The sequence below is a fragment of the Artemia sp. Qi Xiang Cuo genome, chromosome 12 (genome assembly GCF_049724085.1).
Source record: "Artemia sp. Qi Xiang Cuo chromosome 12, ASM4972408v1, whole genome shotgun sequence".
NCBI lineage: Eukaryota > Metazoa > Arthropoda > Branchiopoda > Anostraca > Artemiidae > Artemia > Artemia sp. Qi Xiang Cuo.
This window is the reverse complement of record NC_142805.1, coordinates 49,045,245-49,167,140: the sequence shown is the minus strand read 5'-3', so window position 1 is coordinate 49,167,140 and position 121,896 is coordinate 49,045,245. Positions and strand designations below refer to the sequence as shown.

The 121,896-nt window shown below is 34.5% G+C and overlaps 2 protein-coding genes across 2 annotated transcripts; one reads left to right on the top strand and one right to left on the bottom strand.

Annotated features, from left to right (window-relative positions):
- Nucleotides 1-200: 200 nt before the first annotated feature.
- Nucleotides 201-20,386, bottom strand: LOC148946214 (uncharacterized). Its single transcript, XM_089097874.1, has 4 exons — nucleotides 20,309-20,386; nucleotides 4,145-4,312; nucleotides 1,520-1,689; nucleotides 201-260 (listed from the first exon to the last, which is right to left on the bottom strand). Exons 1-4 carry the CDS (start codon nucleotides 20,309-20,311, stop codon nucleotides 251-253), a joined length of 351 nt encoding a protein of 116 aa, XP_088954000.1. The 5' UTR covers nucleotides 20,312-20,386; the 3' UTR covers nucleotides 201-250.
- On the top strand, nucleotides 17,466-65,428 carry LOC148946213 (nuclear receptor corepressor 1-like). Its single transcript, XM_089097873.1, has 10 exons — nucleotides 17,466-17,678; nucleotides 30,618-30,730; nucleotides 32,687-32,864; nucleotides 39,150-39,320; nucleotides 40,381-40,488; nucleotides 42,912-43,021; nucleotides 44,711-44,894; nucleotides 60,226-60,420; nucleotides 62,077-62,232; nucleotides 65,174-65,428. Exons 1-10 carry the CDS (start codon nucleotides 17,523-17,525, stop codon nucleotides 65,426-65,428), a joined length of 1,626 nt encoding a protein of 541 aa, XP_088953999.1. The 5' UTR covers nucleotides 17,466-17,522.
- Nucleotides 65,429-121,896: the final 56,468 nt, after the last annotated feature.

Sequence of the window (121,896 nt, the reverse complement as noted above, 5' to 3'; positions counted from 1 at the left end):
TAGCACAGTAAAATCTCTTCTGCATAGCTAATTTTCGGCTTTCATATCGGCTAGCCTTAAGACAATTTACCAACGGTCTTTACTTTATCTGCCCATATTCATGTTGTCGCAATTGATGGTCCAGGTTTTTTATTTAGGAGGGGGTCTAAACAAAAAAGACTCAAAAAACGCATTATTTAATTTAAACAATTACAAAAAAAATTCTGTCTGAAAATCTCGTTGACGTTGACTTATATTCGTTGACCAATATTCAGTATCTCCTAAAAGAAAAAAATCTCTATCAATGTGTGGTTGGTATGGCATACTCTTTTTCAGTTAACCAAAAGTTTCTTTCAAAAACTGATATCAGGCACTTATAAGTTAGCCACGCCCCCCAGTATAGCAGCGTGTCCGGATAAAGATTCATTTCTTAGACAACTGAAGAAGAGAGCGCTACAAAGCTGTGTCCCGGGCTAAAGCGGGACGCAACGAATAAACTCTACTGCCGGAGAATATTGCTGGCAGAGAATAAGGTAGGCAATATTAATTATCTTGAATACGCAAACAGAAATGGAAGGGAATCAGATTCAGCCACCTCAACTTCCGGATGCGTCAGATCCCGACGCTATTTCTCAGTTTATGCGTGAAATAAATTTCAAACTGGATTTGATCCCACAGCTCTCAAACAGCTTATCCGGTATAGAGGCAAAAATGAATAGTTTTAGTAAACAGCTAGATACAACAAAATCAGGAATTTCAAACGATCTAGTGGAAATGAGGAACAAAATCAGGAAGTCAACACTGAAAAGTGACTCATTAGAGGCAGAACTAAAGCGTTATTACCTCGTGTTTTACAATTTTCCTATGGCTGGTCCATTCCAGTCGAGTTTGAAGGATGGGCTTTGCGAGTTTCTTTGCTGGTGCCTCCCGCACCAACAGCTTTCTCAAAGGGACATAAAGGATGCTTCCGCCTGAGATCAGGCCCTGTAATAGTTAAGTGGCACGACTTGGAAATACGAAATGCGGTTCTCAGGAAAAGTTTTGCATTGAAACAAAACGGCGTAGGGGTTGCTTCGGACTACAGTACGTATCAACGCGAGACTAGAAAAAATTTAAAGCCAGTGCTGCCCCAAGCCATTGTAAAAGCCAAAGATTCGCGGCTCAAAGGTGAAAGGCTTATCATTGAAGGTAAAACGTACAGATACGACCGTGAATGTCAAAAGATAAAAGAAATGACGGTAAGCCACCCAATTAGGGCCCCTAATGCAGCACAGAGTAACTCAGAGATCAGAGGTATAAATCCCGCTAATGTGAATGAAAATAACCAGAGTTCAGTCCAGAATTGCCCTTCAGATCAGTTGGACTGTTCTGGTAATGAAAGTGACACGAACACGATAGTTGAAAGAAACAGCAACTTGCCGAAAACAATAGGATTCCATGAACTTTAAATACTCCTTACTCTTAGTGAAATATTTCATATTCAAATGAGAAGCAACAAATGTTGAGGTTTGTCTTTCTCAATGTTAAAGTTATAGCATACCTGGCTTCCGGTCTTTGGTTCACAAAACTCTGATTGTCCTTCAATATAGATGTAATTGTTGGCTCAACTTGTGTTGACATGGGGCGGGTAATTCGGGAGGGTAGTAAATCATTCCGCTTTATACTACGCTCTATTACTCCATGCATTATATCCTTTATGCTGATTGACTCCTGAAAAAAGGTAAAACATTTAATAGTTAGTCACTTCTGAAGGAAACATATTAGTAAAATAAAAATAGCACGATTAGATTACTTTTTTTTTGTTCTTTCCAAATATTGTATTTGATTTTGATACACTCTATCCACCTGGCGGTGGCAGATACAATATGTACAAAAATGAAAAAAAAAACAATAGAAGGACGGAACTCTAACTTTATAATATGAAGCATGTTTCTATTAATCAAATTATCATATTTTCCACCGTTGTTGTAGGCATATTAAAATGGCCTTTACCGTAATATTTATATTCAGAGTTCTATTGTTCTCAGTTGGCCAAAAATAAATTTTATCAAGTCGAGACTGCAGAAAAACAGGAAACTAAGAAGTTATGATGAATTACTAGATTTAACCAACAGAAAAATAAACAATTAGGGGTACAAATAGGATTTACAGGGAAGAGGATTGGGTATATTGTCAGAAAAGCGAGGATGGTAATTGGAAATAACAGAAAATAATGAATTTAACGGTACTACTATTGTTTGTTTAGAATTTTTCTTTCAAAAGTGGCCAAGCCCAAAATATCTATCACACAAATGGGTATAATATAACAGCTAATTTATTTGAAAGATGTAAGTATAGCACAGGATGTCATAACAAATGAACCACCAGTAGCTCTTAAAAAAATTCTAGCAGGAATTTCTAAGGAATGATGGACCAAGAGATCATCTCGGATGTTTCCATACATTAAACGCACTAAAGAGGAAAGTGGGGTAAACTAAAATAATTTTTTTTTTTTTTGCATTTCTTCAGTTCACAATTCAGTTCTTCATAGAGGCTGCGAAAAAAAAACATCCAGAAATCATTTGCCACGCATGCACGGGGGGCGAAAGGATTTTTATTTGCAGAACTGACCCCCCCCCCCTATTTGATCACCTTTAAAGCACAAAGACTTAAATTACATACATTAATTTAACATATAAATTGTTCTTGGTTAGTAGTCATTCAACGAATACATATAGGGCTTTCCACTGAGCAGTCGACTTAAAATTTAACATACGAAGTTTAATGTTAACTGTTATAATTTCAGTGATCCAAACACCCGTTTTAAATTCTTGAACAAATACATCCATGCAAGCTAAACAAAAAATTTTGCGTTCAAAAACAAACTAAGGAAGGTTTTCTGACAGAATTGCAACTCTAAAAACTTATTTTCCTACAAGTTGGAATAATGTTCATTCTCAACATCAGAGAATAGAAGCTGGGAGATGGTAAAGTGGAATAAAATTTTAAGACCAAAGAAACTCATCTATCATCTAGCTTAACTCTTGAGACTACTAAATTAGCGCAATAACAAACACAGTATAGAATAAAAAAGAAAATTAAATAAATAAAGCGAAGACACCGGTAAATAATGGTGTTTTACCAATTTTTATTTCTTAAGCATTCAAAAAAAATTCTCGAGGTTTATAATTCCAAAATGGGTTCGATGTCTCTGTAACATCAGCTCCAAAAACTAGGCGCTTAGCCTGAAGGTGACTAAGATTTCAATTAACTCTACAGACAGAATTAGACACCTTATTAGTTTTGTAAGTTCCTTTAATATATATCTTAGGGAACACAGAAAACAAATAATTCAGAGCAATTGAGAAAAGTGCTTTTTTTTAAATTAGATTTTCCAGGAACTTATGCAGAAACATGAAAGGGATGATAAAAGACGATTTGCAACAAGATGGGTCAATAATTATAAAAAAACAAGATCTGCCAAAAAGGGACATAAATAGAATAGATTGCGCTGAGCTAAAAAAAAAAAATATTATTTGTAGTATATAAAGTTTGTAGATTTGCCCAGTATGAGATTTTACCGCCTCTCATTATTCCTTAGCATTGCTAAACAAGGTAACAACAAGCACTATGAAGCAATCAATTCTGTTATGCAAATTCCTCATGCATAATTAAATAATAATGTCTACATTTTTTTTACTGCATATATATATTCCATAGATAACTGATTGTACTAAGCAAATTTTTTTTTGACAACGCTGAAAAAATATCACTTACTACGGCGCTAAGCTCGCTCCGCGTCATAAATTGGCTAATAATTAAGAAGGGGGGGGGAGAGGTAAATTATATTTAAAAATATAGGGGAGGGGGCAAATTTATCATTGTTTTCAATTTTTCCAATAAAAATACACAAAAAAGGTATTTTCACAATATAGAGGGGAAGGGGAGTGAAAAAAATCTAGGAAGCATATGCTTTCCCTAACCTATTATGTCCAATCCTGTCTTTTCTTTTTTTACTATTCGCTGCGTTGTTTTAAAACAAAAATGTTAATATAATTTAATTACAGAAAATATGATTTAAACTAAAATTCAATGTAGCACCGATTGGTCGATGTTAATCTATTTGTAATTTTTCCTAAAGCAACAACAATGAATAAAACAATCAAATAACAAAAATAAAACTGACCTTGCTACCAGGCCTTGAAGGTCTATATTGGTTTTGAACAATTTGGAGCTGGTGCTGGCTGCTACTAATAGGGGGCGTGAAGGTTCTTCCAATATTGTTGTCTGCTGGGAAAGATGCCCGAGGTGCCTCTTCCAAATCCAATTGCCCTTGACATTCATCAGCACTTATCTAAAAACGTGAAAACACGTTGAAAACTTATAGTATATTTATTTTAAAGTTTTACTATAATTTACCAGTTAATTTTTTCGTCTGCCAATAAAATAAAAAGCCTTGAAAAGTACGCGCATTATCTCTGAAAAAAGCAATTTTTAGAAATTCAGGAAAAGTCATATTAAAGTCCTTCGATTCCATTAGGGAAAGAAGAATTGGAATCTCACACGTACTTTACATATTTTTTTTTTCAAGGGTAGGGTGACATCGGGGTGGGCAAGAGGAAGGAGGGGGTGTTCAAAACTCAAGGAAAACAGCAAAAAAGATATATTATATGGAAAATATAATCAATTGTAGCAATGTCATGATTTGGGGAGGTGGAAGGGCATCCTAATGGGATTGAGACCGGAACATGTTTTGTTATTTAGGAACATGGCTAAATATGCCATGACATAGCTATTTAGCCTTTTACCCACCCTTAAACCCTCAGTTATGCCAGCTTTGCCTCTCATAGAGAACACCTGCCTTGGCTTTACTCTATTTAGCCATGGCTAAATATGCCATGACATAGCTATTTAGCCTTTTACCCACCCTTAAACCCTCAGTTATGCCAGCTTTGCCTCTCATAGAGAACACCTGCCTTGGCTTTACTCTATTTAGCCATGGTTAAATATGCAATGGCATAGCTATTTAGCCTTTTAGCCGCCCTTAAACCCTCAGTTTTACCAGCTTTGCCTCTCACAGAGACCACCTGCCTTGGCTTTACTCTATTTAGCCAAAGTTTTCAAGTTTTTTTTTTCACTTCAACCAAGTTGATTTTGATTAAAAAAAAATTAACGGATTCGGATGAATACTGTACAAAAAACTCAAGATGAAGGTTCCGCCACAGCGCCAAATCTGATACAATGGAAAGCTTTGAAAAGTGCTCTCATCGCACGCCAATAAAGCGGTAGTTAAAAATTGAAGAAAATAAATAATTATTTGAAATCAATTAAATGTTTTAATAAATTTTACCATGCAATCTTTCCTCGAAACTTGTCTTAACATTAACCAAAATTATTACATAATGATAATGAAATTAGTAACAATAATGTAATTATTTTAATAATCAGCTTTAGGAAGCACTCTCATCGTTCTACAATAAAGCAATTTTAGAAATAAGAAAGTATACATAATAATCCAACTCCACTTTCAAGAGTAATAATATCCAGCGCCAGCTGATTATTCGCAGCACCATTTCCCATGTATATTAGTAAATGTACATATTAATATATGTGCATGTAAATATTAATTAATAATGCATGTGAGGAAAAGTGCATAGAAAACGGCAAACACAATTATCATTGATATAGAAAATACAAATTTAATTTGACACGTTCAAACTTACCTTTTCTCAAAAGAAAACGGAACAAGCAAATCTATTAGCAATCAAGGTAATTTTTTTTTATATTCTGAACCGGGAACTGTTGATTCTCAACTTATTGGAAAACTATGTACGCCTAAAAACTACATACGTGATTGACTGCTACATTATAATAGCAATATCACATATTTAGAAACCTGTCGAATAAAACATATACAATGACAAAGTACAAAAAGAGAAAAAAAAACGAATAAAATGAAAAGGTATCAACAAGAAATAACAAAAAAAAAAAAAAATATGATAAAACGTGGGAAAAAAGCAAAACAAAGCGAATAAAAGGAAAAGGTATCAATAACAACAAACCAAAAATATGATAGTGAAGGGAAAAAGCGAAAAAAGGAAGTTACTCACAAAAAAGAGCACAAAATCAAACAAAATAGCATAAAATGTGAGGAAAAAGAAATTAAAAAGAGAAGGTACTAAAAAAAATTGGGGACAAAAGAGAATAAAAGGAAAAGGCACTTACAAAAAATAACAACAAAAAAACCAGCAGTAATAAAATATAATAACATGCGAGGAAAAAAGAGAAATAAACCGAGAGTAAATCTACACAAGTATAGTTTTTCATTTATGCTGAAAAACTAAGGTTTTTTTAAGGCTTCAACAGCTAAATTTCAGTCAGCTAGAACAACTATAAGTTTATGGTGACACTATTAGAGCATACTTGGTATACCAGAAGAATAAGGAGCTGATCGGACACCAAACAAGTCTATTTTTAGGCTACCAGTTTGGTAGTAAAGAAACATTTCAAATCAATCCCTGTCAGAGCTCCTCTCCTATTTGGAGGTATACTGTAAATGATACAAAAGAAATTACCCACCACAGGGTTAGGTCAGGCCAAAAAAAAATAAAAAACTAACCAAAACAATTTTGACTTTTCCTTATTTTTTTTAAATTGAAATTTAAAATATTCAAGTTCTAGAGGGGTGGAATTCCTCCCTCTATGCCCCTGATAGTGACACAGGCAAAAACAAAATAGAGTATTCAATTTATTGATGTTGTTAAACTGTGACAGAAAAGCCCAATATATGTCTCCACTAGCGTTATAACAAAAGAAATTTTAAAAATAAAATTAAGAATAAGAACAAATTTGCCTCTAGGCAACTTATTGGTAATACGGCAGGCTAAATAAAAGAAGGACCTTTCGAAAGGAATGCGAGTAAGTGATAAGGAAAGATAATACAAGAAAAGAAAGAAAAGAAGTGATAAGTGATACAAGGAGCTGGAGAAAGTAAAGAATGAAGCTGTGAACAGGGCAGGATGGTGGAGGAGTATACAAAGTTGTGTTGGTCTCAAGCAGCCTAGTACTATGATGGGCTGTCAGTATTATAGATGTCAGTTGTAAGAGTATCATCCTATAGATGGAACGACGAACTTAACCACGAGCTAAACATATCAGTCTATCAGTATTGTAGATGTCAGTTGTAGAGGTATCATCCTATACATAGAACCACGAACATAACATATCAGTCTGTCAGTATTGTAGATGTCAGTTGTAAAAGTATCATCCTATACATGGAACCACGAACGTAACACATCAGTCTGTCAGTATTGTAGATGTCAGTTGTAAAAGTATCATCCTATACATGGAACCAAGAACTTAACATATAAGTCTGTCAGTATTGTAGATGTCAGTTGTAGAAGCATCATCCTATACATTGAACCACGAACTTAACATATCAGACTGTCAGTATTGTAGGTGTCAGTTGTAAAAGTATCATCCTATACATTGAACCACGAATTTAACATATCAGTCTGTCAGTATTGTAGATGTCAGTTGTAGAAGTATCATCCTATACATAGAACCCCGAACTTAACATATCAGTCTGTCAGCATTGTATATGTCAGTCGTAAAAGTATCATCCTACACATGGAAACACGAACTTAACATTTAAGCCTGTCAGTATTGTAGATGTCAGTTGTAAAAGTATCATCCTATACATGGAACCACGAACGTAACACATAAGTCTGTCAGTATGGCAGATGTCAGTTGTAAAAGTATCATCCTATACATACAATCACGAACTAAACATATCAGTCTGTCAGTACTGTAGATGTCAGTTGTAAAATTATCATCCTATACATGGAACCAAGAACTTAACATATCAGTCTGTCAGTATTGTAGATGTCAGTTGTAAAAGTATCATCCTATACATGGAACCACGAACTTAACATATATGTCTGTCAGTAATGTAGATGTCAGTTGTAGAAGTATTATCCTATACATAGAACCACGAATTTAACATATAAGTCTGTCAGTATTGTAGATGTCAAATGTAAAAGTATCATCCTATACATAGAACCACGAACTAAACATATCAGTCTGTCAGTATTGTAGATGTCAGTTGTAAAAGTATCATCCTATACATGGAACCATGAGCTAAACATATCAGTCTATCAGTATTGTAGATGTCAGTTGTAAAAGTATCATCCTATACATAGAACCACGAACTTAACATATCAGTCTGTCAGCATTGTAGATGTCAGTTGTAAAAGTATCATCCTACACATGGAACCACGAACTTAACATTTCAGTCTGTCAGTATTGTAGATGTCAGTTGTAAAAGTATCATCCTATACATACAATCACGAACTTAACATATCAGTCTGTCAGTATATTAGATGTCAGTTGTAAAAGTATCATCCTACACATGGAACCACGAACTTAACATATAAGTCTGTCAATACTGTAGATGTCAGTTGTAGAAGTATCATCCTATACATACAATCACGAACTTAACATATCAGTCTGTCAGTATTGTAGATGTCAGTTGTAAAATATCATCCTATACATGGAACCAAGAACTTAAAATATAAGTCTGTCAGTATTGTAGATGTCAGTTGTAGAAGCATCATCCTATACATGGAACCAATAAATAAACAAATCAGTCTGTCAGTATTGTAGGTGTCAGTTGTAAAAGTATCATCCTATACATGGAACCAAGAACTTAACATATCAGTCTGTCAGTATTGTAGATTTCAGTTGTAAAAGTATCATCCTATACATAGAACCACGAATTAAACATATCAGTCTGACAGTATTGTAGATGTCAGTTGTAGAAGTATCATCCTATACATGGAACCACGAACTAAACATATCAGTCTATCAGTATTGTAGATTTCAGTTGTAAAAGTATCATCCTATACATAGAACCACGAACTTAACATATCAGTCCGTCAGCATTGTAGATGTCATTTGTAAAAGTATCATACTACACATGGAACCACGAAATTAACACATCAGTCTGTCAGTTGCAGAAGCATCATCCTATACATAGACCCAAGAACTTAACATATCAGTCTGCCAGTATTGTAGATGTCAGTTGTAGAAGTGTCATCCTATACATACAACCACGAACTTAACATATCAGTCTGTCAGTATTGTAGATGTCAGTAGTAAAAGTATCATCCTATACATGGAACCACGAACGTAACACTTCAGTCTGTCAGTATTGAAGATGTCAGTTGTAAAAGAATCATCCTATACATAGAATCACGAACGTAACAAATAACTCTGTCAGTATTGCAGATGTCAGTTGTAAAAGAATCATCCTATACATGGAACCAAGAACTTAACATTTCAGTCTGTCAGTATTGTAGATGTCAGTTGTAAAAGTATCATCCTATACATTGAACCAAGAACTTAAAATGTCTGTCTGTCAGTAATGTAGATGTCAGTTGTATAAGTATAATCCTATACATAGAAACACGAATTTAACATATCAGTCTGTCAGTACTGTAGATGTCATATGTAAAAGTATCATCCTATACATAGAACCACGAACTAAACATATCAGTCTGTCAGTATTGTAGATGTCAGTTGTAAAAGTATCATACTATACATGGAACCACGAGCTAAACATATCAGTCTATCAGTATTGTAGATGTCAGTTGTAAAAGTATCATCCTATACATAGAACCACGAACTTAACATATCAGTCTGTCAGTATTGTAGATGTCAGTTGTAAAAGTATCATCCTACACATGGAACCACGAACTTAACATTTCAGTCTGTCAGTATTGTAGATGTCAGTTGTAAAAGTATCATCCTATACATGTTCTGTACCTGTACTTGTTCTTCATTTAAATTTCAGGAAACGATATAGATTTTTCTCTCTTGAAATGTACTCATAAATATGACGCTAATCATTTGATTTTTACTCTCAATCATATTTTTCTTGTGTAATTATCTTTTTATCCAAAATTCTGGCTCTTAAGGAATTTTTCTCAAACTCGTAACCTACCTAGTTAGTCTTTATAGGCAAGAAAATCCCATAAAAAAATACGAAGCCGTTATCGAATATATATATATATATATATATATATATATATATATATATATATATATATATATATATATATATATATATATATATATATATATATATATATATATATATATATATATATATATATATATATATATATATGGTTCTTGTGGCCAGAAATGTCAATATTGAGCCAAAAGTTCAAGATCATCGGGAGAGGGCTCATTTAAACAAAAATTTTTTTTTTTTGCTTTTTATATGACCAAAAAGATAGAGGGGAACTAGCTCCCTTTACGCGTCCCTTTTTTCTCGAAGATTGTATAATACAAATTTTGAGATCGCTGTTTTTACACCATAGTTGAAAGGTTACAAAACTGCACCTTTAGACTGAAATGATCCGCCCCCACCCCAGAGCCCCTTGGGATAGGTCCTTAAGTTATAGAATTTGTACATTGTTTATGTATGGTATTTGTTATTAAAAAAGTATACAGACATTTTTGCTTTTTTTTGGGGGGGGGGAGATTTGTAATTAGGGTGAGATTCAATGGGGATAATTTTCCAGGGGAAGGAAATTTCCACTGAAAATTTTTTCACTGGGGGGATTAGACAGAATTTCTATACGAAATATTTTTACTTCTCCTTGCAAACAAAATTTTGAATATTAATATTTTCCAGACGGAAATTTTAAGCTTGTTTTGATTTCCGGAAAAAGTCCATGGAAGGGGGATTTCCGAAGTGATGAGAAAAATGATTGGAGCTTAGTCTGCTTTCAAATGACAGTATGCTAAGGAAAGTTTTTCAGGCTGAATCGTCTGCAACAAATTTAGCGGAGGGGAGGGTGGATTTTCAGCAAGAATAGAACTGTCCGGAAAGAATTTTAAGGTTTTTTTTTTCGTGGGAGGGACTTTCCACAGAGAAATTTCCTGTGAAGAGAGGAATTTTTCATACTGGGTGGGCCAGAATTACCGAAATTATATGAAAAAACACTTAGAAATGGTAAGGAGCGTTATTGAAACTCAAGATGAACAGAAATTATTCCGTATATGAAGGGTTTTCCGCCCTCTTCAATACCCTGCTCCTTGTGCTAAAGTTTGACTGTTTGTCCAATTTTTTTTTTTTTTTTAAGAACGACTCATAAAACACAAGGGCGGTTTAATATGAGTAGGGGGCTTTTTAAAAACTACGATAAACTTTAGCGGAAAGAGCAACGTATGGAGGAAGGAGATAACATTCATATACGGAATAATTTCTGTTTGTATCGAGTTTTAATGTTGCGCTTTACTCTCAGTTGAAAAAATTGGTTTATTTATTCTTTTATTATAAAAAAAAAATAGTTTTATTAAATGAAAAAGTCAGAAAGAGCTGTAACAATGGGGCACTGTATATGGCATAAAAAGCCAAAGCAAGGCCAACGCCTGCTATTTGTAATACAAGCATTTTGAATTATTTAGAAAAACTCTATTTGGGAAGTAAATTGAATTCAAGACTCTTAAACGTGGTAAAACATATATATTATGAATCAGCGATAAATGGGCTTTCAAATGAGCTACTAGTCAAGCAGACATGGTTTAATCCCTCAAAAAGTATGTGATCCCTGAAAATCGACTCAGTTCTAAACTAATTGAGTTTGTGCTCCGAATTTTGTCGAGTGACATCTCGTTTGAAGTATTTTATCTGTCTGATGAGAGTACTCCCAGTTTTGACATGAAAAGGAACCTCGTTCTAATTCCTTGGCCTGTTTACACATGGAATGTCATTACTTGGGCACTAAAAAAAAACTGGTTTTGTTAAATAAAAAGTCACAAAGTCCTGTAACAATGGGGCACATACTGCATTTTATGGTAAATCTTCGGGACATTGTTTTCACTTAATAAAAACATTGTATGTGGCATAATAGGCACAAGCGAGGCCAAAGTCTGCATGTATGTGACACAAACGTTTTACTTTGTCAGGACCCAACATAGATTCATTATTTAGAATAATAATCAGGTCTCGTATGAAATAGCTTACGAAAAATGAGACTCTCACAAACAATTTTTGGTGGCAAAAACTACCAGGCACATAGACCTAGCAGGGGCTGTGGTGATAATCTTCTTTGAAAAACGAATTGGCAATAGTAGTAATTTTAACAGACTAAGAGAATGCACGAACTTTGACAAAAATATTTTATAAGAATGAATAACCTTCATTCACAAAAGAGGGAAGGGGGTAGTATGCATATTTTTTTTTTTTTTGATAAATCACTTTTATATTGCTTAACATTGACCTTGTTTTTACGTATCTTTACTGCTACTACTACTAACAACTCACCGCAGCATCAAGCCACCTCAGGCCAACACAGTTACGCACACTCCTCCCCCATCCAAATCTATTCAAAGCCTCCCTTTTTACACCCACCCAGGAAGTTCCCATTTCCTTTAAATATTTTCTTTATGACGTCCTCCCACACCAGACCAGAACGACCTGCTTTCCGCTTAGCCTTAGACAGTTAGCCGAAAAGAACAATCTTCGACAATCTGTCATCCTTTATCCGCACAACGTGCCCTAGGCACCTCAACCTTTCTTTCATTATAGCCCTATTGTTTGAAATACGGTCAGTCAGCTGGGTACGCAGAACAACCTTTAACCAATTTATTTAATGTATTTCTTTTATGATTATGTATCTTTGGTATATAATTAAACTAAAAAAAAGTTTTTTCACCTATGAGTAAGAAGTAACATCAAAATTTAAAGCAAACAGAAATAATTGCTTACATGAGTGGGGTTGCTCCTGTCTCAATACCTCTTTCTTTACATTTTGACTTCTCTAGAATATTTTAAGAAGTTTATTATTCCAATTAAACGATCCATGTGTTTTATGAGTAGTTTTAAAGAACTGGGGAAAAAAGGCAAACTTTATCGTAAACAGCGAGGCATTGAGGAGGGCGCCAACCCCCCTCATATGCGTAATAATTTCTGTTCGTTTCAAGTTTTGATGTTCCTCCTTACTTTCAGCTGAAAAAAAAATGTTTTTTTACAAGATTTCTGATTGTGACGAAATAATGGCGGGAAATCTGGCTCCCCCTCCATGGAAAGTTCTTCTCATATAAAATAGCCCCCCCCCCTCCACCAGGAAAAATTCTTGCGGTCAATTTCGGATGAATTTTTTTTTGTAGCGCACTTTCATATGAAAGAATTTCTGTTTGTTTTTAAATCATGCAGAAAATCCCCTTCTTTGTGGAAGTTTTTCCGCAAATACCCCATCCCTAGTATAAAGTTGATCCTAGAGAAAATTTTCCCGAGAGAATTTCTCCCATGGACCCCCCCCTCAACGGAAAGATACTCTAGACAATTCCAACCTAGTGAAAATTCCCCTTCAAATCTACATCTAAAATAATATCAGAAAGAAGTATCTTATAAAAATAACATACCTGTGGAAGCGCAAATTCAGCTTGTCACATTGGTTTTCCTTAAGGTGTTCTAATGCCATGATTATGACCTTTAACTCAGCAGACATTATAGATACATTATTATATAATCTCTCGCCCATTGCAATTTTCAGATGCGGAACGAAAGCACCTCTTACTATGTACTCATTCTTTTTTGAACCATCAGCAAATATTTGGAAGTGTTTTTCAGAAGTAATTGTATTAAGTTCAGCAAATTTTTTCTGGACAAAAGCAATTGGGGTTAAATGTTTATTCCGCTTTGAGAAATCAGTATTTGTTATGGGGATTGACCAATTCCAATAAAGAAAGAGACCAATTCCAATAAAGAAAGCAGCGTCAAAAAAAGTTCCCTTCTACTAAGCAAGTTTTAAAAAAAAGCGATTTCTCTTAGGCCACGTTTTCTGTTTAGAGTTTCGGATTTAGCGGAAGGCAATCTAGCACCGAAGGAATTGGATTGAGCAAGTTGGAAACGTTAAAGAAAAATTACGTATCAATATGAGGATAAAACTCTTCCAATAGATTATTTTTTTTTACAGAATATGGATGTTTCTAGAACACTTTTCTATGTTATTGCACTCACCTTATTCTTTTATGATATCCTAAAATGATGATAGTGATGTAAAATAAGTTAAAATATTCCTTTTAGATTTTTGGCTTCTGATCTGCTGAGCGGCAACTTAATGCGGAAGACAATCGCTGTTCCCTTAACCTAAGGGGTTGGCACAGGTAGCTGATTTCGGGAACCAATTTCAGCATTAGCGGACAAACGATAGCGGTAAGAAAAATTTCTTGCGCAAGATTCTCAAAAACAAAATTCATGGACACAAATAGTCACCTGGAGTTTATTAATATTTTGCATGATTGGTCTCAGCTTAGTTCTCAGCTCAGTAGTGGGGTCTTTCGCCACAGACATCTCTGACTATTTATTTATATTCCTATTTTTTGTGATGATCATGATGAAAATCACCGCTGATTTTGTAAATCGGCGCCGAAAACTAGAGAATTTTACAAGCTCAAATCGACACCAATTTCTTTTAAAATCGGCGCTCATTTGAAAATCAGTACCCGAAATCAGCTACGTGGGCCCAGCCCTTTACATAAAATCCCCTAACTTATGATATTTAACTTAGGCTACTTAGGGCAATGTGCATCCGCTTTATGTGACTAATGAAACTTTACGATTCTAAAAATAATAAGGATGTTTCTGAACCAAACATGCAGAATGTTTGTAACGTTAAAACATTATACGACATAGCGCACAGAAATTGAGGTTTCTGAATTGATCTAGTGCTCATCTCCCACTTACTCTAAATAACGTAGCAACTTTAAAAGCTAATAACAAAGTTCTATTCCACTGATTGATCCTTTGTTCCTAATATTATTATTTTGTTCATTATAAATACCAGAATGAATTTAGATAAGATCTAATTGACCTGATATATCTAGATAGAAGGAAAGTTACTATCAATTAGTGACCTGATTTTGGAACTTAACCTAGTTTTCGGTAAAGCTTTACATGATACGGCTTTCTTGTTTTGTTTGTTCATTAGTTTCAGAACTAAGATACAGTCAAGAATCTGAAATTGGAATCCTTATCTTTGATTAAATTGTTTGAGCAAGACTTTGGACTTGTGTTAGGTTTAGGCTAAAAAACAATATTATTTGTGAACAAGGTCTACATGAAAAATTTTACTATGTTTTGCTAAACAGAATGTCTAATTCATTACGTTCTTTTATTTAATCGACTTAACAGCTTTGTTTGGAAATTAATTATAAACAAATTTTCAAAGAATAGTAAAGAACTCCATTGAAAAAAATGAGCAAAAATAAAATGAAATAATCTACCAAACGTGAAACTACCACAAGTCAGCATCGAGAAATAAATGAAACCCAAAACGAATAGAAATTACAATAAATAACCGAGTCAAACGTATTTTACAAGGTCACAATCTCACAGCTTATGTTAAGAATTCAGTTCATTGGGAATCATCTGAATTATTACTACATTTGAAGTCACAGGTCCCATCTCATTTGCGCTTTCATCACTAAATCTTAGCTACTTCTCACTTTTTTTCTTTGATATTTTATACTTTTTTACTTAAAATGCCTTCTTTTTCTTCAGTAGATTTTTCCTGTCTATTTTTAATATTCAGCAGCTAAGATTGCATCTTTTACTGGAGAATAGGTTTCCATCTGGTTTCTCTTTTTGGAGCTTCCCATCTAGGGAGGGGTGTAATGTTTTGGCTGAATGAACAAGGAAGCAGAGCTCACAATATTTCAACTTTGGTTGGACAAAAGGATCAGGCAAGTGTTCCTTGTCTGGAGTTGGCTGATTGTCAAGTGGGAAAATTCAAGGCTCAGAGAAACGGCTGGTGATGTTTCGTGGAGTGACAGCCTTTGGAAAAGCACCATCACAAAGTAGTTCTGCAATCTCTTACTCTATCAATACTTGGCAAGGATTAAGTTTCAGCTTGGTTCTTAATTACCTGGGACCAGTAAATCTTTAAAGTATGATATTTAGTAATATCAAGAGGCTGCTGTCTGGAAAATATGTGAGGTGGCAAGCTATGTAACTGTCTTTCTTGTTGTTTGGCACATGAAATGGCATCATAGCAATACAACTTCCATGATTGTCCTTTAGAGTCTAGACAGGATCCATAGGTGACCGATGAAAATGTAATACAAAAAGCTCAAAATATCACATAAAAAGATCCTCCATAATCTGTGTGTTTCATGGATTACCACTCCAGCAGTCTGTGCAGGGTATATGTTCAGAAACTTCCCTAAAATGTGTTTTATGGGAGGATTGACAAACCTGGATTAAATCCTCCCTTGCATTTGCAGTACCAACCATCATCACTAGTTTCTCTGTCTTCTGTGAGGCTGTGCCACAAAACTGCTGTACATCTTTTGGACTCAGTGCTTTCTGACATTTTCTTTACACATTTGTCAGCTCTGTTTTGTCAAGGTAAAAAATGTCGAAGGAAATTTGATTAAAATACATTAGCAGTAAAACAATTGAATCCAAGATCCCTCTAGATACTTGGTAGTTTGTGGGTGGTAAAATGATATTCACAGGTGCTACTTAACAGTCCAAGAGATGACATAAAGACAAAATATGAAGAACTGACATCAGCTGGCACATGTCATAAAGATTTGTGGAGTTTTGCCATAAAGACTTAAATTTGCAGCAGAACCAGGCATTTTCCACCTCACCTCTTCTGAATTTCAGCTGCTGTATGGGAAATACCTAGGGATGTCTCTTTCCAAGTGTTACACACAAATAGAACACTTGACTTGGGTTCTGTTCCAATTGAGCCTTTATTTTAGATTAGCACTATACAGACTAAGGCTAACACAGGTAGGGTACAACCCAGGGGGGAAGAGGTAATTTTCTTGGAGGAAGTGATAAAAATGGAAGCACAGATGACCCTCTTAGTCCTCTTTGGTGTTCCACTTAGTCTTCCACTATTTTTCAATTTTAATTTTGAAAATGGTTTAGACTGGTATTTCATCTCCCCCACAGATTATAATTACAGCCATGTATAATTTAAACCTTTTGATATTGTCAGAAGGCTCTTCTGAAGGGGCATGATAGGGCTGATACTTTTGAGCAATATATTGCTTAGTCCAAATATGCATATGTTAGGGATTTTTTTACCTTTTTGAAAAAAAAAATCCAGGAATTCTTCAAAAACTTTTCAGAAACAGTGGGGATTTATTGTTATGGTGTGGTTTCAACTATCCACTTGATTGTTTTGATGTAGGTGCTAAGCCCTTTATCTTTACATACTATGAAAATATGTATTGCAATAAGTTAAGAGGTTGAAAATCATTTCCTAGAAGTTGTGTAATGTTTATATATTCCCATTGAAGGGTTCAATTCCCATTGAAGAGTAAACTCTTAATGTCTCAACCATTCCAAAAAGTCTTTGATTTATTTGCCATATTTTTGTAATGAATTGACCCTTTCATTTTTGTTATCTTAGAATCTTGAAGACAAAACAACCATTTAAATGATTCTTGATTATGATTTATTCTTAATTTATAGGCCAAGAATTGAGTCCTCTCCCTTCAAAGGCCGTATTAATGTTCCAACTGCTCGTGCAATGACACCACCTGGTTCAGGGCATGGAATGCACCCACCTGGTCTTACTGGGCATCAAATGGTATATTCAAATCAAGCTGGTACAAGGAGTGATTTTAGTCTTGTCCTCCAAACAGCAAATTATGATATGAGTGGTGGAAGAGGATTTAGATCACCTGTAAGTTCTTTTTACAATGTTTCCATTATTTAAACATAATTCTTCTTTTTGGTTTGACTGTATCTATAAATTTTAACATACCAGCTCTTTTTGGGCTATCCTATCCCAATTAACAAAAGAGCGAGCAGTGAGATGAACTGAAGATATTAAAAGTAGAATAGCCAAGGCTCAGGGTGTTTTTTCACAGTTGAGAAAAGTTTGGAAGAACAGGAAGATAAGTCTGCACACCAAGTTGATGTCTGCTGTGAATTAGAAGAAGAAGATGCTCAATCACAACAGCAACATTTTAAGAAATTTAAAAATAAGTTTCTTGTGACTTATTGTCTCAATTTATCAGCAGTTGTACTGAACAAATCGTGCTCAAAATCCTCCTCAGGGCCAAACTGTGGTGTTTTCTTATGTGGATGGTGAAGTTTTCCCCATAGTAGAGTGCAGACGGTCTTGTATCATATTACTATCTTTTCCTGTTTAGCTTAAAGCTTATTCCAATAGGCAATGCAAAGAACTCCTTCTAAAAAAAAGTCCCGCCGGATCCCACCCTAAATACTACTGGAATTGATTCATATTTACACTATGCTGGCTGGTCCAGCTCTCATTCACAAAGCTTACATGACAGCTCAAATTCTGAGAATAGGACAACGATCAATGTTGAAGCTAATGTCTCCAGAGATGCTAATGTCTCTCTAGAGGTCCTTTCTAGGAGCTGCAAAAAAAGGAAAAAAATGTCCCCAATCAAAAGTATTTCCCCTCCTCCTGTCCAAGTTTCTCCTTCCCAAAACTTAGGCATTTACCTCAAAATTACTCCTAATAACCCCTTTGAAATAACAAAGATTACTACAATAAGGGTTGCAATTTTCAAAATGTCAAAATTAATGTTTTCTCTTAACATTCACCGTGATGGATCTTTGATAATAGCTGTCCAAGATCAGAAATCTGCAGATATAATACTTAATCTAAAATCTCTTCTGAGTACCCCAATTAATTCATCTAAATGGAACCCAAAACAATCCCCAACAAAAATAGTAGTATATAATGTTTTCCTAGAAATACCAATTCAGGAGTTAAAAGAAGGGCTCTCAGATAAGGCTGGTAACACAATCCCTGTAGAAGATGTCACTCAACTGGGTAAACCCAACTCTAATGGATTAAAAACAAGTAGATCTTTCTTATTTACACTGAAGAAAAAAATTAATACCCCAGAAAAGTTATTCCTATTTTGGCAGATCAAACCGCACAAGGAAAACAAGCCAAAGCCTATCCAGTGTCAGAAGTGTCTGAAACGGAGACACACAACAAATAAATGCAATGAAATTCTCCTAACCTGTAGTAATTGTAAAGGCTCTCATCCTAAAGATTTGAGAACTTGCAACAACACTCGGCCTACATGTATCAATTGTAAAGGCTCACATGAATCCAGCAATAAATTACAATGCCCTGCATATATGAAAACACCACTAACGCTCTAAATAGCAACAGAGAAGGTCATTCCATACCCTTTTGCACCTATGGAAGCAAATGCTGCCAAATCACACCAAATAAAACCTATATTGAAATGAAATAAAACTCCAAAGTCAAACACTCCCAATGCATCAAGTACTCCTTACAAAAAAACATCCTTTAAGTCCCCTAGCTCACATCTCTATCAGAAAGAATCACCAAGCCAACAAGCCTCCTTGCCTAGTGAGATGAGGTCGGCCTGGGACCCCCTCCCAAAAAGGAACAAACCAAAAACACTACCAGGAATTAATCCCTTAACTGACAAACTTGATGCACAACAAACCATGCAAACCTCAAATATATACTTATTCAATCCAAACTGCAGTGCAGTTCAGGCCATGAATATAAAACAACAGCAGAAAACAAAAATCATTGCTGAATTGGCAAAAATCTACATCCCTAATCATATGCTCATTCAAGCAAAAGAAGATATTGCTTTACTATTAACAAAGCTGAACATTAATACACAGTCATATGAAAAATAAATCAACAACACATCTCAATACTCCAGTGGAACATAAGATCACTTACAGAACATAAGTTAAATGAACTAATATCTTTTATGAATAATAATTCCATCAATATTTCGTGCCTCCAGGAAACTCATTTAACCCAAAATTAACAAATTAAGTCTCTGGGATACACTATCCTGAGAAAGGATAGATCGTCAGAGAGAAAAGGAGGTGGAGTGGCTTTAATAGTTAAAAATAATATAAAGTTATTTGGCATCAACTTTCCACATTTTGTAAATGATGTTGATGCAATTGGTATAGGTGTTTGGCTGAATAATACAAAAACTTACATATTAAGCTTTTATAACCCTAATGGCCAAATTACAGATGCCATGGATTTCTTCAGCTATATAAATAATTCTAATATGTTGAAAAATATTATTATTTGTAGAGACTTTAATGCCCACAGCCTTTGGTGGGGGAATAAACCAGCAAATAAAGCTGGTAAGTTCATTGAGCATATGACTTCAAATAATAATGAATTAGCTGTTGCTACCCCTCCAAACCGAATACATATTTCAACGCCAAAAGTGGCAGTTTCTCTACAATTGACCTACAAATTGTGTCTTAAATATTTTGAATAAAATTTATATAAATAAAATTGATAGTCTATGTACTGACCATTTTGCCATAGTCTGCTCCCTAAACGAACCTGCTGAAACCCTATCACATACAGGATTCAACACTAAAGCAAATTGGCCTATGTTCCAAAATAAGCTAAATGATGAAATTACAAGTTTCGGGTATTTCCCCGAAAGTCTATGCGTCACCCCGAAAAAAATTTGGTTCCCCGAATCCCCGAAAATCACGCAATCACGGTGCCACCCCTAGTGATTTATCACCAGTGACTTTCCCAGCCAAATATTACTTTGTATACCATAATTCTTCACTGCTCTCTTGTTCATTAATTTTCCTCTCTTTTGTTACTTTGCATAAAAACCAGACAGATGCAATGTGATATTGCAAATATTGCAATATACACAGTTCTTCATATGTTGACAAAAAAAGTATCGTCTTTATGAAATTAGTTTAAATCATTTCGAAGGCAGTTTCCCAATCGCTATTTCTTACATCATTCGTAGTCAAGAATTTTATTTTCAAGTTGAATAAAATTATAGAACGCATTCACTACTATACAGCTTCAGCCTTTTTTTGGATTTTGAAATTGACAGCCAACAGATTGTTTCTCCAGCTGAATTGTGAGTTTGCAGATTTTTTATTGCTGTTTTTAGATAAGATTTTCTTAATGTTTAATCCTCAATTATTAAACACCTGATAGAAAATACAATCTTCTTTCTGGGACATTTTTACCCCCTCCCCCCCAAAAAAAAAAACAGCCTACGGTTCAGCTATAGCTATAGACTAAGCTATGTACAAGGTTGGGGAATTAAAGATTGAACCGGAAGTTACCCTAAAAATATGATTCATAAATAAATTGTACATAATTGCCTTTAGGGGAGGGGGATAGGGGGCTATCATTTTTAAATGATAATACCTCATTTTTTTTTATTGGAAGCAGGGATGCCAAAAATATAATCATTTTTTTCCTTTAAAGTGGAGACAGAAGAAAATGATATCAAATTCCCTGGGAAACCATTGAAATATTTTGATAGACCCAGGGCCCCCCATTAGGAATTGTTCATTGTCTTGGGTATTTTGCGATTTCTCATAGGATACTGGCCTTATTTGGCTTTTGTGTGTGTTCCCTTTTAATTTGATTCTTTGGATCTTATGGAATGCCATGGCGAATCTATCACTCAGTTTTCCAATAATTTGAGGTATATCTGAATAATTTTGACATTTTTGTTGTTGTCTATGTACCCCTTTACTCATACCCTCAATTTTTTTTCAAGGAACACTAAGCTGTTTAACGTTGTTTTGCGTGTTTGTTTGAACCATATAGTGACCTTGTTAATTATTCAGTAAATTATTTTTCTAATGAAAGCTGAGACGGTATCCTATCACAGTGGTATCCAGAGGGGGAGGGAGGGTAGGGAGGTATTATATTTAAATGATAATATCTCGAAATTTTATTTATTGAAAGCAGGGATTCCAAAAAGTTCACTTTTTTTAATTTAAAGCAGAGACGGCATCCTATCAAGGTGGTACCCAGAGGGGGGGGGGGTATTGAGCTATCATATTTAAATGATAATACCTCGATTTTTTATTTAAAGCAGAGGTGCCAATAAGTTAATTATTTTTTTTATTTAAAGCAGAGATGGTATCCTATCAAGTTGGTATCCAGAAGGGGGGCATAGGGAGTTATTATATTTAAGTGATAGTACCTTGATTTTTTTTTATTGAAAGCAGGGATGCCAAAAAGTTGAAAAGTTGACAAAATTAACAAGATTTTCGTGAGTTCTACTTGATATAGAACTTGATACAGAGAAAGCAACGAATAGATGGAGGTAATTTTCTCTCTTCGCCTGTTCCTCAGTCCTCGATGGTTGGGGTGCCTCAGGGCTCTGTCCTAGGTCCTCTGCTTTTTCTAATTTATATAAATGATCTTCACCGTGCTTTGGCAATCCCATGTCTCAGCACACATTTTGCTGATGATATGGTAGTTTCAATTTCTGAGAGGAATGACAAGGAGTTGTAGGCAAAACTTGATACTGCATTTTCTAATGTTCTTGAATGGTGTTCTGCAAATGTTATTGCTTTGAATTTATCAAAAACTAATTTCATAATTTACGGCAGGAAGTCAAATATATGCCCTCGTATTATCCAAGTTACTTCTTCAAAGTATCTATTATCAATATCTCGGGTGAATGTGATAAAGTACCTTGGACTTATGATTGATGAAAGATTATCTTTTAAAACACACATTCAAAATATGCGCTTAAAGATTTCAAGGTATGTTGGTTTAATGCGGAGGTTGAAGCATTATTTGCCCTACTCTGCTTTACGAAGCATTTATTTTGCTCTGATTCAGTCTAATATTAATTATTGTTCTCTAGTATATTTATCTACATTTAAAAGCCTTATTAAACCAATACAGGTTTTACAAAATAAAGCAGTAAGAACCCTCAAACTTTTTATTTCATTGCCTATTTCACTTCCAAATAAGTCTTCTACTGCATCTTTATATACTTATTTAGATATACTTCCAGTTTCTCAACAATTTACTTTTGGAGTAATTATTTTCAAATTTAATTATAACATTAAGAAATCACCGCCATATTACCTCAATCAAAGTTTGTTCTCCCGATCACAAGATTTACATCGTTATAACACGCGACAAAAAAAGAGTATTTACATTGACATGTATAGTACTGAGAGATCTAAATTTGCCCCGTTTGTGTCAATAGCCTGGTGCTGGGATGCTCACAAGGATTTTATTGATAAATTTTATTCTATCCATTTAATAAAAAGGAATCTTAAATTTCATTTAGTTCAGGATTACTTTTAATTACGCGTCTTTTTAATATTACTGAGTTATTTGTTTGGATTGTTGTTCTAGGTGAATGTGGGCCTCTCAGCTCTCTTTTAGTATGAATTTTTATTTGATAATATTGATCTTTTTTTTATATATATATATATTTATATTTGGATCCTGGGCTAGCTGCTACTTTCATATTATGTTGTATTATTGTATCTTTGCCGTCGTAATTATCTTTGTATTGTAGCGTAATTTTTTATTGTATATTTGTCTAGGCCTAGTTTTTCGAGCTTGTCTCCCCATGGACCTATGTTCTATTATATACATGTATATGTTAATAATAAAATGATTGAACTTGAAAAACTTGAACTTGAACTTGCATGGTTTTATCGTCCAAAGGGAAAGGGACATATGCGTCCAATCTGTTTTTTTCCTATTGATGAAACGGGTTTACTTTGAAAACATTCATTCATATGTACCAGGTAGATTCACACTAAAACGAATTGGTGTGACGAAAGCGATATCGACATCCCCACCTAACGTTGCGCTCGAGTAACAATGGCACCCTTGGTCCAGTGCCCAAGTTACATTAAAAGGTCAGGTCATAATAAAAGCTTTCAATTTATGAGGTTCAAGGAGGAGTCTTTGACAGTCTTGTGACCTCAGGGTACTAGATGTTGCAACGTTCTTACGTATCTACAGTGGTTTAGAAAATTCGATCACCCCACAAACGATTATCAAAAATATGCACAAATTTAACATTTGGAATATTGTAACACTTTTTTCAAAGCTTTGAAGAAAAGCAAAAAAGTCTAAATACCCCTAACTACGCTTGATAGCTATTTTAAAAAGAAACTCTTTGGAGATTTCCACGGAAATGACCATAGCAAAAGCTTTGAGCCTGGGTGGGGATCAACGAGGAGTCTAAGTATTTTGACCACAGGTGACTTATTGTTGCGACTTTCTTAAATTTGGTAATTCTTGTGAGCATTTGGAAATCAAAGCTTAAACTCAATAACTGATACTAAGTGTCCTAACATTTTGCTTGGATTAAAAGTGACGAACTAGGATGAACATTTCAACATCTTCCTGGAGCTACTTCAGTCTGCATATTATTTCATTTAATTGCACTTAAAACGAATGAGCTTTTCATTTTTTACCTAGGAAAATAGCTGGCACTTCATTTTTCTTCATAGCGAATAAACTATTAAGTGTTTTTTGTGTCATTGTAATTGAAGTGTTCTCATGTGAAGTGTTCATCATGTATTTTTCAGTTTGATAAATTTACTCCTTTTAGATGCAGTTTATAATTTAACTGATATTAGGTATTTATCAGTTTATAATTTGGAATGAATCCCCAAAAGAAAAAATTACTGATATCCAAAAGAGCAGCCAAAACCGATAAAAAAGCAGCAGTTCAGCCTTAGCCTAAATGACATGTATTATATAAAGAAGACAAAAAAAAACTTTAAAATGTATTTTTTAAAAATTGATATTAAAAACCAGTTTTTATTACAAGACGGCTTCTTTGGAATCCAAAAGAGCAAAAAAAAACAATGAATCCCACAGTCACTCATTTCCCAGGAATTAGAGGTGACAGAACCGCAGCAGGAAGAAGTAGTAGTGAAAAAAATAAGCTTCTAAGTCCAATGTCACGCGAGATGTTTTTGAAAGGGCAGCTGACAAATTCTGTCTTACTGTATTTGAAGCATTGTGGGATGTCACGCTTAATTAAAAAAAACTACCAATTTTAATAAGTACTTATGTTAAGAATACATAGTTAATAGATACTTAAACTATTATACAAGGGTTCTGAAACGCCACAGCCATTTCGTTTCTACCAGATTTCTACTTCTCTTGATGAATAACGAAGAAGACCAGTTTCCAGCCAGCGACTTGTGAATTTTTGAACTCATGAATAGGCTCGAATCTGTTGTAAATTGAAGCTGTGATTTGAGAAAAACTGATGAAAACATTAATGTTTGGGGTCAACATTGATCGCGCCGGCGGCACGCCACCGACGTCTTACCGGCGGCGCGCCGCCGGCGTCTTACCGTCGGCGCGGCGCGGTGTGCTGTTTTTTGCCCCGCCGTTGCAGGTCTTCCCTCATCGGCGCGGCGCCGGGGTCTAAATATAACTACTGGAATGATTGCAAATAATCTCTCCAGAGAAACACATGAGCCAATTATACATAAAGTCATACGCCACATTTGTTGGAAAAAGACTTCCCCCAACCCACTCCTGTATGAGCTTATACATAATAATATCCATTATGACAATGATAATAAAAACGTTTAGCTATTTGCCACTCTTTTTGTTAATAAGTTAACATTAAATAATTGTAGCAAAATGCCCCCAATTCCTATGAACCCTAGATACCGACCTCACCCAGGATCCAAGTATATAACCAGCCCATTTTCAATCCAGGAAAAGAATAACGCAATACAACATATTAGGACCAAGACTAGCGGCAGCTATGACAACATACACCCTACATGGATAAAGAATCTCACCCCTTCATACAAACAGGAACTTCTAAATTGTTATAATCATGCTTGGGCTTCATCTATGTTCCCCAATATCTCGAAATGTTCGTCCCTTCTATCAATCCTAAAGAAAAATAAACCCAAAAACAACCCTGATTCTCATAGGCTCATAATGATTACTCCTGTGATGGGGAAAATAATGGAGAAAATGATCTATTACCGACTCCTCTGGTTTGTTGAAAAAAATAACATGATTCCTTACACTCAAACTGGCTTCAGGAAACACCATTCCTCAACAGATTCTTTCATATTTTTAACAAATGCAATAAATGAATCGTTCTCAAAAAATAATGTCCTAGTTGCAGCTTTCCTAGATTTTGAAGGGGCATATGACAATGTGAATCACCAAATCCTTTTAATTAAACTTGCAAACCTTGGACTACCCCCCAAGCTAGTATATTTTATAAAATCTTTCATAGAATTCCGAAGTTTCATTGTTTGTGTAGGTTCAGCCTCTTCACCCCAAAAGACAATAACCAAAGGCCTTCCTCAGGGAGCAGTCCTTAGCTGCCTCCTCTTTGCCCTATATCTCTGGGACATGAACCTCTCCCACACGAATCTACAATATGCTGATGATCTGGTACTTTGGTCATCTGGCAACACCTTTGAGATTGCACAGTCAAAGCTGCAAAAGTCACTTTTCCAATTTGAAAATTCTCTCAACATTCAGATTTACCCATTGCACCTACCAAGTCAAAAATCATCCAATTTCACCGAAAGCAAAATCATGTTAATGCAAGACTAACTCTAAATGGAACAACTATTCCAGAAGATAATCATATTAATTACCTTGGTCTCATGCTTGACCAAAAACTTAATTTCCACCTCCACATTTCAAATACAATAAAAAAATGCTATAGAAAAACAAATATGCTAAAAAGACGTCTTTCCACACACTGGGGTTGTAAGGAGAAAACCATACTCCGCTTTTAATAAATCACACATAAGACCCCATATTGACTATGGGCTCATTGTCTAGGGTGGATGTGCAAAGACCCAGATACAAAAAATGAAACAATACAAAACGATATAATGCGTCTCATATTTGGTCTTAGGAAACCCACAAGCACCAAGTTTCTGCTTATGGAGAGTGAATTAACAACAATAAGGGAATGACGTAGCTTTCTCTTGATAAAACATCTTACAAAAATTGAATCAAATAGCTCACACACCCTACATAATTGGTTAAGAAATCCAGCCATGTATAGAGGCATTGCAGATGAGTATGCCAATATTCAGAAGAAGTTCCCTGTACCCGCAAGGTCTATTGCACCTTTTCCCCCAATCCCCTCCATGGAATTGGTCAATCCCCATAATAAATACTGATTTCTAAAAGTGGACTAAACATTTAACCCCCATCACTTTTGTCCAGAGAAAATTTGCTGAACTTAATACAATTACTTATAAAAACCATTTCCAAATCTTTGTTGATGGGTCCAAAATGAATGAGAAGGTAGCAAGTGGTGCCTTCCTTCCTCACCTGAAAATTGTAATGGGTGAGAGATTGTATAATAATGTATCTATAATGTCTGCAGAGTTAAATGCCATAATCATGGCATTAGAACACCTTATCGAAAATAAACCCTTGATTGCTAATTCCAATAATAATATAGTTTATTCTGACTCTTTATCAAGCCTTGAGTTACTGTCTTCAGCTCCTCAGTATAAGCTGGATATTGACACTTATTATTGTCTTAGTATTATAGATAATCTTGCTTCAAGTGGCATAAGAACTTATTTTCAGTATATTCCTAGCCACTTTGGTATAAGTGGTAATCATCAGGTATATGAAATAGCAAAAAATGCTATAAATTGACCAGCCAAGTGGGAGACCAATCCCCATTAGAGATATTTACTAATGGAGACTATCAGATATTATGTTTAATAAGAAAAATCCTACTCTTTCCCCCTTTCCCAATAAGTATTTTTCTAAAATTTATCATAGAATTCGTTCTGGAACAAATGGACTAAACTTTCTTGCATTCTCGTATCAGTTTCCTAATTCAAGTGGTCAAAAGTACAGTGGCTAGCTTTGCTACATATCCAGCTAAAATAAAGCCTGGGATTTATTTTTATACCTATGAAAATCCTTAGTTTGGGATTTTGAAGCGTTTTTCTGATCATATTCACCAAGAAGCCAATGTTGGCTGATACTAGAATCAGATTTTTTTTTTAGTGTTAATTAAATAAGGTGATACACTCATGATTCTCTCTTGAAATTTGTTCATTTCTCCTTCTGTTCTTTATTATGGAGTTGGCAGGCCCCCTTATTACATTAGCTGTGACAACCATGAGTATGTCTGAATTTTTCGTAATCAAATAAATATATGATTGATATTTAATCTTACAAAATATTGAAAGTTGTTGGCCAATATCTTCTATAATATTCTGCACTTTTTTTACACAAATTTGTGCATAATTAGGGCAGGGGCTCCAATTCACAAAAATATAGTGAGAGGCAATTTTTAATTTTTTTTCTATTAAAATATCCCAATAAATGTATTTTTTTATGAAATTGCATAACAGCTAATATTTCAAAATTTTCAAAAAAGTAACCAATTGATGTACCTGATTTACAGTATTCAATTTATAACCAACATTTTTGATTATTAACGACTTTTAAAATTCATTGCCTGTGCAAATGTAGCCATCTAATTTAAAGACGTTCTTGTTATTTGCCATGTTATTTCCAGTCTGTAGGTAAATTGTAAGACATAAATACAAGTTATTACAGTGCTAACTTCTGTATGATATTTGCTTTTTTATATTTAACAGATTTTGTTTTATTTTTTATTTCAATTCTGGAAAGTATTAAACTGTTTATTTTTTATTAACGAATTTTTAGTTAATAATGAATTTTTATTGTTCCTGTATTTTTAATTCCTAAAATTTATGCTGAAATTCAATAAAGCGACAGTAGAAAGAATGATAATCCACAAGTCATATTGTATACATTTTGATATTTGTAACAGTTTCTTGACATTATCATTAGGTTACTTACTTCCTGATGCAATAACTATCATTAAGGTAATATATGAATCGCCAACGGAAATGTCGAAAGAAAGGAAGTAGTCAAAATTACTGTCTTTATTAACAATTCCAACATCTCTTTTCTAGACAAGAACTTGAAAACCAGTAAAATTTAATTGATAATAATTGCTGGAAGAAATAAACAGTGGCATCATAGAAATTATATTTAAGAATAATAATTCATTACTTGAATAAGAGGATAGAAATTGTAAAAGGGGGTTCCAATGGCCTACTTCTTTATGTAAATATTATACCTTTTTTTATGAGGTGACCAAACATATGTGTAACTGTGTATTTTATGAACTGATTTTGGACTATTTTGGAGCTTCCGAAATCGTTGAACCATTTTGGAGGGGCTGTGCTGCCCCCTTGATTTTTTGTCCTAATCCTAGATTTACAAAATACCATTTATTGGGGTATTTATTGAAAAGGAAAGAATAGCATTAAAAAACAGAACTAAGATTAGGTTCTGGTAAGTCAATGTAATGGCAGTTTACAAGCATGGCTTTAAAAAGTGGACACCTAGAAGCTACCAAAGATTGGTTTGTGCTAACTATGTTAAAGGAAATGTCTAAGGACATCTTTAAGTTGGAGTTTGAGCATTAGTTGTTATTTGAATTATAAGCTGGAAAAAAATGCAGCTTTGATTCCATGTGCTTTGTTAGTTATGTATCTGGGGCCAAGCAAAATGTAGTAAGTCCTCGAATGGGATGGATGCACTAGAAAAGATTTAAAATAAATAGGAACTTGGTGCTAGCACTAAAGAGTGGATCTCTGAGTATAGGGGGGGGCATGTACAACTGTGTTTACCTAAGGTGGTTTGATGTTGTGTTGATTTGTTAGTAGTAGTACTAGAATATCAAAATTGTTGCCTTAAAAGTACCCGTTTTTTATGTGTTCAACTTCCCCCTCTAGAAAAATACCAGCCTCTTGTACGTATGGCTGGGAGCTAATGAAAACAAACAAATAAAGAGTTTCAATCCGTCTGGGGGAAGAGCGGTTGGTAGTTCCCCAAAAGGGTTTTTATATCGTCTTTGAAAAGAGGCTGTTTTGACCAATTCTTCTTGGGATTTACGTCCGTATTCCTCTTTTGGGCAGGTGTGTTTCAGACGTTTTTCTCCAAAGTATGAGACTCTGAAGAATATTCCTTTAAGAATCTTTCTGCAGTAACTTGGTCATGTTTTATTGAAGTTTGTGTGATTTCAAATCACCATATATAAAAAAAAACGTCAAATGGAGCCTACTAGTGTGAAATTCAAGATCAGAAGAGTTCCAAATGTAGTCATTTAAATTTCTTTATTTTTTAAATTACATTCTGAAACTATTTAGTTATTATTTCAGCCTTAATTGGTTCCTTATTTGTGCAAGTGCGTTGAATTAATCCAAACCAAGTTATATTTTTAAGACTCTTTTATTGTTATTATATTGTGACTCTTGTATTATTATTATTATGAGCACATACGTGTGATGTCAATTTTCCCAGAAGTAAAAACATTTGGTATCAAATGATTCTCGTTATCTATATGAATAGCAAGAGTGTGTTTGCAAGTAAAAGTGCATATACTTCCATTTTACTCAACTTTAAAGTCAGAGTTTAAGGCCCAAGGGGTCGTCTACTCTTCTTCACCTGGTGTACGTCTCGGAGCACTCATTGTTCTGCCATGTTGTGCTATAGCACATTTTGTGTGCATCACATGGTTTACGTGGTTTGTGAATATGGGCAATCCTAAAAATATGTCTTTCAGCCCAAATATCCTATTTGCTGAACATGAAACTAAAATTTCTTAGTGATAGTGCCCGTGAAGGAATATTTGGGGGGGATCCATCCCTACCCTCTGTGCTGGAATAAAACATCAAAGCAAATATATCAGAGCTGTGTTGATTTGGTATTTTTTGCATCTTTCACTTATTATTGCTTCCGCATGATTTTGAATCCAGTTAAGGCATTTCAGATTTACATTGTTTTCTTTTTCAGCCGGGATTAAATAATTCTCACCATGAGAGGAGAAGACTTACACTACTGCCAACAAGTGGAGATTATGCACCTCCAATGCATGGTCATGGACAAATGTTTCCTCATCAAATGGGGTAAGCCTTACTTCATGTTCAAATAGAAAAAAATATTCTGATAGGCAATATTTATGAAGTTTCAGTGAGAAATTTTATTTGCTGTTTATTGCACATGGTATTATCTCTTACAAATGTAATAATCAATTTACATGACAGTTGCTCTTATGTAGAAAATACTGCCTAGTTGCTAGATAAAAGTTGAATTTTTTAACTCAATATATTGATTCTCAAATCAACTAAAATTGTTTAAATTGGCAAATAAAATTGCTTAAATTGTCAACTAAATTGCTACGACAAGCAAATATTACTCTGTGTTAACCTAGAGGTATTTAGGGTAGATGAAACAACTGCTTTTTTAAACACATTCAAAGTGAGATTCAAGCTTAAAAAGCAGAAATTCCTCAAAGTAAGGATATTTTACTATCTCAAAAGAAATTATTTTCTTTTTTGTCTAGTTTGTTGCAAATCTGTGATATTACCTCTATACTCGCAAGTTCTTTTGAATTTTAGATTTTAAAAAAATTAGGATGTAGTAAAAAACTTGTCATTTTCTTTCAAGGACGCCAAAGATAGCGCCTTGACAACCGTGTGGTTGCCAAGTGTTTTTTGAAAACTGACATGGGGTTTCTGAGGAAATAGTAAAAGCTTCTTTGGTTCAAGGTATTTTTTTTGCTTTTTTAACAGATAGTAATATTAGAATATTTTCTTCTGCTTTAGAATAAGCTTCCAACTTCTCTTGCTTCTCCCTTCTGAATTTTTTTTACAGTAACCTTTTTTTAAATAAGTAAAATCGTTTTTTATTGTTGATTGGCATACTACATGAATGCCTTCCCTGAAACAGAGGAGAAACTCACTCTGTTGAGTTTCTTTCTTGAATGAATTAAGATTTGTGAAACCACATTATCTCATACAATGCTAGGTTTTTTGAGAAGGGGAGATTCTACTTTTCAGGCTCATGAGACTGAAAAGTAGAATTTTCCCTTCTCAAAAAATCTAGCATTGTATTTATACCTGCATGGACTAGAGGGGGCACCTCCCACTGGCCTCAATTGGGGGCATGTGTTTTTCCCTAGTTTTGTCTCCCCTCCCTACATTTTAGAAAATATAAGTTTTTCTCCCCCCACCCCTAAATATTAGTGAACTTATGCCACTCTATCCTTCCTTAGAACTACTATTGTGTAAATGCCATTCAATAATAAAAGAGAATATTTATGATGGTTAAATTCATTTATTTTTGTAAAAGTATTTCTAACATGAAAAGTTATCCTGGGATGTCTAAAAATTTACTTTTTTATAAATAATTATGCTGCCTGTATATTCTTCTATTTCTTTGGTGAAAATTCCAACTTGAATGCTCCAGGTTTAAGGGGTTGGTTTTAATGTTTCAAAAGTTCAGCAGAAAACAATGTTTTCTAGACCATATTAACACTGATTCCAAGCATTATATATTTTTCAGTTTGAGATTTCTTTTGAGACTCCCATTTTCCAAAGACGTATTTTGTTTAATGGTAGCTCTGAAATCATTACATATGAAGAATCAGTAAAAAAAAGGAGATTTTAGTTAATTCAAGCTATTAAAAAATAGTCTAAAAATCAAGGAAAATCACCTTGAATAAATTTCCTAGCTTCACTCTGGACAAGGCTTTAATAGAAGAAATGAGCGTCAGGGAGACAGTCTAATTCCTTTTGTTTTGTGCTTTTATTTCTTTTTAAAAAGAGAGGCAACTGGTACAATTATTTTAGCTACTGTTAAACAACATTCTATCTTTGGGCATTAATAGCCCATGTAAGGGCGTTTTTGTTCTTTAAATTTTCTTCTTTTTTTACTCTAAGTGTTTTGTTGTGACTCATCCTTAATGTAAAAAAATAACATTTGATATTAACTGTTAGCTTGTTTCCTTAAAAAGAAGGATATTCCAGGTATATATTGATAAATACCTTGGGAAAGTGGTGTAACATTGATCAATTTTTTAGGGCTGATCTATACCGAGATAATTTGGGAGCTTATCATCCATCTCCAATGGGTCATCCCTTAATGTCTAATGCATCGGAATCAACACACCTAGATCATGCACCATACAAGAGCATGCGACTTAGTGGCGATACAAAAACTGATCTGTCACAGCCCTTGAAAATCGATACGCGAGCTAAGGTAGTGAACTGACCTTTTTTTCAATTTTGCTGCTTGGTTATGAAATGATTGTGTATTTTAATTTTTGTATACTTTTTTGCGTAAAGTTTACAGAATGTTTGTGATCTCTATACTTACAATTGGCTGCGAAGAAGCAAGTGTTATTTGAGCTTAACTTTCTTATGTATAAACCTTTTCTTTTGGTGGGGGGGGGATTAAATTCTGAGCAATTAATTTGAATTGGAAACATGATACATTACAGGAAAAATCGTTAAGTAAATTTGATATTTCTTTGGGGGTTGTGGGTACTAATTCCCTCCTCCTGCAGAAAAGTCTGGGACAGGTCAAAACTTTTTTGTGAGTTAATTATGGTTTCTCTTAACTGTGGTGGGGTACAATGGAGAGCAAAACTGATAGTGAATTATGTGCATTATGTGAATTATTTACTTCTTTTCTATTCTGGATGTATATAAATGAAGCATCATTGTTATAAAAAAAGAGCAAGGTTGTTGCTTATCTGTTGAATAGGGACTGACAAGTAATGAGAATAAGCAGGGAGCATTCAATTACCCAAAGATTGTCACCCACTGCCCAGTGGTACCAGTGTTTCCAACTACAAAAGCCTTGTATATTTACAAAAATAAAGTCATTTTGTGATGAGTTAAACCACAAAAAAAACCTCAAGATAATCTCTTGAGCCAATGATTATTCTACAGCCCAGATGTGGCCCCCCAGACTTTTTTTTTTGTTTCCTTGCCTGAAAAGGCTGATGAGAGACAATCATTTTGAGGCAATAGAGGGATCCAAGCAGTATGCACTTTGGCTCTCAAGGCTACTCCGGAAAATGCATACCGTTACGCCTTCAATGCTTGGAAATTGCGCTGGCAGCGCTGCATTTATGCAGACGGAGCCTATTTTGAAATCGTCTAAAGAATTGTAATGATAAGCCCAATAAATGTTTTTAAATCGACTCTGTCCTATTACTTTCCAGACAAACCCTGTATGCTCCTATTTTTGGACTAAATTTGAAATCAACAGATTGTACTGAGTAGAGGTTAAGAAAAATTTTGATGAACCACATAACATATCAGGGATTTCCACTCCTTTCCTTTTATTCAAGAAAAGTCATTTATGTTTGCCTTTGCCCTTTTCTAGTCTTAGCTCGTAGACTATCTGGAGAGGTCTCATTTGAACAGAAATTAAAAGTTCCAATGTCCTTTTTAACAAGGGCGGAATTTCAGCATTTTGATTTGGAGGGAAAGACGGGTTTCACATCTTGGGGTATGGTTTGCCCTTCAGAGAAAGGAGGATTTTTGGGGCCATCTCCCAGAAAATTTGGAAAAAAAAATACAAACCTAAACTGGTTTTAAGCTGTCTGAAAACTTATTTTGAGAAATTATTTTTAATGGGTACTGAAGACCAAACAGTGAAAAGAAGTGGCCTGGGCCTCCCCTAAGTCTTCAATTGTACATTTTTCTTCAATTGGTAACGAACAAAATTTACTATTTAGCAAAGATGCAACTCAGTTAATTTCAAAAACATTACACAATACATAATAAACAATACACGCACATTAAACAAACATAAAATCAAGTTGGTTGTCCTGTGTCTGCGTCTCTCCGGTGGTAGAGACTTTTCGGCGGCAACTTGGTGGCTTCTGGGTGCCTGGCGTTACATAGGGTATTTTCTTTTTTTGTAAACCTACCTTACCCTATCGAGCTTCAAACAAAACTAGCGCTATCGTAATTTTTGTTGTTGTTATTGACGTTAATTTAATAAAAACTTAATTTCAAATGTATATGTTTCCCTAGTCCAATTTTCTGTTTTAGTAAAAAAAAATTAACCTGGCAACACATAAACCAGCTCATCAGTTATCATTCTTTAGGTTTATGTAATAAATTATAATTTCCAAATTATTTGGGGTGGGGGAGAGAGAACTGCCTCCTCCCATTGATGGCTATGTTTTTTAAGTAGCAAACAAGTTCATGCCATAGCACAAAAAACATGCCATTCAATGCTATAAAACAATAATCTTGGCTACATATAGAAAAAAAAACGGAAGCAATTAAAAATCCTGAGATAGTCAATCACTTAGAATTATCAAAATGCTAAATTTGTAACCTACAAGCTTCAGAGGCTATACTGCCGCGTGGTGGTGCCTTTGTTGTTAGAAGTCTATAAACTCCACGGTTCCAGGGTCGTACGCGGAGAGGGGGGGGGGTTCTCCTTAGACATTCTAATCCCCCCCCCCCCAAAAAAAAAACAACAACTTGTACATGCCTGTCCAGTAATGCTAAAGCAAGGCTCCCATGGTGCTGATGAAGTTAGTAGATTTGGCAGAGCGTTTTTCTAATATGTATCTGCCTACTTTATTTTTCTTAGAAAGAAGTCGCACTTCATTTAACTTTTCCAAGGAACTCAGCGAAGTTGGTGCGAAAAATTGCTGTGAAGTCGAAAAGATGAGATTCTTGCACGAGTTCAATAAACTTTAGATATGAACTTTATGGATTAGTTTAATAACTTTATTGACGTCTGCATAATGGTCATACAACGTTACATGGTTATTCATAATTTATTTGGAGATGGGTTGGTGGATCTTAGATGGGGATACATGGGTACCTAAAGCCTCTAAAAATATTTTGGGTCCAATTTTTCTTTTTAACTTACATGAGAGATTGAGGGATATATCCTGGAATCGCATCTTCTTAACGAGGAACATCTGTTTTCATGAACTACAAGCAAATGAAGCTTTTAAACATCAAAACATTGTGATAAAAAGTAAATTTAGGCGTAAAGGGAAATTCTTCTTATTAAGGAAACCCTTATTTTATTCAATAAAGCAAATAAATCTAGATTAATCTTTATTTGCAGTGGTGAGTTGTCCACAAGCTAAAGTTTGGCATAAAGACCATAGTTTGAGAAGAGCAGTAGTCTTCCTCGTGTTTAAAATGACCCTAAATTTGGTATAAAGACCAGGAGAAATCAAATTGAAAAAAGTTATCTAAATGAAATCAAAGTGAGATTAAAATTTAAAAATGACAAATTATCCTTTTGCTGCCCCCCCCCCCAGCTCTTATTTCTTTAGACTAAAGTTTGACTTTCTATCTCAGTTTTTTAATATGAATCATAATTTCTGTTCGTCATAATATTAATTTCACTCTTTACTTTCATTTTAAAAAAGCTGAGAATGGTAAAAGTATTAACCGATAAGTAGAGAGTGACTCTTGACAATACAAATAGTAGTAATTTTTTTAAAACGAAGTTTAAAGAGGATTGTAGGCATTAAAACAAATTTGTACCAGTTTTGAGTATTTATTTATTCAAACTAACCCATCAAAGACATAATCATACAATATAAGGACCAATAAATTCAAACATTTTGACGGATTGTTTTATGGTAGGTTTGTATTATGTAGACTACCTGTCTTCAAAAATGTGAAGTTCAATACCATATTTCCTGAGACACTTGGTGGTCCTAGAGGTAGCAAAAGCACTAAAAATATTCTTAAGCCCATTATTTTCCATGGGAATTTCTTCATTGCAGTTTGAAACTTAGAGAGGGCATCACCTAAAATCCCTTCGTTTGCTTAAGAAATGATAGCCTGTTCCTTTGATTGTAAAATCATTTCCGTGTAAAATGATAACAAATATATGCTATATACTTGCCTGCACAGGGATTGGGACATCCCCTTAGAACAAGGATTGTTAGAACAACTCTCCTTGAGAAATAAAAAGAATAGGGTCCGAAATTTTGGGTATTTCAGGTGGGTTTGCTGATCCTTTACCCTGTTAAATGTAAAGAATTTACTTCAAGGGGCTACCTGAAGCTTAGTCAGAAATTGCTAATAAACCAATTTAGCTTGTTCTACTGTCTACTCTACACACGAAGTAGCTCATAAATCAATTCATTGATGTGAAAATGGATTGAATATTGAGACTAAAATAAAGCAATTAGACGAAAAATAATAATAAAATATGTGTAGTTTTGATGTTCTGATTGGGTACGATTCTAAATTAGGACAATCAATTAAAGTAATAAAAAAAAAATAATTTCACGTATTTGTAATAAAAAGAGAACAAATATAAGAGTATTTTAAGAGTAGACATATTTTGCTCAATACTTTATGAAAAGTTGCTCAATTTTGATATGCAATGCATCATCCTTAAGTATCCATACTTTCTTTTTGAGTGTTGATGCCATTTGCGTCTACTTAACATATTGCCAAACCCTTTCTTTTGTGTTCTATTCATCAAATATTGAATTTAAGAAAAGGGGGGGGGTCGCGAACATCTTTAAAAATTAAAAAAGGGTTTTAATCAAAGAAAGGTTGGACACCACTGCTCTAGGAGGAGCCCGGTTATCTTTGAGAGATTGGATTCAACAGGAATAAAATTGTTGGTTTAACACACCAAAGTTAATCCTTTTATTATTGATTTCAGTTAGTTTATTGATTTAATCATTTTGAGTGATTTGATTTAATTGTGACCTACAAAAGTCAATTACAATTTGTTGCTATCTGATTTTGAACTCATTCTCTTTATCTAAATCTTTTGTCAACTTTCACAACTTATCATTCCAAGAGTTTATCAGTTATAATACTTGTTTATTGCTTGTTTATTAGGTTAAGTTAGGTTAGGTTAGCCTACGTAACGCGCGTACGTAGGCTAACCTAACTTAACCTAACCTAACTTAAGCTAGCCTAACCTAACCTAATTTAATCTTTTTACCATGTTTAATTTAGGTTAGGTTAGCTTATCATGAGCGCTCATGATAAGTTAACCTAACCTAAACACTCTTCAGTTAAGTCTTTGGATATTTTGAATAATTGATTTGTTGTAGATTCCAACCTAGTGTTTTTAGTTTTAATACAAAGTTTGGTATATGACAGAAAAGCTTGTTTGCCTGTCATCCCAGGTAAATCAAGGGTTCTGCGTCAATTCTAAATTCTTGGTCAACCTGTCTGAGACTCTAGGCGGCCTTTCCAAAAGATAACACACAAGTATTTGTCCAATAAAAGAGTCATACTTACTCCCGCCGACCCGTGCCATTTAACCAAACACTTGGAAAACTATAGGTCTCACCATTCGCATGCGAGTCCAGGGGACTTCTTGGTCATATGTCAATCAAAAATGGTCATATGTCATATGTCAATCAATCATATGTCAAAAAATGTTAGATTACAAGTAGCCACGCCTATTAGGCTTTGAACACTTGTTCGCCTGTGAGTTAAAGCAAATTCAGTCCCCAATTTTGCATACAAGTCCAGTGGACATTGTCCGTCACGTGTCAACCCAAAATCAATCCGATCTTTCGTCCCTTAGTTCTATGACTATATACCTTAATTGTGACCTAGGAATGATGTGTGGACGGTTGGATGATAGACATATCTATCAACAAGTGAAATGACATCATTTTTTATACTATTCTAAAAAGAGCTTATACCAGATTTGCCTCTCACTCACTCGGACTATCTGTCTCGGCTTTTCTACAATTAAACCATGGCTTGATCCCGCAACTACTTGATTTTAATTAAAATTATGCCTATTGTATTATGTCTAATAATAAGATAATATATTTCCAAAGAAACTGTCACAAGCTTCAGTAGGGATAAATTTGCTTTTTATGCTAAGTACAAAAAAGAAGCTGTCGTTTATAAAAGGATTAAAGTAAAGAATAAAACAAATTAGTAAAATAGGGCTCAGCAAAATCAGGATAAATTGAATTTTCTAGCTGCAATTTTTATATCTGTCGGGATAGGGGGTACATTAGAACAATCTTAAGAGGAGAAACATTCCCTATCTTATTTCAGCCAGTATGGCAAAAGTATGTTAAATTTTGTGTTCATATTTTAAATTTAACATTTGCTGGATGCATTTTAAACTCAGAAGAAATAGGAGTAATTTTAATTACTTAATAATTTAACTTAGCTAAGTAATAATTTTATTTTAGAAATATAGTTTTATTAAATATGTTTTATGTTTATATAATCTTATTAAATAAAATTAATATAATAATATTAAATAAATTTCACTAGATATATTTAATTGTAATAATTTACTTAGCGAAGTAATTTTGATACTATTTTACATGTGAATAAATAGATATATTTATTTCATTAAGTCGAATTACATATAGTTGTTTAAAAATTGCTAATATATATTGCTATTGATATCTTTTTTTTACCTTTCTTTGTCTGGCATCAGCTTTAAATCCGTTTCGCTCATGTATTTTACAAGGACTTCTCTGCTCCCCCCTCTTCTCTTGATGTTAATATAAACATAAGAAAAAAGAATTGCGACTTTTAGGAACCTATCTATACGCCTCAGGTCGAAGCAATATCTCCAACGCCAGGAGACTGGGATGCTGATGACTCACCCTCTCGATCTACAAAAGATGAACTGCTTCAACAGATTTCTAAAGTGGATCGTGATATAGCCACTGCCGAGTCATCTGTTCTCAAATTAAAAAGAAAACAAGTAAGTCCGTCTCTTATTTTTCCTCTCTCCCTCCTCCCTCACTCTCTCCTCCTCTCCTTTCTCTCTATCCTGTCTTCCTTCTTCTATCTTTTCTGTCTCGTTCTCTCTTCTCTCTATCTTCTCTTTCTCTCTCTTCCATCTCGCTCTCTTGCTTTCTCTGCCTCTTCTCTTTCTCTGTGACTTCTTTTTCTCTGTCTTTTCTTTCTCTCTGTCTTCTCTTTTTGCTCTTCGCCCTCTCTCTCCCTCCCTCTCTCCATCTCTCCCCCCACTCTCTCTCTCTCTCTATCTTTATCCATGTTTTTATGTAAATACCTTTCTTTATCACTTGCTACCTATTGCATCTTTTCCTTTCTTTCTCTTCTTCCTCAATTTTTACATTTATTTTCCCACTTTAGCTTTTCAATTTGTAGCTTTAATGTGTTGTAGCCACCGCAATCAAGATGTAAAGTTAGGTTAATCCTAATGAAATATACCTAAATATGATGAAAACATAATACTTTAATTTCAAAATTATGGAAACTGCAACATAGGATTGTAGAAATCAGGCCGCCCAGAATGCATTACATTAAATGGTATTTAGATGGTTTCTAACCTAACCAAAATACCCGCTCTGTATATAAAATATTTCATTAAAATATGCCTACATTGAAGTTTATCTCTCTCAGGCTAAGCTGATTATCACCGAGCATATGCTGCAATACAGAAAGAAATTGGTTCTACTCAGACCAAGAACTTGAGTGGTGGCTATAATACATAAGAACCCCTTTCTGATTTACTTATTGTTGCTACAAGAAGTGGCGTTAATTTAAGGATATTGGGGGAGGGATTTTATTATATATTTTTTCCACTGGAAGGAGTAAAAAAGCCATTTTCAATAACATAACAAAAATAAAGTATTTTCAAAATCTGTGATGGGGGGGGGGAATCTTGTCTCTAATTGCTGCAACTGGTTACTAGGAATTAATGGTGTTGAATATTAAAAACTCTCAGAGAACCGGTATTTCCGTTTATTGTTAATTTGTTTGATTTTGTTTATGTTGACGTTTTGATTTTATTGTAGCAAGAATTGGAGGAGTCGGCATCGAAATCTGAAGCAGGAGACGTCGGAATTGAAGCTCCTAAGTCAAGGCACCGTTCGTTAGCCCAAATTATCTACAATGACAATAGGGTAAGTATAATGAGGGAACATGGAAATGTTGCCTGAAACCGAGTTCGCAGTATTTTAAAGTAATTAAGATGAATTATTTTAGGAAGTACAGAAAATATAGTCTTTTGTATATTCAGAATTTGAGTTTTGCAGAGCTGTTAATATTTAAAATGATTTGAAACATGGAATTCCTGTTGGATTTTTTAATTGATATATCTCAACCTCACTTTTCCATATAAATTGATGAAATACATCCTCCGTGAAAAAACACACACTGAGAAAGAACCTATATCAGTTGTATACAGGTGTGACCCTTAAGGTGTGGGTAAAAATGCTACAAAATCGAATTTCTACGCACCTGTATCTCTAGGTTGGGGGTCTTTTGGACTAATAAGAGGCGGGGGGGGGGGGCATTTTCTTCTGTTACGTGATATGTCATATGTGGTGTATGTGAGTAAAAAAAAAAAATTACATAGTATCTTGATTTTCTTTGGATTACGCTCCTAAAAAGATATATGTTTTTGGTTTTCTTAGAGAAGCAAAATTAATATTCTTTGGAATAAGGGGGTTGGACCAACCCGCCCCCTAAATATTTTTCCGACTTTTTAAAACTTAACAAAAATGAATATAAACAAATTTTGATGCGTTTTTTATTTTTTTTTTTTGTAAAACCCCTCCCCCGAAAAAATCCTTCTGTCACACCCCCCCACCCTCCTCCCCCCGAAAAAAATTATGGGTACAATCCTAGTTGTATTGATCCAGGGCGCCCGAAATGGACCCCCATTTAGTTTGTTCGAACTGGCTTGCAACTTACTGGGAGAATACACTGGGTAAAACAGGCCCCTATTTAGTTTGTTCCAATTGGCTTGCAACTTACTGGGAGAATACTTTGGTCAAAATGAACTTAAGAGGAAAAAAAATTTTGAAAAAAAAATGACAAAACTTAAAACTTCATGTTACAGTATGTAATCTTACAGCGTGAATTATGTCGAAACGTAGCCAGTGCCAAGTAGACTTGAGCTACATATAGAATCTTATGTTCCGTAAGTTTAGACTAAGTTATGGACAGTTAAATAGAGTAGCAACAAAATTTAAACTGGACGAGGAATTCATAAATTTGTAAATAAGTAAATAAAACTTTTCCTACAAAGCCTTTCATGCTTGATCAGTGCTTGAATCTCGGCCTCCATTCCACGTGTTGAACTTTTAAATAGTTTGTTTGTGGTAATTATGATGATCTTAGACAATCATTAAATGATTTTTTACATTATCTTAGTGGGGATACAGTTGTTTAAGTGTGAAAGATTGTACGCAATGTAACTTAACCACTTAGCATAGAAAATTACGTACTTAGTTTGAAAGCTGCTTAAGAGTCGTGTTTCGTTTCGTTGAATAGTTTAGGGATAATCTAAAAGGATAGTATGAGAAACTAAAAATAGAAAAAGCTAATAAGAGATAATACATATATAATTATAAAAACACAATTATGAAAATGGTTAGATAATTAATATTATTAATAATCAATTACTGAAATTGAATAATATTAATGAAATGACATAAGAAAAACCTAATAAGAGAAAGAGAGAAAATTAGTTTGCGGCCAAGAAAGAAATAATGAACGCCATCAAACATTACCTTGCCAGAGCATAAAGCTGTTAAAAAAAAAATAATTATGTTTTTTTTTTTTTCTATTTTGCTTACTCTTTATTTTATGCTAATCATGAAAGGCTCATTTTTTCTCAAGTAGAATATGACCCCAGGGTTATTCGCGCGTCTCTGCTTCTGATAAAAACTGATGAGGCTAGAATCTCAGTCAAGGCAGGCATTCTGAACCACATACCCACCAGAAAAGGAGCTAAGCCCAGACAATTTAGTTGACTCTCTAATCGTGGACACACCTCCTATTGTTGTGTCTGCTCTTAAAACGCAGGAAAAAGGCATATTGGTTTTTCTCTTTATGCTTCCAACCTCGCTCGGAAGTTGCACCGAATCTTGCTCCATATCTAAAATATAAAAGGTTGCATGAAAGTGAGTGTATCGTTTTTTTCTGATAGTTTTAAGATATTTTTTTATTTTGAATAGAGTTTATGAACAACGGAAAATATGTCTTCTGTCAAAAAATAGCAAGGTTGATCCAAAGAGACATAGACTAGCCTAAAAGCAAATTTCGGTATATTAAAATTGCATTTAGATTCAGTCAGTTTTGAGATTTTCTAGTTCTAGTTGGTGGTGTTGCCCTGTTACTGGCTTGTTGTTCAAATTCATGTTTGAAAATCTTTTATAAATATGTGGCTGCCGATCACGTCTCTGGTCTACTGTCTCCTAGGTCTAGTCTACGAACCAAGACGCCTATAGTCTCTGGTCTACGGTTGTAGGTGATCAGTTTGGTGACTGATATACCTTTTTAACTCCATTTTCGATTTTAAATCAATTATCTTTTACAGAAAAAGGCTTTTGAAGCCCATAGCCTATTTTCAAAACTAGGCCCTGTTGTGGAATTTCCGCTGTATCACCAACCGCAAGATATGCTTGTTTATCATGACAACGTTTCAAGGTAAGGTTTCAACTTTGTGTTAAAGAGTAACTGATAAATAGTGATAAGTTTTCATGTTTCACAACGATCTTAAGGTGTAATTTTCTTTCTATTACTAGGTTTGCAACATATGGGCTAAAGGAGCAGTCTGAGCTAAAAGCGTCCCCAGTTATAACTGCGGTTGAGATAACTGGGTACCATGTTTCAGGACAGGAGATATGACGTCTCACAGGGTTGAATCTCATTACCTTTATTTTAGTCTCGTTGATTTACAGCCCAGTCTGGCCGACGACATTCTATTTCAGGTCACTACTGAACTTTTAAATGACTTTCGACAGCGGAAATTGGCGGATTAGGTATAACGCTTTTCGATAATCGTCTAAAAGCAGGTCCACAATAATATCTCTTTTATCTAGCCATTCGGTTATTAGGTGGACTATTGTATTAGGTGGTTGTTGTTCATTTTATATGCTTATTTGCAAATAATAATAAATAGAATTCCAATTTGCATGAAACGTTAAGAAATCGAGGGAATAGCTATCACTTTCATTTTCTAGAAGATACATCGAAATGCCAGTGAGACTAGTTCTTTAAAAAATCTTGTTTATTGCTTAAAAACCTGCTTGGAATTTGTACATTTATTTTATTTATTTTTATATCTTGAAATCAAAGAATAAATTTGGAATTCTGTTTTTTTTTTGCTATTTTAAGCCGGAATATTGACTGGTTTAACTGACATTAAAAAAAAAAACATATTTTCTGGCATTAATAAAAATATTCTATTTACGTGTAATCTATTTATAGCTGTGTATTTATAATTTTATTTTGTAATTTATATTATATTTTGTTTATATTTATTTATGTTATATTTATATTTAAATTTTCTATTTTGTAATTTTTTGTCAACATTTTTTTTATTCATTTAATTAGTAAATAATAATAATTTATTTATGACTTGTTATGCAAGAACTTAAGCAAAGCAGAGTAACAAGAAAATATATAAAAGAAAAAACAATCATCAATATGGATAAATCAACAGTGTGAGCAAATAACCAATTCTGCTGAACTTCACAAAATTTCATACGTTTTCTTGAGGATTGCAGATAAAAGTGTCTTTTTGAAAGTAGTCAACCAGATACAGATTCAGGAGGTAAAAGCGTATCCCTCACTTAGGTACAGTTTCATTTTGTACAGTATTTGCTTACATTTGTATCAATCTGTCAAACGCCCCTCCCCCCCCCCTCCGCAGCTTGAATTGTGTTTAGTATTATACAGATTTTTGCCTGTATTACTATGAATCTGTCGAGCCAGAAAAAAGGAAAGTTATAAAAAACTCAAGCCTTCAGTTTTAATTGAGCCCCCTCCCTGTCTTCCCCCAAAATAATACAAATGTAAAAAAGAAAAAGAAAAAAATATTATAAGTTTGGATTAATTCTATTCAGCTGAACTTACGATTCAACTGATTACCATTGATGGGACATTTTGCAACACTAGTAGGAAGACCTCTTTTTTTAATCTTACTGGAAAGGGACTTAAAATTCTCAATAGTTGTATTAGTCCGCATCTTAGTTTTTAAAACTTAGCTGAACTAATTCCTCAAGTAAAGGGTACTCTTAACCTCTGTCTCGGCTATCATGTGAATCCCATTTTCTTTCACTTACTTTTTATTTACACTCATTTCCATTTTTTACTTTCCTTTTTATTTTTCAGATATTCTTTATTCCGTCCACTTCTTATTGAATTTTTGAAGAAGCAGAAGAAAGAAGTTGAAGAGTCTCAGTCAAAGAAGATGGCTGCATATACAAACAGACTAAATCTGTGGATGAAAAGAGTTGATAGGATTGAAAGAGGGATTAGTCCTCCACCGTATGATCCCAATCCTCCTATTGTCGCAGTAAGTCAGAAAATCTTTGTGACTCAAGGGAGCACGGAGATGTCAATTAGGGGGAAGGGAATAACTCCTCCCCCTCCCAGATGTTTTTGCCCCCGTAGGTTTTAAAAATGCTTCTTTTTTGGTATTATTAAAAACAAATGAAAAAATTCTCTCCCCACCCCTCTCCCTCTTACATTTTCATGATTGGGCGTACCTGTGGATAGGGGCGTTACTAGCCAAAATGTTGGGGGGGGGAAGGAGATTTTACCGACTGTTTTTTGTCAGTAATAAGCATAATCCATTTCGAATACAATACGTAAAATTACTGCACAAATAGGTAAAATCGCTGCATTTACAAAACGAGATTTAGACATCGGTGCATATCATGTATTTATTTTAATGCTGTGTATTTAACAAATTGTAAAATTGTGGTATCATCTGTAAAATCCCGGCAGGAGTCGGTAAAACTTTTGTGTTTACCGACCAAGTTAGAAATTTCTGTAGATGACATGTCAGTATTTTCGTGGTCTTTATTCAACCGAACAATCTTTTATTGAATCGCGAAGCGCTACGATTTTACCGACTTTTTTTTACTCAAATACATTCTTAGACCACACTGGCTATACATGACAAACGAAACTCAGAGAGGAGAAAAAGTAACAAAATGAAAAATAAAATCAAAAAGGGTGAAAAAACGAGGATTTTGTCAGCCAGCGAAACATGAAGATGACAAAATATAAGCAAATATTTTGACAAGGACCTCTGCAAAGTCGTCCTCAGTGCTAAACAAAAAAGAAAAAAAACGAAAATCTAACATTGCGAAGTTTACTATACAAAGACAGAGCAGACACTGAATAAAAAACCAGCCAGGAATCAATGAAAATGAATTTACCAAGATGATTGCGCAAGGATCTTTCGTCTTGCAATAATTTTAGCTGGTCTACAAATTCGGTTTTCATTAGATATGCAAATAGGTTCTTTTAAGTTTTTTCGGGTGAAAATATTGATTGAGTCCTTCAAGATTAAATTGTCGTAAATTGGGCTTAATGAAATATCTCCAGTATCTCTATTTATTGCTAAATTTTGGTTCATATATTTTTTTATCTCAATTACCTCCTTAAAAGTTTGTGGTACGCCATTAACAGTTGATATATAATTGAGATAAAAAAATATATGAACCAAAATTTAGCAATAAATAGAGATACTGGAGATATTTCATTAAGCCCAATTTACGACAATTTAATCTTGAAGGACTCAATCAATATTTTCACCCGAAAAAACTTAAAAGAACCTATTTGCATATCTAATGAAAACCGAAATTGTAGACCAGCTAAAATTATTGCAAGACGAAAGATCCTTGCACAATCATCTTGGTAAATTCATTTTCATTGATTCCTGCCTGGTTTTTTATTCAGTGTCTGCTCTGTCTTTGTACAGTAAACTTCGCAATGTTAGATTTTCGTTTTTTTTCTTTTTTGTTTAGCACTGAGGACTACTTGGCAGAGGTCCTTGTTAAAATATTTGCTTATATTTTGTCATCTTCATGTTTCGCTGGCTGACAAAATCCTCGTTTTTTCACCCTTTTTGATTTTATTTTTCATTTTGTTACTTTCTCTCCTCTCTGAGCTTTTTTTTTTTTTACTGAGTGACCTAAAACATTGAGGAGGGGGCCGTCCCTCTCCCTCCCCCCATACGTGACGGTTCTGCCTGTGGGAGTGTTAAGTCGGGTTCAAGTTTTAGTGGTTGTGTTTAAGAATAGAGTTTTTCCTCAGAAAAAAAAGATATTATAACACGCGCGTCCTATTTGAACTCTGTTGCTAATTGTCAAAAGTAACAATACTAATTGGTTATGTTTATTTATCAATTTAATTTTATTTTGAGCCAAAAAATTAAAGACACTTGCCAAAATGAGCAAAGTATTTGGATTTATGTCCTTTCCCCCATGAGATCTCGAATATTTATTCATTTTCCCTTGACAATCAAAGGAAAAGCGAGAAAAACAGTGCGCAACAAGTTGGGTTGCATAATTGATGTAGATGTAGATGTAGAACAATTTGATAATGATGAAAAGGAAAAGAGAGACAATATTATCCTCTCTCCTCATTTTCTTTTCAATGGATAGATAAACACATGAAACACAACTAACCTATGTAAAAAAAGGAAGGATAGTGTTAGGGACTAATTGATGATGATGACAAGAAGAGGAGAGACAATATTACTCTCCTTCCTCGTTTTCCTTGTATTTAAAGGAAACAAATGAAACACAACTCGCCAATGTACGAAAATGAGAGACGATATTACAGACAATTTGATTACGATGAAAAGGAAAAGAGACAATATTATCCTCTCTCCTCATTTTCTTTTCAATCGATAGATAAACACATGAAACACAACTAACCTATGTAAGAAAGGAAGGATATTGTTAGGGACTAATTGATGATGATGACAAGAAGAAGAGAGACAATATTACTCTCCTTCCTCGTTTTCCTTGTATTTAAAGGAAACAAATGAAACACAACTCGCCAATGTACAAAAATGAGAGACGATATTACAGACAATTTGATTACGATGAAAAGGAAAAGAGAGACAATATTATCCTCTCTCCTCATTTTCTTTTCAATGGATAGATAAACACATGAAACACTACTAACCTATGTAAAAGAAAGGAGGGATAGTGTTAGGGACTATTTGATGATGATGACAAGAAGAAGAGAGACAATATTACTCTCCTTCCTCGTTTTCCTTGTATTTAAAGGAAACAAACGAAACACAACTCGCCTATGTACAAAAATGAGAGACGATATTACAGACAATTTGATTACGATGAAAAGGAAAAGAGAGACAATATTATCCTCTCTCCTCATTTTCTTTTCAATGTATAGATAAACACATGAAACACAACTAACCTATGTAAAAAAAGGAAGGATAGTGTTAGGGACTAATTGATGATGATGACAAGAAGAAGAGAGACAATATTACTCTCCTTCCTCGTTGGCCTTGTATTTAAAGGAAAAAAACGAAACACAACTCGTCTCTGTACAAAAATGAGAGACGATATTACAGACAATTTGATTATGATGAAAAGGAAAAGAGAGACAATATTATCCTCTCTCCTCATTTTCTTTCCAATCGATAGATAAACACATGAAACACAACTAACCTATGTAAAAAAAGGAATGACAGTGTTAGGGACTAATTGATGATGATGACAAGAAGAGGAGAGACAATATTACTCTCCTTCCTCATTTGCCTTTTATTTAAAGGAAACAAATGAAACAACTCGCCAATGTACGAAAATGAGAGACGATATTACAGACAATTTGATTACGATGAAAAAGAAAAGAGAGATAATATTATCCTCTCTCCTCATTTTATTTTCAATGGATGAGATAAACACATGAAACACAACTAACCTATGTAAAAAAAGGAAGGACAGTGTTAGGGACTAATTGATGATGATGACAAGAAGAAGAGAGACAATATTACTCTCCTTCCTCGTTTGCCTTGTATTTAAAGGAAACAAATGAAACACAACTCGCCTATGTACAAAAATGAGAGACGATTTTACAGATAATTTGATTACGATGAAAAGGAAAAGAGAGACAATATTATCCTTTCTCCTCATTTTCTTTCCAATGGATAGATAAACACATGAAACACAACTAACCTATGTAAAAGAAAGGAGGGATAGTGTTAGGGACTATTTGATGATGATGACAAGAAGAAGAGAGACAATATTACTCTCCTTCCTCGTTTTCTTTGTATTTAAAGGAAACAAATGAAACACAACTCGCCTATTTACAAAAATGAGAGACGATATTACAGACAATTTGATTACGATGAAAAGGAAAAGAGAGACAATATTATCCTCTCTCCTCATTTTCTTTCCAATGGGTAGATAAACACATGAAACACTACTAACCTCTTTAAAAGAAAGGAGGGATAGTGTTAGGGACTATTTGATGATGATGACAAGAAGAAGAGAGACAATATTACTCTCCTTCCTCGGTGTCCTTGTATTTAAAGGAAACAAACGAAACACAAATTACCTATGTACAAAAATGAGAGACAATATTACAGACAATTTGATTACGATGAAAAGGAAATGAGAGACAATATTATCCTCTCTCCTCATTTTCTTTTCAATGGATAGATAAAGACATGAAACACAACTAACCTATGTAAAAAAAGGAAGGATAGTGTTAGGGACTAATTGATGATGATGACAAGAAGAAGAGAGACAATATTACTCTCCTTCCTCGTTTGCCTTGTATTTAAAGGAAAGAAATGAAACACAACTCGCCTATGTACAAAAATGAGAGACGATATTACAGACAATTTGATTACGATGAAAAGGAAAAGAGAGACAATATTATCCTCTCTCCTCATTTTCTTTTCAATGGATAGATAAACACATGAAACACAACTGACCTATGTAAAAAAAGGAAGGATAGTGTTAGGGACTAATTGATGATGATGACAAGAAGAAGAGAGACAATATTACTCTCCTTCCTCGTTTGCCTTGTATTTAAAGGAAAGAAATGAAACACAACTCGCCTATTTACAAAAATGAGAGATGATATTACAGACAATTTGATTACGATGAAAAGGAAAAGAGAGACAATATTATCCTCTCTCCTCATTTTCTTTCCAATGGGTAGATAAACACATGAAACACAACTAACCTATGTAAAAGAAAGGAGGGATAGTGTTAGGGACTAATTGATGATGATGACAAGAACAAGAGAGACAATATTACTCTCCTTCCTCGTTGTCCTTGTATTAACAGAAAACAAAAGAAACACAACTCACCTATGTACAAAAATGAGAGATGATATTACAGACAATTTGATTACGATGAAAAGGAAAAGAGAGACAATATTATTCTCTCTCCTCATTTTCTTTTCAATGGATAGATAAACACATGAAACACTACTAACCTATGTAAAAGAAGGAGGGATAGTGTTAGGGACTATTTGATGATGATGACAAGAAGAAGAGAGACAATATTACTCTCCTTCCTCGGTTTCCTTGTATTTAAAGGAAACAAATGAAACACAAATTTCCTATGTACAAAAATGAGAGAAAACATTCCAGACAATTTGATTACGATGAAAAGGAAAAGAGAAACAATATTATCCTCTCCTCATTTTCTTTTCAATGGATAGATAAACGCATGAAACGCAACTAACATATGTAAAAAAAGGAAGGATAGTGTTAGGGACTAATTGATGATGATGACAAGAAGAATAGAGACAATATTACTCTCCTTCCTCATTTTCCTTGTATTTAAAGGAAACAAATGAAACAACTCGCCAATGTACAAAAATGAGAGACGATATTACAGACAATTTGATTACGATGAAAAGGAAAAGAGAGACAATATTATCCTCTCTCCTCATTTTCTTTTCAATGTATATATAAACACATTAAATACAACTAACCTATGTAAAAAAGGAAAGATAGTGTTAGGGACTAATTGATGATGATGACAAGAAGAAGGGAGACAATCTTGCTCTCCTTCCTCGTTTTCCTTGTATTTAAAGGAAACAAATGAAACACAAATTGCCTATGTACAAAAATGAGAGACAATATTACAGACAATTTGATTACGATGAAAAGGAAAAGAGAGACAATATTATCCTCTCCTCATTTTCTTTTCAATGGATAGATAAACGCATGAAACGCAACTAACCTATGTAAAAAAAAAAGAAGGAAGGATAGTGTTAGGGACTAATTGATGATGATGACAAGAAGAATAGAGACAATATTACTCTCCTTCCTCATTTTCCTTGTATTTAAAGGAAACAAATGAAACAACTCGCCAATGTACAAAAATGAGAGACGATATTACAGACAATTTGATTACGATGAAAAGGAAAAGAGAGACAATATTATCCTCTCTCCTTATTTTCTTTTCAATGGATAGATAAACACATGAAACACAACTAACCTATGTAAAAAAAGGAAGGATAGTGTTAGGGACTACTTGATGATGATGACAAGAAGAAGAGAGACAATATTACTCTCCTTCCTCGTTTGCCTTGTATTTAAAGGAAACAAATGAAACACAACTCGCCTATTTACAAAAATGAGAGACGATATTACAGACAATTTGATTACGATGAAAAGGAAAAGAGAGACAATATTATCCTCTCCTCATTTTCTTTCCAATGGATAGATAAACACATGAAACACAACTAACCTATGTAAAAGAAAGGAGGGATAGTGTTAGGGACTATTTGATGATGATGACAAGAAGAAGAGAGACAATATTACTCTCCTTCCTCGTTTTCCTTGTATTTAAAGGAAACAAACGAAACACAACTCGCCTATGTACAAAAATGAGAGACGATATTACAGACAATTTGATTACGATGAAAAGGAAAAGAGAGACAATATTATCCTCTCTCCTCATTTTCTTTTCAATGGATAGATAAACACATGAAACACTACTAACCTATGTAAAAGAAAGGAGGGATAGTGTTAGGGACTATTTGATGATGATGACAAGAAGAAGAGAGACAATATTACTCTCCTTCCTCGGTTTCCTTGTATTTAAAGGAAACAAATGAAACACAACTCACCTACGTACAAAAATGAGAGACAATATTACAGGCAATTTGATTACGATGAAAAGGAAAAGAGAGACAATATTATCCTCTCCTCATTTTCTTTTCAATGGATAGATAAACACATGAAACACAACTAACCTATGTCAAAAAAGGAAGGATAGTGTTGGGGACTAATTGATGATGATGACAAGAAGAAAAGAGATAATATTACTCTCCTTCCTCGTTTTCCTCGTATTGAAAGGAAACAAATGAAACACAACTCGCCAATGTACAAAAATGAAAGACGATATTACAGACAATTTGATTACGATGAAAAGGAAAAGAGAGACAATATTATCCTCTCTCCTCATTTTCTTTTCAATGGATAGATAAACACATGAAACACAACTAACCTATGTAAAAAAGGAAGGATATTGTTAGGGACTAATTGATGATGATGACAAGAAGAAGAGAGACAATTTTACTCTTCTTCGTCGTTTTCCTTGTATTTAAAGGAGACAAATGAAACACAAATCGCCTATGTACAAAAATGAGGGACAATATTACAGACAATTTGATTACGATGAAAAGGAAAAGAGAGACAATATTATCCTCTCCTCATTTTCTTTTCAATGGATAGATAAACGCATGAAACGCAACTAACCTATGTAAAAAAAAGGAAGGATAGTGTTAGGGACTAATTGATGATGATGACAAGAAGAAGAGAGACAATATTACTCTCCTTCCTCGTTTTCCTTGTATCTAAAGGAAACAAATGAAACACAAATCGCCTATGTACAAAAATGAGAGACGATATTACAGACAATTTGAGTACGATGAAAAGGAAAAGAGAGACAATATTATCCTCTCTCCTCATTTTCTTTCCAATGGATAGATAAACACATGAAACACTACTAACCTATGTAAAAGAAAGGAGGGATAGTGTTAGGGACTATTTGATGATGATGACAAGAAGAAGAGAGACAATATTACTCTCCTTCCTCGTTTTCCTTGTATTTAAAGGAAACAAACGAAACACAACTCGCCAATGTACAAAAATGAGAGACGATATTACAGACAATTTGATAATGATGAAAAGGAAAAGAGAGACAATATTATCCTCTCTCCTCATTTTCTTTTCAATGGATAGATAAACACATGAAACACAACTAACATATGTAAAAAAAGGAAGGATAGTGTTAGGGACTAATTGATGATGATGAAAAGAAGAGGAGAGACAATATTACTCTCCTTCGTCCTTTTCCTTGTATTTAAAGGAAACAAATGAAACACAAATCGCCTATGTACAAAAATGAGAGACGATATTACAGACAATTTGATTACGATGAAAAGGAAAAGAGAGACAATATTATCCTCTCTCCTCATTTTCTTTTCAATGGATAGATAAACACATGAAACACAACTAACCTATGTAAAAAAGGAAAGATATTGTTAGGGACTAATTGATGATGATGACAAGAAGAAGGGAGACAATATTACTCTTCTTCGTCGTTTTCCTTGTATTTAAAGGAGACAAATGAAACACAAATCACCTATGTACAAAAATGAGAGACAACATTACAGACAATTTGATTACGATGAAAAGGAAAAGAGTGACAATATTATCCTCTCCTTATTTTCTTTTCAATCGATAGATAAACACATGATACGCAACTAACATATGTCAAAAAAGGAAGGATATTGTTGGGGACTATTTGATGATGATGACAAGAAGAGTAGAGACAATATTACTCTCCTTCCTCGTTTGTCTTGTATTTAAAGGAAACAAATGAAACACAAATCGCCTATTTACAAAAATGAGAGACGATATTACAGACAATTTGATTACGATGAAAAGGAAAAGAGAGACAATATTATCCTCTCTCCTCATTTTCTTTTCAATGGATATATAAACACATGAAACACAACTAACCTATGTAAAAGAAAGGAGAGATAGTGTTAGGGACTATTTGATAATGATGACAAGAAGAAGAGAGACAATATTACTCTCCTTCCTCGTTTTCCTTGTATTTAAATGAAAAAAAATGAAACACAACTCGCCTATGTACGAAAATGAGAGACGATATTACAGACAATTTGATAATGATGAAAATGAAAAGAGAGACAATATTATCCTCTCTCCTCATTTTCTTTTCAATGGATAGATAAACACATGAAACACAACTAACCTATGTAAAAAAAGGAAGGATAGTGTTAGGGACTAATTGAGAATGATGACAAGAAGAAGAGAGACAATATTACTCTCCTTCGTCGTTTTCCTTGTATTTAAAGGAAACAAATGAAACACAAATCGCCTATGTACAAAAATGAGGGACAATATTACAGACAATTTGATTACGATGAAAAGGAAAAGAGAGACAATATTATCCTCTCCTCATTTTCTTTTCAATGGATAGATAAACACATGAAACACAACTAACCTATGTAAAAAAAAGGAAGGATAGTGTTAGGGACTAATTTTTGATGATGACAAGAAGAAGAGAGACAATATTACTCTCCTTCCTCGTTGTCCTTGTATTTAAAGAAAACAAATGAAACACAACTCGTCTATGTACAAAAATGAGAGACGATATTACAGACAATTTGATTACGATGAAAAGGAAAAGAGAGACAATATTATCCTCTCTCCTCATTTTCTTTTCAATGGATAGATAAACACATGAAACACTACTAACCTATGTAAAAAAAGGAAGGATATTGTTAGGGACTAATTGATAATGATGACAAGAAGAAGAGAGACAATATTACTCTCCTTCCTCGTTTTCCTTGTATTTAAAGGAAACAAATGAAACACAAATCACCTATGTACAAAAATGAGGGACAACATTACAGACAATTTGATTACGATGAAAAGGAAAAGAGTGACAATATTATCCTCTCCTCATTTTCTTTTCAATGGATAGATAATCACATGAAACACAACTAACCTATATAAAAAAAGGAAGGATAGTGTTAGGGACTAATTGATGATGATGACAAGAAGAAGAGAGACAATATTACTCTCCTTCCTCGTTTTTCTTGTATCTAAAGGAAACAAATGAAACACAAATCGCCTATTTACAAAAATGAGAGACGATATTACAGACAATTTGATTACGATGAAAAGGAAAAGAGAGACAATATTATCCTCTCTCCTCATTTTCTTTTCAATGGATAGATAAACACATGAAACACAACTAACCTATGTAAAAAAAGGAAGGATAGTGTTAGGGACTATTTGATGATGATGACAAGAAGAAGAGAGACAATATTACTCTCCTTCCTCGTTTTCCTTGTATTTAAAGGAAACAAATGAAACATATTTCATCTCTGTACAAAAATGAGAGACAATATTACAGACAATTTGATTACGATGACAGGAAAAAGAGAGACAGTTTGATGACGATGAGAGGAAAAAGAGAGACAATATTATCCTCTCTCCTGATTGTTACTTTTATTAAAATAATTAACACATGAAACACAACTATCTACACACGAGTCTCCCCATCCTAGAGGAGCATCAGAAAAAATTTGGGTCTTAAAATGTTCTTTCAAGATATTAATCCTTTAGAGCAGGGGTGGCCAACCCAAATTATCTTGCGAGCCACTTTGGAAATGCATCATAATTCCGAAGGCCGCATATAAAATCACATATACCCATAATATATTTAGATCTATTATAGATATTTTTTGGAATGACAAATTGAAAAATAATGAATTTTCATAATATTGTTTACTATTATTTTTACATATAAACATAGATAATATGATAACAATAATGATACTAAATGCACATTGTAAAAAATATATATTACTAAAAAAAATTAACGAAATAAAAAAAAAATCATAGAAAAATATTCATTCACTAGTGCGATATTTGTTTCTCTCCTTTTTCACTTAACTTTTGCGAATCGATCTCAATTTGGGTATTTGCATATCGTAATTGGTGTTGAAGGTTAGTGTCCGTTATGTTTTTGTGTGTTTTGTGTTTGGTCAATTTCATTCTAGAAAAAAAACTATTTGCAGGTGTGAGTTGAACCAAAAGTGCTGACTACTTTTTGTGCCAAATTTCTGTAATTGGATAATTTTTCTTTTGTGACGTAAATGTTAAAAAAGAAATCTATTTTTGATTCTGAATTTTCAGACATGCGTTTTAATTTATTATTGCACTCTATGTCAATCAGATCCATTTGGAGATATTCTAGGACAGACTCAATTTCAACATGAAAAGGAGATAAATATATTTCAGAAATTTTGGTATACTTTTTCTAACTCTATATTATTGAATCGGCTTTCAAAAACATCTGCGTTTTCTTATTTCTTTTGCATATTTGATATAACTATTACATTTTGATTTCTTAAATTCTTTCAACAATGAAAAGTGGTGAGTATTATTAATTTTCCATAGTGATTCAAATAACAACAATTTCTTCTGAAATGTTTTTATGTGATTAAATGTATCGACTGTGAGGTTATCTTTTACTTGCGATGATATATCTAATTCATTGACTTTGTTGAGAATATCCACTAAAAAGCATAAATCCAATAACCACTCATCATTTCTTAATTCTGGCAAGGGCCTTTGTTTGTCATTCACAAACAAATCAATTTCTCTTCGTAACTGATAAAATAGTAGTAAACATCTTCCAAAAATTGACCCTCTTATTCGGCTGAAGTACACAGAATCTAATTTTCTTTCAGAAAATCCTTAAATTGTCAATGCGCATGTGATCAAATGTAATTCACTGTTTTTATAACTCTACTCACATAACATGATTCATCGATAATACTTGGGCTATACAATACAATAATAATACTTGGGCTATATACATCGATAAACAGCATTGTTAAGAATGAAACATCGAATCTGTAATGTTCCGAGATGTGCGCACATCATGAGGGCGCAGAATATAAAAGGGTGATGAATCTCGCGGGCCGCAAAAATGTTTACCTCGGGCCGCATGCGGCCCGCAATCCTGCTTTAGAGGAACCTTTATCACTCACAAGGAGTTTTCATCTAATTCATTTCATTTCCATGTGATTGATGTTGTATTTATAAAAAGGTCTAAATGGAAATATCGTTTAAAGTGAATGGATAAATATATAAGTAAGTTTTTGAATATTAAATTCGTCGCCCGTCTTGCTTACTGTCTAAAAGGGATTTCGGATTTCCTCACTTTAATGGACCCAAAATCCAGTTCACAGCAATTTCAATGTTTTCAGAATCATCAGAACTATGAGTTAGGATTCTGAAAAAAATCCTGAAACGCAGAAAAGATGAGAGAAAACAAAGTATTTTGATAGCTTTGTTTTATTATTGTTGTGTTTTATGTAAGACTGTTCGAAATTTAAATTAACCCTTGGGTTACGTTCCACTATTTTACGTTTATTGTCTTTTTCATCGATTTTTTTTTATATTCTGTTATTGTTTATCTCCTTTATTTCTCCTTTAAACTTCTTTATTTCTTATCTTGGTTTGCTGTCGATTATTTTTAAGTTCTTTCTCATAGATCAATCTTTGGTTTTAAAATATCCTTCACGTGTTTATAAATTGTCCCTAGGGTGTTTTTTTTACGTTGCATGCCCTAATTGTTCCTTCGGGAAACAGGATAAATTTTCACCTTGTCTTTGAAAGAAAGGGAGATTTGCATCTTGGATGTAATTCGAATTGAATAAAGTGCAACAGATAAAAATGAGATTTAATAATGACCTTAAAAAATCATCCACGTGTCTTTAAAATGTCTCCTTTAAAATGTCTCTGAGGTGTTTTTTTTTTTTTTTTTTTTATTTAAAATGCTCTATTTTTCCGTCAGGAAACAGGATTAGTTTTCACACTTGTATTTGAAGGAAGAAAAGACTTGAAGATTTACATCGCGGATGTAAGTTCAGTATGACTACGTGTAATAACGAGAGACTCGCAGTTTCGATTGTATCGAATTCCTTATGTGTAAGCATTGTGTGGAACAATATTTTCTTGGCAGATAGAAAATAAATCAATTTGTTTGCTTTTTTCTCTCCTTTTTTGCTTATCTCCTATTACCTGTCGTATTTATCTCCTTTTCCTCTTATATCCTATTTACTTTTGTTCCTTACTAATCTCCTTTACCTATCTCATTTTTACCTTTTTTACTTATCCTTTATTACCTGGTAGTACAATATTTACATGATATGGACATTTGACGTTTTTACCTGATATGGATCTTGATATCAATGTGTTTTAAGGATTATTGCTTGAATCCTTAAATGGCTCTCTGGCTATAAAAAATAGTACTAATGCTTTAATTTCGTTTCAAATCTATGTAATTTCCTTTTATATCTGCTTCAGTTTAATTTCATTTGCTGCAATTGAATTTTAACGTGCTATTAATGTGCTTTTAATAGATAATACTGACTCAGTACTTTAAGTATTAAAAAAACATTTTAGTATTCATATTAAACACACAAAAAAAACTCTGAAAGAAAGATCTTACTTCTTCTCCTTTTTTGAATATTTTTTATATATGTGACCGTTTTTTGTATATGTGACCGAAATATCTGGTATTTTTGTGAATTTCTATACACTGTCTATTAAAAAGGATTTTATCCCTATTTTGAACTTTTATTTTATTGAATTTTTTTGTTTAACTTTGTTAATTTTGAGGACCAAATCTTGAAAAAAGAATTGCTGGTAAGGCTGAATTCAAGTTCAAAAATGTTAAAATATGTTAAATATGGAAATTAAAAGAATTCTATTTACTGGTAATACTGTAAACTTCATCATATCCTTAAATATTGGTCCTCTGACTGTAAAAAATTCTATTTATAGAATTAAAAATAAATATATTAAAATTCTAATGGTTGTTTTAGGGGAGGTAGACATGGTAAGGCACGTTTGGCAAGCAAGATTTGCAAGCAGAGACTAAAAAGGATGAAAAAAATATTATCTGCAAATGCGCTAAAGTAAGAAGTGATTAAGTTTCTGCCACCAAAAAAATTCAGAATTTCAAATTCCTGAGCGTGGAGCAGTCGTTGCATTTTATATCTATTCAGGGAATATTTTCTATGTTATGATCACTGAAAGCTCTCATTTTTAAAAGCGTTATTTCTCTCTCTTTTTTTCTCATTATTGAAGGTTTGCTAGACCGTAGCTCGAAAACAAACAAAAAAATTAAAAATATACATTTTTAAGTCGTGTTTGAGTTACCGCTACAAAGCTGACAGGCTTTTGATTTGTCCCTTTTTATGTCAACTTGGCATATCGAAACGCATTTTTTGTGTGTGGTTATTTCAAACAAGACATGGTAACAATAATAATGATGGTTACGTGTAATCCCGACCTCACTCAAGAAGTTTGATCTGTTCAAAACCGGTTTCTCTGTCTGTATTCTGAGATAATTAGCTTAGCTTAGGTGAAATAAACTACTATGCAGGTATATTTTAATTAAATATTTAATATATGGAGTTGCTTAGGTTAGGTATTCAATTTAATGCGTTCTGAGCGGTCTGCTTTCAATAATTCTCCGTTGTAGTTTCCATAAATTTGTTACTAAAGTATTATATTTTCGTCATTTTTTGGTATATTTCATTACGATTAACCTAACTTCACTTCCTGAGTGTGGTCGGGATAACACGTAAGTACTATTGTTATCTATTTTTTGTTTCTTCTTTACATCTAAGCAAAAATGCACGTCAAATGAGTACACTAGAGAAAAAGAAAAAAAGACAGTCTCCACAAAAAAAAACAACTCTACAATGTCTACAAATGTATAAAGCATAAGAGTATTTGTTGGCGCCAATGACAATAAACAGAACCATAAAATCATATTTGTACACTCACAAATTACTTGAACTTGCGCTACTGAAAAGGAACTAAGCAATCAACTGTCAGCTTTTTTTCAGTTTATTAGTGGATTCTAGCCATTCCTGAAAGCAAACTATCATTTCAAAAAGCAAATGTCATCTGTTCATCTTACATTTTGATTTAACGTTTTAATTTATAATTTCTATGTCGCTATGAAAAACAACGAACCTATCTAACTTTTTCTTCTTCCATGATTGATGTTTTGGTGAAATGATAAGAAAAAAGAGGGACTAAAAAGGAGAAATGATAAAAAAAAACGTTAAATAAAACATTTCTGTCCTTTTTAAATAAAAAGGACAAAACTTCCTGACGTTATCTGTGTTTCAACCGATTTCAAAGCATTTTGAAAAACTAGGCTATTATGGTATGTGTACCCTTTGAAATAACACTTTGGGACAAGGCTGGCTTTAAATTCCGCCAAAAAGACAAAATATTTCTAGCATTGAATTCGCTAGTTTCAGGTTTGGCCATTCACCCAAGCTAGAATTGTGATATTATTTAAGCAATTTCTTAGAAAAGGGTCTAGACCTGTTTGAAAAATAAAAAAATTATTCTTTTTTACTATGATTTTTAACATGTTTTGATCTAAAAAAAAAACTACACTAAATTCCAAAAATTAGTTTAGTAGATGTATAGAGCTGAATCGCAGCTATGGAGTGGTTGTAAAATTTTCGCATTTTGTTGATAGACAAAAACCGTTAGATAAATAAACAGTGCTTGCCAAAGCCGTGTCAGGGGGGGGGGCTCTGGGTTTAAAACCCCTCCCTCTGAAATTTTTGCCCAACTAGTAAAAATATAACAAAAGTACATATAAAGAAATTTTTGATTCGTTTTTTTTTTGTAGATCCCTTCCCTCCTCTATGCCCTTGGTGCTTGCATAGGGAATATAAACCTTAGGCAACTAGAATATCACCTAAAGATAGCTACCATTGGCGATATTAATTAATGATCTTTCCAGGGTGGAATAACATTCACTACCCCTGTTTTACCTAAGAAACGAGAAAGGGACCACGGTAATCGTGAAATATTTGAGAAAGTTTTCCCTGAGCTGAGAAAGCAACGTGAAGACAAAGAAAGGCTGTCCAGGGCAGGCTCTAGGATTAAATCCGATGCTGATCTGGAAGAAATAATGGATGGACTTCAAGAACAGGAGGTCTTTGCTTCTCTTTCTCACACTCTAATTCATATGTTTTTTAATTCTAGTTTTCTAATTTAATCTTATGGAATTAGGAAATGAATAGATTTAAATGAAAAAATACAATCCTTATTTTTGATTTCGTGTTCATATGTTGTTTACTTAATTAATTTTTTTCAAATTTTAATCACGTTGAAAGAACAAATGAATGGATTTAAGTGAAAAGATAAATTTCTTTTTTTTTATTTCGTGATCATATGTTATTTAATTTTAGCTTTTTTTCTTGATTTTAATCATGTGGAAAAGAAAAAATGAATATATTTAACTGCAAAGATACAAACTCTATTTTTATGAAAGAAAGTCAAATATTGCCAACAATTATATCAATATAATAATTATATCAATAACACTTTATCAAATAGCAGATTCGTCAGGATTGTCCCTTTTGGCATATCTTAGGTCTGTAAAACTTCCTTTATGCTCAATCGCCATCACCAATAGTTGGTCAAATGTTGCCAACGCTTCTTTGGCACATCGTCGCTGTTACGTCTAAAAGTCATATTTGACATTTTCTAACTTCTGAAATAATTGTCAAAAGCTGTTCGCTGAGCCGCATTCAAAGGAAGAATCAGCATGACAATGCATGTTCAGTCACATATTCGATCCTCGCTATCTACATTACAATGCCGATCCTCCTGTTGACAACAGATTAACGAACGGTCTTGGAAATTACCTCTGAAATGTGAAAATATTGGATACGACTTTTAGGCGGAACTGTGACGATATCTACATTGACCACTAGAGAAGAACGCAGATTTCTCATGAATGTCCCTTTCTACTGTATTGTAAGAAGTGTAAGAACTCTCTCTCTCTCTCTCTCTCTCTCTCTCTCTCTCTCTCTCTCTCTCTCTCTCTCTCTCTCTCGCTCTCTCTCACTCTCTCTCTCGCTCTCTCTCTCTCTCTCTCTCTCTCTCTCTCTCTCTCTCTCTCCCTTTCACTCTCTCTCTCTCTCTCTCTCTCTCTCTCTCTCTCTCTCTCTCTCTCTCTCTCTCTCTCTCTCTCTCTCTCTCTCTCTCTCTCTCTCTCTCTCTCTCTCTCTCTCTCTTTTTTTTTTTGCTATAAAATCGGTGCTTAGGTCCCGATGTCTGTACGTCAGCTGAATCAGGCCTAAAAGTAATCTATATTTTAAACCCTAAGTTGAAGAAGCGGTTTCAATTCCCAAAGTAAAATTGTTATAACAACTTGAAAGCTGCTTTATTGCAGATGCTGCACTCAATTTTGCGTCGGGCATATATATATATATATATATATATATATATATATATATATATATATATATATATATATATATATATATATATATATATATATATATATATATATATTGTATTCTGTCTCTCTAAGTCATTTTATAGATACACACAGGACCAACCCTTAGGAGGGGTGGATTTGAGGTTTTATCTCGTGGTGGGGAGGGGGTATATCAGAAAAAAAAATTGACCGCTTCTTTGTTGAGGAATCTAATTGGGGTTTGCTCTGACGTGTTGGGAATTATGTGTGCATTTTTGCTATGATATTGTGAGATTAATCAGGTTTTGATTATCCACCTTGCATGGTGCTTGCTCATTGGTTGTCTGAATTTTAGCTTACATGAAAATATAGATTATTTTCCAGAATGAAGATAAAAAGATGCGAAGTTTAGCGGTTGTTCCTCCATTGATGCTGGAAGGACATCAAAGGCGCATCTATTATGACAACACAAACGGAATTGTTGAGGACCCTATGGAGGGACACAGGGAGAGGCAGCTCCTTAACGTTTGGACTGAACAGGTTAGCCTCTCTTTGTCTCTTTTTTTCTCTTCCTTCCTTTTTCTCTCTCCCTCTTTTTCGCTGTTATTTTTTTTATTGTTGTTTTAGAGTTTTTGTTTATATTCTTAAAACTTAGAATTTTAACTGTGCTGGACATTATTAGTGACTTGGATCTCTGAACATTTATTTCACTCTTTTGAAGAAAGTAAAGGAGCTTTTAAGAAATTAGTTACTATTAATTGATATTTGTTACTTGTTATTATCCTACGCTTTTAGCCCAATCTTAGTTGTTGAAGTAAGGTTTTTAAGTATTCAATGCCTTAGGAAGCTTATAACCACATTGTATAATTGCCATCTAGTCTTAATTCATTTTCAGATGATTAAAAGATATAACTTCCTCTGAGTTTACTAACTCCCCCCTCCCAAGGGTTGGTTGTGTGTATATCTATGAAATCTCTCAGATAATCCGGTTCCCTCATCGACTAAATCAATAACTATTGTGATTCTGAACCCAGGTACAACTTCAAATCAAAAGATGAAATTGAAAAACAGAATAGTCCTATTTTAGGTGGTTTTTTTTTATTTACCACTATAAAATAGTTGAAAAGGGATATAAAATAGTTGAAAAGGGAAATAAAACAGTTGAAAAGGGAAAAAAACTTTTTAATTCAAAAATAATCATAAAATTCTGAATATTTCGGCTTCACATCCAGAAGCCTTTATCAACAGAAAAGAAAGTTTGTTCTTTTTCGTTTTGTTTTTGCAGAATTCTTCCATAGAAGGGACGCAATATTACATCTAACTTAAGCGTTGTACATCTATTAACGTTATTACCTCTATTAAAATAAACGTAATATTAAGTTTATTTCCATCCCTGTTTAGTTAAAGACTTGACAAGTGACAAACAAATCACAATTCCTTGAAAAATATATATACATATTTTACATTATATAAACGAATATGAAAGTTCTGGAGACATCTTAGTTATATTTGACCAACTGTCAATGTTGAATGTTTAAAAAAAAGTCATTTTGGGATTCTCTCTAAAAAAAATAATAATAAATAAATATATATTCCCCTTCCCTAAATTTTTAAATATTCACATTTTTTTGGTACCTTCATTAAAAGTTTGATTTTTTTCTCATTAAAGAATCGAAAATTTTTTATAGGTTTATTTCTATTCCTGTGTAGTTACACAGCGTATTTTTTCGTAGTTCTACGCTGGCGATGTTGCCGAGCAAGAGCATTGAGTCAAAGTAGTTACAGACTTGACCATTGAAAAACAAAATATCATTTCTTAAACAAAACATCATTTCTTGAGAGTTCAACAAAGAAAACCATGCGATTTGAATGGGAAGTTTTGGCTGAATTGAATAGAATTGTTTGATAAATTCTCCTTTTTTTTAAATTCTAAAATTTGTAGAAATGACAAAATGTGCATGGGATCAAGGATATTGGATCTTCTTGGCTGCTAAGGTCTTTGCATCGACCCTGGAATGTGTTGCTGTTGCCGAGTACAAAGTCTGGGCCCCATATTACCAAGCTGTGATAAAACCCATCGCAAGACAGGAGGGCCACAATATTTATTCAATAATTAAGACTTCAAAAAAGGAGAATAGTACAAAAATACGGGGGGGGGGGTGCTTGTATAGATATCTTAAGACCACCACATAAAAATAAGGATGCAGAAAAATAGCAAGTATTCGTAAATAATTTCTATGGTCAGACTGTCTTACTATTTACAATGTAATGGGTGAAGTCTTAATCTAAACAATGAATAAAATAAAGTGGCTTTTTTGTTTATTTTTATTAACTATTTTTATTAAGCGGCTTTTTTTTGGTTTATTAACTGTCTTGATTAAAAGTTTCACCAATTATTTATACTGCCCAACTTATATCAGGCCTATCCTCAGAGCACTGCTTATTTGTCAGCGGGAATAGAAGATGTTCAGAGAACGTGCTACTAAAAATATACTGGGACCTAGTTACAGCAACTACAGAATTTCCCTTGAGTTCTTGAACTTGCCCACCTTATTCTATCAAAGACATGGTCCAAAGAATTTCATGAAAAATCAAATTAGCAAACTAGAAGCACTCTCACCTAAAGTAGACTTAACCTGCTGACTGTCTTACGAATAGATTTGCCAGCTCCTTTGTGCCCTTTTGCCCTGTGAAAAGTGGCCCTTTTTTGCATATTTTTTGGTAATTGTCAAAGTAGGCTAATTTAGCGTTATTTTTTATTGCTGCAACGGATGAGTGCTGCAGTGAATACAAATTATATATTTCTATTATTTTGTTTTATTTATTAACTAGACAAAATGTCTGTTGGACGAGAGACCTAAAAAAATAAAAACCATAACATCTTGTTTTCTGCAGATTAGAGAAGAATAATATTTTGTTTTCATGTCCGAAAACTCAAAGTTCCCTTGTTCCCTCCCCCCTCCCCGTCCCCGTCTTGAAAAGAACCCTTTTCTGAAAGTTCTATATTATATATGTTATCCCGGAGCTGTAAGACAAAAATGTGCATGCCAAACAATTTCTGAAAATCGTTAATTTTAAGTCATTTTAAGATATTCCGTCGTTTATTAATATTTGTTTATTAAACAGTTTTTTTTTATTGTTCTGTTAAAAGAATTTTACCCGTTCTTGTATATTTTCATTTCAATTGCAAATGGAAAGGCAGTTTGGGCTAAGAAATTACTTACGTATAAACTTACTGACTACATGCAGTCTATAATTAGACATAGTTGCTTGCCGTTGGGCAAAAAAAGACGCGTTCTCTCTCTTGTGCTATAGCATTGCGTCATAATTCTTCAAATTAGCTATTCCTGGCTGAAACTCGCCAGCTCTCAATTATATATAGGATGCTATTCTACCGAACTATTCTACCGCCTTTTTACTACCGAAGGGTTTCAATGAGTTTAAATAGTGGAAAAAAACAACGATTTTTTTTTTTTTTTAGGAGAAAGAAATCTTCAAAGAAAAATACCTTCAACATCCAAAAGGCTTTGCCCTGGTAAAATCCTTTTTAGAAAGAAAATCTATGCCTGACTGTGTGCATTATTATTACATTAGTAAGAAGACTGAAAATTATAAACAATTATTGCGAAAGTCTCGGGCTCGCACGCGTGCACGGACTGTACAGAAATCTCAACAGCAACAAGATTTGTCTGTTGGCGTTACAACCCGACTACAACGTGAAGCTTTGTTGAAATAGGGCGAAACCAGTACAATGACGAATACGGCTGTGATTGTTCAAAGTGAAAGTGTTGAAGTGACAGAAGTGAAAACAGTGGAAGCAGAAATGGATAAAGAACTAGCTAAAGAAGAAGTTGAAAAAACGAGTGAAGCTATTGTGGAGGCTGTTGATTCTGTGACGGTTGAGCAGGTTGTTAAGAGGTTAGTGATAAATTTATTTTAGTTTTATTAAAGATATCGTTGATAATTATAGTCGGCATTTAGTATATAAAAGGATTGTATTCAAGTTTCGAGGCACATGCTATTAATGAACACATCTAAAAATAAATGCTGTAGATACCAGGCATGAGCAAATCTGAAATTTAGCATTAAAAAAAAAAAATCTATTTTTAATAACAAAAATAAACACAACTGAATTTTAGTAGCAATTATTTTATAATTTCAGGAAACAAATGAAGCTATCGTAGCGGAGGCTGATCCTATGACAGTTAGCACAGGATCAGTGGCTGTGGATAAGAGGCTGTGTTAAGAGGCTGGAAATAAACTCGTACTGCCATTAATTAAAATAAGGGATATTTAGTATTAAAAGATCTATTTTGCAATAAAAAAAAAGTTGCAAAAAATGCCATAAACTTAACCAATGGATAAAATTAAAATTTACCGTAAGATATAACTGGGATGATTAGTTTCAAAAACAAAAATAAATTCTATGAATTAACACAACTGAAATTTAGTAGTAATTAATTTATAGATTCAGAGAACAAATGAAGTTACTGTAGGGCGATTGATTTTATGACAGTTTTGTAGGTTTTTAAGAGGCTAGTAATATGCTCATATGGGTATTATAGAGATATTGTTAATAAATACAATTGTCATTACGAAATGATCTTATTATTGTAACAGATACTATCAACAAGCGTAACTGAAAATCAGTGTTTAAAATTAGCGATTCAATGAAAATAAATGCTATAGATGCTATCCATGAGATGGTGAGTTTATGGTAAATTGCATCCTAAGTAAAATGTGAGTCTTAAATTGCATGATAAGCTTATGGTAAACTGTATTTAAATTTATTTGAATTTCTTATCAATAAAATTATTGCCTTAAAAAAGAAAGAAAAAAAGAGGATCCCATAGACGTTGAAAATGAACACAAATTAGATTCACCATAAAAAAAACCAAATGACACACAAAAGAAAAAGTGGCACATTTTACACTAAAAGAAATTAATGCCATCAAGTAACACAGCTGAAATCATTGTGATATCATGAATATCATATGAAAATCATTAACACATTTTGCCATTGCTAGTGTTTAAACAACTCATTGTTAACTTGAATTATACTATTAGGGCGTGGGCTCCTTAATAATATAAAAATAGACTAATTTTTAAAAGATCAATCAATTGAAGGAGCCAGAGGTGTAAATGGGGGTCTGGATCCCAAAGGAGACAAAAACAAAATTAGTTCAGTTTAATGGGAGCTCAATAAGTCATTGTATCATGTGATTTCGCTCAGGGATGGCTAATCCAAACTATTTTGCTGGCCACCGAGTTGGCTGCAAAATAATATATATACCGAAATGATTAAAATGTATAATGTATTAATACATATTCTATACAAGAAATATATACCCAAGAAATTTAATCCACTAAAGACATTATTTGATGCACAAATAGATGTAAAATTAGTTATAAATTGTTCTGTTTACTATCATTCTTTTATATAATTGTCAAATCTCTATCTTTCTTGTAGAGATCTGGAATTTTTTTTATACCGGTCATGTCATCCCTGCTACCTCCCATTGGGCAGATATGACTGTAGATGCAACTGGTAAAACTAGAGGTCCTGTTTTTTTGTTGTTATTTTTTTATGTGGGTTTATATACATTAGTATTTGATCTGAAATATAATAGATTGTTTTATTAAAGTCATTACTTGGTGTTTAATAACTGCTGTGACAAGGTAACAACATTAGTAACAATATTAGTAATAGCAAGAAAACCAAAGTTATCCAGAAACTGCTTTAAGATAGAGATAAAATTTTAAGTCCATGAAATTAAAGTTTTTTTTTTTAACAAAGCAGAAGTTCAATAAAAATGTTCAGTTCACTTCATTTAATAATAAAATTATATAATATATATATCAGTCCACGTGGTCAACCACACTTTGTATAGGGTGATGTGTAACAAGCAGCCCCCAAAAGTTGCAACTTAATACTTTGAGAATCTGCATGCATATAGTGTGTTTTGATTTAGTTCAAATTTCCCTCAATATGCTCTCAAATTTTCACCTTTATATCTTAGCCTTAATAGTAATATTATCGTAGGATTAGTATTAGTATTGTCTTAGAAGTAATAACAGTAGTAACATTAATAGTAGTAGTAGTATTAATTAATAGTGGTAGTATGCACATGTTGCCTCTTAATACAAACACAATAAAAAGGAAACAACAACAAAATTGTGACCAACCTCTTACGAAAATAAAAAAAAATATGCAAAAGTGAATAATAGCAAAAAAAAAATCAATGAAAAAAGACCCTAAAGAAAGTTTGGTCATATCTACACATACTTTCGTTTGCTTATGTACAGGGGAACATCACCTAATCAGGCTTGTATTACAAACGTTCTTGGTGCAACAGTCGACTATCAATAATTTTTTGTTTTGAAATCTCAGAAACTGGTCAGAATCGGAATTTATTTTTAAATGTAGGCTAATTCTATTCCAAGTATAGTTAAACACCTGAGGGGGCAGGGTGATTCGTATCTTAAAGATGAACAATTTGTAGAACAATTCAAAAAATTATATGTTTTTAGTCAAAGAGCTAGAGATTTGGAATTGTTTTTGTGCTGATATCAGCTGATCCCTAGCTACATCCCATTGAATAGATGTGGCTAAATCCATCCTATGATCAGGGGTGTCACATATGGGGGGGGGGTTGAATGTTTTGAGCCATGCAGTAAGAAAATTGAGTTAGTAATATAATGGCCCGACCCACCGCTATTTCACTGGCTCAATTCATTTCTTATAAGGTAAACTGGCTGATGGAATAAAAATTCAATATACAGGGAATTGGTCTCAAGTCGGTGACAAAAAAGGAAACAATCGTAATTGCAATATCACCCTAATCAGTTGGCAAAAATGTCCGGCCAGTCGGCAAATTCCTTTGCCCCCGCCCCGAACATTTTGGCTAGTGACGACTGTGACATTTTTAGACAACGGTTGTACAAGTCTTAAAAATTCAGGAATGCCACTCCAGGAACCCACCCTCCCCTTTTTGTGTATTAACGCCTTTACCTTTGAGGGGTGATTCAGACTTAGCGAGAATTATTGAATTGGACCTTCAGCAATTTATTTAATTTGCCATAAGATTTTAATAGGTCTGGAATTATGGGGAAAATGAACTTGGGGGTTTTCTAGACCACGTTAATACATATGACCGAAATCTACAGTTTACCTTAGAAATTGAAATTGCAAATAAACTACCGTTTCTATTAATTATTTATGTATTAATTATTTGTAGCATTGATAAACTGGATTTTACAATTTACAGAAAACCCACACGAAACAACAGATATCTACATTTTAGATCCACCCCCATCCTCCACCCCCCTACAAGTTAAAAGAGCTGTTGTTACCTCTCTTGTCAATCTTGCCCTAAACATTTGCTCTGAATCTCACATCACAGATGAACTAAACTTTATTAGAGACATACTTTTTGGAAACTGTTATACTGTTGTCTTTAGTAATAATACAATTAGCCGAAGACTGGCAAGACACTCCCATAAGATCAAGGGTCTTTAACCATGCGAAGCTTCCGCCAAGCCCTCAAATATAATTTACCTTCCTTATATTCCAAAAATCACTACAAATTTAAAAAAAAGTTTGCAAACAAAATAATTTTTGTATCTAATATTTACCAATAATTTCAAAATCATGAACTACCTAAACTCTGGTAAAGATGTAACCCGAGCTCGCCCAAGAGGGGTTTATCAAATACCATGTGACTGTGGCAACTACTATGTTGGTTGAACCCACCAAAATTTAGAAAAACGCCTACAACAGCACAAAGATGACATAACTAAAGCTTTAAATTCTAATAGTACAAATATTTCTTTTGATTCTGCTTTAAACAGTCATATCTTTGATAATCCTAGCCATAAAATGCTTTTTGAAGAAACTTTTTTATTAGCAATGATTTAGGCATAAAGCAGGCTGTTCGAGAGGTAATTGAAATTAGAATAAAAAATAGTAATATTTCTTTAGATATGGATTTGGGAGAATATTCACTTAATGCCTCATATACAAATTTAATTAAAAATGATTTAACTAATTATATTAAAAACTAGTAAACAATACAACTCAACCTGTTATGGATAGACCTTCTAGGCCAGTTGCCAAAAAGGCAAGATTAGCTATAAGAGCTTGTTTGTAAATGATTTTTATTGCATTTGAGTGAATTGTCTTTTTCGATTCGCTTGATGCACCATCTCCTGGTTTAACTCTCCTGGAGTAATGATGCTAGGACTGTTTTTTGAAAATATTTTGGTTTTAAGGATTGTATTTTAATGTGAGTTCTTTTATATTCCTTTTTCTCATTTGTTTTGCTGAGGACGGCCCTTGGATATAGGGTCGAAATATTCATTTAAAGTTCCAATCCACTGTCTTATTTAAACATTTCCCTATTGTTCTACCTGTTCTTTATGATGGAAAGGCAGTGTGGTCTTCTTCGCTATTTAATCCTTATCATTGAAGTAAAACAACTAAAGCAGAAATGATTCAGCTGTCATTACTCCGATTTATATGCATGTTCTAGCGATAAACAATTATTGCCTGTCAGCTGGGAGTGCAGGGGCACTTCACTCTCCCCTTAGACTTAGACCCTTAGATTTGGGAAAAATTATTCTTTTTGGTATTTTGATTGAAAAATACCTTAGTATGAAAAAGAATCGTTAATAGAACTGTTTCCCCCTTGTTAAAAAAATACCTCCTCCGTGTAAATTTTCGTTAATTGACGTCCCTGTTTGTCAAATATCCAATATATTGAATCATCCCTAGACCGGGATGAAAGTTTATTTTCTTAATTTAATTTCTATTATTTAATGGTGCCTAGAACAACAGCAAAGGATCTTTCCTTCACAGAAATGGTGCTGATAAATTTGCGAACAGCCTTTACTGCTTTCATAGTATACATACCATTGTAACTTTCCATAATATCCAACATGTGGACATATTTAACCCATGTAGCAAAGTGAAAATAAGCTAAGACATATATGTGCAAAGTCAGAGAGTGAAAAATTTCTGAAGAATTCCCTGGAACTGTTTTATGAAAACCATATTGTTTTACTTAGTTTCCTTTTTTTCTTTTTTACTTTTTTTTCTTTTTTTTTCTTTTTTTCGTAAGAACTAACAAGTTCCTCTGAATAGGATTCGGAAACCTATATTTGCTCAAAATAAATGGTAAGATCCTATGATAATACAGTAGATAGATGTTTGGATCTTGAGAAGTCCATTTGATGTAATTGGGCTGAAGACTGGTAATCCTATTTTGCTTTGTGTTGTACCCCTTTCGATTCATATTTCCTTCCCTGTATTATTCCACCTTTTCAATCTATATATCAATTTTATTTTATCGTTTCTTTTTTAGCATTATGGAGACAGAGAATCTGTCTGTAGTGGCCTCTGAAGCAGGTAGTTCAATTTCTGTTTGCCAAGAAACAGATCTCGCCTTTGTTGAAGTAAAATTGGAAACTACATCTCCTCAGCTAGCCAGGGAGGAAGAAGCTACTAAAACTGCAGCTCCTGTCTCAGGTTTTTTTTCCCTTCCTTTTTCCTTTTTTTGTTTTATTATAGCTATGCCAAATAATGCCAAGAGAGGAAAGTAGATTATTTCAAAATGTATATTAATTTTCAGTTTAGGGATTTTAATGTGACCTGTAATAACCAGGTACAACAGAGTTATCAGTTAGCCAAACGAGGGTTTTCGTTTGGGATCAGTCCCCTCCCCCTCTTATATTTAGAAATACCCTCAATATGATATGGAAAACGGGAATGAAGTGATATTTTTTTTAAACAGAAAAAAAGAGTGACGCTAGGTTAAACAGACGCTTTTTGGACAAGCTGTCTTTGATAATTTAAAGAAATTCGCTAATCCGCATGGATGAAAGTTTGAGGAATCAGCTCAAATATAAATCCTTAAAATCGTTGAAAGTTTTATATATGTAGCTCAGCTGCTCTCTTTTTATATAGCTCAACTGCTTTCTTTTATATATAATAGAGTTTTTCTGAGAAACAATTTTCGAAGGCAACGCTATTTAGCGTTGCCTATAGTAAAGATCCATAAAGTTTCAATGTTTTATTGTTATTTTTTTGCAGGGGTACTTTATATGTATGGGGTGATCGTATAAACTTCGGTTGTATTATTCGATTGGAAATTGGAGGTTCTAGTGCGCTTTTTAAGAGTCAAAAGTGATCGGAGGGTAACTAGCCCCCACGCCCTCTTTTCCTCAAATGCATTCGATCAAAGTTTTGAGATTGTCATTCTGTTCAAAATAGTCCAGAGGTTATATAAATATGCCTCCAGGGTTGACCGACCCCACTCCCCGCGGGCAAGGGTTGTAATTTATTCAAATTGCCCATTGTTAACATATATGGTTTTTATGGAAGATCTGGTCATGTAAACTGGGGAGGAAGCTCATTTGATTGAATATGAAAAGTTTTAGTTCCTTTTTTAAGAGTCAAAAGTGAATGAAGGGCAACCAGTTCCCACTCCCCCACACACACACACCCTTTTTCCCTAAATACATCCAATTTCTGCTCTTATAAGTTAGCCATACTCTATGATCCATAGGAGTTTTGTTCAGTCTCGAACTTCGGCAATTTTTTCACAGATTGATTCAACATGCTTTTTTTTTGCAAACCCTAAATGCTTTCTGCAGATAGATGATGGAATGATTGAAGATGATTTAGATATGTTTTTTAACTCTTGCAATGCTATAATTAAGGATGGATCTAGTGGCGTAAATTCAAGAGAATTTCTTGCCGGGAACCAATTTGTCTTTTTTTTAAATTTTCTTCTCCCAAAAGGACAAAAATTCAATGAAAATACCCCTAAGAATGTAGTCCCCTTCCTATACTGATTAAAGGGAAGTCCCCTTCCTATACGGAATAAATTCCGCTCATTTTGGGGTTTAATGTTACTATTAACTTTCATAATAACAGCTTAGACCAGAATTATTCCCAGAAATCAAGATGTATTAAATATCAATTTCAAATTTTGATGTGTTAAAAAATTTCCCCCCCCCCATTGCAGAGTAAAAAGCCCTTATATGCAAATGTTTGAAATTGTAAAACAACCATGAATTTTGCTAAGACAGTGAAATTGGTTTAGATCTTAAAAATATTTTAGGTAAGTTAGGGAGGGAGGGAAATGCCTCAAAGTGTGCATTTTAATACCAAAGCATCCCAACACTCATTGAGCCTTCAGATAAACACATAATTAGTTATAAGAAAGAGACAAGGGGAGGGTGGATGTAGAAATTGATTTATAATCCCCAGGCCAGTATTCAAGAATTAGTTTTTCGGGATGGGGAAACAATAACTTTAAAAACCGCATCAATAATGTGAAACTGATATTTAATCCCTCTTGATTTCTGAGAATATTTCTGTTCTTCACTGTTATTATGAAAATAAAGAGTAACATTAAAACCCAAAATTAGCAGAATTTATTCGGTATTAAGGGGGGGGCAAAATTAATTTGGATCCAACCAGTTGTGGGGGTATTTTCCGGGGGGCGGGGGGGGGGTAAACGCCTTGACCCCTTTTGGTTACCCCTGGCGCTATAAGTTAGGTGATAGAAAATAAATCAATAGCAATCCAGGTATGGTTTAAGAACAGTTTTGCCTATGTTTTCTGGCTGTAATAACAACAAATTAGCTATTAGAAAAAACTGAAATTTTAAATTTCGCTGTTGATTGAGTAGATTCTCATAATGAAACAGATAATCTATAAACTGACATTTTTTTCTCCTAAAAGTGTTTTTATTTTTGTATAGAGCATCTACAAAGTTGATTCATTTTTGAGGTGGTGTTTAGCGATAGTGACTTCAAGCATCCCTTTGTGTCGGAAAATTCAGTAACAAATAGGCTATTTGCAAAAGATAAACAGTATTTTAAATAAAAGGAAAGTGAAACGCTGCTGTTTACCTGAATTCCATTTTAATCAGCTATTACAATAAATTGGCGTCGGAAAATTATACTTGATGTTCGTTTTTTTTATTCTTTCCCAATACGTGACCGTAAAACGTAAATACGGAACCGTATTTGTATATAATTTTCCTATAAGATTGCCTACACTTGCATAAATGGAGGGTTTATGTTATGGGAGGTTACATTTATATGATGTTGGACTGAGCAAAGAGTATGGGTAATTCGCAAGATTGGGAACTGTTGGCACTGTCGACGAAAAAATCATCAAATCATCTCGTGTTTGGCGTTTCTCGGTCTTGTTTCCTTATAATAGTAAGGAAAGATGTGAAAGTTGAAAGTTACAGTTGTAATTGGTAAAATTAGTGTAATAATAACTGTTTGATCTCAGTTTCTGAAAGAAATGTGATTACAAAGCTTGAAAAAATGCCAAAACATACCAAAAGCTAGATGGCATTGGTATTTTTTGGTCGGTACTAGCACCACTTCCAACTCTTTTAAGTTACCCATGCTCTTAGGGACCGAGTCCATATTGCAGACTTACCCCTTCATGCCCCTTGTTATGTCAGGGGCTCTGATAATATTGTTTCTTTTTAGGAAGCAAAGAAGCAATGGTGACATGTGCTATTTGCCACGCTTCAGTGTCTCATGCATCTTCCCGAAGTTTGCTGAAGAAAGATGCTGCCATGTTTGGGCTGAAAGAGACAGATATTATAGAGGGATCTCGCGTTTGTGTCAAATGTAGATGTAATGGTGTTAGAAGAAGAACTGTTCAGTAATTATTTATCTTTTTTCTATTGGAAGTAGCCTGTAGTGAAGGCTTGGGGGACTACCCTCCCACCTTCCTTAAATTCAATTGCTGAGTCCTCACTTATAAAGTTATTTGAACACAGCGCGTCTTTTTAAATATGGGGCCAACTCCCTCGAATTATTTTCCTCGTTTATCATTATCCTCTCCCTTTTCTCCTGCTATTTCTTGAACTAGTTCCAGTTCTAAGAACTAGATAAATAGCTAGTTCTCAGTTACCCTAAACCCTGAACCACATTTTTCAGCCTTCCTGGTCTCCTTTAAAATATACGGTGTATGCCGTAATGCCCTTTGAGCTGATGCAGCCGAATTTTGGAACAAAATCGTAAAATGTCTCTGAGCTACTTGACACTGAACTGAATTCCTCTCTGAAATCATATATACTAACACAAACTAAAACACAGAGAAGGACTCTGATCTCCCTCCTTAAAGGGGAATTTTTCAACCTCCCCCCAAGAACTATGCCCCCCCCCCCTCAAAAATATTTCCCTCAGTTTATCATTATCCTCTTCTTGTTTCCTGTTGACTCTCCTAAGAAACAGCCAGTTGCTCAGACGCAAGGTCGTATCCAAGGTGGGGGGGTTCTGGGTTTGAATTCTCCCCCCCCCCAAAAAAAAAGTTTGACTCGTAAAAACGTAACAAAAATGTATATAAGTACATTGTTGATGCGTTTTTTTTAAGTTTTTGTAATCCGCTCTTCCCCCCCGAATACACCCCTTGATCAGCGGCGAATTTTAGATGTTCATCAGTTTCCTACGGTCATGGATTATACATTATGATTGAATATAATTGAATAAGAAGTAAAATATGCAAATAACATAAATAATAAGGAATATAAATAATATAAAGGTAATATAAGTTATAAAATAATTGTTTCTAGATTACTGTGCAGAATATTGAAAGTTTAAAAAAAAGTGTATTATATAGAATTACCTTTTTTGACGTCTTTCGTCTTGGATGATATATAAGGAAGAACTTAATAAAAAAGAGAAGAAGAAAAAAAGCCTTTTATTTAGGTGTTTTTAATTAACTTAACGGTTTTGTGGGGTTTTCTAGATGGGATTGTTCATTGTTTTCGATTTTCAGAGGCGAATTTTGTTTTTTCATTGGTGTCCTGTAATTTTGGATTAGACCTTAGTATTTAAACTGATTTGTATAATTGAATATAAGTAAATAATGTGTAAAATAGTCTGTAAAATAGTTGTGGCTATTTAAAAACAAAATGGATATATCATTATAAACTTGCCTATTGTTTCGGCATATTTTGGGTAAGTACACATTCTCTCATATTTTTCTTTATAAGTGCTTTTTCTTCGTGTTTTTTTCTTTATTAGTGTGTATCTTTAATATCTTTCTTTTTTTTTTTGTGTATTTTTTTTTTTTTTTTTTTTTTTCTTTTTTCCTTTTTTTATTGCTCCGTTTGCGATTTTTTATCTTTAAAGTGGGCAATAAAACACATTCATTTATTCATAGACCAAAAGTATATAAAAAAGAGAAAAAATTAAACAAAACTTGCATTTTATTTAGGTTTAATTAACTTGTTGGATCGTGTTGGATTATGATAGATGGGGTTTTTGTCAACAGAAATTTTAGTTATTTTATCAGTTTGATATGCCCTCGGGATTTGACCGATTAATTGAAATATGAAGATGATTGGAAAGATTTAAGGGAATTAAGAACTGCCTAGATGAGGGTAAAGAGTGAGGCTTTGAATAGAATGGGATGGAGAAGCGGCGTTCAAGTCTGTCTTAGCCTCAGGCGGCTGGTGCTACAGTGAGATGTTAGTAGTAGTAGTAGTTATCTAGTGTCTGATTGCAATTTTTCATATTGCAGCTGCACTGTGTCAACCTGCCCTACACCCAAAAGACGAGTAAAAAGGCTCCGAGCTTTACCTTCTAAATGGTTTGAAATGTCGCCAGAAGCAAAGGCTCCTATCATTTCAGAACTTTGTAAGTTTTCTTTCTGTTTTTTACCTCATTTTTTTCTATTTTATACTCTATTTACTATTTACTATATGCACTATATTTTCCGCCCCTATTTACTGATGTTTATGTTTGCAAAGACACGAAATACAAAATTTATGTTTCTTCAAACTAAAATAGTAAGTCTATGAAACAAGAGTGTAATGGCAAGCTAGAAGAACAAATAAACTAATATTATGTGTGTATCACAACAAGGTTAAATTAAGGTTGAAAAAAAAGGAAGAAATTAAACCGTAAAAAATCAAAAAAAGGAAAGAGTTCAAAATTAAAATATAATAAACAAGAAAAATCAAAATATGCAGTAACTGATCCATATAAAAATCACGGAGGTAAAACATATAATAAATGAGTGGTCACAACGTAAAAAAAGGAGACAATATAAAAATATTAACAAAAAAAAACAAGAAACGAGGTTTTTTCCAGCCAATTGAGAAAAAAGCAAAGCGAAATGACGAAGCAGATATTTTGGCAAAGGCCTCCGCCAAACCCAGAATCATTATTCTCTTCCTGTTAAATGTGTTAGGTTTCGTGCATGCGTGCGATTCGTATCTTGTGTGATTCTCAAGATTCTGTGTCATTTTACGATTCGTTAGACTGGGTTTGATATCAACTCCTGAATTATTATTAAAATCAATCAAAATTTGGTTTAAATTTGTCGAAATATTTATCTTTTAAAGATATCAAGATTGGCGTTCTTGACATCCAAAAAAACTTTTTTCGATGATTAAGCTTGTGGTTATCAATAATAACTAGAACCATTTTTGCATCTCTTTTCTTGTAAAATCCGTGTAGCGAATTTAGACCACAACGGGTCATAGACTAAATAAATAAATAAAGATTTTATTCTCAAACGCCATAAAACGGTAATGCCGATCAGTAGCAGTTCTTGTCATAACAAGTCACTAAACAAATGAAAATCACAGCCATAGCCATTGTCATGCAAAATTATACATTGATTTTAAATATCTCAAATTCAAACTAAACAGAGTTAGACGAACAAAAAGAATAAAAGAATAATGAACTAAAGAAAATAAATATATACAATTATTGACGAGTGGGTCAAACGGAGTCAAGAGAATGAAAAGAATAAAAGAAGAATGAACAAGAAAATAAAAATATAGAATTATTGACGAATGGGTGCAGAATTAAAAAACTTGACGAACGAGGAAACAAAACTACTTGCATATCGCATATGCCGTGCTGGTACCGGCTGAATTTTTTGAACCGGTTGGGCTACATGTCGCGGGAGCCTTTGGCACGAAGGCAGATGCTCAGGAGGGATGATTTCATGAAGTCGTGGATTTTCCAAAATAAGGAAATGGTGTGTGAAACACTAGTATTACAAGCTAAATTGAATAATGTTGATGCATATTTAGTAATTGTATATAGGCCTCCTTCTGGTTCTATTCAAGAATTTTTTGAGAATCACCATGAATAGATGGCAAAAGTACAAATTAGTAATAACCCTTGTTTTGTTCTAGTTGACTTTAATATTAACATGCTGTATATGGAGTCTTTTGTGACTTCTCAGTTATTAAATTTGTGTATGTCTTATGGGCTGTTCCCAACGATTAACATCCCAATTAGAGTTTCTAGGACGTCTGAAAAACTTTTGGATAATATTTTTTCCAATTCACCTTTTAGATCGCCAAGAGTTCTTGTAAATGTGGAATCTGACCACTTTGGTGTTTTTGCAGATTTTGAGGTATCTATCCCTAAGCGAGAAACTCGTGAATGGAGTAAAAGAGTTGTAGTTTTTGATCGTAGTGCCCTATTGAAACTAAACAATAATATGGTTCATATTGATTGGGTATCTCTGTTTTGAAGTAAGAGTGATGTAAATACTAAATTTTCACTCTTTTATAGTAAGCTTTTAGAAATGGTTAAGGAAGTGGGAGCAGTGAAGAATTGGAAAGGTCAAAAACATAATGGGAGGAAGCCATGGATAACGCATGACCTTCTTCGAAAAATAAATGTAAGAGATAGACTGTTTAAGTCACAAGCTTTAAGACCGACGGATGAGAATAAAGAGCGATACCGTGCTTTTCGTAATTGTTTGAATAATCTCCTCCGTGAGGCTAAACAAAAATATTTTGTTAGGAAGTTCAAGGATGTTAAAGGTAACCCGTTGAAAACTTGGCAAATAATCCGTAATGTTATAGGTCAGCGGTCTAATATTCTACCAACTGAAGTGACTGTTAATGAGGTTATAATTGCAGATGGTACTGGGATATGTAATGAGTTTTTAAATCATTTTTGTTCAGTAGGCCTACAAATAGCCGAGATGATTTCCTCGTCTCCAGATGACCAACCCTTTGGATCTACTCTACCATCTCCTGCAAATGTATCATTACATCTAAAGATGATTACATTAGATGAGTTAAGGGACATTATCTATACTATGAAAAATAGTTCGTCCGGTAGTGAGCCTAAAAATTCTAAAATGCATTTTCCCTTGTATATCTGGTGTTTTGACATCACTGATTAATGATTGCTTCCGTCAAGGAAGGTTTAATATCCGAAGAAACTTTTTGGGGAAGTTTGAACTAAATTACAACTTACTATATGTATACAGATTGCTGTTACGGGCGTATCAGCAATAATTTTGGAACGGCTTATCACATCAAGAAGCAACTACAGTGGCATCATGAGTGGGATGTTCAGTTGACCAAAAGCCAAAATGTTACTGCTACTACTGTTATTATTACTGCTGCTACTAATGTTACTACTAATAATTATACACTATTACTGCTACTACTGTTCCTACTACTACCACTACTATTATGACTCTAGTACAATTAAGACTACACGTATGAAGGTGAAAATTTCGCAGAATATTGAGGAGAAATTTGAACAAAATCAAAACACACTATGTGCATGCAGATTGTAAATGTTATGTATACGAGTATATTAATTTGGAACTTTCAAGAAGTGATAAGGGAGATGATCAATTAACCAAAAAGGCAATATTTGCACGCTACTACTGCTATAACTTCTGCTGCTTCTACTGCTACCACAATCACTATTACTACTACCACTACTATCACTAAAACTAATAATTTTGTAGTGAGGACTACTAAGGCTGAGGATATTGAAAAAAATATCTGAGGAAACGTTGTGGGGAAATTTGAACCAAATTAAAACTTATTATGCGTATACAGATTGCTGATACGGGCGTGTCAGCAATATATTTGGAACGGCTTATCATACCAAGAGGAAACTTTAGGGGCATCATGAGCGGGATGTTCAGTTGACCAAAAGGCAAAGCGTACCCGTTACTACTGCTATTTATACTACTGCTACTACTGTTACTACAAATAATTATACTCTATTACTGCTATCGTCTTTGGGGTAATGGTGGGTGTGAGAGGGATGTTAGTTATCCTCCAATCACTTTCGACTATTAAACAAGGGCACCAGCCATTCCAATTTCCAATCGAATAAGCCCTTTTCCAAGTTTCTACGACAAATCCTTCGATACGAAGTGCCCTGGTCTAAAAAAATAAAATAAGTAATAATACATTGTGCCGACATCATTCTTTACTTAGGTAGCTTGATTGTGCTGCCTATGATCTGAATTAGACTATGGTATGTTAATTTTGCATGTTAAGCTAGATTAAGCAATTATTTGATACTTAATCTAGGCTATCCCATGGGGCAGTGCTGAAGCAATTCAGACCTACAGAGATCTAAGAACCTAAAATCCCGAATATTGAATGGTATTATTCTTTTGTTGCTATTGAAATTAGTTCCAGTGGCGCCAATCACGGGGGGGGTTGTTCGCCTCCTGGATTTTCCCCCATCCCTTGATTTAAAAAAGAAATTTTATTTGGTGTTTTAACAGAAAAAAAGAAACAAAAAAAATTGCCCTCCTCCTTAAATTTTTTATAAGTATAGAATTGAGGCGGTTGAGAAGGAAGTATAATGAGTATAATAATTGTAGTTAACAGATTTTGAATGCAGCAGCACTACAGTTTACCCCCCCCCCCCTAGTATGCAAACATATAACCCAAAGTATATATTTCCCATGTATTTTGCCATGCTTCATTCTTTTTTCAACCCGTGAAATTAAATAAAAAGATATTAAATATTTAAGATATTAAAGATAAATTTTAAATTAAAAAAGCAAGTTTTTTTTCTTACCAACAGCACACGTTGCGGATGTCATTTGATACTTTATGATTGCCTTCACAGCTCAAAATTAGCTAATAAATGTGGTTTTAGAGGTCCGGAATTGCCCCAGAAACGTAAAGTTCCAGTGAAATTAGGTGGGGGTACAATAGTTCCATATGAGACAGCGCAAGAGTTTTTCAAAAATACAGTGTTGTATCCTGTTATTGATGTTTTAACTACAGATATTGAAAGTAGGCTAGAAAAGAACAGTTTGGACGTTTTGAAAAACTTAAGCGTAATGCTAGGTGCAAACGAAATGAACAAAGACACTGTAAGCTTTGTGTGTAAATACAATAAGCTCGATTTTGAACGCAGCATGTCTGAGCTACAGTGTTTTTACGGAGTTGATGATATAAAAAACAAAACGTTCCAGAAAGAGCATCTGTTTTTGCTGAAAAACGCTTGAAATATGTGTTTCCTCTTATATTTGATCTATTTAAACAGTACTTCACTACTCTTATAAATTCTGCGTCGTATGAAAGACCTTTTTCTTGCCTTCAATGGTTGAAGACGTACTGTCGCAACACCACGGGCCAAGAAAGATTATTTTCACCTGCACTGTTGGCAAATGCATGAAACAGGAAACATAGACGACTACAATTTTCGTAACAAGTCTGTGTGTATTGTAGGTTTATTTTATATGTACATTCGTCAAATTTTGAAATATCATAAGATTCATGTTACAATATAATATTGGACAAAGAATTATTTGTAATAAAATTTGGAATTATCCTGTATTTTTGCTTTTGCTTTACGTGGCCCGCTTATTTATATGCTATTTATTAATATAAAGCAGCGTACACACTACCAAATCAGTTCAACGAAAAGTCACAATTAATATTTCAATGAATCACGCATAGTAAAGTTTAGCATCTTACAGAGTCAAAATCTGTTCAAAATTGCGTGCAACTGAATAGCACTATACATGGGGCTGTTAAAATGGTGCTTGATTCATTTATAAGATAGAGCATCCTCCACTGGGATATGAGGTTGAGGAAGTAAAAGGGGGATAAGTTCAGCAGCATTAGTGGTGAAGCCTGCTGAAAAAATCCGAATGTATATGAAATTCACCTAAGCCACCACAAAAGCTTTTTTAAACTATACTACTGTCGCCTGCAGCAACTCATCACTGATAATTTTAGTAAAACCTTTAAAGTAAAATTTTAGTAAAGTACTTAATTTTATGTTTATTTAGTGTGTGTTTATTCTTTATTATGTAATATTATGAATGTAATATTATGAATTTAACTTAGTAGTGTCTTTGGTAAATGGTAACTTTTCTTCAGTAGCACTCTAATAAAATTCTCGCCCGTCCCCAATAAAAATTCTGAAACTACGCCCCTGCAAAAATCTAGAAATTTGCTTACTACAAAATTTTATTATCAATGCATTATTGTAAAGACAATAATAAATTCTTCTTCTAAAAAAGTAAATTCAGATGGGGCTACAGCTCTATGTGGATATTGAATCCATGTAAGTTTCTAAAAATTATCTGCTTGAAAGTTTTTTTCACGCCCTTTGATAAGCTATGGTCGATGATCTTCAGAAAGAGATTGTATATTTCAAGACAACATAATTTCGTTAGGAGAACAATCATTGATACTATCTTCACTAATTCTTATTTTACATAACTGTATTTTTTTCTAAAAACTTCTTTTTAAATTTCAAGCCAACAGATTTGCCTGATTGTTTATTTTGCATTACCAGTAATATGACACTGCAGCTCCCCAGGGAGCAGTGACAAAGAAAAAATGATTTTATTTTTATTCTTACAAGGACAAATAAAAAAAAATCCAACCTAATTGTGAGCAGTAACAACCAAGAGCTAGTACTTTAAGTATCTAGGGAGATTATTAGCACAAGACATACCAGGTCGTCACTTAAACTGAAATAGAAACAAAGTTAGTTGCAAATGTGAGTAGTGTTTATATAAAAAAAGAGAGACAAATTTAAGCCAGATATGAAGCAAAAGGTTTATTGGCAGGTTAAAGAGGTTAATTTGTCTGAAAATTGAAAAAACAAACTAATAAACAGCCAAACTAAATGACAATTTACAATTATTCATGAAACATTCTTCAGGTATTTCTTAAGAATAGAGGGGGGAGGTATCTCTGACATGCACACGTTTGATAAGTAGTATTAAAGTTATACTTGGTATCACAGTAACAAAAACAGACTACTCCAATCATTGAAAATTTGGAGCATCATGGTGACTAAGATTTGAGTATTAAAAATAAAATATTTAAATGCAAAAAATAACACATAATGAAGAATACCAACATAAAGCTATGGAGGCTTTATAATGGTATGAAAACTGTTTTACTCTATACCCCTGTACCCCAGTCATTTTGTTCTTTTTAACTAGCGGTGCCCTGCAACCTCATAGAGAGGTGTTTAATGCTTCATTTTAAAGGAAATTTCCCCATCTAGTGCCTTTCATAATATTTTTTTTTTTTTTACAGTCAGTATTTTAGAAAAAAAATACATTTTCATATTCCAGATAGCGAGTGACGTCATAATCGTAGGTTTACCATACATGACGTAAAAAGTAAATACTATATTATGACGACGTCAGTATTTTATGACGTCATTTAGGACATAAAATAGATGTTACATGTCATTGTCAGCATAGTTCAATGTATCAAACTATGGAAGCTATTATTTTTTCAGATCAAAGCTCTCGATTTGCAAAATTGGGAAAAGAGAAAAAGTTGAAACTGCAGAAGTAATTTTTCTGGAACCAGAGAACTTCTATGACGCCGTTTCTATGACGCCTGATCCTTGTCACGAAGTTGTGGTTTTGACCAGTGGTGAGCCGTCATCATCTGGAATTTGCACTCAATACTCAAGTAAAAGTAAGGCTGAACTTTTGGAGGAATTATGCCAAGAAAAGGAGGCTCGAGAGAAGCTCGAAGCGTCTATGAAGAGACACATGGAGTGTTTACATTCGGAGCTGTCTTGCAGCATTTGCAGCGAAGTATTTGTTAAGCCGGTTAAACTGCCCTGCCTTCATACATTCTGCCAAACCTGTATCCTGCAATGGGAACGAAACCAAAGGGATTGCCCCATGTGCAGGGCCAAGTATACGACAGTTGGCCGGGCAGATAGTCTTCTAGTAAGCTGCATTGAAAAGCTTATAGAATCTACGTATACTCAAGACGAACAAATTAAAAGGGCTGAGCTTGTAGCTGAGCGTGTAGAACTAGAAAGGCAACTACTTCCATCAACGTCTGACAGCGGCCAAACGCGTGGATCCTGAGGAAGAAACTCTAGACAAAGGGGACGTGGTATTCCTCCAACGCAGCCTCCTTCTATGGAAGCAATCTGCTACATAGGGGCTTGGTTTGTTACAATGATAGGAACGAAATTTCATTGACCGCATATATCAACCTTATATTTGATAGTTTCAAGTATGTTATACTATTCTCAACCATTTCTAGAGGCTGTTACCCCCTTCTTTCGCTATAGCGTTGCCTCTGATGAGCTGGAATTTGATTGAGCAAAAGCTGTTTTTTAGAGTTTCTGTTACTATTGAGCCGGGTCGCTCCTTACTTATAGTCTGTTACCACGAACTGTTTGATGTACTAGGTTAGCCTTAGGTGATCATGTGAATGATTCAGTATTCGGTATGTATATATTGAACAGTAGTGAAAATTGTATTCAGAATAATTTTTTTCCTGTTATCCTTTAAACTGATACATGAACTTTTTTTGAAAGGAGGGAGGAGGATAACAGAGTATAGAAATCAACTTGGAGTGGAAAGTGCTAAGCAATTACGGCTTTCACTATGACGTAACCTGCCCGCCTCCCTCCCTAAAAGCGGTCAGCAGAAATCATTCTTTTTTACGTATTACATATGAATCTGATTAAGGTGAAAAATAATGCAACTCGGCCCCAACTAGAAAATTAAAAACTTGCCTCCATGGAAGGAAGTGAAAAAGCAGAAAATTCATGTTTGTTATAATCCTCCAGAGGCCCCCTAGATTCCCTACTCTGTGCACGAAGAGCCGCAATACATACCAGAAAACATGTAGCTATTTTCATTTCAAAGGCTCAACTATATTGCATAGATATTTTGGCTGTGGAAATACAAAAGGTGTTAAGTGACATTTTCCAAAATGTTTAGGAGAAGCAACAAAATGTTTTGGAAAATATGCCTCCATGTCTCTCCAGCTCCAATCATGCCTTTCTGGTCATCTTATGGTGGGCCTAATGTGACAATTTTCGTGGCTGTGGAAGAATCGTACACTTAACGCTTTTTGGTTTGCAAAACTGGTCGAAATTTGGTTACAACGTGATATTGAGTGGATTATAAAACTGAGAATATCTCGAGAAGGAAAGGGGATACGCGCATTTTGATAAAACCCATTGATCAGAAGTTCCTGATTTTAGTATAGTCAAGAAATAACTTATTTTGACTGATATGTCACATAACACCTTTCGACTTTCCACAGCCGACTTTTCGAAAGAGGGAAGCGGGCTGTAACTAAACGGGCTGAATAGCTAACACCAAATTCGACAATTAAATAATACACTAAAACACATACTGATATAGAATTCCGTAATTCACATGGAAACACTCAATCGGTGATGCATAATAACTATGTACAAAATGTAAATAAAATATAACTTAAAAAATACATTTTTTGGTAAAAATCACAGCAATTTGTCTTTATTATTTTTTGGAAATTGCTTATATGCTAAGATAGCAATTCGCTTTCACATTTACATAATACTTGCATGTATGGAGGGGGGCAGATTAATTTTAAGCTAAAAATTCAAATAATTGATCCCAGAATCACAACCCATGAAAACACTGTCATATGAGTCAGAGCTCTCGGCATTTTTACGTAACCTCTCCCTTTTTTTTACATCGCTGCAAGAAATCATAATACCCATTGGGCATTGAATCTCAATTTTCAAACTTTCTGCTCATTTTTTAAAATCATAATTCATGTTCTAAATTGTATAATGGCTAAATTCAGTCTTTCTCGCAGTACTTCTAAGGACATTCTTTGGAAAAGTATGCTCCTTTGGAAACATTATAGCCGAAGAATCTGTCGAGACAGAAAGTAATCTAAATCGCAGTTATTTTCTTTCTTTTTTATTTTGAAGTTTTTTTTTTGTATAATTTTATCCAGCAGCATGTTCACATTTGTTAGTTGTTAAAATACTATCTAATAAAACACTTTATTATAATATAATAAAATACTTATATAATAATATAATAAAATACTATCTTTTAGGTTTTTAGAATGTTTCTATTTATTTATCAACCCAATAAGTTATTCAATTATTGGCTAGATTACTTGAGCAAAGCAACCAGCTTTCCTTGCAAATTATACAAGAAGGAAACACAAACGCTAACAAAAACAGTAAGAAAACTACATCGCAAAAAAGAGGGCGGAAGTGCCGGGTTCAAACCTCACTCTGACGAAAATTTATTCGACTTGTAAATTGGTCGTAATAATGCGAGTAAAAAACTTTCTCGTCCAAAAAAAACTAAAGCAAATTAAACTAATCTTGAAAATGCAGGTACAAAAAATTGTAAATGCACCACCCCTCCAGAACAACAATTCTTTTGGTACACACACCCCCAGTAGCAGATCCAGAGGGGGGCGAGGGGGCACCCCAACCCCTCTAGCGTAGTCTAAAGTAGTGTAGTTTACTTAACTAACTTCCGTTAATTAAACTCGCTCCTAACACAAGTTTATCGCATCAACCTATTTTGCGCCCCCCCCCCTAAATTTTTTTATCGTATAAACCTATTTTGCGCCCCCTTCAAAAAAAACCCTGGATCCGCCCCTGCACAATCCCAAAAAGAAATGATGTAAAAAAAAACTGGCTTGGGTGCAATCAGTAAGTTCATGCTTTTCATAGTATTTTTTAAATCCAATTTCATTTAGTAGCATCTCCGCATTTGTTGGTTCATAAGACCCTTTAAGTTGTAAAATTATTATATTATTATTATCTTCTATATTTTCTAAATCAAACCAATAAGACAATTCAAATATTGGCTCGATTACTTGAGCCAAAATGCCAGCTTTTCTCCCAAGTTACACAAGAAGAAAAACATAAGCACTAACAAAAGCAGTAAATATACTTGACTGTAAAAAGGGGGGTATTCGGTTTAACCCCAGCCCACCCCAGACAAAACATTGATTTGACTCGTAAATTGGACGTAAAAATGCGTGTAAAAAGAAAATCTCTCGTCAAAAAAATAATAATAATATAACAACTTAAACGCCACCTCTCCACCCCTCGAATAAAAATGATTTTTTTTAAAGAAAAAAAAAGAATGTAAAAACAAAGCAAGCTGGGACAGCCTGATTGGAAATCAGCAATTCCTACTTTTTTATTGTTATAGCTGTTTCACCCTTCAGTTTTATAACATAAGCAACCCAAGATAAAAATGTAAAATTCAGTAGGGTATGTATTACTGGTCAGCTAAAAATAATCCACCAATCAAAACCAACGATAAACCAGTTACGGATTTTTATATAAACCATTGTAATAGGCGTCCTTAGCCAAAGTAAAGCCACTTTTGCGGTGCCTTTAAAGAGAAAAATTCGATGAACATTAATTACTCCTTACTCTTAACGAAATATTTCATATTCAAATGAGAAGCCACTTTTGCGGTGCCTTTAAAGGGAACAATTCCATGAACTTAATTACTCCTTACATTTAGCGAAATATTTCATATTCAAATGAGAAGCCACTTTTGCGGTGCCTTTAAAGGAACAAATTCCATGAACTTTAATTACTCCTTACTCTTAGCGAAATATTTCATATTCAAATGAGAAGCCACTTTTGCGGTGTCTTTAAAGTGAACAATTCCATGAACTTAACTACTCCTTACACTTAGCGAAATATTTCATATTCAAATGAGAAGCCACTTTTGCGGTGCCTTTAAAGAGAAAAATTCCATGAACTTTAAGTACTCCAACTCTAAGCGAAATATTTCATATTCAAATGACAAGCCACTTTTACGGTGCCTTTTAAGAGCAAAATTCCATGAACTTTAAGTACTCCTTACTCTAAGCGAAATATTTCATACTCATATGAGAAGCCACTTTTGCGGTTCCTTTAAAGGGAACAATTCCATGAACTTAATTACTCCTTACACTTAGCGAAATATTTAATATTCAAATGAGAAGCCACTTTTACGGTGCCTTTAAAGAGAAAAATTCCATGAACTTTAAATACTCCTTACTCTTAGCGAAATATTTCATATTCAAATGAGGAGCCACTTTTGCATTGCCTTTAAAGGGCAACATTTCATGAACTTTAATTACTCCTTACTCTAAGCGAAATATTTCATATTCATATGAGAAGCCAGTTTTGCGGTGCCTTAAAAGGGAAAAATTCCATGAAATTTAAATACACCTTACACTTAGCGAAATATTTCATATTCAAATGAGAAGCCACTTTTGCGGTGCCTAAATTCCATGAACTTTAAATACTTCTTACACTTAGCAAAATATTTCATATTCAAATGAGAAGCCACTTTTGCGGTGCCTTTAAAGAAAAAAATTCCACGAACTTTAAGTACTCCTTACTCTTAGCGAAATATTTTATATTCATATGAGAAGTCACTTTTGCGGTGCCTTTAAAGGGAAAGATTCCATGAACCTTAAGTACTCCTTACTCTTAGTGAAATATTTCATATTCAAATGAGAAGCAACAAATGTTGAGGTTTGTCTTTCTCAATGTTAAAGTTATAGCATACCTGGCTTCCGGTCTTTGGTTCACAAAACTCTGATTGTCCTTCAATATAGATGTAATTGTTGGCTCAACTTGTGTTGACATGGGGCGGGTAATTCGGGAGGGTAGTAAATCATTCCGCTTTATACTACGCTCTATTACTCCATGCATTATATCCTTTATGCTGATTGACTCCTGAAAAAAGGTAAAACATTTAATAGTTAGTCACTTCTGAAGGAAACATATTCGTAAAATAAAAATAGCACGATTAGATTACTTTTTTTTTGTTCTTTCCAAATATTGTATTTGATTTTGATACACTCTATCCACCTGGCGGTGGCAGATACAATATGTACAAAAATGAAAAAAAACAATAGAAGGACGGAACTCTAACTTTATAATATGAAGCATGTTTCTATGATATAGAAAATACAAATTTAATTTGACACGTTCAAACTTACCTTTTCTCAAAAGAAAACGGAACAAGCAAATCTATTAGCAATCAAGGTAATTTGTTTTATATTCTGAACCGGGAACTGTTGATTCTCAACTTATTGGAAAACTATGTACGCCTAAAAACTACATACGTGATTGACTGCTACATTATAATAGCAATATCACATATTTAGAAACCTGTCGAATAAAACATATACGATGACAAAGTACAAAAAGAGAAAAAAAAACGAATAAAATGAAAATGTATCAACAAGAAATAACAAAAAAACAAAAATATGATAAAACGTGGGAAAAAAGCAAAACAAAGCGAATAAAAGGAAAAGGTATCAATAACAACAAACCAAAAATATGATAGTGAAGGGAAAAGCGAAAAAAGGAAGTTACTCACAAAAAAGAGCACAAAATCAAACAAAATAGCATAAAATGTGAGGAAAAAGAAATTAAAAAGAGAAGGTACTAAAAAAAATTGTGGACAAAAGAGAATAAAAGGAAAAGGCACTTACAAAAAATAACAACAAAAAAACCAGCAGTAATAAAATATAATAACATGCGAGGAAAAAAGAGAAATAAACCGAGAGTAAATCTACACAAGTATAATTTTTCGTTTATGCTGAAAAACTAAGGTTTTTCTAAGGCTTCAACAGCTAAATTTCAGTCAGCTAGAACAACTATAAGTTTATGGTGACACTATTAGAGTGTTAGATTGTAAATATCTTATATTAAGTTGGAAATTGGAACTTTCAGAATATATAGAGTAGTTAGAGTAGTGAATTAACAAAATGCTACTACTACTACTACTACTTCTACTGCTACTATTGCTACTACTACTAAGCGTGTTTTAAGCATATGTAAATAATAATCTAATTTAAAAAAATAGGGTGATTTAGACACTTTGAAAATAAGCTATTTTCTTTTATAGATTGCATTGGTTCCATATTCTTTGTCTCCCCCCCCCTCATCAGTTGAAGAAGAAGAAGAGCAAGAACCCATTGACGCGCCTATAGAGTTTCATGCCATTCAGAACATTGAAACATCACATATCAACGAATGGCATGGTATTGTTAATTCTATTGAAATACCTTATAATATTGATGATTTTCTAAGTAATCATTTTAATGTAGATAGTAGCAGAGTTGAGCAAGGTAATGTAGCTAGTTCAGAGGGGGACTTGTAATTGCTAAGTCCGAATACTTTGCAAATTTTTGAGGATTTTGTCAATTAATTAACTGAGAATCCTCCCCCACTGATTTAATGAAGATAGTTCCTGTTCAAACAAATGGAATGACTTCCATAAATTCTCACAGTCCTATTGTTGAACAAAGTGGAGGGGAGGGGGGGATAATAAACAAGAGGGGAAGGGTAACAATACACAATTTATAATACTTCCAGATTTTCATCAATCAAATTCAATATTAAATACAATAGTCGTCTATACCGGAACCTTCGGGGATCCCTTTAATTCGCTTATGGGGGGGAATTTTATATTTGACCCTATAGATATTGTTCATGTATATGTAGATAAAATTCGTGCACTGTTAGAAAACCAGATTCAGTTGTGGGGGGGTAGGGACTCTGTTAGGGTTTCAATTTTTTTAAAGATATTTTATTTAAATGAGGGCAAAAGTGAGTTTTATGACCATTATGTACACACCGAGATGCTAGTGGTCTATCCTCATTTAGAAATTTATGAAACAGTTTTTATGCAGTGGATAGACCACATTATTACGCATCTCGAAAATTATAATGAGAGCGGGAGTGGGTCAGTAGTTTTTTTTATTGACAATTTAAGTGTTAATATTTGTAAATTTAGAAAAGATTTTATTTTAAGAGGAGGGGGTGGGGAAAGAGCTACAGTTTTAACATATTATCCCGATTTGGAGGGTTGCAAGGGCGTTCAACGAATCGCTTTTGAAACAGGTCAAAAATGTTTCATGTACGCTTTCCTAATATCGGCATTCGAACCACTACGAAATGAAGGTTCAAAGAAAAATTTAGAACACCGGGCTGTACATGTACTCTGATTTACCCCCCGTTGATTTCTCTTGTTTAGAGGGAAAATTCCCAGTAACACTCTGAGCAATAAACATTTTTAAAAGAGCCTATGTTCGTTTAAATAATGGCGTTACTGTGATCTAGTATGAAAAAGATTTTAAGGATGCGGCAAGTTCTAATGAAAAGTGGATGTTATTCCCAATAAGGGATCCTTCAATTGAATTGGTGAAGAACCGGGTTTGGTTTTTATATAAACCATCTAGTGAAACAAATACAATTGGCCATTTTAACCAAATTACAGATATCCGTAGAATTCTGGGGGGGGGTAAAACACATGGGGCACGTTTCTACTTTCCAACATACCTGTCTAGATGTCATAGTGATTTAAAACTACAGGATCGTATGAAGCATTGCAGACGGCATGGCTATCAATCAGTGGAAACAGTTCAGTGTGATAGGGTCATTTTAAGATTTAAAAATTTTCAAAATACCCTCCTTGAAAGCAATTAAATCTCTTTGGATTGTGAAGCTAGGCTAGTGGATATGAACGATCATCGATTTCCGAATCGAATCAAAGAACATCAAGCTATTGCGGTTTCCTATGACCACGCGCAAAGAGACAACTCTAACACAATGCAGTTGTTAGAAATAGTCGAGACGTTGGATGAGAACGAGTGCATGATGAAGGCATTAATTAAATTAATTGTCACTGCGAATTGAGCTATTTCTCGTTTGAGAAACTCACATTACCCAATGTTATTGTCTGCAGAGGATCATCTAGCGATTAAAAATTAAAAAAATAAGTTGTATTTGAAAAGGGGAATTTGAAGGGGGGACTAGGGGGAAAGGGACTAGTGGGAAAAGAGGGGGGAGGGGAAAGTCAGGGACCATAATCACTTGTGGCAGGAAATACTAATCTCGCTAAATCAATTTAAAACCTATTGGGAAATCACTCCCGAAGGCAGTGTTCTACTAGACTTGGCACCATGAACACCAGTCAAATAATCAATGTATTTAATATGGACCCCTACATGTCCAAATATAGATCCTAGTCTACCCTCGGACTTTCTTGGAAAAATTCAAAATGCCAGCAATAGCCTAATCATTGTTAATAGCAGTCCGTCGACTGTGAATACAGGCCATTGGTTGTGCATCTTTCAAACAATGAAGACGATTGAATTTGTTTATCCTCTTGGCTTACCCTATACATTCTACACTCCACACATCAACAGCTATATTGTAAGCAGTGGGAAAACTATTATTCAAAATCGGAAGAGAGTACAGGATCTGACGACTAAAAGCTGTGGTTTCCATGCGCTACTATATTTCTTGTTCCGATGTCACGACTATACTTACAAGCAGTTTCTCAACATTTATGTAAACAATCCATGTCTGAAAGATTTTCTAGTAGAAAATATCCTCTCAGACCTGTATAATATTGATTTTAGTGCCTTACGAGTAAAGTGCTTAAAAAATGTATGTGAATTTGTTTATTAATAAATGAAAAATGTATATACACAATGTCTTTATTCTTCACTTTAGATTTCTTCTTCGGTGTATAGGCAACTGTCGTGAACCACTAAGGCTGGTAGATCATTTGAATTCTCTGTATATTGATCTTGATTGGCTGCAAAGTCAGGGTCACATTTTATACAGTATAATGTAACTTCACTCTTGTCATATCTCTTTGTATAGTCAATGATACTATTAGCATTTAAATTGTGAAATTCACGTGTTTCAATTTGTCTTTTTGATGCAATATCAGATACAGTGTTTTCAAGTGGTGAATCACATTCGGTAACTGCCAAATAAAAATCACTAGGTTTATAGTCAAATAGGCAGTGTCGTCAAAACGATGACGTTGAAGCCAAATTGTCTTGTTACCCCAACAGTTTAATCGTAGACCATATTCTTTCTCCCAAAATAATTTAAATCCATCTCGTAGAAATAAAATTAAAATCACGTTTGGGGTTCTTTCCAATCATACCAGGGTAAGTATTCTCCCACTGATACCATTTGTCATAGTGGCAATTGGAGCATAGTTGTTCTCTAGGGTGAGAGTCACAAATCTCTTCCAGACATGAATTACATCCTTTAATTAGTACTGCATATCCTCTATGTAATTTACAAGGATTGCATAATTTGCACTTTTCATTATAGTCGTTAATAATTGTACAATCCTCACATGATGGCCAATTGCCAAGAGTGTACATGCATAGTGGACATATATAGAACGTTTTTTTTCCGATTTCAACTCTCTCACAGCTAAAAAGAAACTGGTCCTCTTTCGATAAATTCAGAGGGGAATGGTGAGAGGAGTAACTCTGTGACGCTACCTCTTTCGAAGGGGGAGCCATCTACATTGAATCTATGGTAATGTCTTCAAAAGTATATCCACGATATTATTCAGTTTGTTTCGATTAATATATCAATAAATTGAATATAAGCATTTGAGTCACATCATAAAAGCTTCATACAATAGTCCAATGGGGGAGAATCAGTTTTCATTATATTGTCAAGTGTTCCCTGTGAGAATATCTTCCGTTGAAGGGATAACTCGAGAAAATCGTCATCCAAAATCAAATGTTCTTCCATAATCACAAGATTCGACCTAATTCTCTCTTTCTCAAGTTTATTCATTTTTTTTAATCCTATCACTCTCACTGCTGACTCTAGACTAACTATGATTCGTTCTACTTAATCTGACATTCTAACAAATGGGTGACATTTTCGATTTCGAAAAAAATTTATTGTCTAAGTACAACAATAATATTACACATGTACAATTAGCGATACAGCCTATTGTCTTCGATATGCTTCACTATTGTACTTAAAGTACTTTGAAGTCTATTCACATGTGCTATATCATCTTTTGCAGCGAAGCATAATTGATCTTCCATTTTAAATTTGCTCAAAGATATCGCATATCTTGCATATACTTCATCCCATTCCAGACAAAGTCGTGATCCTCTCGTGATTTCCACTGCAATGTTTGGTGCTCTTGTATCATTGCTACCAACTCCACTATCAACTTCTAATAGTGTAAACATTCCACTCATTATTACAAATATATCCTAATGAACGAAGTCAACCTGTTCTCACTCCTTGAATTCTATTCTCACACTAATAACAACTATAGCAAACATCCTTCCTTATATTCAGTGCAATCCTGTCCCGTTAGTCGATCAGTAATTCCCCGTCGATTATTTAATCAATTTCCAAGAAATTTAGTTCCCCTTCATAGATCAATAAATCATGAATAAATTATGTAACTTCAGTGAAGATATTGCGTCACTCCCGTCTGTATCCATTAGGCTTAGAAACATCCCTGATTGACCTTGAAAGAGGTGTCAGTGATCCCTTAGTGGATCAAAAAACCATGAATAAATTCTGTAACTTCACTGAAGATATTGCGTCACTCCCGTCTGTATCCATTAGGCTTAGAAACATCCCTGATTGACCTTGAAAGAGGTGTTATTGACCCCCTAGTGGATCAATAAACCATGAAGAAATTATGTAGCTTCAGTATGTAATTACCCCTTTCTACTCTAGTTGAACTGAAATGGAAAACTTGATACCATTCGCAAAAAAATCTGCTTACTTTCTTTGATAGCTTGGATATACTTACGCTATTTTGATTTGGTAAATTTTTAAGAGCAGAATTGGGAAGGTTGGCGTGGGAGGGTGGGAGTGGAACGGGGATTAGTTGCCCTCAAATCACTTTCGACTATTAAAAAGGGCATCAGCCCTTTCTATTTTAATTCGAATGAGCCCTTTTCGAAGTTACCACGACAACTCCTTCGATACGAAGTGTCTAAGCAACAACAACAACAAAAAATAATACATTATACCCACTTCGATCTTTACTATAAAAATTTCAAGCCTTCCAATCACTTTCGACTATTAAAAAGGGCCTAAAATACAACCCTTATCCTAAGGTCTGTTAGGGTGGCTGTCATCCTCTAAGACCGAATTTCCAGAAATTTAAGCTACGTTAAACAACATGGCTATCTCAAAATTTTGATTGGATATGTTTCGGGAAATGGTGGGCGTGAGAGGGGTGTTAGTCGCATTCCAATCACTTTTGACTTTTAAAAAGGGCACAAGCCACTACAATTTCCAATTGAATGAACCCTTTTCGAAGTTTCTACGACAACTTCTTCGATACGAAGTGCCCTGCTTTAAAGGAAAAAAATAATAAGTAATACGTTGTGCCAACATCGTTCTTAGATGCCCCCAGTGCATAACTTAAAACCCTTGCCCTGAGGCTTGTGGGGGAATGTTCTCCTCTTTACTTAGTCCCCGTTTCATGTCTTGTTCTCGAGTGACCCCCTTCTTTACTTAGGCAGCGCGATCGTGCTACCTATGATTTATGCAACAACTTTCTATATAAAGCTTATATGCCCCCAGGGCATAACTTACAAAACTTGCACTGAGGATTCTAAAGGGGTTATCATCCTAAAGGACCTATTTTCCAGAACGTTCAACTACGTTGAACAAAATGGATATCTAAAAATTTTGATTGGATGTGTTTTGGAAAATGGTGGGCGTGAGAGGGGCGTTAGTCGCTATCCAATCACTTTCAACTATTAAAAAGGGCACTAGCCCTTTCAATTTCCAATTGAATGAGCCCTTTTGAAGTTTCTACGACAACGCTTTCAATAAAAACTTTATATGCCCAAGGGCGTAACTTACAACCCTTGCCCTGAGGGATGTGGGGGGAGGGGTTGTCATCCTTAAAGACCTAATTTCCAAAACTTTCAACTACGTTGAATAAAATGACTGTCTAAAAATTTTGATTGGATGTTTTTTGGGAAATGGGGGGGGGGGGCGTGAGAGGGGGGTTAGTTGCCCTCAAATCACTTTTGACTATTACAAAGGGTACTATTCCTTTGAATTTCAAATCGAATGAGCCCTTTTTCAAGTTTCTACGACAAGGATTTCAATAAAAACATTATATGCCCCCAGGGCATAACTTATAATCCTTGCCCTGAGGGTTGTGGGGGAGTTTCCTCCTCAAAAACATATTTTCTATTTGGAAATCAACTACGCTGAACAAAATGGCAATCTCAAAATTTTGATTGGATGTGTTTGGGGGAAAGATGGGCTGGGGGGGGACTAGTCGCCCTCCAATCACTTTCGAATTTTAAAAAGGGCGCTATCCCTTTGAATTTCCAATCGAATGAGCCTTTTTTGAAGTTTCTACGACAACGACTTCTATAAAAACCTTATATGTCCCCCAGGGCATAACTTAAAACCCTTGCCCTGGGCGTTGTGGGGGAGTGTCCTCCTCAAAAACATATTTTCTATCTGGAAATCAACTACGCTGAACAAAATGGCTATCTCAAAATTTGGATTGGATGTGTTTGGGAGAATCATGGGCTTGGGGGGGGCTAGTGGCCCTCCAATCACTTTCGACTATTAAAACGGTACTAGCCCTTCGAATTTCAAATCAAAGGAGCCTTTTTTGAAGTTTCTAAGACAACGCCTTCTATAAAAACCTTATATGCCCCCAGGGTATTACTTAAAACCCTTGCCCTGAGCGCTGTGGGGGAGTTTCCTCCTCAAAATACATTTTCTATCTGGAAATCAGCTACGCTGAACAAAATGGTTATCTAAAAATTTTGATTGGATGTGTTTGGGGAAATGATGAGCGTGGGGGGGGCTAGTTGCCCCCCAATCACTTTTGACTATTTAAAAGGGCACTAGAACTCTCAATTTCCAATCAAATTAGCCCCTTTTGAAGTTTCTACGACGACCCCTTGCATGTGAATTGCCCTACTCTAAAGGAAGAAAATAATAAATAGTACATTGCGCCAACATCGTTCTACGACAACTCCTTCGATACGAATTGCCCGGGTGGAGAAAAAAAACACATTGTGCCCACATCGTTCTTTACTTAGGCAGTGCTAGCGCGCTGCCTATGATAACCCCCTCAGAGCCCTCAGTGCAAAGGTTGTAAGTTATGCCCTGGGGGTATATAAGGTTTATATAGAAAGTTGTTGCATAAATCATAGGCAGCGCGATCGCGCTGTCTAAGTAAAGAACGATGTTGGTACAATGTATTATTATTTTTTTCCATACCAGGGCACTTCGTATCGAAGGAGTTGTCGTAGAATTTTTAAAAAGGGCTCATTCGATTGGAAATTGGAGTGACTACTGCCCTTTTTAATAGTCGAAAGTGATTGGAAAGCATATCCCAAAACACATCCAATAAAAATTTGGAGATTGCCATTTTTTTCAGCGTAGTTGATTTCCAGAGAGAAAATATGTTTTTGAGAAGGACACTCCCCCACAACCCTCAGGTCAAGGGTTTTAAGTTATGCCCTGGGGCATATAAGAACAGCTTAGCTTATCATGAGCGTTCATGATAAGTTAACCTAACCTAACCTAACTTAAACATGGAGAAATGTTTCTAATTATTTATTAATATTTAGTTATACCTAACCTAACCTAGCCTATTGTTTTTGGCGGTTAGATAAATGAACTGAATTTAAGAAAAATTAGAAATTTTTCACCAACGAAAGACTAAGAAATCTAGCTTAGAAAAGCCCGAAAAAGTAATTTACATATCCCAAATCATAAGTTTCAGTCAACACACACCTACGAAAGGCTAAGAAACCTAGCTCATAAAAGCCTGAAATAGTAAACTACTCATCCCAAACTATTGGTTTCAGACAACAAACACCTATGATGGACTAAGAATCCTAGCTCTGAAAAGTCCAAATAGCAAACTACAAATCCCAAATCATAATTTTATGACAACACACACCTATGAAAGGCTAAGAAACCTAGCTAATAAAAGCCGGAAATAGCGAATTACCCATTCCAAATCATAAGTTTCAGACAACACTCACCTATGAACGGCTAAGAAATCCAGCTCGGAAAAGTCAAAAAATAGCAACCCTCACATCCCAAATCATAGGTTTCAGACAACACATACCTATAAAAGACTAAGAAATCCAACTCAGAAAAGCCCGTAATAGTAATTTACATATCCCAAATCATAAGTTTCTGTCAACACACAACTCCGAAAGGCTAAGAAAACTATCTCACTAATGCCTGATATAGCAAACTACTCATCCCAAACTATAGGTTTCAGACAACAAACACCTATGAGGGACTAAGAATCCTAGCTCTGAAAAGTCCAAATACAAACTACACATCCCAAATCATAATTTTCTGACAACACACACCTATGAAAGGCTAAGAAACCTAGCTAATAAAAGCCGGTAGTAGCAATTTAACCATCCCAAATCATAAGTTTCAGACAACACACACCTATGAATGGCTCAGAAATCCAGCTCAGAAAAGTCAAAAATTGCAATCCACCCATCCCAAATCATAGGTTTCAGACAACACACACCAACGAAAGACTGAGAAATCTAGCTCAGAAAAGTCCGAAATAGTAATTTACATATCCCAAAGCATAAGTTTCAGACAGCACACATCAACGAAAGACGGGGCCCGGGGAGGGCCTTTGAGGGTCTGTGGGACCCTTGAGGGCCGGATGGTCCATTGGGGTTGGGGGATCCGAACCCTTTGGGGTTGGGATAGAGGACCTCACGACACTGTTCAAATGGAACTTGTGTATTATGACGACCACAGAATTTCACCCGCAAATCCTCTTCTAAAATCATCTTTTAAATCATCTTTTAAAATGTCTCTAACTTTTTCGCCGAAGTAATTCCATAGAAGGTCTAAAACGGTTTCGCCCAAATAATCCCTAAACGTAATTTCAGCGTATTCCTTTTGTTTTTGGCATCTCTGCGCTGACACATTTGAAATTACTAAGAAACCTGATTCCCGTGTTAATCTATTCATCGCTAAGATAAGAAAATTCGCTCGGAAACAATTCTCTTGGTAGAACTCCAAAGACATTAATATAGACATTCGCTCGGAAACAATTCTCTTTGGAAACATAAAATTAATTCCCCTTTCGTGAATCAATAATTCCCCTTAGAAACAACAAATTAATTCCCCTTTCGTGTCAAATCATTCAATCATGACATCAGCTGTCATGTGTGATCTAAACTTTGCCCTGGAAACAATTCTGGTCGAACTCCAAAGCCATTAATTAACTTGACGTCATCTGTCAGACATTAATTAACTTCCCCGGAAACAATTTGATTAATGACTGACAGCACAGGTGTTCCATGTCATTGACCCCATTAACCACGTGTTCACCCTAATGACTCTATACCCATATTTGGTGTTAAAAAAGTTGTAGGTGGCAGCAGGGGTGAATCGTCGGAGTCAAAGGCTATCTTATAGAAAGGGAGGTACCAGTCGTGACACTCACCCCTGCTGCCATCTACAATTTAGTTTAATTTGGACAGTACCCCAAATATGGGCATAGAGTCCCTAGGGAGAACACGTGGTTAATGGGGTCAATGACCTAAATTTCCAAGGGTGTTGTTGTTTTGGGCAAGTGCACGCTCTCAGCGAATGTCAAGGTCAATTTATTTGTTGTTTTGGGCAAGTGCACGCTCTCAGCGAATATCAAGGTCAATTTATTAAACTAAATTGTAGATGGCAACAGGGGTTGTTTCCATGGGGAAGGCGTGGAGGTTACTAAGTGCTGTTTCAATATTTATAAAAGGCTCTTTTTCCTTTACATGATAAATTGGTGCAAATTCTGTCAATTTCAGCAAATTTCCAACTTCATGTTTTTTCATTTTTTCCTCTACTTCTAACAGGCCAGTTTCTTTTGCCTGTTGTATAACTTTAAAAATGATTCGTGCATACAATGGGATCTTTGTTTCTGGAAAATCTTCTTCATTCAGTGCTTTTATTAGCCACTCTCTCGTTAAAATAGAATGATTTCCTCCATTTAGGGAGTCAATGGTATTTCTTATTAGGAGGTTCTTGCAGGCTGACCGAATATCCAAAACTCCATTTCCACCTTTATCTTTAGGTTGATAAAGCATTCCCTTGTTTAGTTTTTCAATCTTAACATGCCATACAAACCTCCAAATATGTTTCTCAATTTCTGTCGCCAGGGAATCCGGGAGGGGGGTTATGGGTGCAGGATAGAGGAGTCGGGGGATGCAATACATGTTGATGTATGTTGCTCTTTGGAATACTGTCAAAGACCGATTTTTTTCATTGCCATATAGCCTGTACTGAATTTCTGCTACTTTCTTAGACCATGCCTTCTGCCACATGTTTCCTTCTGTGCTAATATTAACTCCAAGTATTTTCGTCGACGTCACGACTGGTAACCAAGAAATATCGTTGGTGTGTGTTGACTGAAACCTAGGATTGGGGTGAGTGGTTTGTTATTTTTGACTTTTAATAGCTAGATTTTTTAGCCTTTCATAGTTGTGTGTTGTCAGAAAATTATGATTTGGGATGTGTAGTTTCCTTTTTGGACTTTTCAGAGCTTTGATTCTTAGTCTCTCATAGGCGTTTGTTGTCTGAAACTTCTAGTTTGGGATGAATAGTTTGCTATTTCAGGCTTTTCTGAGCTAAGGTTTCCTAATATTTCGTAGGTGAATGTTGTCTGAAACTTATGATTTGGGATATGTAAATTACTATTTCGGGCTTTTTTAAGCTAGATTTCTTAGTCTTTCGTTGGTGTGTGTTGTCTGAAACCTATGATTTGGGATGGGTGGATTGCTATTTTTGACTTTTCTGAGCTGGATTTCTTAGCCTTTCATAGGTGTGTGTTGTCTGAAACCTTTGATTTGGGATGGGTGGATTGCTATTTTTGACTTTTCTGAGCTAGGTTTCTTAGCCTTTCATAGGTGTGTGCTGTCAGAAAATTATGATTTGGGATTTGTAGTTTGCTTTTTTGGACTTTTCAGAGCTAGGATTCATAGTCCCTCATAGGTGTTTGTTGTCTGAAACCTATGATTTGGGATGAATAGTTTGCTATTTTTGGCTTTTCTGAGCTGGATTTCTTAGCCTTTCATAGCTGTGTGTTGTCTGAAACTTATGATTTGGGATATGTAAATTACTATTTCGGGCTTTTCTGAGCTGGATTTCTTAGCCTTTCATAGGTGTGTGTTGTCAGAAAATTATGATTTGGGATTTGTAGTTTGCTATTTGGACTTTTCAGAGCTAGGATTCTTAGTCTCTCATAGGTGTTTGTTGTCTTAAACCTATAGTTTGGGATGAATAGTTTGCTATTTCAGGCTTTTATGAGCTCGGTTTCTTAGCCTTTCGTAAGTGTGTGTTGACTGAAAACTTATGATTTGGGATATGTAATTTGCTATTTCTGACTTTTCATAACCAGATTTCTTAGTCTTTCGTAGGTGTGTGTTTTCTGAAACTTATGATTTGGGTTGTGTGGGTCGATATTTTTTGACTTTTCTGAGCTGGATTTCTTAGCCTTTCATAGGTGTGTGCTTTCAGAAAATTATGATTTGGGAGGTGTAGTTTGCTTTTTGGACTTTTCAGAGCTAGGATTCATAGTCCATCATAGGTGTTTGTTGTCTGAAACTTCTAGTTTGGGATGAGTAGTTGGCTATTTCAGGCTTTTCTGAGCTATGGTTTCTTAGTATTTTGTAGGTGAATGTGGTCTGAAACCTTTGATTTGGGATATGTAAATTACTATTTCGGGCTTTTCTGAGTTGGATTTCTTAGTCTTTCATAGGTATGTGTTGTCTGAAACCTATGATTTGGGATGGGTGGTTTGCTATTTTTGACTTTTCTGAGCTGGATTTCTTACCCTTTCATAGTTGTGTGTTGTCAGAAAATTATGATTTGGGATATGTAGTTTGCTAGTTGGACTTTTCAGAGCTAGGAATCTTAGTCTCTCATAGACGTTTGTTGTCTGAAACCTATAGTTTGGGATGAATAGTTTGCTATTTCAGGCTTTTATGAGCTAGGTTTCCTAGTATTTCGTAGGTGGGTGTTGTCTGAAACTTATGATTTGGGATATATAAATTACTATTTCGGACTTTACTGAGCTAGATTTCTTAGTCTTTCGTTGATGTGTGTTGTCTGAAACCTATGATTTGGGATTGGTGAATTGCTATTTTGACTTTTCTGTGCTGGATTTCTTAGCCGTTCATAGGTGAGTGTTGTCTGAAACTTATGATTTGGGATGGTTAATTTGCTATTTCCGGCTTTTATTAGCTAGGTTTCTTAGCCTTTCATAGGTGTGTGTTGTCAGAAAATTATGATTTGGGATGTCTAGTTTGCTGTTTGGACTTTTCAGAGCTAGGATTTTTAGTCTATCATAGGTGTTTGTTGTCTGAAACCAATAGTTTGGGATGAGTAGTTTGCTATTTCAGGCTTTTATGAGCTAGGTTTCTTAGCCTTGCATAGGTGTGTGTTGACTGAAACTTATGATTTGGGATATGTAAATTACTATTTCGGGCTTTTCTAAGCTAGATTTCTTAGTCTTTCGTTGGTGTGTGTTGTCTGAAACCTATGATTTGGGATGTGTGGGTTGCTATTTTTGACTTTTCTGAGCTGAATTTCTTAGCCTTTCATAGGTGTGTGTTGACTGAAACCTATGGTTGGGATGAGTGGTTTGCTATTTTTGACTTTTATGAGCTAGATTTCTTAGCCTTGCATAGGTGTGTGTTGTCAGGAAATTATGATTTAGGATGTGTAGTTTGCTTTTTGGATTTTTCAGAACTATGATTCTTAGTCTCTCATAGGCGTTTGTTGTCTTAAACTTCTAGTTTGGGATGAATAGTTTGCTATTTCAGGCTTTGCTGAGCTAAGGTTTCCTAGTATTTCATAGGTGAATGTTGTCTGAAACTTATGATTTGGGATATGTAAATTACTATTTCGGGCTTTTCTAAGCTAGATTTCTTAGTCTTTCGTTGGTGTGTGTTGTCTGAAACCTATTATTTGGGATGGGTGGATTACTACTTTTGACTTTTCTGAGCTGGATTTCTTAGCCTTTAATAGGTGTGTGTTGTCTGAAACCTATGATTTGGGATGGTTAATCTGCTATTTTTGACTTTTCTGAGCTAGGTTTCTTAGCCTCTCATAGGTGTGTGCTGTCAGAAAATTATGATTTGGGATTTATAGTTTGCTTTTCGGACTTTTCAGAGCTAGGATTCTTAGTCCCTCATAGGTGTTTGTTGTCTGAAACCTATAGTTTGGGATGAGTAGTTTGCTATTTCAGACTTTTCTGAGCTAAGGTTTCTTAGTATTTCGTAGGTGTGTGTTGTCTGAAACCTATGATTTGAGGTGTGTAATTTGCTATTTTTGACTTTTCTGAGCTAGATTTCTTAGTCTTTCGCAGGTGGGTGTTGTCTGAAACCTATGATTTGGATTTTGTGGGTTGCTATTTTTTGAATTTTCTGAACTGGATTTCTTAGCCTTTCGTAGGGGTGTGTTGACTGAAACCTATGATTTGGGATGAGTGGTTTGCTATTTTTGACTTTTCTGAGATGGATTTTTTAGCCTTTCATAGGTGTGTGCTTTCAGAAAATTATGATTTGGGAGGTGTAGTTTGCTTTTTGGACTTTTCAGAGCTAGGATTCTTAGTCCCTCATAGGTGTTTGTTGTCTGAAACTTCTAGTTTGGGATGAGTAGTTGGATATTTCAGGCTTTTCTGAGCTAAGGTTTCTTAGTATTTCGTAGGTGAATGTTGTCTGAAACTTATGATTTGGGATATGTAAATTACTATTTCGGGCTTTTCTAAGCTAGATTTCTTAGTCTTTCGTTGGTGTGTGTTGTCTGAAACCCATGATTTGGGATGTGTGGGTTGCTATTTTTTTTACTTTTCTGACCTGGATTTCTTAGCCTTTCATAGGTGTGTGTTGACTGAAACCAACAGTTTGGGATGAGTAGTTGGCTATTTCAGGCTTTTCTGAGCTACATTTCTTACCCTTTCATAGGTGTGTGCTATCAGAAAATTATGATTTGGGATTTGTAGTTTGCTTTTTGGACTTTTCAGAGCTAGGATTCTTAGTCCCTCATAGGTGTTTGTTGTCTGAAACCAACAGTTTTTGATGAGCAGTTGGCTATTTCAGGATTTTCTGAGCTAAGGTCTCTTAGTATTTCGTAGGTGTGTGTTGTCTGAAACTTATGATTTGAGGTGTGTAATTTGATATTTCCGACATGATCAATTCTATTTCCCCAAAATAATATAAAAAGTATCCACTTCAGTTCAGATTTTTCTCAAAGAGATGAAAAAATTTAAAATAATTTTCCAAATTTTTCAAAGAAGATAGAAAAGTTCAAGTTCTCTTCTGAATTTTACCAAAGAACACAATTCAATTCCAATTTCTCCAGAGAAAATAAAAAGCTTCAACTTCAGTTTTAAGTTCACCAAGACATAAAAAATTTAAAGCTTAGTTCAAATTTTTCCGTAGAAGATAGGAAAAGTTATGCTATGATTTGTGATTATTTTCCATGAACATAAAAATAAGTTTCACTTTAATTCTAAATTTTCTTAAATTCAGTTCCGACTTTTTTCAAAGAGATGAAACAATTTAAAATACTCTTCCAAATTTTTCATAGAAGATAGAAAAGTTCAAGTTCTCTTTTGAATTTTACCAAAGAACACAATTTAATTCTAATTTCTCTAGAGAAAATAAGAAGCTTCCACTTCAGTTTCAAGTTCACCAAGACATAAAAAATATAAAGTTCACTTCTAAATTTTTCCGTAGAAGATAGGAAAAGTTATACTATGATTGTGATTATTTTCCATGAAGATAAAAAGTTTCACTTTAATTCTAAATTTTCTTAAATTCAATTCCGACCTTTCTCAAAGAGATGAAAAAAATTAAAGTTCTGTTCCAAATATTTTCCCGGAAGAACAAAAGTTCAAATTCAATTCTGAATTTTCTCAATGAAAATGAAATAAGTTATTGATCAAACCTATTTTCCCAAAATAATATCAAAATTTCCACTTCAGTTCAGATTTTTTTCTCAAAGAGATGTAGAAATTTTAAGTCCTGTTCCAAATTTTTCATGGAAGATAGGAAAAGTTATGCTCTGATCTTGAATATTCAAGTTATATTCTGAATTTTACCAAAAAACACAATCCAATTCTTATTTAACCAATAGAAAATTTAAAGTTCAATTCTAAATTTTCCATAGAAGATAGGAGAAGCTATACTATGATTGTGATTATTTTACATGAAGATAAAAGTTTCACTTTAATTATAAATTTTCTTAAATTCAGTTCTGACTTTTCTCAAAGAGATTAAAAATTTAAAGCTCTGTTCCAAATTTTTAATAGAAGATAGAAAAATTTATGCTTTGATTGTGAATATTCTTCATAAAGATATGGAGCTCCGCATTATTTCTGGATCCACTTTAATTCTGAGTTTTCTTGAAGAACTGCAAAATGTACAAGTTCTCTTCTGAATTTTCTTAGAGAAGAGAAAAAAAAAGTTAGCTCAATTCTGAAATTTACCAATGAAAATGAATAAGCTTTCATTTCAGTTCCTAATTTCTCAAAGACATAAAAATTTAAATTTCAATTCTAAATTTTTCCATAGAAGATAGGAATGGCTATACTATGTTTGTGATTATTTACCATGAAGATAAAAAGTTTCACTTTATTTCTAATTTTTCTTAAATTCAGTTCATTCATCTAACCACCGAAAACAATAGGCTAGGTTAGGTTAGGTATAAATAAATATTAATAAATAATTAGAAACATTTCTCCATGTTTAAGTTAGGTTAGGTTAGGTTAACTTATCATGAACGCTCATGATAAGCTAAGCTAACCTAACTTAAACATGGTAAAAAGATTAAATTAGGTTAGGTTAGGCTAGATTAAGTTAGATTAGGCTAAGTTAGGTTAGGTATGGTTAACCTACGTACGCACGCGTACGTAGGAAGCTTTTTATTTTCTCTGGAGAAATTAGAATTGAATTGTGTTCTTTGGTAAAATTCAGAAGAGAACTTGAACTTTTCTATCTTCTATAAAGAATTTGGAACAGTATTTTAAATTTGTTCATCTCTTTTAGAAAAATCTGAACTGAAGTAGAAAATTTTTATATTATTTTGGGGAAATAAAATTGATCATGTCGCAAATAGCACATTACACACCTCAAATCACAAGTTTCAGATACCACGCACGTACGAAATACTAAAAAACATTAGCTCAGAAAAGCCTGAAATTTCAAACTACTCATCCCAAACTGTTGGTTTCAGACAACAAACACCTATAAGGGACTAAGAATCCTAGCTCTGAAAAGTCCAAAAAGCAAACTACAAATCCCAAATCATATTTTTCTGACAGCCCACACCTATGAAAGGCTAAGAAATCTAGCTCAGAAAAGCCTGAAATAGCCAACTACTCATCCCAAACTGTTGGTTTCAGTCAACACAAACCTATGAAAGGCTAAGAAATCCAGCTCAGAAAAGTAAAAAAAATAGCAACCCACACATCCCAAATCATAGGTTTCAGACAACACACACCAACGAAAGACAAGAAATCTAGCTTAGAAAAGCCCGAAATAGTAATTTACATATCCCCAATCATAAGTTTCAGACAACATTTACCTACGAAATACTAAGAAACCTTAGCTCAGAAAAGCCTGAAATATCCAACTACTCATCCCAAACTAGAAGTTTCAGACAACAAACACCTATGAGGGACTAAGAATCCTAGCTCTGAAAAGTCCAAAAATCAAACTACACCTCCCAAATCATAATTTTCTGAAAGCACACACCTATGAAAGGCTAAGAAACCTAGCTCAGATAAGTCAAAAATAGCAAACCACTCATCCCAAATCATAGGTTTCAGTCAACACACCCCTACGAAAGGCTAAGAAATCCAGCTCAGAAAAGTAAAAAAATAGCAACCCACACAATCCAAATCATAGGTTTCAGACAACACACACCTGCGAAAGACTAAGAAATCTAGCTCAGAAAAGTCAAAAATAGCAAATTACACACCTCAAATCATAGGTTTCAGACAACACACACCTACGAAATACTAAGATACCTTAGCTCAGAAAAGCCTGAAATAGCAAACTACTCATCCCAAACTATAGGTTTCAGACAATAAACACCTATGAGGGACTAAGAATCCTAGCTCTGAAGATTCCAAAAAGCAATCTACACATTCCAAATCATAATTTTCTGACAACACACACCTATGAAAGGCTAAGAAACCTAGCTCAGAAAAGTCAAAAATAGCAGATTAACCATCCCAAATCATAGGTTTCAGACAACACACACCTATTAAAGGCTAAGAAATCCAGCTCAGAAAAGTCAAAAGTAGCAATCCATCCACCCCAAATAATAGGTTTCAGACAACACACACCAACGAAAGACTAAGAAATCTAGCTCAGAAAAGCCCGAAATAGTAATTTACATATCCCAAATCATAAGTTTCAGAAAACATTCACCTACGAAATACTAGGAAACCTTAGCTCAGAAAAGCCTGAAATAGCAAACTATTCATCCCAAACTAGAAGTTTAAGACAACAAAGGCCTATGAGAGACTAAGAATCATAGCTCTGAAAAGTCCAAAAAGCAAACTACACATCCCAAATCATAATTTTCTGACAACACACACCTATGAAAGGCTAAGAAATCTAGCTCAGAAAAGTCAAAAATAGCAAACCACTCATCCCAAACATAGGTTTCAGTCAGCACACACCTATGAAAGCCTAAGAAATTCAGCTCAGAAAAGTCAAAAATAGCAACCCACTCATCCCAAATCATAGGTTTCAGACAAGACACACCAACGAAAGACTAAGAAATCTAGCTTAGAAAAGCTCGAAATAGTAATTTACATATCTCAAATCATAAGTTTCAGTCAAAACACACCTACGCAAGGCTAAGAAACCTAGCTCATAAAAGCCTGAAATAGCAAACTACTCATCCCAAACTATTGGTTTTAGACAACAAACACCTATGATGGACTAAGAATCCTAGCTCTAAAAAGTCCAAACAGCAAACTACACATCCCAAATCATAATTTTCTGACAACACACACCTATGAAAGGCTATAAAATCTAGCAAATAAAAGCCGGAAATAGCAAATAAACCATCCCAAATCATAAGTTTCAGACAACACTCACCTATGAACGGCTAAGAAATCCAGCTCAGAAAAGTAAAAAATATCAATCCACCCATCCCAAATCATAGGTTTCAGACAATACACATCAACGAAAGACTAAGAAATCTAGCTCAGAAAAGTCCGAAACAGTAATTTACATATCCCAAATCATAAGTTTCAGACAACACACACCTACGAAATACTAGGAAACCTAGCTCATAAAAGCCTGAAATAGCAAACTATTCATCCAAAACTATAGGTTTAAGACAACAAACGTCTATGAGAGACTAAGAATCCTAGCTCTGAAAAGTCCAACTAGCAAACTACACATCCCAAATCATAATTTTCTGACAACACACAGCTATGAAAGGGTAAGAAATCCAGCTCAGAAAAGTCAAAAATAGCAAACCACCCATCGCAAATCATAGGTTTCAGACAACACATATCTATGAAAGACTAAGAAATCCAACTCAGAAAAGCCCGAAATAGTAATTTACATATCCCAAATCAAAAGTTTCAGAAAACATTCACCTACGAAATACTAAGAAACCTTAGCTCAGAAAAGCTTGAAATAGCCAACTGCTCATCCGAAACTAGAAGTTTCAGACAAGAAACACCTATGAGGGACTAAGAATCCTAGCTCTGAAAAGTCCAAAAAGCAAACTGCACCTCCCAAATCATAATTTTCTGAAAGGACACACCTATGAAAGGCTAAGAAATCTAGATCAGAAAAATCAAAAATGGTAAACCACTCATTCCCAAATCATAGGTTTCAGTCAACACTCACCTACGAAAGGTTAAGAAATCCCGATAAAAAAAGTCAAAAAATAGCAACCCACACAACCCAAATCATAGGTTTCAGACACCACACACCTACGAAAGACTAAAAAATCTGGTTATGAAAAGTCGGAAATAGCAAATTAAATATCCCAAATCATAAGTTTCAGTCAACACACACCTACGAAAGGCTAAGAAACCTAGCTCATAAAAGCCTGAAATAGCAAACAACTCATCGCAAACTATTGGTTTCAGACAACAAACACCTATGAGAGACTAAGAATCCTAGCTCTGAGAAGTCCAAAAAGCAAACTACACATTCCAAATCATAATTTTCTGACAACACACACCTATGAAAGGCTAAGAAATCTAGCTCAGAAAAGCCCGAAATAGTAATTTACATATCCCAGATCATAAGTTTCAGACAACACACACCTATGAAAGGCTAAGAAATCCAGCTCAGAAAAGCCAAAAATAGCAAACTATTCATCCCAAATCATAGGTTTCAGACAACAAACACATATGAGGGACTATGAATCCTAGCTCTGAAAAGTCCAAAAACGCAAACTACAAATCCCAAATCATAATTTTCTGACAGCACAAACCTATGAAAGGCTAAGAAATCTAGCTCAGAAAAGTCAAAAATAGCCATCCACCCATCCCAAATCATAGGTTTCAAACAACACACACCTATGAAAGGCTAAGAAATCCAGCTCAGAAAAGTCAAAAATAGCAATCCACCCATCCGAAATCATAGGTTTCAGATAACACACACCAACGAAAGACTAAAACATCTAGCTTAGAAAAGCCGAAATAGTAATTTACATATCCCAAATCATAAGTTTCAGACAACATTCACCTACGAAATACTAGGAAACCTTAGCTCAGAAAAGCCTGAAATAGCAAATTATTCATCCCAAACTAGAAGTTTAAGACAACAAACGCCTATGAGAGACTAAGAATCAAAGCTCTGAAAAGTCCAAAAAGCAAACTACACATCCCAAATCATAATTTTCTGGCAACACGCACCTATGAAAGGCTAAGAAATCTAGCTAATAAAAGTCAAAAATAGCAAACCACTCATCCCAATCATAGGTTTCAGTCTACACACACCTATGAAGGGCTAAGAAATCTAGCTCAGAAAAGTCAAAAATAGCAACCCACACATCCCAAATCATAGGTTTCAGACAACACACACCAACGAAAGACTAAGAAATCTGTCTCAGAAAAGCCCGAAATAGTAATTTACATATCCCAAATCATAAGTTTCAGTCAACACACACCTACGAAAGGCTAAGAAACCTAGCTCATAAAAGCCTGAAATAGCAAACTAATCATCCCAAACTATTGGTTTCAGACAACAAACACCTATGATGGACTAAGAATCCTAGCTCTGAAAAGTCCAAATAGCAAACTACACATCCCAAATCATAATTTTCTGACAACACACACCTATGAAAGGCTAAGAAACCTAGCTAATAAGTGCCGGAAATAGCAAATTACCCATCCCAAATCCTAAGTTTCAGACAACACACACCTATGAACGGCTCAGAAATCCAGCTCAGAAAAGTCAAAAATGGCAAACCACTCATTCCCAAATCATAGGTTTCAGTCAACACACACCTACGAAAGGCTAAGAAATCCAGCTCAGAAAAGTCAAAAAATAGCAACCCACACAACCCAAATCATAGGTTTCAGACAACACACACCAACGAAAGACTAAGAAATCTAGCTTAGAAAAGCCCGAAATAGTAATTTACATATCCGAAATCATAAGTTTCAGACAACATTCACCTACGAAATACTAGGAAACCTTAGCTCAGAAAAGCCTGAAATAGCAAACTATTCATCCCAAACTAGAAGTTTTAGACAACAAACGCCTATGAGAGACTAAGAATCAAAGCTCTGAAAAGTCCAAAAAGCAAACTACACATCCCAAATCATAATTTTCTGGCAACACACACCTATGAAAGGCTAAGAGATCTAGCTAATAAAAGTCAAAAATAGCAAACCACTCATCCCAATCATAGGTTTCAGTCAACACACACCTATGAAAGGCTAAGAAATCCAGCTCAGAAAAGTCAAAAATAGCAACCCACACATCCCCAACCATAGGTTTCAGACAAAACACACCAACGAAAGACTAAGAAATCTAGCTCAGAAAAGCCCGAAATAGTAATTTACATATCCCAAATCATGAATTTCAGAAAACAAACCCCTACGAAAGGCTAAGAAACCTAGCTCATAAAAGCCTGAAATAGCAAACTACTCATCCCAAATTATTGGTTTCAGACAACAAACACCTATGATGAACTAATAATCATAGCTCTGAAAAGTCCAAATAGCAAACTACACATCCTAAATCATAATTTTCTGACAACACACACCTATGAAAGGCTAAGAAACCTAGCTAATAAAAGTCGGAAATAGCAAATTACCCATCCCAAATCCTAAGTTTCAGACAACACACACCTATGAACGGCTCAGAAATCCAGCTCAGAAAAGTCAAAAATGGCAAACCACTCATTCCCAAATCATAGGTTTCAGTCAACACACACCTACGAAAGGCTAAGAAACCTAGCTCATAAAAGCCTGAAATGGCAAACTACTCATCCCATACTATAGGTTTCAGACAACATACTCCTATGAGGGACTAAGAATCCTAGCTCTGAAAAGTCCAAATAGCAAACTACACATCCCAAATCATAATTTTCTGACAACACACACCTATGAAAGGCTAAGAAACCTAGCTAATAAAAGCCGGAAATAGCAAATTACCCATCCCAAATCCTAAGTTTCAGACAACACACACCTATGAACGGCTCAGAAATCCAGCTCAGAAAAGTCAAAAATGGCAAACCACTCATTCCCAAATCATAGGTTTCAGTCAACACACACCTACGAAAGGCTAAGAAATCCAGCTCAGAAAAGTCAAACAATAGCAACCCACACAACCCAAATCATAGGTTTCAGACACCACACACCTACGAAAGACTAAAAAATACGGTTATGAAAAGTCAGAAATAGCAAATTAAATATCACAAATCATACGTTTCAGTCAACACACACTTATGAATGGCTAAGAAACCTAGTTCATAAAAGTTTGAAATAGCAAACTACTCATCCCAAACTATTTTTTTCAGACAACAAACACCTATGAGGGACTAAGAATCCTAGCTCTGAAAAGTCCAAATAGCAAACTACTCATCCCAAATCATAATTTTCTGACAACACACACATATGAAAGGCTAAGAAATCCAGCTCAGAAAAGCCCGAAATAGTAATTTACATATCCCAAATCATAAGTTTCAGACAACAAACACATATGAGGGACTATGAATCCTAGCTCTGAAAAGTCCAAAAACGCAAACTACAAATCCCAAATCATAATTTTCTGACAGCACAAACCTATGAAAGGCTAAGAAATCTAGCTCAGAAAAGTCAAAAATAGCCATCCACCCATCCCAAATCATAGGTTTCAGACAACACACACCTATGAAAGGTTAAGAAATCCAGCTGAGAAAAGTCAAAAATAGCAATCCACCCATCCGAAATCATAGGTTTCAGACAACACACACCTACGAAAGACTAAAAAACCTAGCATAGAAAAGCCGAAATAGTAATTTACATATCCCAAATCATAAGTTTCAGACAACATTCACCTACGAAATACTAAGAAACCTTATTTCAGAAAAGCCTGAAATAGCAAACTATTCATCTCAAACTAGAAGTTTTAGACAACAAACGCCTATGAGAGACTAAGAATCAAAGCTCTGAAAAGTCCAAAAAGCAAACTACACATCCCAAATCATAATTTTCTGGCAACACGCACCTATGAAAGGCTAAGAAATCTAGCTAATAAAAGTCAAAAATAGCAAACCACTCATCCCAATCATAGGTCTCAGTCAACACAAACCTATGAAAGGCTAAGAAATCCAGCTTAGAAACGTCAAAAATAGCAACCCAAACATCCCAAATCAAAGGTTTCAGACAACACACACCACCAAAAGACTAAGAAATCTAGCTTAGAAAAGCCCGAAATAGTATTTTACTTATCCCAAATCATAAGTTTCAGACAACACACACCTACGAAAGGCTAAGAAACCTAGCTCATAAAAGCCTGAAATAGCAAACTACTCATCCCAGACTATTGGTTTCAGACAACAAACACCTATGATGGACTAATAATCCTAGCTCTGAAAAGTCCAAATAGCAAACTACACATCCCAAATCATAATTTTCTGACAACACACACCTATGAAAGGCTAAGAAACCTAGCTAATAAGTGCCGGAAATAGCAAATTACCCATCCCAAATCCTAAGTTTCAGACAACACACACCTATGAACGGCTCAGAAATCCAGCTCAGAAAAGTCAAAAATGGCAAACCACTGATTCCCAAATCATAGGTTTCAGTCAACACACACCTACGAAAGGCTAAGAAATCCAGCTCAGAAAAGTCAAAAAATAGCAACCCACACATCCCAAATCATAAGTTTCAGACAACACACACCAACGAAAGACTAAGAAATCTAGCTTAGAAAAGCACGAAATAGTAATTTACATATCCCAAATCATAAGTTTCAGACAACATTCACCTACGAAATACTAGGAAACCTTAGCTCAGAAAAGCCTGAAATAGCAAACTATTCATCCCAAACTAGAAGTTTTAGACAAAAAACGCCTATGAGAGACTAAGAATCAAAGCTCTGAAAAGTCCAAAAAGCAAACTACACATCCCAAATCATAATTTTCTGGCAACACACACCTATGAAAGGCTAAGAGATCTAGCTAATAAAAGTCAAAAATAGCAAACCACTCATCCCAATCATAGGTTTCAGTCAACACACACCTATAAAAGGCTAAGAAATCTAGCTCAGAAAAGTCAAAAATAGCAACCCACACATCCCCAATCATAGGTTTCAGACAACACACACCAACGAAAGACTAAGAAATCTAGCTTAGAAAAGCCCGAAATAGTAATTTACATATCCCAAATCATAAATTTCAGTCAACACACCCCTACGAAAGGCTAAGAAACCTAGCTCATAAAAGCCTGAAATACCAAACTATTCATCCCAAACTATTGGTTTCAGACAACAAACACCTATGATGGACTAAGAATCCTAGCTCTGAAAAGTCCAAATAGCAAACTACACATCCTAAATCATAATTTTCTGACAACACACACCTATGAAAGGCTAAGAAACCTAGCTAATAAAAGTCGGAAATAGCAAATTACCCATCCCAAATCCTAAGTTTCAGACAACACACACCTATGAACGGCTCAGAAATCCAGCTCAGAAAAGTCAAAAATGGTAAACCACTCATTCCCAAATCATAGGTTTCAGTCAACACACACCTACGAAAGGCTAAGAAACCTAGCTCATAAAAGCCTGAAATAGCAAACTACTCATCCCAAACTATTGGTTTCAGACAACATACTCCTATGAGGGACTAAGAATCCTAGCTCTGAAAAGTCCAAATAGCAAACTACACATCCCAAATCATAATTTTCTGACAACACACACCTATGAAAGGCTAAGAAACCTAGCTAATAAAAGCCGGAAATAGCAAATTACCCATCCCAAATCCTAAGTTTCAGACAACACACACCTATGAACGGCTCAGAAATCCAGCTCAGAAAAGTCAAAAATGGCAAACCACTCATTCCCAAATCATAGGTTTCAGTCAACACACACCTACGAAAGGCTAAGAAATCCAGCTCAGAAAAGTCAAACAATAGCAACCCACACAACCCCAATCATAGGTTTCAGACACCACACACCTACGAAAGACTAAGAAATCCTGTTATGAAAAGTCGGAAATAGCAAATTAAATCTCCCAAATCATAATTTTCAGTCAACACACACCTACGAAAGGCTAAGAAACCTAGCTCATAAAAGCCTGAAATAGCGAACTACTCATCCCAAACTATTGGTTTGAGACAACAAACACCTATGAGAGACTAAGAATCCTAGCTCTGAAAAGTCCAAATAGCAAACTACTCATCCCAAATCATAATTTTCTGACAACACACACATATGAAAGGCTAAGAAATCCAGCTCAGAAAAGCCCGAAATAGTAATTTACATATCCCAAATCATAAGTTTCAGACAACACACACCTATGAAAGGCTAAGAAATCAAGCTCAGAAAAGACAAAAATAGCAAACTATTCATCCCAAATCATAGGTTTCAGTCAACAAACACATATGAGGGACTATGAATCCTAGCTCTGAAAAGTCCAAAAAAGCAAACTACAAATCCCAAATCATAATTTTCTGACAGCACATACCTATGAAAGGCTAAGAAATCTAGCTCAGAAAAGTCAAAAATAGCAATCCACCCATCCCAAATCATAGGTTTCAAACAACACACACCTATGAAAGATTAAGAATTCCAGCTCAGAAAAGTCAAAAATAGCAATCCACCCATCCCAAATCATAGGTTTCAGACAACACACACCAACGAAAGACTATGAAATCTAGCTTAGAAAAGTCCGAAATAGTAAGTTACATATCCAAAATCTTAAGTTTCAGACAGCATTCACCTAAGAAACACTAAGAAACCTTAGCTTAGAAAGGTCTGAAATAGCCAACTATTCATCCCAAACTAGAAGTTTTAGACAACAAACGCCTATGAGAGACTAAGAATCAAAGCTCTGAAAAGTCCAAAAAGCAAACTACACATCCCAAATCATAATTTTCTGGCAACACACACCTATGAAAGGCTAAGAAATCTAGCTAATAAAAGTCAAAAATAGCAAACCACTCATCCCAATCATAGGTTCCAGTCAACACACACCTATGAAAGGCTAAGAAATCTAGCTCAGAAAAGTCAAAAATAGCAAACAACACATCCCAAATCATAGGTTTCAGACAACACACACCTACGAAAGAATATGAAATCTATTTCAGAAAAGCCCTACATAGTAATTTACATTTCCCAAATCATAAGTTTCAGTCAACACACACCTACGAAAGGCTAAGAAACCTAGCTCATAAAAGCCTGAAATAGCAAACTACTCATCCCAAACTATTGGTTTCAGACAACAAACACTTATGATGGACTAAAAATCCTAGCTCTGAAAAGTCCAAATAGCAAACTACACATCCCAAATCATAATTTTCTGACAACACACACCTATGAAAGGCTAAGAAACCTAGCTAATAAAAGCCGGAAATAGCAAATTACCCATTCCAAATCATAAGTTTCAGACAACACTCACCTATGAACGGCTAAGAAATCCAGCTCGGAAAAGTCAAAAAATAGCAACCCTCACATCCCAAATCATAGGTTTCAGACAACACATACCTATGAAAGACTAAGAAATCCAACTCAGAAAAGCCCGAAATAGTAATTTACATATCCCAAATCATAAGTTTCAGTCAACACACATCTACGAAAGGCTAAGAAACCTACCTCATAAAAGCCTGAAATGGCAAACTACTCATCCCAAACAATAGGTTTCAGACAACATACACCTATGAGGGACTAAGAATCCTAGCTCTGAAAAGTCCAAATAGGAAACTACACATCCCAAATCATAATTTTCTGACAACACACACCTATGAAAGGCTAAGAAACCTAGCTAATAAAAGCCGGAAATAGCAAATTACCCATCCCAAATCCTAAGTTTCAGACAACACACACCTATGAACGGCTCAGAAATCCAGCTCAGAAAAGTCAAAAATTGCAATCCACCCATCCCAAATCATGGGTTTCAGACAGCACACACCAACGAAAGACTAAGAAATCTAGCTCAGAAAAATCCGAAATAGTAATTTACATATCCCAAATCATAAGTTTCAGACAACACACATCAACGAAAGACGGGGCCGGGGGAGGGCCTTTGAGGGTCTCTGGGACCCTTTAGGGCCGGGTGGTCCATTGGGGTTGGGGTAGGGGGATCGGAACCCTTTGGGGTTGGGGTAGAGGACCTCACGACACTGTTCAAATGGAACTTGTGTATTATGACGACCACAGAGTTTCACCCTCAAATCCTCTTCTAAAATCATCTTTTAAAATGTCTCTAACTGTTTCGCCGAAGTAATTCCTTAAAATGTCTAAAACGGTTTCGCCCAAATAATTCCTAAACGTAATTTCAGCGTATTCCTTTTGTTTTTGGCATCTCTGCGCTGACACATTTGAAATTACTAAGAAACCTGATTCCCGTGTTAATCTATTCATCGCTAAGATCAAAACATCCGCTCGGAAACAATTCTCTTGGTAGAACTCCAAAGACATTAATATAGACATTCGCTCGGAAACAATTCTCTTTGGAAACATAAAATTAATTCCCCTTTCGTGAATCAATAATTCCCCTTAGAAACAACAAATTAATTCCCCTTTTGTGTCAAATCAATCAATCATGACATCAGCTGTCATGTGTGATCTAAACTTTGCCCTGGAAACAATTCTGGTCGAACTCCAAAGCCATTAATTAACTTGACGTCATCTGTCAGACATTAATTAACTTCCCCGGAAACAATTTGATTAATGACTGACAGCACAGGTGTTCCATGTCATTGACCCCATTAACCACGTGTTCTCCCAAATGACTCTATACCCATATTTGGTTTTAAAAAAAGTTGTAGGTGGCAGCAGGGGTGAATCGTCGGAGTCAAAGGCTATCTTATAGAAAGGGTGGTACCAGTCGTGACAATCACCCCTGCTGTCATCTACAATTTAGTTTAATTTGGACAGTACCCCAAATATGGGCATAGAGTCCCTAGGGAGAACACCTGGTTAATGGGGTCAATGACCTAAATTTCCAAGGGTGTTGTTGTTTTGGGCAAGTGCACGCTCTCAGCGAATGTCAAGGTCGATTTATTTGTTGTTTTGGGCAAGTGCACGCTCTCAGCGAATGTCAAGGCCAATTTATTAAACTAAATTGTAGATGGCAGCAGGGGTGAGTGTCACGACTGGTACCTCCCTCTCTACTCATGTTGCTCTTTTTCTTGTGGATCTTAACCTTATAATGTTGTTCATACCATCTCAGGGCTCGAGTTCCTTCTAGTACATCTTGAGATCCATTCACTAAGAAAGTTGTGTTGTCTATATAAGCTGCTGACTTGAGTACCTTTGCCTTATAAATGGGTATACCTGTAATACGTGTTTCAATATATTTTATGAAAGGATCAAAGTAAATCTCAAAAAGATACGATGAGCTCGGGTCTCCTAGTCTTAAACCAATTTCAAGGGGAATTGTCTCGTCTTTTCTCCATTCAAAACAATCTGGCCTGTAGCATTTATATATAGGTTCTTAAAAAAAATTTATAAACTCTTTACAAAAAGAAAATTTCTCTTTCATCAAAATTCATAATATTTCTCTCTCTAACGAGTCATGCTTTAATTAAATCTATGCAGATTAATATCCACAAAAGTTCAGGTTTTAAAAGCTCTTCTTCTTTTTCCAGGAATAGATCTCTCAGCATTCTAAGTATATGCTGTATTTTCCGGCCTTTTATCCCACCGTATTGAGTCTCTCCTAATATCTTCCCAATAATCTTCTTTAGACGATTAGTCAATATTTTTGAAACTAATTGAGTATCGCAGGGCAGTAACAAAATCGGTCTCCAATTTTCCAGTTTCTCTTGGTCTCCTTTTTTTGGGACCAAAGTAATCACTGCTAGTGTTTGGGTTTTGTCTCCTCCTTTTTTTATCATTTCATTCATCACCCCTAAAAGCGTTTCAGATATTTCACTATAAAAGAGTTTGTAAAACTGATATCCTAGGCCATCCTTTCCTGGGGCTATCCTGCTCTTTGTTTCTTTCAGAGCTTTTTTTAGTTCCTGTTCCATGATATTCTTACATAAAAGTTCATTTTCATGGTCGGCTACTTCATTAGTGATGCAGAAACCTTGTAAAAAAAAACCTCCAATGTCCAGATTCTCTTTTCTTTTATATATCTTTCGGTAGTAGTCCCGGACTTGCACACGGATTTGTGTCTCTTCTTCGATTATTTTTCCATCATCTTGTTTCAAACGTTTCATTATATTTTCTTCTCTTTTTGTTTTTGCTTTCTGGATCATAGCTAGATTAATTTGCTCCCCTTCATATATTTCGCTTAGTCGATTTGTTTTTTTCCAATGTTCAAAACGCTCATTTTCCAGTTTTTTTAGTTCATTTTTAATTTCCTGGTACTCGATACTAGTGCTGTTTTCATTTCCATCTATTTCCGCTTTAAGTTGTGTGAGAACTCTTTTCAAGTGACGCTCATGTGTTGTTATTTATGCTTTCACTTTTGTTTATAATTTTATTTTTAAATTTGTTATATCCCTTTTTATCTTAAACCGCTTTTCCAGTTGACTTTCTGATTATTTTTTTCTTTCTACATAAAATACAGAATTTTTCATTTGATTTGATTCCTTACACACTTATCTATAAGCGAGTCTGGGTGCAGTTTCTAGAAAACAGGCTTCATTGTTTGATCTTTTGTTTGTTTTCCAACAATCATTCGCACAGCATAGTGATCAGAAAGTTACATGTTCGTGTTCTACTTGACTAATTAATTTTTCAATTCCGGATGTTACATAAATTCTGTCAATACGGCTTGAACTGCGAGTTCCCACTCTTGTAAAAGATATGCTATTATTTTTTTTCCATCCGTACATCTAGTAAACTGTAAGTCTGAATAAATTTTTTAAGCATTTCATTTATACGTCTACATGCAACTTTCTTATTTTTTACCGAAATGTCGTCTTCTCTTAATACGCAGTTAAAATCTCCGAGTAAGACTATTTTTCTATTTGGTGGTTCATAGTTTCATAGAACATATTTTACCATCTTCCTCGTATGTAAAATCCTCTGGATTCACTTCTAATTCCTCTTTTATAATGAAGCCTGTGTCATGTGTTGTGCCTGCGGTGAAAAGCATGTATCGTAAATTTTGTAAGTTTTTTATTTTCGGAGTGTCTAGTTCTTGTAGGGCTAGGACGTCCCAGCTTGATCTCTTTAGGTAATCTAAAAAGATTTCTTGCCGCTTCAACTGCTTTAAACCATTTAAGTGCAATGTTCCTATGTTCAGGTTCATTTTTTTGCAGGTATATTTGCCCCTTTTTTCTTTTCAGGCCTCTCACTTTCTTCTATTAGTGAAGAATTGCTTAGTTGTCTTTTGGCAGTTTCCTTTTTCTTTTCTGGGGCAGGAAGGACTGATGCCCCGCATTCAGTCTTTTTTGTGCCTTTTCTTTTCGCTATCGGTCTTTGGATTTCTCTTTTTGGTTTCTCTTTAGTTACTTCCCCTTTAGGCTCCGCTATCCTGTTTTCTGTACTTTCCAGAGTTGCTTCTGTTTGGTTTGTGGTCTGGTTGCTGGTTAAACTTTCTACAGCTTGTAGGGCCATATCTACTGCCTGTGATGGGTAAAGCTTTTGGATTTCTGGGGTTCAAAAGTCAGGTGTTTTTGAAACTACTGGAGTGATTCCTCGCAAGTTCTGCTGCTTTGGGTGATTTGTGGGGTTTGGTGGTAGTGGGGGGAAATCGGGATGATCTGTTAATGATCGACTGTTCTCTTGGTTCCCAACCACTGTTCCAGTTCGAGTTTTTCTTTTTTTGGGCAGTGCTCAGCTTCGTGGCTAGCCTCATGGCAGATAAAGCACAATTTGGGTTGCGTTTCGTAACGAACGAATATTTTCTCATTTTTCCACATGATTGATGGAGGAATATCTTTTGTTATATTCATCAAAGCTGTGGCTTGGCCAGTGAAAACTTCAATTAGTCCTATTCCTTCGTATTTTTTCCTCCGGATATTTAAAACTTCTCCATAGCCTGCAAGGAGCGCTGCGAGATCCTGCTCTGTCGTACGTAACAGGATATCTTTCGTTATTGAAATTAAATTTTAGGTCTTATTCTTTCCATTGTTCGCACATTGTATCTGCAATAATGGGGGACGCCAGCGTGACACGGACTATGCCAAGCTTTCTAAAATCATCAGAATCTATCGCTGGCATATTTCCAGCATTCAGGTTTAGAGATTTTAGCCATTGATGCATATCCAGCTCTAAAATCTCTTGGGCTATATTTTCTGGTACTGCTCTAAAACTGAAACACACTGTTGCCTTCCCCATATTACATATCCCTTACACCTTTTTTTCCTGTTCGTTTTGGGCACAGTTTATAGACAGTAAGCTTATCGCAGATAATTTCTGGTCTCCGGTCTCGGTGCGAACAAAAAGCTCCTCCCACTTGTTTCTGCCTTAGCGGATTAGTCTGTTGTCGTCAATCACTGAGAAATGGTTACCAAGTGCATTATTCGTAATTTCGAAAGCAGAAAAAAACTTGGTGAGCCAGCCAAGTGGTTTGCAAGCGTCCCATCTCACAGGTATTAATTAATTTATATAAATATTATGAATTAATATATTATTTACTTTGACTAAACTTATCGGCATATGTAGTATTTTATAAAAAAGGGGGCGGGGGGGTTGATGAAATTTGTGAAAATAAGGAATTTTTTCTTCTTCTAATAACTGGTGGAGTAGGTGTGATGGTTTCAGGGGAAGATCAACGATTTTTTTAGGGGGGAGGCAAAATAGGTTGATCAGATAAAATTACGTTAGGAGTAGGATTAAGTAATTAAAAAGTGCGTTAATTATGAAAATAAAGCAACTTTGGACTATTTTAGGGGGGTAACCCTCGTCCCCCCCCTGGATCCGCAACTGGATAGTTTATCATTTTTTTTTCACGTCGTGATATTTATTTTCTTAGATTGTAGTTCCTATGATATTTGAAAAATCTAGTTACCTGTTTTGGCGGAGAGCCTAGATAAAACTAGTTTTGTTTTCAATCAATGTTTTCATATGAAATGGGCAAAACTTTTCTTGAACTTTAAACAATAAACACCTCTGTTTGAAAATCTTTGCACTTTGTGAATTTAGATAGCGATAAGGGTTCCTGATTGAGACCAATTTTAGGACTTGGGTTCTAATTATTGGTTGTTGTGGTAAAAGTTGCCACAATAGCCCTATCCAAGAAAATACCAAACATCTGTTAAGAAGTGTTTTTCGTAAAATTCTTAGTGAGTTTTTAGAAAATTGAAGGACATCATACATTTTAGTGACAGGTCCAAAATTTTACGGGGCCTTACGCTAGAATAGCTCCTATTATAAAATATTCTTCCAGTTTGTTTACCAGAAAATAAATAATAGGCATTTCTTACTGCTGAGTCTGTATAATCTTAGACCTTTTACGGCACAATTTCCAAAATATTTCTAAGACTTTTTTCTAACGGGGAACTATAAGAAATAATACATTTTTAGCTATACAATTCAAAGATTTCGGCCGCTAAATTTTACGTACCTATCAGAGAGACGTACCTATCAAGGAAAATAAACTAGCAAGTAATTATTTTAGTTTTAGTAGTTTAAATATTTGATTATCTCTTTTTTTGAACAAAGGGGTAAATTTTTTTAAAATTTATTTAAAATAAAACTTTTAAAACTGAAATATCAATGCGAA

Coding starts and splice junctions, on each gene's coding strand:
- LOC148946214 (XM_089097874.1), bottom strand. Junction 1,690..4,144: donor CTTCAAGGCCTGGTAGCAAG/GTCAGTTTTATT, acceptor ACCTTTTTTCAG/GAGTCAATCAGCATAAAGGA.
- LOC148946213 (XM_089097873.1), top strand. CDS start 17,523: ATGACACCACCTGGTTCAGGGCATGGAATGCACCCACCTGGTCTTACT. Junction 39,321..40,380: donor TCAAATTAAAAAGAAAACAA/GTAAGTCCGTCT, acceptor ATTTTATTGTAG/CAAGAATTGGAGGAGTCGGC. Junction 40,489..42,911: donor TTATCTACAATGACAATAGG/GTAAGTATAATG, acceptor TATCTTTTACAG/AAAAAGGCTTTTGAAGCCCA.